Raw genomic sequence first — 122,589 nt, forward strand, 5'->3', positions numbered from 1 at the left:
TCTTAAGGAAAACAATTTAACAATTTCAGGTTTCTGCATTGGACTCCAGAGGATTTGCCAGCATTTCATTACCATTATATCTGTTTTAAAGTCTTAGCTTGTGGTTTTTCATGACAGCAGTTATCATCCCTTCTTTATTGGTTGCTCTGAGAATATCAAAATAAGTGCATTATCTTTCCATTGACAGTTCAAGCTCGATATGTAATATCAAATTAGTGTCGTATTCTGTCTTCAGGTACCGAACCGTGGCACTTCTACTTCATGAACGGCGTCCTGAACTTCAATGTAGTGTTTGCTCTGGCTCTGTTTTCTCTGCCTCTGACCGCCCTCATGGAGACACTGTTGCACCGGTTCAATGGTGAGGCCTCCGTCTGTTTATTAGAGAACAGCTGTTTGGTTAGCCTACATACAGCTGTGTGTTTGTGATGTGCAGCGACACACTTTCTTGCTTCTCTGTTTTATATATCTGCGCAGGTATAAGCAAATAGTTCCAGTAAATGGGTTTGATTCCAGCATAATGGAATTAAAACACAATTTTCAAAATCATTTTTATCTCAAAATGTATCCATCATATTACTGATGCTTAAAGTTTTTCTCAATATTTATTCTCCTAATTATTGTTTTGTATTTTTATCACCTATTCATCTCTTGATGCAGTGACATGTAAAAAACCTTGCAAATGCTACTAGATCACTTATTTGACCTTAAATTTTTGTTTCTACTACCAAGAAATTACCTAAAATCACTTAAAATCAATGAACTATATACATGATCAGAAAGTGTATCACCACCACAGCATTCATGAAAGATGAAATAATCTACCTCCATATCACTTTGACACCACAAAATTCCTACAGATTCAATCAAATTGGGTCTCTCACTGAATGTATAGCATATTCATGTGTTTGTCCACACCTGTGTTTTCCGCAGTGCAGAACTTGGGCCGTCCATACTGGCTGACACTGTCTCCCATGTACCTGTGGATGTTGGTGTTCTTCACCAGACCTCACAAAGAAGAGAGATTTCTCTTCCCCATCTACCCTCTCATCTGCCTCAGCGGGGCAGTAGCTCTCTCCTCCCTTCAGGTGTCTGAATTGTTTTGTTTTGTTTTTTTCCTTACCTACCTTGTCCAAAACCTCTGCAAAGCTTTATCATTTGATTTCGTCTCATGCTGATCTTTTTCCTTTCCTGCAGAAATGCTACCACTTCCTTTTCCAGCGGTATCGGCTCGAGCACTACACCGTCTCCTCCAACTGGTTGGCTCTGAGTGCCGTTGTGGTCTTCACAGTGCTGTCACTGTCACGCTCAGTTGCCCTCTTCAGAGGTGTGTGTGTGTGTTAGTCTACACAGCACATCACTCCATAAGATCAGTCAGAATTCCGCAGTCAAAGAGCTGTATTGACTTATCGTTTCGTACACAAATTGTCTTAAGAGTTTAGAAACGCACACACTTATTTATAAACCGCATTTCTGCATTAAAGTTGCTAGTTGCCCTACCTTGTTGTGTCTGGATTTGCTCCACCGTGTCAGTCCTCCTTGCTGCCTCCTCTCTCTGTAGGTTACCACGCTCCTCTCGACCTGTACCCAGAATTTCAGCGCATCGCGAAGGATCCAACCCTGCACTCGGTACCCGAAGGCCGACCCGTCAGTGTGTGCGTGGGCAAGGAGTGGTACCGCTTCCCGAGCAGCTTCTTACTACCAAACAAGTCAGTGTGCCCGCTTTCCTGTGTTATGACACGAACGGTAACCTACCAGTTAGCGTTAATGTGTTCGTCCGAATGCGGTCTTCATCTTCAGACCGAGGTGTAAATGCGCATCCGAGATGAACGCCTCTTGCTGAAAGTTCGTTTTCTCCATCTCCAGCTGGCAGTTGCACTTCATTCAGTCAGAGTTCAGAGGGCAGCTGCCAAAGCATTACGCCGCCGCTCCTCTCGCCACGCAGCTCATACCAGCTAATATGAATGACCAGAACCTTGAGGAGCCAACCAGATACGTGAGTCAGTCAGACACATGCAACACTTGAATCCGTTGATCACGGATTAGAAGCACAAAATGTATTTGTCATGCAGGTGGATTTACGGCAATGCCACTATTTGGTGGACCTGGATACAGATGAAGAAACGCCACTTGAGCCCGGCTATGCAGCCAACAAAGAGGAGTGGAATGTCATCGCATATAAACCATTCCTCCAAGCATCACGGTAATTGACACATTCATCTGTCAGCCAATATCGGGTAACACCAATTAGCTTGCTTGCAGTATGGAAACGCCAATTTTACAAATCCTCGAGAGGCTATTTGTTTTGGACATTTGTTGTTATAATACTAATTACACCCACAAATGTGCAGTTTTTGCATTACACCAATGTCTGAAAGCCTTGTTTACTTATTTTTTGGCCACAAGATGACACTAATACATTCTCTAGTACAATTTATTGGAAAATTGCTTTCATGGGGGGAAAAAAAAAAAGCCCCTTTGGACTTCTGCCGAAGCAGATGTTGAAATATGTTTGAATAAATCACTCTGTAACACTAAGTAACACAAACATTTCAGGTTGCCAATTAACATAAAAACAGGGCTAAATAGAACTCGAATGATAGCTTATGACTAATTTCTACCACTGCTTCTTCCTCTCCAGGTCCTCTCCTTTTTTCCGAGCTTTCTACATCCCATTCATATCGGAACGTCACACCCTCTACAAACGCTACGTCATCTTGAAACCACGGCGGCAAAAGCAGTCTCGAAACCGGACGCACGGCTGATTTTCAAAATCTCCGGAGCAGCCCCAAACACAAAAACAGTAATCATTCATTTCCCCCCAAGTGTGTGTGTGTGCGTGCGTATGTGCAAATCAGGTTGTTGCATGTTTTTTGAATTACCTGTCTAAAAACAGTTAAGATATCAGGCCCTTTAAGTTGTGCGTGCTTGTGTGTGTGTGTGCGTGTGTGTGGTTTTAACTCAGTGTGAGCTCATCTCTGTCTCCATGAATGTACTCCAGCGGATTTACACTGCGAGCCCTGCACGGGGAATCTGTCCTTATTCAGTAATGTAAGAGTTGTCGTCGCATTCGCTGGTTTGTGAACGGTATCTACCACGTGCGGCTCCGTTGATTGAGAGTGATGGGAACGAACGAATGAATGAAAGAAAGAAAGTGGTGGAGGATGTGAAAACCAAACTTTGAATGTGAATAATGGACCATGGGAACCGGCCTCCTGATTTGAAATCAGACAGGAAATGATGTACCGCACTGCAATAAGATCTTTTTTGTAATTGCATTTATTTATTTCTGTAACAAACATACAAATCACTGTCACAGGAGACGTGTCAAGACATTGAATAAATAATACCAATGATGCTTTTATTTGTTCATTCTCTTCATCATCATGCCATCGCCTTTGTCAGAATGCAGTTGTTAAATTCTCGGAATGAGCTTTTTTTTTTCCCCCCAACTTGTGAGCATTCTGTTTTTCTGGCTTTAACTTAATAGAGAAGGGAAGGCTTTGAATCAAGTGTTGACTTGATAAATCACTATTTAAGGCGTTTTATGCCAAACAGGATTTCCTGGTGTCCCACAGACTCCCCAAGCAAATCTTGTCAAAATGGGTTCGAGGTAGCCTGGCTGAAATTTACTGAGGCTAAAGACAGATTTAGCAGCAGAACACATTTCTGATGCTACGGTAGTTATCTGAGCGAGCAAGGGCAGCATGACATGGCCATGCAAACATGCTGCTTTACACTATTTTTATATGTTTTTTTTTTTGTTTGTTTTTTTTTTAGACCAAGTAACACACAATCCAAGACATTGTCTCCCTTCTTGGGAAAAAAAAAAAAAAATGCGGTTAGTTTTGTCCGGATAATCGGATAGTTGTTTGTTGGCGCCTCCGTTGAGGAATAAATGGGAGGCAAATCTAATTGTGGTTCTTGTGGCACAAAACTTTAAGGTAACAGTTCACACCCAAAAGGGAAACCTTTTTGCATGTTGTTGAGCTGACTTTCCATTTGGTTGAGTTTCCGATTATTGGAGAATTTTTTTGTTTCAATTTTAGTCTAAAACAAATCCGCATGTTGTTTGTCTTGTGGAATTCAGTGCCATGTTTGTTTGTTTTTTAAGAATTGAACAGTCATATCACTGTTTCTGTCCCAAGCCGTCCTGGATATTCTTGAAAATGGAGAATCTAAATAGAGCAGCTATTCAAGTTAAGGAAGTGCGGAATATCAGCAAAAAAAAAAAAAAAAAAGGGCAATAGAGATTGCAAAATTGTGTCCCGCCTGTTAAATTACATAAAAATTCCCGCTTTATTATCAGACCTCACAGTTGGACAGTATTCAATATGTACCGATGTATCACCCTGCCTGCTAAAAGCTATTTCAGCTTCCTGCGTGCAGATGTGACCATTCTGTCAATCAACACAGACCAGAACGATCAATATCTTTCACTATTGATCCATTCTTGTTCATTGAAGTATCTCCTTCCCACATCGAGATTCAGGCCGTTTCTGTAGCTATCTAGATTGGCCATGTAGGATTTGCGGTTGGCGTACGTTCCCAAGGTGCTTTGGTAAGTGTCCTCCTTGCCGTTGGTGGTGTACATCTGATAGAGGTCCGCCTTCATCGTGTGACCCGCGGGCCTCGGTTTGGGGTCGTAGAGGTCGCTCACTCCTCGGACGCTGCCGTCGTGCAGCCCGTGGTCCTTGTACGTGCCGCTACCGAAGTGCTCGCTCTTTGTCGTACGACGACCGAGACTCCTGTCGTAGAACTCCCGTTGCCCGGAGCGACCCAGGCTGCCGTCGGTCCGCTCCCTCTTCCGGCCCAAGCTGGTGTCGTAGAAGTCTCGGGTGGCGTGACGCCCGAGGCTCAAGTCATTCAGGTCATAGTTGAGAAAGCTGCTCTCCGTGCTGGCGAGCGTCACGAAGCCGCTTTCGGTGTCGCGACCGCCGAGGTTGTCGTAATCGCCCGTGGGCGTGTCAGGGGAGGAGCACAAAAAGGAGGTGTTTTTAGTCTGCGGGCGTGTCGAGACCAGGTCGTCGTCCTTCTGGGAGCGAATGACGTTGTAGACGTCCGTCGGCGCCGGGCTGGGGCAGACGCCCGGGTCGGTCTGGCACACTTCTGACTTTTGCTCTTTCCTCCGTCTGACTCCGTCAAAGGAAGACAAACAAGCGGCACATTGAACACCGACGGTCGAAAAGCAGGAGCTGTCGCTTGCAGGAAGAGGCAGAAGTACCAAAATGCTATCGCGTTGGGATTTGGTGCTTGTATTTATATACACTGCTCAAAAAAATAAAGGGAACACTTAAAAAACACATCCTAGATCTAAATGAATGAAATATTCTTATGAAATACTTTGCTCTTTGCACAGTTGAATGTGCTGACAACAAAATCACACAAAAATGATCAATGGAAATCAATTGTATCAACCCATGGAGGTCTGGATTAGGAATCGCACTCAAAATTAAAGTGTAAAAACAAACTCCAGGCTGATCCAACTTTGATGTAATGTCCTTAAAACAAGTCAAAATAAATCTGTGTTGCTTCCTGAGTGGACACTATGATTTCACACAAGTGTGATTGACTTGGAGTTACATTGTGTTGTTCAAGTGTTCCCTTTATTTTTTTGGGCAGTATATGTCCACTATATATATGACAAAAGAAACCAGTAATAATACTAATTATATGAGCAAAGAAACTGAGTGAGAGTTAAACCAACTTGATTTTTGTCCCTTTTAGAGAAGACATTGTGTGACTATCGCTTGTTCGGCTGGTGTTGAGACCAGACGCTGGATTCTCACCGCCTCAGGAGCATTTTGAAGCAGCAGACCCCGGTCACGGTCAGGAACAGCAGTATCAAGGGGATCATCGGAATGAAAACATAAGCCAGGTTTACGTCTGAAACAACAACAAGACAAATAGAGGTGCGTGGAGAGATGGGTTTGAGTCGCAGAAGTGAAGTTAGTCAACCTGGACTCTTCGGGCCGTGGCCGCTTGGATCCCGCGGTACAGACGGAGGAATGACGTCTGGAACAAAAGCCATGCGTGACTTTTAGAAAGATTCAAACCTGATCCGTGTGAAATGTCCAAAAAAATCATACGGTTGACTACATACCTGGCTGTGTGGAGTTAGGAGAAGGAGGCGTTGGATTCTCTGGGGAGACAAAACAATTACTTGATCACTAAGCATTGACGTTTGCGTATGTGTGTGTGTGTGTGTGTGTGTGTGTGTGTGTGTTTACCTGCGGTGTATTTACAGATGAAGTTGTTTTTTGTTTCGCAATTGTCGTCGTTCCACTGGAACATGTAGAGCCCCCTGATCCCGGCGGGCGCCGACGGCTGGTGGTACATGACCACACACACCTCGTAGCCGCAAGATGGTTCATCCCAGTGCCAGTTCCTGCAAACAAGTGTGTGTGAAGCAGCAAAAATGTTGGGATACGTAGTTTAATGTGAGGCTTTTAATGATATTTGAACGAAGTCACACTTCTAAAATTGACCATCTGCTGATTTTTGGCCCTTTAATGGAAGCTCCCACCCACCTGAAGGTGGACTTGCTGCCATCCAGCCAGTAGTACTGCGACGAGCAGTCTGTGCTGCTCTCCCCGTCTCCATGGTTACGACGGAGCCCGATCCAGAAGTCTCCGTCGCTTGGGCGGAGCTCCGTGATGAGCTGCTCTATGACCTTTTGCTCGGACGGAGACTCCACGCTCAGCAGCTGGCCCCCGTCGCGTCGGCAGGCGAGCTCCGCCTCGGCGAAGTTCAGCCGCCGCCGGAATTCGGAAAAGTAGGCCAGTTTGTAACACGGACGGCCTTTTCCTGCCTTGCACACACGCTGACCTGTGCACAGACGGCACGCTCTGCTCATCATTCTGGGTTAAAATCAGACCGAGCAGAACCCTCGCATGCGTCGTTGATTGAAATTTCTTCTTCCGGATATTCGGATTTATTTATACCTTTTCCAGGTCATTTTCCTTCCATCCGGCAAGTTTTCTTTCAGATTTTTTTACTAAACTTTTTCTTCAATTTTCTTTTTTTTTTTCTTTTAAATATTCAGGTATATTTACGCAATTTCTTTTCCAGTTTCAGGTCATTTTTTTTTCCACTTTTTAGGTATTTTTCAGATTTAATTTAGCCACTAGTGAAATGATACTTCATCGTCTGATCAGCTGATACATTTTCCCCCTTTCGGTAGATCAGTCACTTGATGATGCATCAGAGAATAATCCGATCCAGACACAAACACACTCAGGTAGATCCAGGTGCCGCAGAACCAGGTATTAACAGGATGCTCTGCGCCCGCCTATCCCCAATTTCGAGCAGACACTCTTCACAGGACAAAAACAAGCTATTCGGAAATCCACCATAGCGTGTCGATTTTGAACAATGCATGATGAATTTATTCATTTATTTGCAGGGTTTTTTTTTGTCCTTCAGTTGTCTGGATGGATCCCCCATAGGGGGGTAACAGCAGCATAACAATAAAAAGATCAATAAATATGAATATAAATAGAAGAAACAAGTGACAAGAATCAAAATAGAACTCTATATAAAAATAAAGCAAATAATAAAAAGAACTGTAAAGATCAAAATAAATAAATAAAAATTAAGTTAAAGGTATGTAAAAATATATGTAACCTATATACATGGGTATTTACATGTACATGTATATGATTACATGTAGTAGTTTTTTGTATAAGTATTAATTTAATCTTTTTTTTTTCTTTTAATATTCAGGTATATTTATGCAATGTGTTTTCCAGTTTGAGGTCATTTTTTTCCCCTTTTTGGTTATTTTTCAGATTTAATTTAGCCACTAGTGAACTGATACTTCATCGTCTGATCAGCTGATACATTTTCCCCCTTTCGGTAGATCAGTCACTTGATGATGCATCAGAGAATAATCCGATCCAGACACAAACACACTCAGGTAGATCCAGATGCTGCAGAGACGGGTATTAACAGGATGCTCTGCGCCCATCTATCCCCGATTTCGAAAAAACACTCCTCACAGGACAAAATATTCGATAACAAGGGTAGAATATGTCGAAACGGACTGCGATCCTTACCTCTGGCTTCAAATATATCCGCTTCAGAAGCCCGTCGTCCAGCGCGGGAGGTCAATCACGCAGGTCACGACCAAAAAAAAAAAACAGGTGAATCAGTTGTTTGGGGTTCACCTTGAATGCATTTTTTGCTCCACGGCAGAGCAATGTAAACGCAATATTCAGAAAAACATCTATTCTATGTCGATTAAAATGTGCTTAACAATATGAAACGTGGCAAACAAAGACGTTTCCGCGTCCTGCATGCGAGCAGCTCTTTTACGAAATCACAAAAAAACACTTGAATCTTGGAGAAAATAAGCGGTCCGGTAACACAGTTGGGTTTCCATTACCTGTGATGAGACTGGCGGCTCCTGAAGAATCCAGACAGAATAGCAGGACGGGACAGAGGATCACGAGAAGGTCCATGTTTGCCGGGCGTCGTTCGATCACCGCCGCCTCCTGGAACTAATCTCGGTCATCCCGCTGTCGGGTCGTCCTGGAGTTTTACCTCAAATGAGGGCGCCGGGGAGCTCGAAGAAACCGCTGGAGGGTGTAAAGAACAGTCCCGCTCCTTCCGTTCCCGGCGGAGATGTGAGACGGAGGAGGGGCCGGGAAGGACCGGCCGTAATCTGTTAAGAGCCGACTTAATGATCGGGAGAAGAGGCGGCATCGATCGTGAGACATCTAATCACGCGAGTGCTTCTCATCGTAAACGCTGACAAGAGGCAGATTTCACTCCTTTCTTTATCGCCCCCCCAGCTCAGGGTATTATCATTACGAAACTTACACGAAAACGATCCCCTCTAACTTGATCAGGGCTTTTAGAAATATCCATCTTGGATATGCAGTGTTATTGCCGGATTGTGTTTCTGGACAAGACACAGTTTACACCAACTTCACGGCATTGATGTTCAAACTATATTTGGTATTGAATCTTAAATATGAAATATTCGGGGTGAAATTTACCCCCGGACATGCAGACTGAAGCCGGGCCATGTGGTGGGCGTCTGCTAAAGGTGCAGACACACAGTAATTGAGTTTCTCTCCAACATAATAAGGAGAAAATAAATCCGATAGAGTATTGCTGGTCATACCTAACTTTTAAACAATATTACACTTAAATTCATTAAAAAAAATGTTTGTTTTCTGGTCCCTGGGTTATTTCTTTTGGATTTAAAGAACACCAGGAATTTATCAAATTTACAGGGGGACCCTTGTCTGTGAAAAGAAAACAGTGAATGTAGTTAAAACGGGGAATACAAGCTATTCGGAAATCCACCATAACGTGTCCATTTTGAACAATACATGATGAATTTATTCATCTATTTGCAGATTTTTTTATTTGTCCTTCAGTCGCCTGGGAAGGAAATTTAAAAGTCCGAAATTATATAACTGCACGAATGCATTTGATATTAATGTGTATTACGAATGAAGGACAGTAAGGAGGATAAGATAAGATAAGATAAGATAAGATAAGATAAGATAAGATAAGATAAAATAAGATAAGATAAGATAAGATAAGACTTTGAAGATCCCCCACAGCAGCACAACAATAAAAAGATCAATAAATATGAATATAAATAGAAGAAACAAGTGACGAGAATCAAAATAGAACTCATATAGAAATAGAGCAAATGATAAAAATAAAATAAAAAGAACAGTAAAGATCAAAATAAATAAATAAAATAAAGTTAAAGGTATGTAAAAATATATGCAACCTATATACATGGGTATTTACATGTGCATGTATATGATTATATGTAGTTGTTTTGTGTATGAGTATAAATATAAAAAACATAAGTATAAATAAAATAAAATAAAATAAAATAAAATAAAATAAAATAACGTAAAATAAAATAGATAATGAAATTAGGACATGTTGTGTTAATGCATGAGGTAGTAAATATGAATGTGAATCTAAATAGGTATAAATAGAAGAAACAAGCGACAACAACAACAGTTAGGATAATAATAGATAACAGAAAAAAAAATAGTTAACAGAATTTGGACATGACGTTTAAAAGAGCGAGGTCGGGAGGCAGCCGTCGGCCAGATGCATCTCCGGACGGTCAGAGGATGAACTCTGTCTCTCGTCCGATGACAACTGCGATATGAAGGAATTAATTATAAATAAGCCTTAGATTGATTGAAAGTGTCCTTGTGGTTCTCTGCCTGCTGCTTTCTACTTATTAGCAAAGTCTTTTCATTTCACTTACTTTATTATTATTACTTTCGGGTGTAAGGGTTCCTGCTCCTTAGAGCTGTCGTTTTAAATGAAATGAACTGCGCTGCCATTACAAGGTGAATTTAAAGCTGGATGTGGAAATAGACCGAGAGGTTTAGCTTCGATTAAGACGCGAATTACTTTGATTTTTATTCATGTCAGGTTTCCTCCAAGCCGTTTCCTGTTGAAGCGTCGGGAGCGGCAGCTAAACGCGAACGCCCGGGCCTTTATGAGCAGAAATGGGGAAAACGTATATGTGTGCAGTTCTTAATGGTAGTCATTTCAGAAATAGCCCACAGGCTTGATTTAGAGCTCGCAGAGGGACGGATCAGCCAGAGTTTAAACAGCAAGATGCTTCATCAGGAATATTTCCGCGTAGCGCTGAACGGCCGGGACCAGAGTGGACTTTGGCATCCTGCGAGTCCAAACATCATGCTAATCGGTTTACGTCCGGCAGATTGATTTCGGTCAAAGCGTTTTAGCTTGGAAATTGAAGTCGGGGACGGCGAGGCTAGCCGGCCGCGCTCCGGTCCGGGGCCATAATAGAGAAGATGGAGGAAACAGAGACTTCAGGAGGGATTCAATAAGGAATGATCTTCATTCTTGTTTACAGCATCTGTGACCAGAAGATGGTTTCATTCAATTACGCTTCTCCCATTCATCGCTTCTCGCACGCAGTCCATCTCTGCCCTCCGGCCCCCTCCCTCTCTGACAATTACTGTTAAAGGGGATCCAAATGAATGCACCCATGGGAAGCCCACACACACACACACACACACACACACACATGGAGGTTTAGTCATGCAGCAGGTGGGCGGTTCAGCATGTCAAACAGACCTATTGTGCACATCGGGAATCCAACGCTTTTCTTTGACGCCGGACATATCGCCGATAGACGTCGGTACGAAGAATTGCTAAATGTACATTTTCGAAGCGGCGGATCCAGACGGCGACCGATCAGAGTTACAAGGTAAAAACGACGCGAGCCAAGGAAATGAATCTGATTTGTAACGCAACGGCCTCGTTTGTTTGTGGGCCGTAAAGGCACAATGGATGGAGAAGCTCAAGGATTTGCATCTCAAAGCCAAAAAAAAAAAAAAAAAAAAAAAGGAGAAAGCAGGATCTTTATGATGCACCAGAAGAACCTGACTATCCATTAAATTACATTTGAAGACTCGGACGTGGCCTCCTGCCAGACCCGCCGTCCGCATTGCGTAGGCCGCCACACGGAGCTGGAAACGGGCCCCGGGTCGCCGACCCGAGTGCGACTGTACCCACTCCATCAGCAGAACCGTGCTTCCACGAGCACATTTTGATGAAACCTTTTTTTAATGGCGACGTAAATAAAATTAAAAAAATGCATTTTTATGTTGCGGTTTTGCTAATGGGGTTGTTTCATATATATCACACTGTCCCGCTTCCACCTGAGGATGCATTATAAATCTGTCAGATGACGTCACGGGTGCCGTTTGGACCGTCTCTGTCACTTTTATATATTATTTTTTCTCCTCTGTTCTTCGTTTTTAACCACGACAACCACGATTTCGGCGAATGCAAGCAGAAGTGACCCATATGTATTGACAAAATACATTTTATTAAGGGAAGTGTACAATCGAGAGTTTGTGGGTATTACTTTAAAATCACATTTAACGGATGCCACTTTGGTAACTTTTTACAAAATGGACATGCTAAAGTATGTGAGAATATAGATAGAGGCCCACACATTCTCTCTTAATTCATAAAAACCTCTAACATGAGATGTCGGCAATTTTTCCATTGCAAAATCATAGAAATCCTTCAATCAGTAACACAGGAGAAAACGCTCAACATGAATCCAATAACTGAAATGAAACAAATGTATTTAGTTTTCTAAAAACTGAAGCGGTGCATACTCATCCTGTTCGTTGTTTCCAAGAATGGCTTTAAGGAAAGGTATGACGCTGAAAATATTGATGTGGAAATCTCTGGATTTGAGGTCGGAATAATAGAGGCCGCTACCCGAGCACAGAGTCTTGGTTCCCCAGCTGACAACGCCGACCTGCGGGAGAGAAAAACAGATATTTTACTGTCTCGCGTTAGAACCTGGCCGATAATAGGTTTTGGAGGGTAAAACAAAACAAAACAAGACTTTAAGCTGATTCTTTACCGATTTCCCTTCGCTAGTATTAATTATTAAAAGTATCAGCGGTGGAAATACATAATTCCCATTCTGAAATTATGATCTCATCTACTTTCAAGTAATATGTAAACAAAAGAAAAGACATTTGTGGTAGGAATTTAAAATCCAATATTGGACCCGAATGTATCAAAATGTCATTATCAAAGGATGTGTTGCTCTATTCGGTTCGGCTGCTTTTCAGATATCGGTGACAGAAGAGTTCATAAACCACATTAAACGTTCTGGTATTAACCGGCGTGCTGTCCCAGCTGACCGTTTAATCAAAATGTTTTGTACGTGACTTCTACGTGTGACCGTCCTCCTGTGCATGAAGGTGACGTGCAAATGCTGACCTGCACGGTGCGTCGCTCAGCTGTCTTGAACACGGCTCCTCCGGAGTCACCTGTCCCGACAAACGAAAAAGCACATTTCACCCAAACTAGTTCCCGGTCACAGATGGATGCCGTTGGGAGCGTGTCTCCAATTGCCAGGGGTTTTTGTCTGTGAGAATTCATGCTAGGCCAACGATTCTCAGAGTTGCAGACTTAAAACTGAAAGTTGGAAGGATATACCGAAGTTTTACCGGAGTTTTACTGAAGTTTTACCAGAGTCTTGCCAGAGTCTTACCGCAGTCTTACTGGAGTCTTACTTGAGTCGCAGCGCAGTCCCGCCATTAAGTTTAAGGTGATAATCTGGGGGGGGTTTAGATCAGTCTTTCCCTTGTGTTGAGCAAACGTGTTTGATATTATCAAGTCTTTACGGTGATGTAACACAATCCACAACCGATAGATGAGCTCAGACACAGGAAACCTGGCAGATAAACAATGGCCAGCGCCATATTGGCGGCGGAGATTGTATTTTTTCGCCGTATATGATCCGTATGGAGCGTCCAGATAGAGGAGCAGATAGCGGAGAAGGAAAAGCAATGACGTGAAACAGCAGAGGCTCTAAAAATACTCGGTAAAAACTCTACATGCCGGAAAGAAAAACTGCTGAAAGAATGGAGTTGTAGTCTTGTAAATAGTGGCCTTGTAAGATTCACAGTCTTTGTAAAATCCCAGTCTGAGACTAGGCTGAGACTGAACACTTAAAACTAGTCTTTAGATATGAGCAGTCGGGACATGACAGTTTTCCACGAGTTTTTTCCGAATCTAATCTTTCGACAGGGTTTCTATCCAACGGTGAAATGACAGACTTAATGCATTTTCTCCGAGAAAAACATAAAAATCAGTTTAAATGTAATGATAATATTGACAAGGGCATTAAACAAATAGAACCCACCCGTGCACGCGATGTGATCCCTGTAAGGACTCAGACCACCGGTGCACATGAAGTTATCCGTCACGGCGACCTTTGGATCTTTTGTGGTGATGCCTGGTGCCTCCAGAGCATGACTGATGCACTCATCTCTCTGCATTAGACAGTTGGAAGACAACATGCGCCTCAAAGTGAATCAAACGTTTGATCGAATTAGAGGAAGAGCAGAAACACACACACACACACACACACATGCACGCACACACGCAGGGTATATCCATTACTCACGTTATCTCCGAGCTTAGCGTGCACATCTTTTTCACTGACGATCTGGTCGCTCTTGGTCAGGAAGCTCAGTCTTTCAAGATGCGACTTTAAGAGGACCTCCTCTATAATTACACACCAACAGATGAAACACACATGAAAATAGGGCAACTAAAATGTAGTAATATGGGAATTAAATATACAGGACTGTCTCAGAAAATTAGAATATTGTGATAAAGTTCTTTATCTTCTGTAATGCAATTAAAAAAAAACAAAAATTACTTTTTCATTCTAATATTCTAATATTAGAATATCTAATATTCTAATAAATTCTAATATTCTAATATTCTATTCTAATATTTTGAGATAGGATTTTTGAGTTTTCTTAAGATGTAAGCCGGAATCAATAAAAGGCTTGCAATATTTCAGTTGATTTGTAATGAATCCAGAATGTATGACATTTTTGTTTTTGTAATTGCAATACAGAAGATAAAGAACTTTATCACAATATTCTAATTTTCTGAGACAGTCCTGTAGACGACGGACTGCGCTGACCGGAGAATAGTGACCAACTCTATTTTTGCCTCTTTTCAGCCCAATCTTTTTTACCTCTTTGAACTTCCTGCTCTTGAATTGTAAAATCATAAAGTGCACTTTTATTTTAAATTGATTATTTTCCATCCAGGTTGTCTATTAAGTTACATTTATGCTTGAAAACGAAGTTGATGTAAGAAGAAAGCAAGACCGTGACGTCGGGTTTTATCGTGTCGATTGGTTTGATGGTGAGCAAAAGCACGGAATATGTCACATCATTAGCTTATCTTTGTATAGAGATATAAAAAGACAATTTCTTTCATAATTTACTGCATGCCCGTTGCAAATTTGACTCTCCGGCTCTATGGATGGTGTAAGACGATTAGTAAAGATAAGGAGTCACCGTGTTGTTTGCAGGTTGTTGGACCGGTCAGTTGTAGCGCGTTACTGGTCTCCTGGGTGCAGGGGATGCAAATGGGTCTCGACACAAGAACAAAAGTGAAGATTCAATATTTTCAAGTGGGGAAAAAATAACATTCTTATTGTAATTTTACGATTCGCTAAACAAGTGAATGAACGGTTCCCGCACATTATGGGATTTTTTTCTGTTGAAAGCTTTAGGATACAAGAAATTTGTGAAAAATCCACGGACAGGACTTCCTACCTGGCAACGGGGGAGATTTTGACATCTTCTTCCAGTTGGATCAGAGCGACGTCATAGTCGTAGAATTCCTTCACCCCTTGGTCCTTCTTCGCTTTTACATTGTAGTTTGGGTGCAGCGTGAAACGTTTTACCTTTTTAACTGTAAGAGATGGATTTATTGGATTTATTTCATGGACTTATGTCCATGAAACAATAAAATAATAAAAAAAATAATACAGTAAATTTATAAAATAAAATAAAATAAAATGATATATAAAATAAGATTATAAAATGAAATAAGATAGAATGAAATGAAATGAAATAAAATAAAATAACTAAAATAAAGGCGTAAAATGAAATTAAAATAAAATAAATAAAATAAATTAAATGAAATACAATAACATTATATATAAAATAAATGTATAAAATGAAATCAAATGAAACAGGATACAATGAAATAAAATAAAATAAAATTATAAAATGCAATATGATACAATGAAATGAAATTAAATGAAATAAAGTAAAATAAAATAGCATAATAAATAAAATAAATTTATAAAATAAACTTGAAATAAAATAAAATACAATAAAGTGATAAATTAAATAAATGTATAAAATAAAATAAGAAACAATGAAATAAAATAAAATAAAATGATAAATAAAATAAACATATAGAATAACAAAAATTAAATTAAAATGTAATAAAATAACAAATGATATAAAATTATAAAATAAAATAAAATAAAATAAAATAAAATAAAATAAAATAAAATAAAATAAAATAAAATAAAATAAATGCTCAGCTTAAATACCAGCATGGTGAGTAAATGAGTAAAATCATTAATCCTCTTACAGATGCCGTGTCCATCGTCAATCGTTACCGTGACATGCTCGGCCAAGTCACCGAACTCGAAGCAGTGAGCAGCAGTCAGGACAAACTTGGACGTCGCCAGGGAGCCCATGCACTTCCTTGGATTTCCATTCTTCAAGTACAAATCAGAAACCGATCAGTGAAATTTACACATGCACGACTTAGAAGCAAGCAGTAATTCAGCGATTTTTGACAACAATTTGGAAAGGATGCCAAAAATCATTGCGGCGCCTGAGTTTTATCTCTCCAAATCGAACGATTTCACTGGTGCAACAGCCAGGATAATAACAGTGCAATTCCCGGGAGGCAATCAATTTTTTACTTTTATTAACAAAGGGGTTGACGTCCAAAATCTAACGTGCATGATCAGGCCCAGGACGTGCACAACCGTTACTTGAGATTTGATACTGATAGTGATACAGTGCAGGCCAATGGATAGCTTGGAAACAGAGGTAGAGAAAGGTGTGCAAGGAGGGTTGGTGAAGATCTGGGTAGAAGGATGCTGAGGTTGGAGGTCTGGAGGAGGACCAGGGAGGAGATTTATGGATGCAGGGAAGGAGGTTAGTTGGTGTGAGACAGGGGTGTCCAAACTTTTTGCAAAGAGGGCCATATTTAGCGAGGTGAAAAGGTGTGAGGGCCGACCGTTCAACCGAGCATTCTTTGAACCATTAACATTAAATGACAATCAACTATTTCGTGACATTTTTCATTGCAATCGGCATTCTTTTCATGTCTTAACACAGAACACAAATCTAAAGTTTTTACTCTGTCTGTCATATTTGAATACCACATAAAATGAGGAAAAAGTCCATCTGGAATAAGATTAAACATATATAGGTTCATTTGAAACAGTACATTTTATTCACTATTAAATGCTCACTTTGAACTTCTAAATTCAAAACATGTGAATAGGAAAATGCAGTGATATTAACAGTGAACAGTGATATAACTCAGAAGTACAAAGTATTAGTGCCATATGAATCCTTGTATTACTCCTGATCAAAAAGGGGAAATGCAGTGTTTTTCATTATTTCAATTTTAGATTCAGATCAAAAATACGAAATAGAAAAACGGGCCGCAGGACCGAATTGGATTTTGTTATCGATTTTTATGACGGAGGCTGCGGGCCGGTGGAAATTTAAACACGGGCCGCATTTGGCCCGCGGGCCGGACTTTGGACACGCCTGGTGTGAGAGAAGAGGATGCAGAGGAGGAGGTTAGACGAAGATAGAGCCCGAAGGAAAAGTGGAAGAAGGAGAAGAAGTCTATCTCCTGCCAGGATCATGCCTCAAGTCAGCGATTCTAAAAACCGACCCACGAAGATAAAAAATAGTGAACTATTGACCTGGATAACGATGAATGCGAACCATGGAAACATTTTCCTCTTGCTGTTCTTGTCACTAGTCTCATAGTTCTTGTGAAGGCCACACAAACCCTGCACTTCCTCTTCATCTGCAAGAGAAAAACACATCCAAATGACATTTTATGCTATAGCAATTACCGGAATATGGTAATCCAGATCTTATCGGGGTAAAACGATGGGATGTTATTGATTTCCATGATTACAGAGATGTTGTGGCCCTGCTTGTATCTTCATCCCTCTACCCAGATTTTCATCATCCCTCCCGTGCTCGTGTTTACGGCCCTAACATTAAAATCCATCTTGACACCCGAATAGGCTCAAGCGAGTCGCTTTCTGCTTTTCATTTGAACGCATCTCCAAATGCGTCCGTGGGAAGAATAAAACAAGCGGCGAGCAGAGAAACAAAGTGCAAAATGGTGCTTTTCGGACGCTCAAGACTTGAAAGGACGTACCGATGATGTCGTCGAACGTCTGCTCCAAATTTTCAAGCGTCATCAGCCTGAAAAAGTGCTGGCCGCCGGTCCCTGCCACCAGGGGCTCCAGGTCCGTTTGAAAGATCTCCGCGCCGATGGCAAAAATGTAAATATCTGTATCGGAATACGGAGCGTCAACTCGAGTCTGTTTGTTCAAAATGCCAGCAAGTACAATCAGTCATCCATTGTCTTTACTGGTAGGTCAGGGTGTTTGCTGGATCCGACAATTCAGCCAATCACAGAGTCTTAAACTTACATTTTCAGGAATGAATTGGAAAGGCTGATGGATGGATCTTTAAAAAAATTCCACTTACCGAGATAATCCTCCCTGGTTGGACTCCCGTTGTCATTAATTTGGTTCATGTAAACCATGTTTTTTATACCCTGAACAGTGGGTAAAGGTGAGCCGCCCATGTTATAAGCGCCTGCGTTGGAAACCGGACAAAAATGAGGTCAAACGTAATTTTCTTCAAGGAGATCCTTGATAATGTTCGCTTTTTTTTTGTCTTTTTTCCGTCAAGTTGCAAGAACTTGAAGAGCGCATGAATCGAAGGTGCTGAAATCACAGGGAGAGAAATTACCGTCTGTGAACACGATAATGACTTGACGTTGCTCTTTGAAAGCTTCATCTCCGACCTGCCTCTTCAAAAGGGACATCCGCTCCGAGAAGTTCTCAAAGACGCGGTTGAGATCCGTTCCCGTGTTTCTGTCTTCGAGCCAAAGGACACGCGTGGGTGGACTCGCGCCGCGGGCCGAAGGACAAACTTCATTTCCCGACCGCATCTCTGACTCATCTCACTCACCGTTTATTTTAAAACGCTCCACATCGCTCTTCACCTGGCTCAGTTTGACTTTCCCGTCGAAGAAGTTGAGAATATCGACGGCTTGGTATATCTCGGAGGAGAAAAAGAGGACGTGATAGTTTGGGGAGACGGAGAAGGAGGCGATCTGTGGAGACAGAGAGCACGAGCGCAGTTACGTTCTGTTTTGCGCTTGAACTTGAACGTGCCAACCCGAAGGACAACTTGCGACGCCGACGATCAGCATATCTGGTTTTCTGCAGTTTTGCACTGAAAGTCAGCCAGGAGATCTGCTCCGAGGAACATCGGCGCGGATTACGATGCATAATTCATAATGAAATTCACCTCTAATGGTCTCTTGTTCTGACGGCCAAATGGGATGGAATTATGTTTGCGAGTGTGCACGGGGGGGGGGACAAATGTGCCCCCAAAAGCGAGCCAGAAAAAGTTAAAGGCCTCGTATGTCCGCAACACCCATCTTTCAATAGAAATAGAGAAATGTATCTTTCTATCATGAATACTGTTATGATAAAATGAATGACTTTATCATTTCCCTATTGTCGCACATTAATGTTGACATACAAAATGAATTCTTGATAGTATTTAGGACGGAATGGGACGATCCATTCTTCATTATCATTACACTCAAGTGTGAGTCAAGTACAGAATCATCACTTTTGTCTTGTTGTTTTTCCCACTTTCCCACGTGACCGCCGTTTTTGCATTTTTAATTTTTTTTTTTTTTTTTAATGCAGCCCTTTTCATATGGGATAAGCAGTCCGTAGTAGAGTGTGTTTGGTTTTGAGAAGGAACTTGGCTTCCAAAATTGCCTGAATCATCAGGGAAGAACAATCTTACAAGAGAAAAAAATCGAACATCCTGTCACAGCATTCATTGGACGGAATCTAGATTGACAGGTGCCTTGACCAATCAGAATCAACTAAGAAACTTGGACTAACTGTGCTTTGCAAAATGTAAATGCTTCTTTATATGTTGTGTTTTAACATGTGAGGCCATAATATCTGAGAAACTATTAAACTACATGAGATTTCTGACTCTGATTCTCATTTGAGTTACTATGCAAAGGCCCATAAAACGACACAAGCAGTCAAGTAGTTGATTAAATGCTCAGACTCATGCTAACCACTATATTTCTTGCTTGTTTTCACAACTCAGCAGGATTATAGCCAGCATCCATCAGCAGCAGCTGCTGCATCTTTTGAGCAACAATCAGCTAAACAACCGGAGCCTCTCCCACGTCCCGACGCCCTGCTGACGCTTCAGATTCAGGGTGTTGTAAAAGGGCAGATGCGTGTCTGGAGCAGCAGCACTTTGCACCGAACGAGCACCGCACGACTTTTCAATTCCAACTGGTGTTTATTTGAAGGATACAAATGTGACGTCCACAGCTTGAGCAGGGAAGTCGCTTCTTACCTTAGAAATAAGTTTCAGGACAGCACTTCTGGCATGTTCGAAATGTTCTTCTTCAATGCTCTCAGAAATATCCATGGCGATGTAGATGTTCAGTGTGCCGTTTTTGGAAATTCTGATCTTTCTCCCCTCCTGTGTGTCATCTGATCAGCAACAAGAACAGCAACAAGAGCGTACATAGATAAGATAAGATAAGATAAGATAAGATAAGATAAGATAAGATAAGATAAGATAAGATAAGATAAGATAAGACAGGACAGGACAGGACAGGACAGGATAGGATAGGATAGGATAGGATAGGATAGGATAGGATAGGATAGGATAGGATAGGATAGGATAGGATAAAGTAAGATAAGATAAGATAAGATAAGATAAGATAAGATAAGATAAGATAAGATAAGATAAGATAAGATAAGACAAGACAAGACAAGACAAGACAAGACAAGACAAGACAAGACAAGACAAGACAGGACAGGACAGGACAGGACAGGACGGGACAGGATAGGATAGGATAGGATAGGATAAGATAAGATAAGATAAGATAAGATAAACTTTATTGATCCCCAAAGGGGAAATACCTTTGTCACAGCAGCGTAACAGTTATGTCAAAAAAAAGGAAATAAATATGAATATAAATATGAGTATTAATATAAATAGAAAGCCAGAAGACAGGATATAGCAAGACAAAAGCAAAAAATCCACAAATAAATAGACAGCAGGGTGGACAACAGATAACAACAACATCAACATGCAACTCCCTCAGTCGCACATCTGGGCAATTTTTAGGGTCAACATGTTTTTTTTGGACTATGTGAGGAAAAAGCAGAGAACCCAGAGAAAACCCTCGCAGACACGGGGGAAGAACGTGAACACGTCACACTTGAGCTTTGTTTGATGCTAATAACTATTATCCCATCTTACCTAAGGACTCCAGAGTGGTGAGGCTGTTTTTGATTGCGCTTCCGAACGCCTGCGACACCTCCAGGGAAGTATCATAGGTGTGGCGGTCTTCAAGAGAAAAACAGTCGATGACGAATTTGCACATTGTACTTTACATTTGTGTGTCATTAGCAATTTGCTGTCGAACGTTGCCGACTTCAACGTGCAAATGGCATCTTACAGTAGCACGCCGGTTCGTTCCCGGTCCACTCGCCGTCCTCCCGACACACCCTCTCCTGGGATCCCACCAAAAACTGGTTGGCGATGCAGCCGTACGTCACTCTATCGTCGATTCCAAATCCGTTTCCCGTTCTCCAGGTGCCGGCCGGGATACCAGGGTCGGCACAGCCATTCCCGTTTGCTGGAGAAGATTTGGAGGTGAACGAAAGCAAGGGTCACAATCAGAGAAATAGTTGAGAATTAGTGTATAAATAAAAAAGCCTAACTCCTTACAGCAGGATATTCTACAATGGGTCTTTAATTAATATTAAAAATAGATTTCAGTTCACGTGTGGCTTGTTGGTGACGTTAGTGAAACATGTGCACAGTTTTTAAATGCCCACAGCCCGAGTTTACGGCCACTTTTATTAATGTTATAGTTCTTTAAAAAGGGTTTTTATGAGGAGACTCGGTGAAGGAAAGTAAAAGGACATTGCACAACGTATGAGAAGATAAGAATAAACTTTATTGATCCCCATTGGGAAAATTCCTTTGTCACAGCAGCATAATAGTTATAATGTTAAAAAAAAAAAAAATATGATTATAACTTAAAATAGAAAGACAGAAGATAGCAAGACATCCACAAATAAATAGACAGCAGACAACAACAATATCAGGGACAACATCAAGGAACAGAGAGGGTGAAAAATACACCAGAACTGAACGACAATATTAATAGAGTGATTAAAAATATATAGCAATGGATAAAATAAATGAACAAAAATAGTCAGGATGTGTGCGGGCTGGGACAAACAAGGATAAGAAAGACAGCATGGTTAGCATGTGAATTAGTGAGGAAGTGAATGGAGTAGGTTAGTGAGATATGTGTTTCCTTGTAAGTGAAAATTCTTATTTTCTTGTCTACAGTGAAGCCAGATAGGTAGCAGAAAAGAGCAAAACAATAAATAATAAGCATATTATTGCAACAAGATGTAAACAGTGCAAAGATCAACAAGTACAACATTGTCATAAACCGAAAGAGTCAGCAAGACGCATCTCTCCATTTGCGGATTTATTCTTTATACGGCTCTTAAAATGACTGGAAAATTGGAATTACCTTTAAATTTGCTACATCAATATGTTTTGTTTCGCCCCAAAAACATACGGTTCACATTTTACAATCTTACAGTTTTTGAACTTGACTGTTCGGAAATGCTTTAAATCTATGAAGTAATTGAAAAAAACACATTTTTTTAAGCAGTGCCCGATGAACGGATTGTGTGTGTTTACTGTAAAAACCAAAATAACGGCTCTCTTCCAGTGAGGTGAGCCGGGGCCTCTGGTGTTTTCTATCCCGGCTCACTGGGATGATTTCCACACTAAATGGAATGGGACCGTAATTTAATAAATGCACTTACACCTTAGTTTCCCCTGGATTGATCAGTGAAAGTGGTGTTCTAAGGTGTGTGGAAGTGGAGGACCAGGACCTTATCTGGATTAAATAAGAATAAAAAAAATCTGGCGGAGAAGGAGGGACTTACTGTCTCGGCTGCAGATGGGAGTGGAGCCGCTCCACTTCCCGTTCGGTAAGCAGACGCGTCTTTTAGAGCCACGTAGTTTATATCCAGTGTAGCACTCGTACGTGGTCTCGTTATTCACAAAGTAAGTCTCCTGAGGAGGGTTTACTTGTCCGAACTCCATCACCGTGGGGTCCGGACACTCCACCACTGCAAGATCAGAGGGTCAGAGGTCGGCTTTTCTCGTGGAGTGAAGCCGAAGGACGCAAACCGGGCCGAGGCTCACTTACGTCGGCATCTCAGAAGCGGATACTTTCTGGGTGGCGGGTTCCACTTGTTGTTAAGCTGGCACATGCGGGTCATTACGGGGTAGGGGTAGTAGCCTTCGGGACACTGGTAGATCAACATGCTATGAATGGCAAACTGCTTGGTCAGTTTGTATTGACCTCCTTGAATGTCGAGACCGTTACTGGTACAATTGCACCGCACCTCCACACCTGGAATCAGAAGCGAGCGATCAGATCGGGAGATTACATTACATTACATTACATTACATTACATTGCATTTGGCAGACGCTTTTATCCAAAGCGACTTACAATAGAGGACATAGGGACTGCAAATACACTTGCAAATACACGATGCACAGGAGATGTACAGAACAGTAAGCTTGGGTTAGTGAGGGCTTTTTTTTTTTTTGGACAGAGACACACAAACGTACACACACACACACACACACACTGCATAGCCTAACTTGCTGCCAACCTGATCTGGGGCATCAGCGCAGTAAAAAGTCCTGAAAGAGAAACGTTTTTACCTGTTTCTTGAAGGTTGAGAGAGATGATGCTAGTCTTGTTGCTTCTGGGAGTTTGTTCCACCACTGAGGTAGTAGAACTGAGAACAGTTTTGCCCGAGATCGCTTAGAGCGAGCAAAAGGTACTGCTAATAGGAGATGCGTCTGTGCTTGCAGGACGCGGGCCGAGCGACACCGAGCAGTTGATTTATACCGTGCGTATACTCAAACAAAAGTTAAAACTTCTTAAAAAGTGATAAAAATGAGAAAACGCAGGAGTCAAAACACACCAAACGGGAGATGGCAATAACCACAATCATTCCAGTGATCATTTCAGGAGAACGACTTGAATCTAAATGGTTACACGTAAGCTGAAAGTCAAGTATTCTTACACAAAAAAATGAAAAAGTCTCACGTATGTACGGAATATATTCATAAGAAGTGAAATGAAAACTTCTTCCAATTTGTGCCCGTAGAATTCGGGGTAGGAGGATTGTTTTCTTTCACTTCACAATGTAGGTCAAATAAACTTTGACATGCGCCGACTTTCTTCGGCTCAGTTGAAACGCTCATATTTTCAAGCGCGCACCAGAGTGCTGCAGGGGAAAACACGTCGCTCATTAACCCTCATATTATGTTAAGGTTCAATTTGACCCATTTCACCCATTGACCCAATGGGTCAAATTGACCCTTAACATAACATGAGGGTTAATAACTGGACTCTTCAGATCGCTGGATGTCACTGCTTACAGTTGTTATTGTTGTCTTCCCGTCTGAGTGTTTTCAGTCTTATTTTCTCTCATTACTATCACTTTTCTCTCCATTTATCTCAAGGGAGAACCAAGAACTGATTAATAATCAATGATTCTGTCTGCTAAATTGCACTCAAATTGCACTCAAATTGCAAAATACAGATGTTCTAATTTCATTCTTAATATTTTATGTTGTTTGAAATGCGGGACAACATTGATCGCCTATAAATTGATATGCATTTTGTTAATTTAACCGTTTTACCACATTCATACTGTTGTTGTTACAGATTATTGTTTGTTAAAATACCTTCAATTAAATAGAAAAATGAACTCACCCATGAGGAGACATGAAATTGCTGCGAACAAAAATGAGCATACGGAGGGTCCCATGTTGGAGGTTTAACAAAACTGAAATGAGGGTGTTTTTTTTCTTCCCCCAAGCAAGTTAGTATATTTCAAAATACTCAATGATGTCCAGGAAGGGGCCGGGACAAATTAAAAGCGCCGGGTTACTTATTAACATCATGACAAATACAAGGCGATCAATATCACCAAAAAATCCCAGGAAGATTTCACTCAAAGTTTTTTGTATTGCACTATATCTATTTTTTTAAATAACTTGAATGTGTGCTTTTATTCAATGTCATTTGTATTTAAAAAAAAAAGGCAAGTTGTGATTAATTATATTTTGAGGATAAAAGTAATTTGTTGTGTCTTTTGTACAGCTGTTTTTTTTAACATGCATGAATATGTATGAGATTATATAGTTATAATATAGTAGCACCTCCTTTCGCCATGCTGGATATTTCACCATTTGTAAATTTACTCTCTGTGTGGAATAAACAAAGTCATTGTGAAACCAAGACAAAGTACACAGCCACTTGCTTCATCAATTCCCAAAACTTGCAGGCTAATTTCTGCCCTGAATATTGACATGCTGATTCACATATTGATCTCCCGCTCTGCAATTCAGTGCTGTTACCTCAAGCCCTGCCTTACCCGTAATGTGCTCAATCGCTTAACGTGCGTGTCACTGAGATCGTCATGGATTTCTTTCAAAGCTGGAAGTTAAGCCGAGAACAATCTGTTTGAGGTCTAGAAGGCTGATGATATGTGGTAAATGATATTTAATGTGTGAGGATACTATCACATTATGGGTTTGCAATATCAATATCACTACAAGAGTCATGCGGATATGGTTTGCATCCATATTTTGGGTATGATGGGTTTTATCTCAACCCCTTTTTCAATTTGACAACTTTTGGGATGGATTATTGCTGACTTTTTCTTTTAATTCTCTTTTTCTGTTAACATTTTAGAGCTGACTAATATAAAGGGGGAATATCATTATGGGAATTCAAAAGTTCTGTTAATGTCATTGGCGTTTGCTTCACAAAGCACTGTTCTGGATTTAAGTTTTATAAATGACTGTAAAACCTTTTTTGTTTCAGGTCTTTGTGGGGTTCTCAGAGTATTGACGACCCATTAGGATCGGTGACCTAAACTTAATAGCTATTTTCCCAATAAAAAAAAACAAAACACAGCAAATGGACTACGAAGTAGGGGGCACTTCTTGTGGGGGACGTTGTGTTATTCCAGGGTCAGACAGAAAAGTACCATCGGTAGCAAAAGCACTGAACCCATTTACTTCCAGTTGAGTTGCTAGGAATGGATCATTGGTTTAATTTCCAACTTGCTCCTTTTGTGCCTCCTTGTGGAAGCATTACATTGCTGCAGAAGAGAGGGAGAGGGCGACACTGCCCTTGAAATTCAAATTAGGGCAATAATATTGGGCACATTAAAAAAATAGAAAATCTGACCAATTAAATCATGTATTTAAAAAACAATGAAAATATGTTTGATGTGTCAAATCAATTTCATGAGAACGATAATCTGACAAAAATATCAAGAATATTATGTTTGTCATTACCTTCAACACCAACAAATGAGTGATATAATGTTCATTCTCACATGCGCTTTTATGGTACATCCTTTCGTTTTATTATTACTTTTTCATTCTTAAACCGTTTGTAATAGTTCTTTGCACGTCATGGGCTAAATCATTTAAACCATGTGCAATATTAATCTCAGTACCATGGGTTATATTAGCCTCAATATCATGTGCAATATATTTCTCTATTACTGTCATGTCATGTCAGGTTTAATACTACCCTGCACGTAGCAATTCTGGAGCAATCTGGGACCACAATTTCCTTCGGTATTAACAAAGTTTTATCATCTCGTCTTTCTTATTTTATCCAAATCGAGGAAGACGAATGTGTGCCTGCTGTTTCCCTGGAAAACTGAAAAGATTAGTTTAGGGGCGGGGCCAAAAGGCAGGGACCGGAAGCGGAAATGACGCAGTGACGGACGCAAAACATCAACCCGCCAAACTTAACTGCGCAGCGGAGTGTTTGCTAAGACACGGACGGCCGAGGGAGTTTCTGCAGAAGGGTTTTGGACAACTGTCGGTCCGAAAGTGAGTAATTTGTTTAACTGTGACTGTCTTTATAATCTGTCGTTATGTTTGACAGTTTAATGAAGTCATCTGTCTATGTCTCTCTGTCCGATTATCCATTTTTAGCTATCTTTTAAGAGTAGCACCGGTGATGCTAACTGACGGCTAGCAGAGCACCTTTAAAAAGGACGAGATTTAAAATGACTCCTCGCAGTAACTAAACATCTTCTCTGTCCGTGTTTCTGTGTTCAGCATGACGGCAATTCCTTTCGTAAAGGACTGGGATGTCGTCCAGACTCTGGGAGAAGGAGCTTATGGAGAGTATGTATTTTATTTATTTGTCAAGGGACCGTATCCAACAAACAGTAATCCCACATACGGGGTTAGAGATGCTTGTATTAGATTTAGCTAAAGTTAATATTTACTAGATACCATACAGTACAGAAGAGGTTTACAAATATAATAAAGTGCAAAAAAAGCACATGTAAGTGTATTTCTATAGTTCATAAACATGTCGGCATAAGTCAAAACAGTACATAAAACATTGATGCTCTAAATTGAAATCCTGTAACTGGGTCCTTCATATAGTGTCACCGTGCTCTGGTCAGTACTGACAACACGGATTAATCCAAAAGGCTTTGGATAAAAGCGTCTGTCAAATGACTGTATTGTAAACAATAATTTTAACTTAATTGTAAAACTATGATGATTTGTAATGTTATTATGCTGTTTGCTCTAACCAACCTTTATAACATCAACCATGATGAATCTGCCATGAATGTCCACCACAAAGTGATAAAATGACTAAAATAAGACATTTCAGTTTTATATTAAAGATGAAGAATATGTCACACTACTGTTTTGAGAGTGTAATTTACCCAATAGTGTCTTGTGACCTGTTATATTCAAAGTATTTTAAGTAATTTGGTTGATACCATAAACCTGTTATCATTGTTTTGTTACTAATGGAATGGCATGGAACAACTCGAACCCAAACTGTGCCTTCTGACACTATCTGATAATCATAACATTAACTTTCAGATTGAATTTTGTCTATCTATCTGTCTGTCTGTCTGCATTGTCAGAGTGAAGCTCCTGGTGAACAGACAGACTGAGGAGGCGGTTGCAGTGAAAGTCATCGATACCTCTCAGGCAAAAGAATGTGCAGATAATGTCAAGAAGGAAGTTATTGTCCATAAGGTAGGTCTGACCCCTTTGGATTTGAATAATCCTTGTAAGAAGTTTTAAAAAGCAGCTTTTAGGTTGGATTGTAAGCAATTGTTTTGTCTGAACTGAATCCTAAGTTTTATGCATTATCCTCTATCCAACCTCACTTTTTGTACCTGCCACTGAAACAAAGTTATACTCATTTCGCACTGTTTTCAGTTCAGTAAAGATGGACAACAACAATCTTCAGAAGAGCTTAAATTGGCATCAGAGGGACAATGCAGTTGTTAATTTAAATGATCCAAAAATCTGACACAAGACTCAAACGTGCAAAATACCAACAGCATGATAACATAATTTACATTAGGATGTTTGAAAGACTTCATAACACAGCACAACATCTGCCATTGTCAGTGTCTGAATCAAATGGGCTTCATGAGGTGCCAAGGCATTATTTTTAGATGAAAGTAAGATGAAAGTCCCCCCCCCCCAAAAAAAAAAAAATGTGTTGGATATTTGTGTTCTTGAATGTCTCACTAAAAAATACCATGAAGTCACTTTGCACACTCAAACATTAGCAGACGACAGAGAATACACTTTGGCGTGAGTGATGACATTCAACTTTGCCTGGCACTGTTCGTAGATGTTGAACCACCCAAACATCGTACGTCTTTTCGGCCAGCGTAAGGAAGGGCCAACCATGTATTTGTTCCTGGAGTACTGCACCGGAGGAGAACTCTTCGACCGCATTGGTGAGACACAAAAACACACACAAGCAAAGTGACAGTATGTTTTGCTGTCTCAAAGCACCTCAGAATACTCTTACAGAGATCCTACTCTTCAGTTTCTTCTTCTTGCTCCTCTGTCTTCATTTGAGTCAGATTTAAATGTTTCTTACGGCTCATTTTATCATCTAGAGCCTGATATTGGGATGCCTGAGAGGGATGCCCACAGATTTTTCCAGCAGCTCATAGCCGCTGTGGTGAGTGAATGGAAAGGATGTGGATATAACCTGCTCCTCCTCCTTCAGCTGGTAGTTAATCTGCAGTTTCGCCTCTTTTAGGAATATCTCCACAACATGGGCATTACACATCGAGACATCAAGCCAGAGAACATTTTGCTGGATGACAAAGGTAAAAAGATAAACAAACACACTGCTACATGTGTTCAAGTGCAACAAAATAATAGTGCAAACAATTTGTAGCTCATCTTTTTGATTTCTGCCTGCTGTCCTGTTTCCTCCAGATAACCTGAAGCTGACAGATTTTGGCCTGGCGACCATGTTTCGTTTCAAGGGACGAGAACGGCTCCTCAATCGACTCTGCGGGACTCTTCCTTATGTGGCCCAGGAGCTTCTCAGCCAGACAGAATACAAGGCTCAGCCTGCAGACATCTGGGCGTGTGGGATTGTCCTCACAGCCATGCTGGCTGGAGGTAGGATCAGACGTCCGTTCGGGTCCATCCTAACAGGGCATTTGTGCATAATCTGTATTTCAATTGAGTAATGCATTCCTAATACATTCCAACAAGCATTGCTTACTGTCCAAAAATAGTGCTCAAGGGCAGCTATTGTAATAGGAAGGACCACATGGAGAGCTTGGTCATGTATTCAATTAAAACAATTATAAGAATGATAATGTGACAATACGGTGTTATTTAGAATAATTCTTTTACTCTGAAATTATGGCAAAACCTTTCATGCAAGAACCTCATATCAATTTTTTTGGTATATTTGCCCAGATTAAAATACATGTTGTCAAAAGAAGGGAAGGCACTTATCTTTAGTAACTTGGATACTCTCAAGAAGAGCCTTTAGTTGTCATTCCAGTCACGGACAGTGTGAGGAACATTCCTTCTGTTGCTTCCTGTGCAGAGCTGCCGTGGGACCAGCCCACTGAGAGCTGTCAGGAATATTCAGATTGGATCCAGAAGAAAACTTACTTGTCTCCTTGGAAGAAAATAGAGCCTCCGCCTCTTAGTAAGCCAGCATAGCAATAGCATAAAAACATACACTTGCTCATTTTGAGTTTTACAGAATTTAACGGTCTCCTTATCTGGTCAGGTCTGCTGTTCAAACTACTGCACCCCGATGCAGACAAACGTATCACCATCGCTGACGTCCAGAAGGACCCCTGGTTTGTCCATGGCAAGTCCCCGAAATTAGCTCGGCAGTATCATTTTACCACGGTGAAGTGAGTTTTGTCTGATTTGGATTTCTCTCCAGGAGTGAAAAGACCAGCGGCTTCTCTCGCCTCGGCGAGGAACACGCGCCTGCGGACTGATCTGGGACTCAAATCCAGGAGCGAAAGGTGAGAATGTGTCTCTTTAACCAGCAGATGTTTGTTCTCTCTGTGCTTGTGATGTCAGCTTCTCCTCCACGTCGTTGCAGCGACGACAGGATACAGATTTCCAGCTCTCAGCCAGATCTGGCTGCAGGCGGCTGGGAGGCCATGCTGCTAATCAGTCAAACCGGAGGTCAGGTCAGCTTCTCTCAGCCCACCAGGCCTGAACACATGTTACTGGGCAGTCAGCTGCTGGGAACGCCAGGTGCCAGCCAGGTAACTCACTTGCTCTTAAAGCTGGGAAGTTTGTTTAAACTGTAACACCATATTCAAAAGCCTGTTTTTCATGCTGGGGTGGAACAGAAACCGAATGTCCACCATAGTTTGCAGTTTCGTATTCACTGTTTTGTGCATGTTCTTCATGCAAAGACAGCACTGCTCAATGAAATACATACGGTTTGTTTGATATGAAACTTAGAGCACTGCTAATATTCCATTGATTTGTTGATATTTGATTGGATTTTGAATTGGACTCCTTGTCACTTTCTTCGTAATTTGCAAAAAGTAATTGAAAGGAGTAATTATTACAAAATTCCACCTTAGAATCGTGGTTTACCTGGAAGGTTACACAAGAATAATTTGATTGGATTTTGAATTGGACTCCTTGTCACTTTCTTCGTAATTTGCAAAAAGTAATTGAAAGGAGTAATTATTACAAAATTCTACATTAGGATCGTGGTTTACCTGGAAAGTTAAAATGAAATTGAAAATGAAGTTAAAGTTAAAATGAAAAACATACAGTTTGTTTGATGAGAAACCTAGAGTACTGCTAATATTCCATTGATTTGTTGATCTTTGATTGGATTTTGAATCGGACTCCTTGTCACTTTCTTCGTAATTTGCAAAAGAAATTGAAAGGAGTAATTATTACAAAATTCTACATTAGGATCGTGGTTTACCTGGAAAGTTACACAAGAATATTTTGAATAAAGATCTTCTTCTTTTCCGTTCAGCTTTTCCTTTCAGGGGTCGGAATTAGCCTTTTTCATCCAACCCTTTTTCATCCGAGCCTATTCTCTGTACCCTCCTTTGTCACCATATCTTGAATATCTTGAATTTCGATTCTAAAAGTAAAATCATTTACAACAATTCTCACAGACCAGCAACCCTCCTAGAATTTCAAGCAATTATGAGAGAAAGGGATGCTCTGTGTCCATGAAGGTGTTGCTGTTTTTTTTTTTACTGTGTATTTCAACTGAATTTCTCCTTTTTAGACCCCATGGCAGAGATTAGTTCGCAGAATGACTCGCTTCTTCACCACAGTCAACGCCGACGCCTCCATATCGGCCCTAAAAGACGCCTGTGACAGCCTGGTTCTCGGCTTTAAGATTAACTGCACCAATCAGGTAAATGAAGACAAGCAGATGGAGTGGTTATTGGATCAGGAGTTCTTTCTCCATGAATAGAAATGGAGAAGATGCACTTTTAAAATAATTAAAACAACATAATATTTATAGTTTTCAGCGTTCTAGTCACCATAGGAGTGTCACTTTCAGAAAAATCAGAAATTCTTTATTCACCGAGTAGTTTCCACGCAGAAGAAAATTTGGTGTGGTTCAGCCGTGCCCAGCACACATCGAATAATAATAAAGATAAAATTAAAGCACTAAAAAAATATTTAATGAGACCTAATGAAAGTATATGTGGCTGTTTGCAGCCCTTGTGTGGTGGTGTGTTAGAAATGACAAATTCTGTCTTCATGGGTCATATTATAATTAAAAGGAGAGACGGTCCGGGATGCATATCAAATTTACCTGCATATTTCGGTTGGTTTGTTGGAAAGGACGGTTGACTTCTATGCTGAGAACAGTTATTAGAACCAATATAAGCGTTTTACATGTGCATGAATGAGTTCTGTCTTTGTTTTACTTTTGAGCACGACATGTCTGTTTGTCTCCAGGTGACGGTGAGCATGCTGGACAAGCGGAACAGTAAACTCATCTTTAAAGTTCATTTGTTCGAGATGAACCAGAGAGTTCTGTTAGACTTCAGGCTGTCTAAGGTGATCTTTTAAAATTCAAAGTCCTAAATGTGGTGTTCTATTACACACAACACACACACACAGACCTTGGTGGATAGTCAGTTTCCGAGAATATTTGGAATATTGTCTTACTAGATGAGCAGTTTAACCCTCGAGCTGCAGGTGAATCTGAGTCTATCAAACACGGAAGTGCTGCATATTAACTGCTGAAATGTAAATGTGACTCGGTTGTCCAGATAACCGGGTAATTAACAAGAAACAGGCTTTTTTTCCCTGGAAAATTGTTACCCCAGCATGTGGAAATAACAAATGGCACATTACCCAAAATGAGTGTTTTCCTTCAATTTTGGTTTACATTGCATTTGGAAAACGGCTGTATTGATTTGCAGGCACATCGCAAATGCTTACATTCCTTTATCAGACGTGCAGTACAGCACAAGATGATATTCAAGCCACCAAAGAGGAAAAGTGGCAGTTCCAAATGAAAAATGTGGATTCTGTTATTCTAAGCGAAAGTTTTATCTCTGCATGGCCATTAAGCTAACTGTGTCTGCATCTCTTCCCAGGGTGATGGTTTGGAATTCAAGCGACTCTTTGTGAAGCTAAAGCAGAGGATGTGTGACGTGGTCAGCTCTCAGAAGATTTTGCTCCCAGCAACCTGAAACACTTTGTGTTTATTGAGACCAACTGCTCTCGTCTCTGAAGGTTTCTGTGAAGCGATATTACCGTAAATATATTCTGTTGTATATAGTGCTCTTGAAGTAGTGTCACAAATATCAAATATCCTTTTAAAATTTTGTATTTGTGGTATGTAACTCTTATCATATCAGTTTTATTAAAATATTAAAAACTGAAAGTTTTACCGCTTAAACCAAGTTTTTTCCCCTGCAGAAAATGTTTACAAGTAATCAGATTGACCAGATTGGATTAGAAAAGCATCATGTAAACACAGCGATCGGAGGCTTTTGACCCGATCACTTCCTTGCATGTAAACACCGCGGGGTAGCGATGACCTTTTGCACGTGACTATGAGACCCGGAGAAGCCAAAGTAAAGATTCAAGAGCACAATTTGGGTCCATTTCCAATAGAGAACAACACAAAAGTCAAAAACTGGAAGCTGGCACACAGCAGGGAGGAAAAGGCACAGCTTTTCTACTATTTCTGTTTCTGGATTGTCGGACAATTCTGTGAATTTCTAAATGATTTGTTCTGTTCAAACATGGCTTTTTAGTGTATTTTATGATGAGGTGGAGGATATTAGATTGAAGATCACTGAATCTTTCAGTGGTGAGGCAGAGCACGTGAGCCGGTAACAACCCGTTTGCTGCATCACCCGACTGGGCCTGATAAAGAATTCCACATTTATCAGCTTTTTCAGGAGTTTTCCGAACAGATCTGTCTCAAACTGTGCCTTTTTGCTCAAGTTTTTTAGAGAAAGTAGTCTCAAATCGGCTTCTTCAGTGTTTATCGACGAAAAAACTCCTGGACTTTTAATTTGTTCGACCCGAGTGATGCTTTTGAGACCCTCTCCGAGGCCGGTGCTGTGAGGTGTTGGGGTTCCACCGGGTTCTGTCCTGGATCTGCTGCTGTTTTTATTATACATAATACCACTGGACCAGATCCTGGAACTTTTTCAAATCAACTATCACTGCAATACGAGTCCTCTGCAGCTGCGCCTACCAATAAAAATAGCTGGATTGGATACACATGATGCCCGGCTATTGTTAAGAACTGATCATCAGCAATTTGTTTGCTTCTGAAAAGATTATCATTGGATCAGCAAGGTTGCGTCATCTTTATGACAATTTCACTTTGACCTTGGATGATGTGATTGGGTGTAGTGATAGTTGGGAACCTTGGTGTTTTATTTAATGCAACTCTTTCTTGGGACCTTTCAAGGTCACCAGAGTCACCTTCCTCCTTCTTAGAAACTTCCCCAAAATCAGATCAGTATTTTCATTAAAGTTTGCAACCTCAGGATACTGTTATCTACTGACCATAGCATTTTGAACATTTAAACCTACTCTTCTACTCTTCTCTGTTCTCATTCGTACAGCACTTTGATGAAAAGTGCTCTATGAACATATTTATTATTATAATTATCATGTGATGCATGGAAAGGCATGTCTTAAACTGATCCACTTTTTCCGGTTTAATGAACGGTAAAGTTCTTATTCGAATTGATCTAAATTTGGAAGAAGGGTTGCCTTAAATCACACTTCATTTTACAAGAATGCATTGTAGTTGACGTATTTTTATGAGTCCATACCCTAGCAGATACTGTGACGTTTGAGAAACTGCCTTTTGAATTTCTCATCAAAATATTGATGTTTTCAAGTTTATATTTTAGACATAATACACAGACAGACATGACGTGACCAAAGGATGAAAAATTACCATAAAATTTGATTTATTTTTTTGGTTTATTGTCAGCTGAGACTTTTTTTTAACTATATCCTGACGTATAATGTCGGCGAAGTGTGTTTAGTAGCAGCATCAGCAGCAGAATAGTCGGAAAATTAGGTTTGAATCGCAGTCGATCCTTTTTTCAACACAGCACTGTTGAATACTTTATTGATTAGCTGTCTTGGTTGCATTGTTGTCTGAAATCCTGTACGTCATTTTAATGTAGACACTAAAAAGTAATGATTCACAACAACACCCACACATCAAAAACTATGTTGTGTGGATGTTAACATCTTGGTTGTTGTGAAGATGTTTGGATTTGTTTGTCACCAGTTCAAAGTAACACAATTCAACATCAGACGGTCGTATTCGATGAGCACATATTTTACAAATACAAGACAGATCTATAAAGTTTGTAACATGTCCATTTACTCATACACCTGCAAGATGCTGAAAATGACCTTAGATATCAAAAAAAAAACAGAACCACTGATTGATTTTTCTGTAAAAATGCTATCAGCTGACCTGGAATTTAAGTATTTGAAGACGATGCATTGAATACATATTGAAGTAGTTCTGCAATGAAAGCGCTGAGCGAGGTTCTTAGAAATGCCACTGTGGTTCAAATTTTGTCAAGCTACAAAATGCTTTTTTTTTGTATATTTTTCTCGAAAGGAAGGAGCGTGTATTCGAGCGACTAAGATCCCGTGGCTTTGACAGTTATGGTGACATTGACAGGTTCGTTGTCGTCTCCAGCCGGCGCAGCTTGGCTGGCGGAGGAGACGGGGCTGGCGGTGGCGGTTAAGGGTGAAGCTGCGCGTGGTAAAGCCATTGTCGGGCCTGTAAAGATATAAAAAAATTTCAGGTTCTATTTAAAATACACAATATTAAATTCATTGTCATTAAATATTAATTTAAAAAAAATCACATTTTTATTTAGATTGAATATCAAAATTTATTTATAGTGTAAAGCATCAATTATTTCAAACCAATTTATGGTTTCTGCTTGCTAAAAATATTTTTTACTTTTTGTATTTAATATAAAATGTCTTTTTGTGGTGTGAAGAAAATTGATGAGATATTCTAAAATAATTTCTAAAGAATAAAAAGCAGCAAAACTGATTCAGTTTTGATATGTAATATCTTTAGTGTGGGTGTGGATGTCTGAGCGGCTGTGCTTTGCCTGCACTGGATAAGCCACCAACTTCTTCTATTCCTCCTTCTGTACCCCCCATCACCTCGTCTTCCGGGAAGTTGATGTTTTCCCTCGACTGGCTGTGCTGCCTGAACGCAGGGAAGAAGAAAAAAATCGCGTCTCATCGCCTCACTGCAACACTCCTGCCGTTAAGTCTGATTGTCATGAATACTCACAGGCCAAACAGCAGGTCATGCAGTCCTGTGAGAAGCAATAGAAAACATGAACACAAAGTGATCTTTTGTTGTTTTTACATGTTGGAGTGTGTCTGTGCGTGTGTGACTGTCACTCACGAGGATTGTTGTTGCGGTTGCGTATTATGTACATGAGCAGCAGCGCCGTGACAACGGCTGCAAAGAGCATCCCCCCTACGGCCGCTCCGACCACAGCAGGATAGGCGCTGAAGCGAGGTTCGGCTGCAACACATCATAGTTACACTTTGCATAACAGTTACACTTTTCACACGATGTAACTATGAAACATGTGAAGGAGATTTTCTTTTTTTTTTTTTTATTTAAGAGGTGGGTCATTTCAGTGGTTCTCAACCCAAGGCCATGCAATGGATTTTCTTTTTTTTTTTTTTTTTTTTGTTAAGACAAAAATCCCTCTATTGAACAAATAGCTGACTTTTCCACATTTATTTTCCATATATTTTTATGGAGTTGGAACTTTTTATTTAGGTTTAGTTTGGATTAAAAAAATTGGTGTAACCATCTTGAGCCTGCACAACTCAGAATGCCCTCACAAAGAGGGATTTAGCATTGTGTGAAAGTGTGTCATGATGGCGGGAAACTGAAATTTATTTTACTGTTGCGGTCCGATGGAAATACAAGAAAAGTGCAGACTCGAGTACATCGAATTGCGGTTTTGTTTTTTTGTTGTTGTTTTTTAACAGAAAAACAAATCTGTGAAGATGGCGACACTCCTGCTAACAGGAAAGTTAGGAGCCAATAAGTCACCTAAATTTTACCTCCTTGCAACAATATTTGTTGAAGGTAATGTAAGGCATTTTAATAACTTGTGTTTTACAGAAACATGAAAAGAGACAAACATGAAAAACATGCCACTGACTAATGTTTGCATTTTTCTTGGCTGATAAAAGCTTGTTGACTTAATGTAACCGCAGCCAAATATCTCAAGCTAACCTCAATAGAATGCTAAAATTTAGCCAAGGCTATGTTTGGAAACGTTTGGCTAAATTTGGATAAAACACTAAAACAAGACGAAATCAAGAGTTACTTGTTGAAAACACCGACTGGTCATTTGCTTTTTGTACTTGAAGATCAGAAATGAGGCATTTCCCAATATAGCTTCACACCAGTTAAAGCAATTTTAGCCATTTTAGCCCTCAAAGCTAACTCACTAGCAAAACTGACCCAGGCCCTTTTTTTTTATACAATAAGTGAAAAGTCCTTGCGTTCAGAACTCAACTCTGCATGTTTCAAGTCAATGTTAGATGGTCCTTCCCCCCCCCCATTTTGTATTAAACTCAATTTGGATGAAAAATAAACAAAAAATTTTTGGCTGTTTTGCTTAAAGAAACCTCAGTTTGCTGAACTTTTTGCCATTTTACAAAAACATGTTTCATTTTGTTTCATGGTGGTTACAGTCTCATTTCGAAATATTTTTTTCCCCTCCGGTGGATTAGGTTTGCACATAGTGACAGATGTTGGCTCCATGATGCAGCTATGCAGGAAAAGCACTTTCATATCAGCTGGATTTAAGTGTTCACTGCTAAGTAGCTGCTAATATTACCGCCTCTTTGCGGAATTTTATCAACTCCCACAAATTTAAACACTTTTCACTTGAGCTGGGTTGAGAACCGCCGATGACCCCTCGTCCTTCAGCGCGATGCAGTTTTAAAAGACCAAATCCGACTACAAATGGCAAAGTTAACATGGCCGTTTACAAGCGAACGCAAACGGGACCAGTTAAAAGGCAGTTGAGGGGAGGAAAAAAAAGGCGTAGAAAAAAGTGACAGGAAGGTTTGAAGGCTGTAAAAAAAATGTGAATGTGCGATTTGGGGTTGCGTCTTTCACCTAAGTAGATAAAAGAAACAAGAAAAACAAAAATGTTAGCTTTAACAGACTGTAATCAGCAGTGACAGCAAGGGAACACAGTTTGAATTGTCCGCCAAGGTAGGGCTTCCCAAATGTTTGAATAAACAATAAATATTAAATTAACTAGATGAAAACAGACTAAATTAACGTAAACCCAAATCACTGGATGATTGAAACCTTATATTTCATTTAAAAATGTTTATTCATTCCTTAGAAATCATCTTTAAATCTCCACTTGAGGACACCAAACCTAAGTCATTGTTTCAAATTTCACAATGCCATTTCCTCCTGCTCCCCCCATTCTTTCTCCATCACCCTGTACCTGGAGACTTTGCAGCTGAAGGGTGTCCCATTGTGCGGTGGTTGAGGAGTGTGACGCGGAACAGGTATGTGGCGGTCGGTGTCAGCATGGCCACGGTGTGACTCCGGATGTCTGGGTCCTGGATGTTCTTGTGGTACCAAACCGGAGGGCCGATCCTTTGCTCGATCTCCTCCTGGGAATCATTGCCGTTGCCGCTTCTTCTTCCCGGTCGCTCCGACACCCATCTGTGCTCTACGATGAATCCCGTCCAGCCTCCTCTTTCCTCTGCCTCCTTTTCTATCTGCCACTCCAGCTGCACCTCGTTGCGCTCCCTGTTTAGGTACTGGACTTTGACCAAAGTGGCGTTGGGTGGGACGGGGTGCCCTGAGAAAAAGCACTCAAGAAGTAGAACCGTGGTGATCAAAAAAAGAAAAAGCATGGAAAAAAAAAAAAAAATCTTACTTTTGATCAATAATGTGACGTTGATGTCAGTTCCTCCCACAGCATTGGAAGTAGAGCACCTGTACTCGCCGCTGTCTTGACCCTCATGCGTGTCTCGTACGGTCAGATTGGCCCAGGCGGACGTTCGCAGCAGCCTGTACTTTGCAGTATCGCGCACATCCACACCGCGGTTGTTATACCAGGTTATGTCACCAGCGGGAAGATAGTTGGCCCTCAGGCTGCAGGTGAGCTGGACGTCAGTCCCCTCATATACGGACACCACTCTGCGCTGCGTCAGCAACACGGGGCGTTCTGTACAATTCAGAGCGTGAAACATAGTGAGAACGCACACACAGATGTGTTTTGTTTTTTATATATACCTGGGTCGGAAGCACGAACTGACCCAACGTTAGCCTGCAGGTCTTGGTTTGGGATAAAAGTGGATGCTTCGCATAGCAGGTGTAGGGTTTCCCGCTCCGAGCGGTGCCGTAGCGAAGGTACAGGATGTTGGAATTCTCCTGCCCGCCTTTCCCATGGCCGCCCGGGCCCTCCCACCACACCAAAGCTTCTGGGGTTCCTCCATCCCATGAGCAGGACAACATCAGATGTTGCTTGTTGCTGGTCACATAGGCAAAACACGCAGGCTCCGCAGGAGGGACGTCTGGTGGAGGAGGTTCAAGTGAGGACTTAGAGGTTTGGACGGAGCGTCGCTTTCCGAATCTGTTGTATCTCTATTGTAAGTCGCTTTGGATAAAAGCGTCTGCCAAATGCAATGTAATGTAATGTAATGTAATCTGAGTTTGCTCTCGACGACATTTGTGTTACTGGCAGTCTACAATCCTTTTGACGTTAAAGGAAAACTTTTTTTTTTTTATTTATATACACTATTCATACGATTAATATAATAAAAAAAATTATATATATATTGCAGCATTTCTGAGAGGATGATAAACTCATAAGCGCTCATACAAATAAACCCTGACATGTACATGCATGCATATACACGTATATATACATTAACCTATGTATGTGCATACGCGTGTGTGTATATTAACACACACATACAATGGCAAAAGGACAATCCAAAGGATATTTAAAAAAGTGAATGGAAAAATTGGGGGGAAGAGTTTTTTTTTTTTTTTTTTTTTTTTTTTGGTTAAAAAGACCTGTCAAGTTTCCTCTTAATGTATCTGTGAACCCACAACCTTACATTTGCACTCTGTTGCTGCCTTCGATTTTTTGGATATTTGGAAATTGTTATTTTCAATTTTAATCTACATTTATTTAGTCAGGTGATTGTATAGATTTTGAAGCTTTACCCTCAACAACTGCCTCCATGATTCTAGAAAATGTCTTCATACCCCGGCTTGAATTTTTTTTTAACATAATTAACACTGCAGTGTTTATTTGTCTCTTTTTCTTTTTCTTTCTTTTTTTTTTGTTTTGAAGACAATCACCCCTGTAAAAATTGCACAAAAAATATTTTTTCAAAATTTATCTCACATGTATTTTCATTGTCTTATTGCTTTATACCCCTCTTTTTTTTTTTTGATCCAAAAAAAGGAAAATTAATTCTTTTTAAATCCACACTCACAAGAGCGTGTGTTGCACTGCGTTGCCTGCCTGAGTGCAGGATGGGAACCCGTGCACGTAAACAAGCTGGTGTTTGACGTCAGGCCTTCAGACAGCAGCAAGATGGCAGTGTTTGTCTGTTGACTCCTCTGCAGGTCTGCGTCGGCCTCACTTTGTCCCTCGGGTTTCAGGTCTCCGGCCCATTGAATGGAGGCTGTTGGGAATCCACCGGGCCAGGAGCACCGCAGCCTCAGTGACGTGTGATTCCGAGCCGGCTCCACAGAACAGGTAGGAGAGCCATCAGGTGGATCTGTGGGGGAGATGATGCATCGGGAAGTAAAATGTAGAAATGTAGCCGGTGATGTTAACAGGAGGTGTTTAGAAACGAACCCCTGCATGTGAGAACTTTTCTCCTCCTATGTTGCTTATCCTGAACATGTTTAACCATTCAATTCGACAGTCGAGCGTCTTCAGTTAACCGTACTGCATATTCTGGATATTTGCAAAGAAACCCACGCTGGAACGAACATCCAAACTCCAAACAGTAAGAGCCCGGGCGATTGCTGTGTTTGAACCCGAAGCTTCCCGAGCTAACCGCTACATTACAATTTCTGATTTGGGGTACTTTCTTTGGCCCTGAAGAGTGCACGATTAGCCATGCATTCTTCCAGGTGGGTTTTGATTTCTCTGTGCAATTTCAAAATCAGGTTTGATATATTGCGCAAATGTTTTTCCTGGCCTAAAAAAACATGGGGAAACATAAATAAGAACTGATCCAGAATCTCCTTCATGCCATGAGTTGGGTTTTTAGGAGCCTGAGGATTGATTCTCAAAATTTGAATATTTGTATATGGATATCTTTTGGATAAACACATCAGGATATCCAATATTGATTAGATTGTTTGTGTTTATAGGGTAAAGGAGCGTAAAGTTCAGCAAAATACAAACAGGAGAACAGAATGACAAGCACTTGCAGCCAACCAGTGTTGGCAACATTGAGGTACCTGCCAAGGAGTTCCATCAACTTCCCAGACGGTCCAAAGCGGAGAATTGGTCTGATGTTCCTCCACACTCTGCTGCGTGTGTGTGTGCGCGTGTGTGTGTGTGTGTGTGTGAGCGTGCGCAGCGTGTAGTGCAAGGTGTTTGCGTGCATTCGCAAACATTGTTTTAAGATTGATTCAAAAGAGTGGAGTGTTCATTAGAGGAGAACAAAAGAGGTCAAAGTGGTTTCTGGTCAACACTGGAAACAGAAGAGGTTTAAATGAAAACCTGATGTATTTAGAAGAAATAAAATTATGTCAGAATAAGAATTGGTCATATACCGTGAATCCCTAATCCCATTTATTTAATCATCGTATTTGCGCTCATTGCCATTTGCAGTGCCGAGACAGAAGGTCACAGACAAGGAATGTGTTGGGTTGATTTAAAAAAAAAAAAGACGAAGAAGAGGAAGTTCTGAAGGACTCTTTTAGGATTAAAGATCGGAGATCGCACTCACAGTAGACAGTCAGGCTGATGGTTTTTTTGGATCGCGTGTTGAGGTAGGTGTTCTGAGCCAAGCAGGCGTAGTCGCCTGTGTGCATACGCAGGATCTTCGTGATGGTGAACTGCGGGCCGCTGTACACCTGGGAGTTGTTGTAGAACCAGACGTATTGACTGGGCGGGTTGGACTGAGCTTGACACTGTAAAGAAACTGTTTCTCTCTCCAAAGCTGAGTAGCCCCGCTCGTTCAAAGTGTAGGGAGTCACATCTATCCGAGGAATGTCCGGGCCGACTGGAGAAAGAGCACAATATCCCCAGTAGATTCTTAAAACTGGTCGAACTTCTCTCGCATCTTTGCAAGTATTGTCATCCACCTTTGAACAATAGTGCAGGGCTAACTTCATGTCATATTAATCATTTGGAGAGCGCAGATAATTTCCGATTTGGGGAGGAATCTCATTTTCTCAACGTTGTCCTGTTGTCGGTGTGTCAAGCCCCACTACACGTTTTTACATAAATAAAAAAATATCATATTGAAAAACGCAAACTCATTCCTCGTACTCACAGATGATGTCCAGCCAGATCCGGTCGGACCGCTCACTGTTGACTGCATTTCTGGCCAGACAGCGGTACCAGCCGGTGTGATTGCGGTCGACATCAGTCACGTTGACAACGCTGCTGTTGCTCTCTGCAAAGTGTGTGATGTTGCCGCTGCGGGTTTCGTGTTGCCACTCGTACTGGATTGGTCCGGTTCCGTTTTCCAGATTGCAGCGCATCCAGACCGCAGATCTTTCCACCGGAGATACATCACTCACCAGAATGTACGGTTTCGTGACCGGAACTGTTGGGGGGGAAAAAAGCCGTGTAAAATGTATCGTGCGCATTCTTTGAATTTTCCCCTGGACATCAAAACCCAACTTGCTATTTCCACGTTTTGTCCCGACAAATTATCAGGTTAACCCGCGCTGCTTTCACTATTATAGACAACCCAGGACCCCAAAATGTCTCGTCCGCTGGCCTTTTGTTATCAGGCTAAAAAATATCGTCTGTCGGTTTCCTGCATGGCTCAGCCAAAAATGTCACGTGGCCTTTCGGATCCTGGTTACTCCACCATAAAACCACAATGCGGTCATTTTGAATATTGGTCACATTGGCCAACAAAGTTGACGCCCCGCATGAATGTTGTACCATCAGACAGTCGTCATTAGAAATGCATGAGCTAGAGAAAGTGACCTGAGGCTGACCTTTGCCTTTAGACCACACCTTTTTTGAGGGAGAAAACTGGAAATCAGCGAAACAGTCGCAAATTAAGTCCCTAAATACGTTAATGCATAAGTCACTTTTACAATCTCTGTTAAGACCCCCAACACCAGGCCTTAATCAGATAATCCAATAGAGTCCACTGAATGGAGTCTAACATATTTTCAGTATATCATACATATTCACTGCCAATTAATCCTATTTTGCCTTTTTAAACCCCGGGTCTTCTGTGAGAATAATTGGACCAAAATTATTAGTATTGCTCAAGTTATTATTGAATCTTGTGAGTCTTCTTCTGAGCACCGCAGCCAATGACAGGACCGGGATTTAAAAAAAGTGAATCACTGTTACTTTCAAAGTTTGATAAATGAAAACAAGCGCGCTCGTGGTCGGGCTTCACCTCGAACAACAAGATGCACGTAGTAGTAGTAAACTTTGGGCTCGTGGTCGATGTCATAGATGGCCTGGCAGGTGAAGAGGCCCTGCGCAGCCAGAAGCAGCTTATCGATGCTCACAGCGGCGCTGTTCGAGATGACAGACACTTGTCCAAGCTTCAGGGCGAGCTTCTGGATCTTCGGCCCTCGTCCCAAATCGTACGCGACAGCCTTGATGGCTTCAGTACCGGGCTCGGTGAAGCTCCATATGTACATGTCAGGGACGGTCGAGCCGCATTCAAGGATAACAGCTTTGTTCACGACACCGTGGACGCTGGTGTCCCGATACACCACCTCGCCAGTGACGTTGATCTGCTGCGCTGGAGGAGGGAAACGACACACAAACATTCATGCCAATGTGTGCGCTTACGCGTGTGTTTGTGTCGCGTGACGGCGGTGTCGTCTATCTTGCAAAGTGCTCGGTTACAGGTTGGATTGCACTGTACGTTTCGGACCAAGTTCCTTTATGACTTGTGTTTAGATATCGTGAAAATAGTCTTGAATTCATATAAAATGTAGGTCCTTTCTATTTCTTCTGCTCAACAACCGGACATTTCCATGCTCTTACACATCCCACCCTTCCAGTTTGAGCTTTAGTAACTCATTACTCATGGTGAATTATTAGTAATGTCAAATTTAGTGAATCCATAGCTGGTCTCTATAAAAATATCCAAGCATTCTATCATAGCATTATAAGCCATGTTGGAAATACATCCAAAGTCATGCCACCACAACTTTGACTCATTTCAACTGTAAAAAAAGATGGGATATATAGAGAGAATATCAGGTTATTCAAAATACAGTTATACCAGAGTGCTATGTTTTAAATGATGTGCTTTGAATGGAATTGCAAGATATATTGCATGAATTAAGTTCATAACAAAGCAGAATGCAGCGGTCAAAAATATGGATCGATGCTCCACTTGGAGCAAATCAAGCGAAATAAATATCCAAGAAAGTAATCCTTTTATAGTAATCCTTTTGTACTTTTTTATTTACTTTTTTATACTTTTTATTTCCTTTTTTATATCCTTTAATACTTTTATAGTAAAAGGTATACCTTAGCATATAATTGCAAATTTAATTGGTGCAAAACTTAACTAAATTTGAAATTATTCAAAATGTTAGAATTCTCCAAACATGAGTGGAAGGTTATGGCAGTTTAGCCAATATCGGTGCATTTCTGCAGAACATCTTGCTTACCATGAGTTCTGATAAAGAGGCCGGTATGCAGAAGAAGCGAGGCCAGCCCTAGCAGTTGGGCCACCATGGTATCATGATGATGTTGAGTCCAACGATCTCTTTACACCTCGAAAATGTTGCAGAGACGACCGGAAGAAAAAACTGAAGGAAAACTTTCCCCATATGAGGTGCAGGTTTTGCTCAGATCCAAGGGTTTCTGAGAATGCAACCGCAGGCACTGACTTCATCAGACCGAGAGTACGATGGGATGGACTCAACTGATTTCCATTCAATAATTCATGTGTTTTTCCTTTCTCTCTGTTCCTCTTTCTCTCTCCAACAGGTTTAGAATGACACACTGACACTGGACTCATTCATTATGGAACGCAGATGCACAGGTGGGCTAACACACACACACACACACACACACACCTGCACGTTGAATCATTGTTGTCGTTCGCGGTTGTACATGGGCATTCCTTCAAAAAGGGCCTCATATTTCATCCAGCAAATGAGTACTTTTACCCCCCCATTTTGACCCTGGTATTAGAGAATGAAGGTGAATCATGCACATACAAATAGTCAATTGCAAGGATGTGCACATCATTGGAAATGAAGGATTACACAGGATTTATGTCTTGGATTTTCTTTGGCTTTTTTTTATTTATTTATTTATTTTTATCTTTTGCTACTGGGCAGTTTAAAAAAAAAAAAGCAGAATCCTGCATGCTGCCCGTGCAGCACAATGAAAATTGATTTGGCTGGTAAAAAGCACACACAAAAATGTATCAATTAGGATAAAACCACTTTACTCCCATTTGTAATCGTCTTTAGAGAATTACAACCAAGGTTTGGGATTTTAATTTCAGAGGTCATGTAAGGACCAGAGAGCAGAGTAACCACTGCTGATGAGATTTGGATTAAAATAGATTTAAATATCTGGCATCTTGCAGTCATGGTTGTGCTGGGACCTCTATGCTCTGCAGTCCTCCATCTGACGATGTCGCTTCCAATTTTGCACACACACACACACACACACACAGTACCTCGTCCACAGAGGAATTATTCTCGTGCTGTTTTTATGAGGACCCTCGCACCAGTGGAAAGTTCAGATCGTTATGAAAGGAAAGACAAGAGGGTGCGCCAGCAATTTAGTGGAACGATGAGGATGTAACGTGAGATCGATGTCATGAATGAATGTAGGGCGGTGATCGGTTTCCCTAACTCGGTGGAGACAATGGAAATTGAGAGAAGTCTGTCAATCAACACCAAACGGTTCAGTCATGAAATTCAAATAGAGAAAAAAAAAAAGAAAACACATCATGGATCCAAGTAATGACAGGTTGAAATCAGTGGATTGGAAAGCAGGGAAGGCGTTTTTCTCTTTGCCAAACCACTAAATGAAGTAAGAAAAATCCTCCATATTTTAATTGGCCCCGGCTCTTGATTTTCTCATGTGTCGTTCTACATCTGTGCCTTAAGTAGTGAAAATATGGAATTGCTTAAAGCAATTATTAGATAAGATAAAAAGGGAATATAACCCTTGAGATGTGACGTACAATTCCAAGCAACAAGATATGATGCAGTGAAACAGAATACAGTGAGATGCAGTGCGATGTTTTCGGTATAGCTTATGTAAAATCCTGCAGCTAATTTATGTGTCATAATCTGTTGCCAGCACTATCATAAATTGGAGATTTAAACTGTTCCTATGCAAAAAAAAAAAAAAAAAAGGAGGAATTAACCCCCGGGTGTTCAGGCCGATAGAGAGAGAACAATTGGTCTTTTGTTGTGTGACCTCCAATAGTCCCATCCCATAATGATATAAATGGATGCAACACAACAACTCGTGTTTCGCAACTTAATGGAGAGGTCAAAGGAGTAAAACCATTAAAAATATCGCTGACTAGAACAAATGTAGGGTGTGAGGACGATTCATGTGACAATTCAGCTTTTGGTACCATTTTAATGACACTGAAGCTAAAGTTAGCAATTCTTGTAAGTTCAAGTACAAATGATTGCACTCTTTATAAGCGAAGCCATGAACGAGCGGGTATCGTTTCCAACTCTTCCTGCTTTCCACGTGTTTTCGTTCTGTATGATCGCATCAGTACATGTGAACAGTTTCAATGATTTCAGTCAGAATCACAAAAAGGGCGGTTGTTACCGTTTGATTTTTTTCATAGTTCAATAAATTACAATTTGTAAAATCGCAGATAAAATCTAAAGTTGTTATGTTTTTTCCGGGAAAACGAGAGAAACTGTATTTTTATGACATGTCTGCCCCTTGGAAAATCCAATTTTCATGGGCAAAAAAAAAAAAAAAAAAGATATCCACACAATGGAAGCTGTCTGATTATTTCCGAAATCGACACAAAATAGGAACCAGAAGCTCAAACTCTTTCTCGAGGCAGGAGTCAGGCATTGATTGTGAAAGTGATGCAGACCATACAGGCTGGCAAAGGGAAGACTTCGCTAGAGAGATGGAAATATAAAAGGGATCTCGGGCACAATGATCGGGCAGCTAAAGCTTAGCGCTGAAGATTCAGGCCCAAAAGTCAATGAACATGTTGGATTTGTGGCTGCTAATTCACTCAAGGAGTTAGGGAATCCTTGTCGGGGATTTCACCAGCACACAAATGCAGCTTAGACAGAAGACGAGCGGAGACTGAAACTATAAATAATGCCAGAATCCAAGGCACGTGTATGGCTGTTCGCATGAAGCACGATTGTGGCACTGGATCGGGGCAATAAAACAAACAAACGATCGAACAAACAAACGAACAGCAGCTGAAACTCACATCCCATCTAAGACAGCTAAGTCAATCAAAGGTCTTTTCATGTAAAATCAATAACTGACTTTTCAACTGTGCTCAGCAACTTGAAAATCGATAATGAACAATTCCAATGAAGTTAACACGGCAATCCATCACAGTGCCAAAGTGCCATTTGACAGCATTTCCAGTATAGTTTTCTGGGAACACACAAGCTGCAACCATGGTTTCTCAGCGAATGATACCCCAAGTGCCACACCATGCAAAAACCTGAATTTATGCATTTATAGTTTTTTTTTTATTTTAGTGATAATGCTAAAAGCGAGGCAGGTCAATGTTGCTTGTTACTTATACTTGTGAGACTTCCTTGCAGAGACGGAGATGATATATAATAGCGTTAAGCTTCTTCCTCACGTCAAGAAACCTAATCCAGGGGTGGGCAAACTTTTTGGCTCAGGGGCCGCGCTGACTTTTAAAATTTGACAGACAGGCCGGGTCACCGCAAGATACGATACGTATAAAAAAAAAGAAAAAAATGCATTTGTTAACAGTACATATCAGACTCGTCTGACATTTGCTTTGAAAGTAAAGCCAGCTCGGTTTTGAAGGCTCTGACGTGTACTCGCATTTCACGCACAAACCGTTTTTTCCCTTGTGGTTTCACGTCAAGCTCATTCACTTGTGTCGATATGTCCACAGTGAACGCTAACTCCCAAAGCCGATCTGTGTCATTCAGCTCCGGATAATTCTAGAGTAGCTCCAAAAATGAAATAATCTCCTGTTTGAGCTCCCGCATTCATTGATCCAATCATTCACATCAAGTATGAATTCTGCACCAATCTTTAGTGGGCCGGATTAAAGGGACCAACGGGCCGGATGTGGCCCGCGGGCCGTAGTTTGCCCACCCCTGCTCTAATCTGACCGTCTGTCAGGGAAAAGTCTAAGACACACTTAAACTCCTTTAGTCCAAAGCTCCTGGACGTACGGACAGTAATGCCATTGTTGTTGCGATCGCTTGGTTATCGTCTTCTTGATTTCCCAACAGTTGTGGACAACTGAACTTTCACATTGTATGCTGCCCTCTGTTGGTTTAAGGCCCATATTCAATGCAATAAATGAACTATATAATAAGTGTAATCCATGCACCGCTGAAACGCTTCTATTGAAAAAGATGGAGGCCTTATCTGTAATATTGTATTAAGATCCCAAAAACAAATATCCCATGAAAAAAGTATGAACGTGCCATTTGCTAGCAGCAAAAGCAACCTTTTTTTTGGTGTTAGCCAATGTCTGTTTAAGAACAAACCAGCGTCACTTGGAATTTACAGAAAAGTCAAGCGATCCAGTTTTTATGCCACCATTGCTGAATACTTTTTAAACCGAGCTTAAACTGAGCTAAGCTTTATGATTTGCTCTTCAGTTAAAAGAGCCCTTTTGGTCAGTAAACAGTGGTTTCTTCATAGTCTACTTGTACACCGCCGATAAACGTTTACAAAATCCTTTTTATTTGCTAAAAAGTCCAAATTCATCCAACAGCCAGTGTCAATGAATACTAAAACGAAAAAAGGTACCACGAATAAAAACATCAAGTTTATAAATCCACAAAAAAAAGCGTTCAGTAGATAAAAATGTTTGTTTTTTTTCTGCTTCTCCTTACAAAGAAAAACTTTGATGATACAAAATACACACACAGTATAAGCATTACATCGGGAAAGAAGGTGGTGGTACGGTCTGCTGTTCCTCACCGCGGGAACTGATGGTGTTTATAATAATAGACAAATAGAAAGAGCATTTGACATAAAGCAGGAAGAATTGTGTGTTTTTTTTCCTATCCTTTTCAGTTCATGTTTTACAAAATTATACGTCAGGGGAATAAAGGGTTGGAGCCATACATGACAAAATGATAATCCTGCATCCAGTGGAAGGTTTTTCCTCAAAAATCACCACTTGAAATTTTAATCTGACCTCTAAAATAAAACCCCCTATTGGCATTTTTACTCATTCTTTAACAATCTTCTTTCCCCTTAGCGAAAAAATGTTGGGCAGAAAAGTCAAAATGTTTCAAAAATGGACATCATTTCATATCCATTATTCTTTCGATCTATCTAACATCCCGGGGTGAGACCCGTCTCCAGCCTCCTTGTGGAAATGTTCAGTTTTTATTTCAGATGACTGACGAGTCCACAGCAGCTTGTCACTTCAGACGTACTGCTCTTTGGGGAAAGTGTATGCTGCCATCCCGGGGGGAGGGGAAGACAGCCCTGGCACTGAGGGGTATTTAAAGATGGCCGTGGTGTGTGATGGAGGAGAGAAGCTGTTTTTCGACGTGGCGGTGGTGGTGCTGCTGGTGGCGGTCGTGGGTTGCGGGGAGTGGTAGGGGTGTTGAGGCAGAAACGAGATAGGAGGGGAGTACGGCTCCGGGTAGTCCTCCTTGTTACAGGCTAGTCTGTAGCTCACGTAGTCTGCTGTGTTGGGGAGTTCTTCATAAAATCTCGCGGAATGCTGCAAAGACATGGGAGACGTAAAAAAAAACTGCATGGATGCAGGGCTTTTGAACTTGACGCTTTGTTCCGGCGATCGGTGCCATCAAGGACATTAATGTCTCGTTAGCATTAGCATATCTCAAGGATACAATAAAGAAAAATTATATGTTCCCCAATTTTGGATGTACCAAAAAATGGACATTAATGTCTCGTTAGCATTAGCATATCTCAAGGATACAATAAAGGAAAATTATATGGTCCCCGAATGTGGATGTACCAAAAAATGTGATACCACAATGTTGACTTGTATGCCCAGTAAAAGCACAGTACATAAAAGGTAGAATACAGTGGATTGCCACTATGGTAGTGGTTCTTAACCTTGTTGGAGGTACTGAACCGCACCAGTTTCATACGCGCAACCCTTCTTTATTGGAAAAATAAAAAGATTTTTTCCAAATAAAGACATAGGTATGTGTTTTACTGGTGCGCAAAATGAACCGTGCGTTAAGGTCAGTGTATTCAGAGAAAAAAGAAAAAAGTAAAATATGATTTTCACACAAAAACAAAAACAGAATAATGAACACTCAATGCAAATCAGTGTGACTTCTGCTGTCGCCTTTGAGAGACCGGTTCAGAAAAGCACGGCTTCACCTTGGCGAGTGCAATTCTCGTGTAATTTTTGCAACAAAATCTGTTCCTTTTCTTCGTTTTTCTGTCCAGCATCCTCGAAAATTATTGCTCGCAAAGATATGTTGTAACAAACGATATGAAAATCTCCAGGGCTTTCCTAGCATGTATTGCATGTATCTTCACATGTATAATGTTAGGTTATGCATGGATCCATATTCTACATACTCGTCCGACCACTTTTGCTCGATATAATCAGTATGAAGGGATTAAAATATTAAGAAATCGCATGACGTGCCATCTCGAGTCACAAGTTGATTACTGAGCGTGATCACCTGCAGCCAATGATGGCAAAGTGGGCGTGTTATCGCAAATTATACGAGTCGGGTTTTTGACCTCCACCGAAACTCTTGAGACTGACTCGCCGAACCCCTGGGGTTCAATCGAACCCAGGTAAAGAACCACTGCAATATGTAGAACGCCAAGGAAAATAAACACAGGCAGTATACCTGGATGTCGTCTGCAGGCCTTTTTCTCACAGGCTGGGACATTTTTCCTGATGGAGAGTCATTTCTGGACGAAACAACAGAAATTAACAAAAATCTTTAATTTTTATTTCATTTTTAGAGTTTTAATTTTGAAAGCGAACACTCCACTGTCAGTCCTGACAATCAGGCAGGTGGTTTTCAGATTTAAGTTTTACTTGTACACGTTTATGGAAGTGAGTAAAAAATTAAGGTAGAACCTTTCTTGGGATCATTAATGGCAACATAAAATAGCAGAAAATGGGATGTTTACGTACGAGGAGTTGTCTTTTCGGCTTCTTATTTTCAACACCAAAACTGTGATAGTGATGCCCAGGAGCACTCCGGCAGCCAGTAATAGAGCCACTACGCTGATGACATCACTTGTAGCGATCTGCGGCAGTGGCTTTTCTGCAGAGAGAACACACAACTAGATTTAACACACACACACACACACACACACACAGAAACGTGCATCACTGATGAAAAAATGTAATGCAAATGACAATAATTGATTTATTAAACCTTTTTTTTTCTCACAGGTTCTTACCGAGAACGCTGACCTCCACAAAGCCCGATCTCGTCCCGATACTGTTGGTGGCGTCGCACACGTAAGTCCCCTGCAGGTCGTACGTGACAGGCCCTTTAAAGATGAGGACGTTGTCTCTGATTTCGGCACTACTGGGGATGGACCCGTTTATCCTGGAATAAGTCGCAGGACACAAACAATAAAAATAATTTGAAAAAAATAATCAATAAAACCAAATTTATAGGGAAAAATATGTTACGATTAGGGGAAATATATTGACATAAAGTGCATTTAGATTTTTCATTTTTATTAAAATGTAAATTCAATTAAATCAAAATGAAACGTTTCCCTTTTTCTGTGATTTTTTATTTTTTTAAATTATTATTGCTTTAACACACTAAAGACCACTCATCACTTTACTTGTTTTTTCCTTTCATCCAATATGTTGTACTCACAGCCTCCACTGGTACAGAGAGACGGCAGGGTTCGCATCGGCTTGGCAGCTCAGCTGGACGTTCTCTCTGTTCAGATACCAGTTTCCATCATATCCGTCCACCAAAACATCTGGCTCATCTGGTGCAAATAAGCACACGGGAACAATGCAAATAAAGCTCCTGCACACCCTCTTCAAGAGTGGACGGCTGACTTACACTGAATATCAAGGGTGACGCTGTCGGTGAAGACCTCATCGTTGTAGGACGTCACACAGGTGAGCGTCTCTTTGTGCGTCTCCCTGCTGGGCACCAAAACATAATCGCTCTGAACGGTGAAGGTCCCGTCCGAGTTTCTATACTCTCGCGTGGTTGCTTCACCCGGGACCCTCGACTCCCACCTGCGCACATGTGAGGGTTGTGGTGATATTACATGAATGTTTGTGGAAAGATAAGATAAGACAAGACAAGACAAGAAAAGATAGGATAGGATAGGATAGGATAGGATAGGATAGGATAGGATAGGATAGGATAGGATAGGATAAGACAGGATAAGATAGGATAAGATAGGATAAGGTAAGATAAGGTAAGATAAGATAAGATAAGATAAGATAAGATAAGATAAGATAAGATAAGATAAGATAAGATAAGATAGGATAGGATAGGATAGGATAGGATAGGATAGGATAGGATAGGATAGGATAGGATAAGGTCAGGTCAGGTCAGGTCAGGTCAGGTCAGGTCAGATAAGATAAGATAAGATAAGATAAGATAAGATAAGATAAGATAAGATAAGATAAGATAAGATAAGATAAGATAAGATAAGATAAGATAAGGTAAGGTGGGATGGGATAGGATAAGATAAGATAAGATAAGATAAGATAAGATAAGATAAGATAAGATAAGATAAGATAAGATAAGATATACTTTATTGATCTCCATAGGGGAAGTTCTTTGGTCACAGCAGCACAACAATGACAGTATCAATAAATATAAATAAAAGAGACAATATGCTAAATAAATATGTCAGAACGGGCATTCGAATTCAAATGATAGATGCACAGCAAAATGAAATGAGAATATGGGAGTGAATCCGTCTCAGGCTACAACTGAGTGCAAGAGGTTGTGTGCAATATCTGTGTTTGCACAGCTGTGGCTCAGCAAAGGTCACACAAGTACTACCAGTGTTTGTAGCATGTGACCGGTTTGGGGATGAGCATTGTTTAATGGCAGTGGAATCATCAAAGTATGAAAGATCCAGAATACATTGATTTAGGTCTTCTATTCATTTGTCGAAATACCGCTCAAGGGCTCATGACGCAAAAAATATTGTGGGTCTTTGTGCATTCACTCATTTTGTGTGTCTGGCAAACAGAAAAAGAACACTAAAGACATTTGCTGCGAACGTCCCACTTTATCTCTATTTCATCTATCTGGTCAGATAGAACATTTTCACTATTTATATCTTAGAAAGTCTTTCATTTTGATGAATTTAATTGTAAAACGAAGAAAAAGAAATATACAATGCACAATGGCTGTTGGCCATCACACAGGTCACTCCACTCACACAGTGGAGCAGTCAGTGGACTAAATGGAGAAAATGTAAATAAACTGCAGCACAATCGCTAACCTGGGCTAATGAATGAAGCCTGAATTCTGAAAACGTGGATAGCAGCAGGGTAACTGTTGGTTTTTCAAACTAGGTTGGAAACACACCTGATGGTACCAGGTGGTTTTCCATTGGCGGAGATGCAGGTGGCCACCGGGGTCTTCAGGTTGGACGCACGGGCCACCAACGTTGGCGTGGACAGACTCATCTGGGTCGTGGGACGAACTGAGTTCATGAAAACACAGAGAAGAGCTGTGAGTCGACGTCGTCCGAGAAACCGTTTTTATCCAGGATGAATTGATTTTGCGATTTCTCCGTCATATTGTATATCTGTTTTTAAATTCAATGTTTTACATCTGAGCATTTAGTTTCATTTGTGGTACCCATACAGAGATATTCAATATTTAGACTTTTGATTTAGCTCCCAAGTTATGAGAGATGAGATGAGATGAGAACAATTTTATTTATCCCGAAGGAAATTGTTGTGCCAGAGTTTCATGCAAAAACATAACAATAATAGATAATAGTAGGAAGGAGGGAGAATAAGAAATACAACAAAATATACAAAAAAAATAAATAAATATATATATATATATATATATATATATAAATTGTCAAGGTTAAGGCTATCAAGTCTATCAAGTGTTTTAAGGTCTTAATTACAAAGATTTGAAGATTCCCTGCGGCTGAGGGAAGAGGAATTAAAAAGGAATTAAAAGGAATAAAATTAAAAAGGAATTAAAAATAAAAAATTAAATTCAAACTTTGGCTAAACTATATCACATAAACCACATCATTATGATTTCACGGGGCATTTCAATTTTGAGTTAAATGTTACTCTTAAATCTGTATCGGTGTAGTTTGAACCGGGAAAAATTGGCACACTAAAGACCATCTTCAAGGAAAATTAGTTATTTCCTTGGTATTTCTCTGTTGTGAGACAAAAAGATACATTTTCCTGTCACCTGTTAGCTCAAGACCCTGCAAAAAGTAATCAAATATACATTCCATCAATGCAAGAGCAAAATTTCATTGAAATAAACAGAATAAAATGATTGCGTAGCGGACGTTTTAGCACACACTGCGAAAAAAGGTCATCTATCTTCTCGTTTCTTGTGACAGCGAACAAAATCCTCAAAGACGGGTCTTTGCAAACATCTTTCTTACCGTAGACCGTAAGGTTCACTGTGTTTTCTCGGTTCCCCGCGGGGAAGGTGGTGTATTCGCAGATGTACGTGGCCTCGTCAGAGAGCCTCAGCGAGGAGAAGGTGATGGTGGTGTCCTCCAGGGTCGGAGTTCGGCGCCTCACCGCCGCATTCTTGAAGGTGACACGATCCCTGTAGGGCGGCGCCACGGACACGCCGAGGGACGGATTGGCAATTGCCACGTTCTGTTTGGTGCCGTTTACCAGTTTCTGCCAGGTTACCTATAGAGGGGACGGGGACACGTCAGGTTCTGCAGTAGACTTCATTTATGTATCACATAAAAGTAAAATACCTTTCTGTTGGTGCGTTTTATATCCGCAGTAGATTATTGTGCTATGCTGGTTTGAATCCATTAACTCCTACTAGCCACTGTTCTATCATGAATGTTGATTTTTCCAAAGCAATTTTTTCTCCTATTGATTTGATGGCGCGCAGAGGACTTTACTTGGTTGATGCCGAGGCGCACGATTGCCCGCTAAATCATCTTTCATGGAAGATAGATTTCGTAAGTGATAATGGGGGATGAAAAGCCGCATCGGCTCCAAATCTTGTATCGACTCGAAGCCATAAAACGGGCTCTTTAATGGAAAATCGAATGCGATTATGGCTCGGAAATCGGTCAAGATACAGAGAGTCGGTCATTTCGGGAGCCGGCCCACTGATGAGTCTTTATGGATTACTGCGTGCCATTTTGCAAAATGAGTGTTGGCTTTCGAAATGTGATATAATAACCGTTAGTTTGGATGAAACTGAGGGGAAGGATTACAACACCACCTCTGAGAGCCAGTTCGTAAAGATAATACAATACAAAATAAATGAATGAACTCGGGATGTCAAAAGAAAATGTGTTATTTTTTAATTGTTAAAAATAAAAGTATGTTTTTCATCATAAGCACATTTACCTGCATTTATCAAGCCTGGTCAATGATATCAATTCATTCATTCATTTTTATACACTGCATTATCAATTTGATCACATCCTCGATTGTGACACAAGCTCTTAATTCACATTAAACATTAAGTTTAAGCACAGCAACTGCTGACATTAACTTAATCCACTTTCATAAATTAACAAGTAATTGAGTCACCAATTACTTTTAAATCCAATTTTCTTTTTACAAAAGCAGTATTCCTACAGTTCTATAATGATTGTTGTGGTACAGAGAGGAAGTTCCAACCAAAGCCTGAAGTCAAGCAATTGGATTTGATTTTATTTTTTATGACATAAATGAATAATAGAATTTTGGAATTTGCTTTGCTCACTGTGTGCAGATAACATGTCAGCCTCAGGATCTGTAAATGCACTTTGTACTGTAGCTAAAATTGCTAAAAGACTAGGGAGTAATAAAATAAGCACAGCTCTGTATTACTTGCTCTTATTGTTCTTCTCAGGTTACCAAGGAGACGGTAAGTGTTTACATAACTTAAAAACCCGGCAGAATTTCCCCGACGCAGGTCATTGTCTTTTATTCTACATGTTTAGCCTCCCCTGGCCATGTCGGTCAGGTGTGTTGTGATCGGCTGAATGGACGATTACCTGGGATATTTTGACGGGTGGAGAGCTGTTGATGAACCGACAGCGCAAATCCACTTTTGAGCCCACATAACCTGACTTCCCGTCATCCATATCCACAGATTGGCCATTGACTCCTGTAGAAACACAAGAACGAAGACATAATTGACTTTCCCCCTGGACATCAGGTGCGCACACACACACATACACACACACACACGATGGCATCAGACTAGCCTGTTCTAAGCTGTTCACAGTCAGCTGAGCAAGCAGAGCTTAGAAAGCTGTCAAAGGTTATACTTTTTAGCAGTTTGAGAGGTGAGCCAAAGTCAGGGTTGTGGATTACAGGGAGGTATAAATAAGCAAGATTTGTTTGGCTGCTGTTCCTACTGACTTACTGATCCCCTGCAACAAATCCAAAGCAAAACCCCTCCCAAGTGTATGCACAGTATATCGGGCACGTGCCTTCACTTAGACTCACCTGTCTGAGGCGGTAATGAACGGTATTCTAATTAAATATCAACTTCGGGAACAATAACGGTGCACGTGTTTTAAGCGTCTTTGTCTTGGCCTATATCTTTTTACAGATTTTACATAAATCCTCTTAAAACTGTTCATTTGGAATCAACTGTTCAGCTTAGGTGGTTGTAAAATATGCACAAAACTTTAATGCTTCGATATTTTCAGGAAATATATATATATATACACAAAGGTTATATGTATACATAACTATGTGTGTGTATGCAGTATGTTTAAATGTTATGTCTGATATTTAGAGATGGTACATTTACTGGTAATACTCATATATAAGCACAAAAACTACAATCAGACTGTTTTAATGCTGTTTTCCAGGGAATTTTATGAATTAAGCAATGATCCAGCTTGATGGAGAAGGAGAAAGACTGCTTCTCAACAATGATCAATCTTATAAATACATAAAAACCGGGCAAGTTCTTTTCCGGGACACATTTTAGACAGTAAATAATCACAATATGTACAGTAAATCTATTAACATCTATTACCATGGATGGAACCGAACTGCCTGCCAGCCAGACGCTAAAAAGATAAAGTATCCCAACTTGGGCTGTGTAAAAGTAGCCTGGGGTTTTATCCATGTTTCCAATAATGTAATAAGTAAAAAAAATAAAGAGGGCAACAGTTCATCAGCCGTGTCGGATAGTTCCATGTTATTAATGGATGCGTATTGATCGCTCCATCCGAGTATGTGGGCGTTGGCGGAGTCAGCCCGTTAAGAGGTACTTGCGTGAAAACACAAGCATAAAGTACATTATCTGCTTCTTGCAGAGAAAATGTTCCAACAGATGAATAAAATGTCAGCATGTAATCTTTTCTGTTAAAGCTGTGTGGGAAGAAATTAGATTCAAACGCAAACTTTTCTGCAAAGAAACAGCAACAAAACAGAATAATGACTTGACAATTGGTACATTAGGGGGTTAGTTCTTAGATACCATGAATCCATATTTCTCATTTAATTACCGTTTCATTAAAAGGGAACTTTTACATGTGTTTGCTTTTTTCCCTGTGATGATTTTTATCCGTAATCACGATGCAGATTCTAGTAAGCGTCCCCGTTCTCGTTCGCTGAACTCCTTAATCTGCAAAAATGTAACGGTTGGAGGATTCATCTTTGATTCTCCAGTTTTGGGACATGATTGACAAGACATCACTCGACTCGTGCACGGCTTACATTTTCTGGGAGGAAGGGTCCGGGCGCAAAGTTCTAGAAAACTGATTGAATGGAGATTGAAAGGGGGAACGAGTCAAACGCCGAGGAAAGCAGATTAATTATTGACCCATATTTACTTTGCTAAATTATTTCCCAAACACATGCATTTATGAATCACTCTGGACTTCTGCTCTGATGTCCCTTTAGTTTGGTTGCTTTATTTACTTTATGCTTTATTCCTAAAGAATTCTTAAAAATATCTTTTTGTCTTGAGGCCCCCTTTAATTCACGGTACTCTTGATACTGATTTTCATTCATTTTTGTCATCTTGAGCACTTTTTAAGTTCTGTATTGTTTTGTATTACTGTGTGTATATATGTATATATATATATTGATCTTACATTTGTAACTTCCTGTTTTACTTTCGATGGTTTGAAATTCATCTCTCTTTGGTTTCCTGATTATTTTGGTCGTCTGACCTGCTTTGACACATTGTGACGCTATCGATGTAACACATAATCAGACCGTAAGCTGATTAATCTGAGTCATGGAGACGATAAATACTGCGTGTTAAATAACACACTGTTTCGGCGACTTTTTACTAGCAGCCCTTCAAGTCTTATGCAGTGGCTGAGATTTTTGAAAAAAAAAAAAAAAAAAAAAAATTCTTTGTTCTAAATCAAGCATGAAATATTGTATGTAATAATTTCAATGACAAAACAAATCTGCAGATATGACGATCATTTCCCTGGTTTTCCTCTGACCACTTGAAAAGATCTCATAAAAAAAAAAAATCAAACTCTGTTTTAAATCTAAATAGTAACTGGTTTTTGAAGTTGTTTTTTCCGTGAAAATGAACAGCGTGTTACTTCCCAACCGAACTCCAATCGCACGAGAGCGAAAGACGGAAACACAAAGCCACAAAATTCAATTATGACGATCAGAGTGCGTATTTGGCGTCCAGTTGTCTTCTTTTAACATAGATTTGCTGTAAAAGCATTTTTAATATTCACCGGTAACTAGGGGAGACTAAACGGCTCGGACAGCTGAGGACACATCTGCACCGGCATCCATCAGCCAAATACGATGTGATTGTTTTTTTGGAATAATGAGTTAAAATATCATGTATCAGGGGGTTATGATGCCTCACCTGCCCTCTTTACACGTCGCGTCTGTACATGCGGGTCAGGAGGCCAGTGGAAATAGATCAGGAGCTTTGGAGTATTAAAAATGCATCAATATCGCAAAGCTAATGGCTCACATGGCGCTCTACATTTGCACAATTCTAATTCACAAAAGTTAATATCATGAAGGGAATCCCCCCCCACCCCCGACACCCCCGACCATCTCATATTGAAACCAATCAAATTCCACGTACAGGACACGCTCCATGTCCCTGCAAAAGATTTATCTCGGTGCTTCAGATGGTGAAATGTCAAGTGCACTCTTTGCACAACTCAGAATAGCTCTTTGTGTTCATGTCGGTCGACTTCCTGCCATTTAATCAGAGTGTAGAAGCTTTAGTATCATTGCATTTTCACAGAATTGTATGTCAGTTAAAAAAAAAAAAAGGAGACTGATTTTCAGTGTTAAATGCCCAGATTTGGATCTCTGCGCGCACACACACACACACACACACACACACACACACACACACACTGACACCCAAGTGTTTTTTTCTATTCATTTGTTTATTTTCTATACCGCTTATATACCCTATATCCTGGACGAGAGGCAGAGTGAACCCCGGCCACCCATCAACTCGCTGCATTAAAAAAGGTTAAAATCAAATAACCTACTTTGTCATTCACATCATGTTGAAAGAAAATTATTATCCATGGCATGGAAAATGTTGGGAAATGGTGCTTGGCGTCACTACAACCAACACAGACCGCGAACAATAAACAATCAGAACCAAATGACATTAAGAGACGAATGCTAGCTTCTAATTGTGAGCCAAAATATAACTGGATAGACGCACCTAGGAAAACACAAAGAGGACAAAGTCTGAAAAGATAATTGAGCTGAATGGTTGTGGGAGAGGAGGAGGAGCAATCGAATTGCGTCGGAGTACGAATTGATTCAGGACATATCAGAATAATAACTGGCAATTTTGAAAACCATAAATATGTGTAACTTGTGCCTGTTCAGCAACGGAGGGGAGGGACTTCTGACACAAACTCTGTAGCTTTGAAAGCGAATGGAAAAAAAGAAATATGCGAAGAGGTCAAAGCCTCTGCTCGGCTTGTCGTATAAAGAGCAACTTTTATTCTTAGCCGCATTTTAAAAAAAATGGGTGTGTTAAGAAAAATAGCGGGTTCCCGCATCGTTGGTTCGAAAGCCTTTTCACACACGCACTAAAAGTCCCCCGTCCCCCCCGCTGAGCTCTTTTGCTGAGCTGATTAGAGGTTTTAGGTGCAAGTAGAGCCATAGCGTCGGCCTATACCATTATCTGTCGCACTTTCTTCCTCTCTCAGCACACACAAATGCACACAAGCACAAATCATACTCTCATTCAGACCACACACACACGTCATATATGCCCCACTTCTCACCCTGTGCCACCTTCCTCTCCTCCTGCTGCGTCCATTCACAGTCTTCTATTGTTTAAAGTATGGGAAATGACCTCAGCAGTCTATGACAATCATCTAAAAACAGCTACTCCATGGGAACGTCACTAAACAATGGGTAATATTGTTTCACGCTCAGAGCAAGCATGAACACCGGCTACTCTCCGTGTGATATCTTTAGTGAATATCCTCCGACACTTAACAGAATATGATTGTCCTCAGCTTCAAAAAGCCGCAGGTGTTATTAGATGCGCCATTTTAATCGCAATGACAGGTATTAAAAAAAGAGAAACGATGGAAAGCCATGTCAATTAAATTTGCCTCCGGGAAGAACCATTATTATGGTCACATGATACACACTCGCCTAAAGGAGAAGCCGTTGTAAAATAGTCACTTTTTATTTTTCTTTAGCTTTACAACTCATTGAACTGTCCGGATATCATTTGATCTGGTTAGTATTCGGAAAGTTTAAAAGAAAAAAAGAAAGCTTGCATTTTAAATTTCATTATCCTCAGTCAGGTCAGCCAAAGACTAAACCAGGAGAAGGCAATCTTTCCAACAAAGCGGTTTCTCATCGGTCAAAACGCTAGACGGTTCTCGCGGCGGCATCGAGCGAGGAGTGCTTGAAAGCGCTGTGGAAGCGTAACAACAGCTGTGGCTTCTTCAGACGCATTAATTGCTATATTGAGTAACTGGAATGAACTGTGCGTCCTGACAATCATAAAGGTCGAAAACTCTATTATTGTTACCGATGGTCTTTTTTGGACACGAAGAAGGAGACGATTGACGTTTCTGCGTCTCTGGTATTCGGTGGAACAAAACTGGATTTGAGTATCTCGTGTGGCGTCTCTGTCAGGTTTGTTTTCCGATCACCTTTCCAGGCTTAGAAAACATCTCAATAGTAAGCAATTTCTGATGCACCGAAAACAGGCTACGCTCCCACTTGGGGAGAAAAATGAACATTCAAGTAACTATTTATAGAACTTGTTTTTTTGGTTGTTTGGTTTTTTTTTTTCCAAAAAAACACGGTTTACAGCTTAACATGAACAGTGACCCTCTCAGCATGGCGCCCAAAAGTCCCCAACACATGATGTACACTCTCAGTCTCATATTTGGACCAGACTGCAGATGAGTTTTAAATCCGTGCAACACTGAACAGCTTTCATGGAAATAAATGGGGCCGAGCCTTCGACGCCGTGTTGGATTCTGCAAAAAGATGTCATGCAAATCTGTTTAGGTGCGTTGGGTTACATGTTTGTCTAGGGTCAAATAAATTGATTTATTATGGCTGCAAGCATGTTGGTGAAAACGTCTCATCCTCTCAATTTCTAAAATAAGAATATGGAAAAACCCGAGAGACCATCTGCACCTTGTTGTGTCCTTGGAATAGTGACCTAAATTGTGCAATGCTACACTAATGATGAATGGGATATTTGAGGGAAACAACTGAAAAATGCCAGGAAGGGAAAATATTAATGCCAGTGTAAATTTTATTTATGTATTGTTATTTAAAAGAGCAGGAAACATTCAATGAAATTCAGAATTAAGGTGTGGATAGACATGTTAAGTGGGTTACCGAGGTACGTCCGCTACCCACTAACCCTCTGAGAGAAGAGCTGAATGAAACACACATTCAGATTTAAACAGGAGAATCTATGTGTGAAAATTAAAGATACAGGGTTTTAGAATACACCTGACTGAAATTAAGACTTTTGATTAGAAAGCAGAGACTTTACGGTATTAAACAGGCCATCACACTGATCCCAGCATGACTTCTGTAGGTTTAAATTGCAAAAGTAAAATAATTTATATCAGAGTCTATGTTGGTTCCGGTGATAAAAAAGTCTCCTTATTTAACGGTACACTGTTTGACCATTTCCATTTATCCTTCTGCCTCCTTCACGCAGGAAAAAAAAAAATTGAACTGTGGCACCAGATGAGAAAATGAAAAAACCCAGAGCAGGAAAAAGAAGAGAGCGGAGATTAACTGTTTAATCTTTAGACCATCAAATCTGCGATTGATCGGGGATTACGTGTGCGTCTCTGGCCTTGTAATTTATTGTAGAGAAACCTGTCGCTGAGTGGAAAACATCTGACACCCAGAAAAACATGCAGAAAAACAAACACGACTCGATGTGAGGCTTAACTCTGGCCGGGGTTTACTAGAATAAGACTCACCTTGGTTGCGATTCACCTATAGTATCCCCATGGTTCACCTTTACGTGCACTAAACACCAGCTGGGAAACCATGTCGGCCCAATAATCAGTTATAAACTGTAATCAATACAGGGATTAAACCTCGACACATTTAATCGCGCAACTGTTACATCGACAAAACAAGAGCTGTTTTTAAATTGTAATTATTCAACTATATACAGGACTTTCTCAGAAAATTTGAATGTTGTGATAAAGTTCTTTGTCGTCTGTGATGCAATTAAAAAACAAAAATTACTTTTTCATGATATTATTTTGAGATAGGATTTTTGAGTTTTCTAAAGATGTAAGCCATAATCAGTAATATTAAAATAATAATAAATAATAAATAATAAATAATAAATAATAAATAATAAATAATAAATAATAAATAATAAATAATAAATAATAAATAATACATAATAGAAGGCTCGCAATACTTCAGTTGATTTGTAATGAATCTAGAATGTGTGACAATTTGTTTTTTGTAATTGCATTACAGAAGATAAAGAACTTTATCACAGGCCTGTATATGTATATATATATATATATATATATATAAAATTCATAATGATGTATATATTTTCTATTTTACAGAGATAATATCAATATAACCGAAGGAATTATATCTCCTGAGCTGAATGAATCATAAAACAGAATTGTGTAAACGTTGAATCGCCGCGTTATTCAAGATAATATTTGGATAAAAACATCGCCATACCATCGCCAAACATATAGATTTTTACAAGGCCAAAGCAGAATTGTAGCTTTCCTGGCGATGGAAATTTTTTTTTTTTTTTTTTTTTTTTTACATCACTTGCCAAATTATCTGCAGGCACGCCACCATTTTTTAAATACGTGAGATGCTTCCGCTTGCTTTTGTTTCATTTACTCTACAATCAATTGTAATCCCTTATCGTTTGTGATCGGGGGATGTGAGCACAAGCACGTGTGTGTTTGCATGGTTGTGTAATCTCTTGGATGACAGGAGCAGGAAGTGTGCACTTGGCTGGTGTTCAACAGGCGGCTCACAGGATTATGATGACCGTTGCAACCTCGCAGATCTGTGCTCATGGACGTAAGAAGAGAGTGAACTTGGGGAAAAAGGTGGAGATGGAGGGAACTGCGGTAGCAAAGTCTAGAAAGATAATACAGAAAGAAATCCAGACAGGCCACCGCGAAAAAGGGGGGTTGTGTAAAAGAGATCAACGAAAGAGGAGTAGGCCAGAAGGGCTGTGCTTGTGCTGGATTATATCGGAGGGGTAGCGTCTGTGTGATCCAGCTGTGCTGCGGACAGATTAGGCTAAAATTCATGAGGCTGTCTGTTGTTTTTTTTTAGTCCTTTTTGGCTTTTTAACTCTCCAGCGGGGGCTCATAAACTTTTACATATCAGGGAAAAATTTGTGATCGTATGTAAGCGGAAAGACTTTTGGAAATGCATCGGTTTGTAGGAATCGCAGCAGCAGTGGCCAGTAGAGGATGGGATTTGGCAGCGATCGTGTTGTTACACCCTTCCTGCTCCCTGTGCAGCTCTAATCCACTGCTCTGTCCTTCAACATGACAATCCTACACACATGGCGTGGCCTCACGGCCGCACATACACACATATGTGCACGGGCAAATTACTGCTCGACTGTCAAAGAGGGGTTTATCACTGGCCGAGTGAAAAAAGCAATCACAGCAGATGTCAGGGAAGCGCCAAGCATCCATATGTTGCAACAATTGCTTCTGTCATTACATTAACATGTGCGTACACACACACACACACACACACACACATCCCCTGTCACTGCTCAAGCAGCACTGCACCTGTTACACATGTTTCAATGAGAAAAGACACCAAAAGATGTGGAAATTAACCAAACTCGATGAACACGTTTGACCAGTGGTGTCGGAAATGAGCCAATGATTAGTATACTTAAAATTCATTTAAATACAAATGTTCCAGTTCAAGCACGCACAAAGGAAAACATATAGATTCCCACACTATCTGTGTCACCAAAAAAAAAAGAGTGATTAACTTTGCACAATATTGTATGCACAGGATGCACACAATGGTGTCGAACACCTTCTTTAAAACAGAAAAATTAAATGAAAACATAAAGGTTTCCAAATTGTCTGCTTCACCAAAATAAGGGAAGCAAAAACAGTGATAAACTTTGCGCAATATTAAAATCTTGTATAAACAGGATCCACACAAAGGTGGTGAAAACCTTCTTCAAAAACATAAAGGTTCCCAAACCATCTTCATCACTGGAAAAAAAAAACAAACAAGCAAAAACGGTGGTAAACTTTGCGTTATATTAAAATATTATACGCACGCAAAGGTGGTAAAAACCTTCTTTGAATGAGTCCATATGAATCACAAATAAATGTGTGACTGCTCTCTGTTACATGGGCTCCATCATACATGTAAATGCATAAACTTGCCATTCATTTTCATTATCAATAAACTTATTATTAATGTGAAAAGGTGGATATATCTAATTAACAGGTCACATGCAAACCCCTCGATTATATTTGAAATGTGGTTAGAAAATGCTAGAAAACACACTTTCTTCATTCTCCTTTAAGGTCCGTTTACCGGAATGGACTTGATTCAGGCTGGATTTCCCCCCGCACGGGTGATGTGCGTGTCTGGGGGCTGCGGGGTTCCTACCTGGGATGACACAGTGAATTATCAGGAGTAGCCAGAGTCCAGTGAGATCCATGCCCAGGTCAGCGCTGCCAGCTTCCCGTTGTGATTGAAACCCTGCGGGAACTTGTTTCCTCCTCCCGGACTGTGCAGCCTGTGCACGCCGTGCGGCTCCGGACCGCCTCCCGCACGCCGCCAGTCACAGAGAGCCTCTCCCCCGCACCCGACTCCGCTCCGCCCGGCGCGCAGGGAAGATGCGACGGTCTGGTGCGGCCGGGGATAAAGCAGATTATGGGCAGATTATTTCCGAGATAGTCTATCCCCCCCACCCCCCACCCCCGCACCTCCCCGCAACCCTCCCACCCTCCTAACCCTCTCTATGACTATGCGGGCTGAGCTGCGTGGCGGTGCGGTTTAAGCACAGGACAGCTCAGAACCAGAATCAGAATTAGGAAAAAAAAATTATTTGTCCCCTTGAGGCATTTGTAGGGCACAAATTGTGAACATCAAAGAATAAAATGTAAATAATTAGAAATAAGATTATTTATACGTATATATTACTGTGCTATATTACTGTACAGAATAGTGCAAATTTTAAGTGAGCTCGCTCTGCATTTATATAATAGCTATATCATGAGTGTAATTAAACTTGGCAGGAATAAAAAGAATAAAATGTCAAAAAATATATAAATATAAATGAAATTTAAGAAAATTAAATAATATATATAATGACTGTACAGAATTGTGCAAATTGTAAGTAAGCTCGCTCTGCATTTATATAATAACTATATCATGAGTGGCATTACACTCGGCAGGGATAAAAAGGATAAAATGTCAAAAAATAAATAAATAAAAATGAAATTTTAAAAAACAAAATAAAATAATATCTATATTATGACTGTACAGAATTGTGCGACTTGTAAGTAAGCTCGCTCTGCATTTATATAATAACTATATCATGAGTGCCATTACACTCGGCAGGGATAAAAAGGATAAAATGTCAAAAAATAAATAAATAAAAATGAAATTTTAAAAACCAAATTAAAATAATATCTATATTATGACTGTACAGAATTGTGCAACTTGTAAGTAAGCTCGCTCTGCATTTATATAATAACTATATCATGTGTGGGATTACACTTGGCAGGGATAAAAAGAATAAAATGTCAAAAAATAAATAAATAAAAATAATATTTAAAAAAATAAAAATAAAATAAATATACATATAATTACTGTACAGAATGGTGCAAATTGCAAGTTCGATCGCTATGCATTTATATAAGTATACCATGGTTGGCATTACACTCGGCGGGGATAAAAAGAAAGAATAAAATGTAAAAATAAATAAATAAAGATAAAATAAAATGTAAAAAAAAAATACAATTGAAAATACAGTAAAATTATATATATATATATATATATATATACATATATATAAATTACTATACAGGATTGTGCGAATTTTAAGTAAGTTCGCTCTGCATTTATATAACAAATATATCACGAGCGGCATTACACTCAGCAGAGGGACTAGTTAGGTGGTAAGGGGCTGAAATTGTTATACATACAAACTGGTGGATCTGAGGGACGATCAACAGGTACCTGAATATTGTCAGTTTCATCCTGAGATTGCACGGAGGACCCTGGTTCAACTCCCACAGGGAGGCTTCCTGTGTGGAGTCTGCATGTTCACCCGGTGGCTGCATGGGTTCACTCACGGGCGGTAGATAATATCAATATCATGTTCAGTAGTGACTGTGCTGTCATTTTGGAGCCTTCTGGCAAAATAATTTCCTTCAAGATGAATAAAGTGCCTCCGTCAGCAAGAAGGTCCCTGGTTCATTTCTGACAGGAGAATTTCTATTAGAGGATTTGTCCTTCAAAAGTGGTGTAATCATTATTATTATTATTATTATTATTATTATTATTATTATCATTATTATTATTATTATTATTATCATTATATTCTGGCACTGTGGCGCAGTGGTCAGCGCTTCAGCCTCACAGCACGAAGGACCCTGGTTTGATTCCGACAAGCGGACCTGCCTGTTCTCCCCATGTCTGCGTGGGTTTCTTCCAGGTTCTCCAGGTCCAAGGTGCACCCCACCTCTCAATAAGATCCAGCATCCTCAGCGACCCTGAGTGCAGGATAAGCGGCAGGAGATGGATGGGTGGATATTTTTATTATTATTATTATCCTTCAAAACCAGCGTAAATCTGCAAGCGAAGGGAGTGGTATCAATGGAGAGACCAACATAACCCAAACACCAACTGTAACCCTAATCCTAAATGTAACAACAACCCCAGGCTATCACATAATCTATTATTCCTTTAAAACTAGTGCCAAGAAGAAGTTCTAGTTCTTCCAAAGCGCACAAACTCGGAGCTGATACCAATGGAAAGCCAACCGCACCCAAAACCCTAATCTTAACCACCCTGACCCTGAGAACGGTTGTATGTCTCTGTATGTGGCCCGGCGATCGGCTGGGTGAACCCAGCAAAACGCACAAAGACAGCTGGGATAGACTGCCGATACCCCACAACCCTGAGTGCAGGATAATGAATGAATGAATGAATGAATGAATGAATGAATGAATATTGACAACCTTTATTATTTCTCATTTCAGTCAAAGAGCTGTTGATCTTTCCTGTGGTGACAATTCACTTTTCTCTTCAAAGAATGGCGCTTGCCCTCTCCTGGTGTCGCCTCTTCCCCTTCCCATTGGCTGTTTGCTAACGCTAAGATATTCTTTGCGTGCCTCTAAGGTCCCACATTTCTGATGTTCCATGTTTCACCACCGATGTTGCACCGGTGATGCAACAATTCAATATTTTGTTTCTGCGCTTGAATTTCTGGTTAGGATCCATATTGTTTTAATATCAAAAGTTGGAAAGACGATTCTTTCTGGAAATCAGCCCTTCTGTGTCCTTTCTGTGCTCGTGAAGCTCGGCTCTGCGGTTCGGCGTTCCGAGCTCCGCTCAATCGTGGGACTCGTTCGGGCAAAGTATTATGTTTCCTCCAGGAATGCTTGATTCACGATCGCTCATCATCGCGCCATTGTTTGTAAACTGGACGTCCTCTCGTGTTCCTCGACCCTCGCAATCATTATCTGAATCATTTGTGTTGAGGAACGGGGAAAAGATCCTGATTTCAAGACAAACTGCAAAGGTCATGTTTCTCTAAAGGGCCCAATCAAGTTTATGTGCTTGGCAAGCGCAACCAAAAATGGATCTTTTATAAGATTATGAGGAAATAATATGCCACAGTTGTTAGTAACTGGCAACCAAGCCGTTTCAATTCCTGGCGAGAATACATCCCTCCTAGTACAGTCCAGGAACTCCTGTCTAAGCTCTTTAAATGTATCCACGGCTGGAATTGACCCCATAATGTTACTATGTTGTGGGTATGAAGTTGCTTGATCGCTGTTCAAATACCTGACAAAGTCAGGTCAATTATTTAATTTTTTTTTATTATATTATCATATATATCCAATATTATATATTGAGAAAAACCCACACAACAAGAGTGCGTCAAAAATAAAGATCATTTATTTTAAAATGTAATCTAGCATGACGTTTCGAGCAAACATACATGTGTATGTCTTTGGTAAGCATCTAAGGAAGAGTGTATATTTGCTCAAAACATCAAGGTATTTGTAGTCTATGTAAAAGAAATTATTTTTACTTTTTGAAGCACTTGTGGTGTGCAGATTTTTTTTCAAAACTTTATTCAGTAAACATTTTTGATCCAGCACCCATACCTAACTGGGCAGCGGCTGCGCGTGTTTTTATTTTTTCTTGATCTCAAACCATCACCGATCTATCACTTGTCCACTGTGGCTTCATGTTTTTTTTTTCAGTTGTGAAAGATTATTCACTCTGGTGTCCGTTTTCTGTTCACAGATGTAAAAATACTTATTATTTGACTTGTTTTCGATCCGCATAATAAATCAAATTGTGCTCTCTGATTGCTAGCATATAATATCATAACGGATTTATTTCATAATTTTATATCTCTTTTGCTGCAGATCCTTTTGTGACATCCACTAGGGGGCTTCTGACATTTAAAAAGAGGTCACTTTAGGACAAACCTTGTCAAAGGTTTCTGGGAGGACATCATCTTCCACAACTTACGGGTAACAAACATTTACAATGCACATTAGCCAGTTTATTAATAAATTTTACCAAAGTATTTGAATTCAACAACAATACGAAATATCTTTCCTGACATGTTGAGGACTAACGGAGCAATTTATGAATAAAATTTTTATATTTTTTATTTAACCTTTATATAACCAGGAAAAAAGTCCCGTTGAGATTAAAAACCTCTTTTACCGCAAAATATAAAATATTTGATTCCATTTAAAAGTCTTAAGGTGCTGATACACTGCCATATATGATGTCCCAATACACATTTTCACCACTGTCAAAATGTGCATCAATAATGCTAAATTTATACCTAACAGGACTGGCTGGTATTAAAGTGTATGCCATTAAATGCATGTTTTGGTCATTTCTTGGTGGCATGTAGTTGAATTTTTTGATATATGGACACTGGATGAACCTTAGAATGCAGGGTCATCATGACCCTTCATAAAATGTGCTTATATTTTCCTTTAGGTGGCGCCCCGCAGCCATACCTTGCTGCATTTTCCCTATGATGATGATTATTTATCCCGCAATCATGACATTCATAACAAAATAAATATTTCAAGGGGAAGGGAGTCATTATTATGTGCAATATACACATAGGGCTTAAAAATAGCACGATTTGCTCATGGAATTATTAACATAGAAATCCGAATAGAAAAATGGCTAAGGGCAAATCAGACCCGGAGAGTTGTGGAATGAGGTGAAGCCAAGAGAGGAGAAGTGGAAAGGATGTAACGCTCCGCTGGCAAAATGGTGATGATGACTGATTTGTGTCCCCCTGCCCGCTGCCCTCCATCAGCCTCTGCAGAGGAGAGAGACGAATCAGCGCTCTCCGGTCCGCCTTCATCCCTCCCACCTTCTCCCCATCTCTCAGCGTCCCTCCCATCTGTTTTCTGAAGTGTTGCGCTCTGCAGTGCTGCACACATCGGGGCGGCTGCTGTACACAGAGAAGAGTCGATACGTCATCCTGCTCTGGCTGGAGGTAAGACTCCACAAGGAGGTTAGCAAAGCATGAGCTTTGCAGACATTTTCCAACTGTGTTCTATGGACAACTGGGTGCTTATTCATGATCATATGACACTGAATTAGTGTTACCCTGTATTTATTCTCACCTTGTATTCTACATCATCGCACTATTTTCCACTTTTGGGGGATATACCAGCCGTCATTTTTGGATGATGAATCTTGCATAAAGGAGTTTTTTAGGCATTTGTTCACCCTTGTTGACATTCTCGGCTATTGGAGTCGATATTGACTGAGATTCAAAGTAAACAACGCCCTGTCATCAGACTTTAACAAAAGACAACTATGGTACCTCGATCTTTTTTGAATGCAAGAAAGTCCAGTTACTATCATGTTTGTGTGGTCAGAAGCTCGACTGAAGAATCCTCTTGGGGTTTTTTCGGTTTTGTTTTGCTAGCTTCTTTTGTAAACAGGTGAAGGATGCAATTTAGCTGTGTAAAGTGCTCTTAGAGAACTTCTGTGTCCTGATCGACTTGGAAGAGGTGGGTCTCTCTGGTTCTCCTTGAATTGATAAAGCAACTAAAATGTTATTTTTTTGTGTGGGGCGCTTCCCGTCGTATTCTATCCGTGTCTTCCCACCCGGGTCCCCTCCTTCTGTCCTCTCACATTGATTCCATGTGTGAAGAAGACGAGCCAAACACCAGGGATTGTAACAACTCGTCCTTTCGTCGATTCTCATTGTTGTCGTGTGAATGATGCCGTGACCTATTTCGAAATGAGCAGAGGTTATGACGTAGAGGAATCAGAACTCAATTTGTCAAGTCACTCCAAAAGCACCGGATGTCCTTTCTTCCCTCTGTGCTCTCTGCTTTCCAGTTGGATGGGCGCTTTTCCATCATGCTCAAGTGTCTGATTCTGTACGGAGCGCTTGGAGGTGAGAAACACAAATATTTCCAGTCTGAGACTTCTTGTTCTGATATAGCATCCAGTCCGCCCCGCGTGTCTGATTCGCCCTTGCGTTTGTTGTGCCAGTTTTGCTGATCCCAGCAGAGTGTGAGCTCATCAAGGTGTGTGTCGAAGATGACGAGGACCTGAGAGTGGACTGTCTGATTAATCCCACGCCAAACAAGTACAACAGCTATGAGTTCTCTTGGTCCTCTGGATCCAAAGAGTCCCTCATCAACACCAATGTGTCCGGTTTGGCACCGGAGCCCCAATTCAAAGATAAAAGTTACGTAGAGGAGCTGGAGCCTCACGGCTACAGAATGACCCTGAAGGATTTCAAGGAAAAACTCGCTCCCAACACCACCTATATGTGCAAAATATCCGGGGAAATGGCCAGAGTGAATATAGCGAGAGGTGGGTCGTCTTATGTTAATGTCTGCGCTGTTTATTTGTTTACATTTTTACCTCCAGCTTTTTCACATCAAATGAATTCTCCTTTGCAGACCAACTTCTGGAGTGTTCAGCGGTCAACCTGCTTCTTCAGAGCTCTCACTCCTGGATTCTTTCTCTCCTGCTTGTCACCTATTACTCACATATGTAAATGTCACACAAACACACACACACATATATATATATATATATGTGTGTATATGGATATAACCACAGCTGGCTTCTGCTCACACCCACAAATATTACTATATCAGTATGCATAAATATCTGTGAGCGTGCTACTTTGGTCCATTTTCTTTGCTTGAATAATAAATTACCACCAAGCCTTTTTCAGATTGGACTCTGATTGGATGCTGAGTGATATGACCCTTGACGTTATATCACTTTCTTTAAGATAGTGGTTGGCTCCCAGCACATGGCAGTATTTTTTTCTGTTTTTTGATATATGTTTAATATATTTTAAAGAATGGGCAATTTTATATAGGGTTGTCGTTAGGAGAATTAGTAGTATGAAACAGTTCCTCCTCTTGAACTGAAGGGTTTTGATTAATGCATTTTTTGGAGACACAGAATTACTACATGTTATGACAAGAAGAAATCCAAACACGTGAGACTGGTGCAAAATGTAAAACCATTTTATTGTGAAAATTGGGAAATAATCTTCTGGAAAGCAGAATTATGAAGCACAGTTGTTTAAACCTCATATCATTGAAGTTGTTTTGGAAAATTTGCAAATTATATGTGAGATTTTGACCACCGGATCAGTTCATCTTCTCAGTATTTCTTCAATGTTACAATGAATTAAAGTAACCTGTGAAATTGTTTGGTGCCAAGATGCAAAAAGAGCTGTAGATGTAATGCACTCCGTAACATGACATGTAAATGTTACTTTGCAAGCTGCAGCATTATTTTCAATAAAATTATGCAACTCAGAGTCATTTCTCGTTGCCCGTGTGATTTACTTAGCCAGTTAGGATGGAATTTCCTTCTCATTCCATGTGAATAATGCGCTGTACTTGATGCAAGATCAAAATCTCAGTTGACTGAAAGTAAAAACGTGATACCCGATTCATGACATCACAAATATCTCAGCACTAACACTGATTCTATCGTCAATAAACACATGTGACACAGGCCAATTTGAAACCCCCATTGCACAAATAAAACAGGAGGTATGTTGTGTTCAGAGCTTTAAATTGTGACAAGATGAATTGCATATTTGTGTGGGTAAAAAAATTATATGTATTTTCTTTTCAGAGAGTTTTGAGAGGAGAAGCGGGCCAAACACGAATGGTGGTAAAGACAATTTCATCATCATTAATCCTCACCTATTTTTTTCATTAAGATATCTAAATGCACAGGAAAAGGAAGAACAACTCTCGCTGTAACATCATGAAACCCGAAATAATTTATATTTAAAGATACCTTGGGCTTGTAAACAGGTGGTTTGTTTTCATACAACTTCTCTTTCTGTGTTATTTCCCATTGTATGAGAAGTCTTTACATGTGTCACTTTGCCCTCCATCAACCCTATTATTTAAAGATTATAGCGTGCGGCAATGAAGTATTCACATTTGCATTTGGCGACATTCATATTCCAAAAACAAAAAAGGATTTATTTGAGAAAGTTGACCTTTTTTAAAGCGTATCCCTGGGACGCTCCCATAAGACATTATTGACTTTTAGTATTTTGACCCTCGGCTGCTCCCGTAGTTTCCGACAACACGATGATGGACGCGACTTCTGCTAGCGGTAAAGAAGCACAGATATCAAAAGCGGAGTACTTAAAGCGATATTTATCAGCCGACGATGATGCCAAGAAGTCGTCGGTGAAGTTAAAAAAGAAACGGCGCAAGGTCGTTGGAAAAGGGTAAGTTTGAAGTCGCAATGAGTCGAGCTGTCGCAGCTTGTGTGATTTTCTGTTAGCCGTTTAGCTAGCTTTCGCTCAGGAGCTGGCTAATGTTAGCGCTTATTTACCCAGCGTCATAAACATGGCAATATATGTGCTTAGTCAAATTCTTCTCTATTAGTCTTAAAATAGTGGACGATGACATCGACTGGAAGCAAATGTTTAAAGAGGAAAAAGAAAATGAAGTGGACGAAGAGGAAGCTCCCGTGGTAAGATCGCAAACAAGCTAACTTTATTTAGCTAGCATATTCATTCATTCATTCACTTAGTTGCTCACTTCCTAACTTGGTTAGAAATTATATAGATTTACTATGTGTAATTGTTTAACCTAACGGCGCCACTCAGTTGTGGATTATCGATTTAAGTTCATTATTGGTGATAATGGAAAGCAACAGGATGTGCATTTTTTTTTTTTATTTGAGTTATCAGCAAGCTGACAATTGTACATTTTTTGTGATATGAAACATACTAAGTATTTGCCTCTGTCCCGGCTTGCAGTCCTCATTGTTATTATTCCTTAATGAACCAAAGGATATAAAGATTATTTGAATTGGGCCTGCCATGGTGCACAACAATCAAAACTATATTGATTATTTCTTTGTCAGATCTGTTTTGAAACCTGTTTTGGTTACAATGCAGATTGTGGAGGTTATTGATGAACGACCTGAGGAAGTGAAACAGCTGGAAGTCTTCAGAATGACCAACAAGTGGAGAGTAATTGGAGGTAATGGGAAATTGCACTGGAGAAAGAAACTGTCTCTACATGTGTTAAAGTGGTTTATTCAAAAATGTGGAATCTTTCTGATTGAAGATGATGAAAATAAGGACAATGAGGAGGATATCGGAGAAGAGCAGCAGCCGACATCAAGCAAAAGTCACCATGGCTCCTCTGATGGGTCCCCGACCAGGAGAAGTCGTCATGACTCTCCTGACGCTTCACCGCCGAGGAGAAGTCGTCATGATTCTCCGGACGCTTCACCACCCAAGAGGAGTCGTCATGATTCTCCAGACGCTTCACCACCTAGGAGAAAACGCCATGACTCTCCAGACGCTTCACCACCCAGGAGAAAACGCCATGACTCTCCAGACGCTTCACCACCTCGGGAACACTCAGGGAAATCATCCAGGATGCAAAAAAAAGGTTAGCCCTGACAAAAATGTCTTATTTGCCATTGTTTTTACAAAATACAAGGATATATGAATACTAGTTCCTTTATCAAAACCAGAACAACCAGTGTGTGTGACTCAGAACGTTTTAGACAAATGACATTCATCCATAAAATTCCATCACACCTCCACCAAATGATTCATCACAGTCAAAAAAGTAAACCTGCTTTTGTTGATCTTTTAAAATAAATTAACTTTCAAGGTCGTTAAATCCCTTCGTGTGATACCAACTTTGTTTTCACAAAAATGGGGTAGTTATTAGTCAGTCCTGCCTATAATTTTATATCTGACTGAATGTGAGGAGGATCAGACAAATCTGTGTAAAGAATTTAAACTGCGAAGGTTAGCGAGAGATATTGTTTTCTCTCTCTTTCTGGCACAATCTCTCACATCCTTTATAAAAGTTAATCGTGTGTCTCAGCTTTGAATCTCAGTTTCCTTTTCCTTTTGGCTGCTCCGCTCAGAGGTTGCCACAACAAATCATCCACCATATAATCCTTTTCTCTTAAACCAAATGACTTCATTTCTCTTTTCACTCCATCCATAAATCCCCTCTTTGGTCTTCCTCTCGGCCTCCTGACCGGCAGTTCTAACCTCAGCATCCTTCTACACAGATTTTCACAATCTCTCCTCTGTGCATGTCCAAACCATCTCAGTCTGGCCTCTATGACTTCATCCCGTCTTTTCCTCAGTGTCACTGTCTTGAAAACCATTCATCACCACTGTCTCAGAAACATTTCCCTTCAGTCTTGCTGATACTGTTTAATCACTGCTGCACCTGGTGCTTTGAAGGCTATGGATCTCAATAAATCATTTGCCCTAACCTAGTTGAAATGTTAAATCAAGTTACACACATTTCTTAAAAACATGAATCTGTTCCTTTTCAGATTCATCTCCCTCCCAGAAAAAACAGAGTTCGTCTTCAAATCAAAACATTTCCTCTCATCGCCATAAGTCACCGCCAGCTAAGAGGTCACAGACTCGAGGTGGCTCAGACTCTGACCAGTCACCTCCAAGGAGGAATAAGATGAGACGAGACTCTGATTCAGACCAATCCCCACCCAGAAGGCGGCCTCAAGGGGGAAAGGTCTCAGACGATGATCTTTCGCCCCCTCGAAGGCCAGGACAGTCACAGGTTAACAAGTGATTTAACCCGCTGATTTACGTGATCACAACTTTGTGGTCTCACAGGTTATCCGACTTAGCTTCACTTGGTAAATTGGACTTTATCTTTTTACAGAGTCACAGGATGCTTTCTGGAGGGAAGGCTGGTCTGGTTTCTGTCGAAGTTCTGAGGAAAGAGCAGGAGGAGAACCGTCGGAGAGACAGAATGAACCAGCCACTGGAAGGTGGGCTCTTCTCAAATTTTAGCGATGCACTTTTCCTTTCGGCTCTTAGCTCAGATTGCCTTTAACTTTATGTGTTACTGCGCTAGATGACTCCCGCAATGCCCAGACTGTGTTTCGAGACAAGAGTGGTAAAAAGAGGGATTTGGATTTGGAAAGAGAGGAACAAAAGAAGAAAAATGAAGAAAAAGCAGCGAGGGATGAGAAATATGCTCAGTGGGGAAAAGGGTGAGTCTATTTCTTATACCGAGGAAGACTTAAAAATTGTTTGTGGAGAGAATAACTGACACATTTGTTGACAGGGTTGCACAGACACAGATGCGGCAGCAGAGACTGGAAGATGCCGTACGTGAAGCCCAGAAGCCACTTGCACGCGACTACAATGACGAGGATCTTGACCGTATGTTGAGAGAGCAAGAAAGGGAGGGCGACCCAATGGCTGCAATGCTGAGACGAAAGAAAGAACGCAATAAGAATACAAAAGGTGGGTGACAGATCCGCACCTGCACCTTGCTTCGTGCTTTATTGGTTGCATAGTCGTTTAAATATCTGACTCTTGTTTTGCAGAAATGCCTCGGTACAAAGGCCCGGCACCTCCTCCAAACCGATTCAATATTCTACCTGGGTATCGTTGGGATGGTGTTAACAGGTGAGTGTGTGAATCTGTGAAATAACATTGATAGTAATTGGATGTATAAGACCTATCTAACTATTCTGTTATGCAATGGATTTTTATATTTTTATGGTCTCTCCTTCTTGCATTGCACAATTCTTTGGTCATTTTCTAATATTTCATGGTAAAATTACATTATTTTTATTCATTTATTTACGTATTTAACTAAAGTGATTTGGAAAAATACTTGAAAATTACAATATAACGCTCCCAAAAATCAAACCTCAGTCTGTAATTACCAGAAATAAATTAATCCATGAACAATCCAAAAATTAGGATCAAAACATGAACAAGATAATGATCGGAATCTTCTTAACGTCACGCCATTTTATCACATTCCTCAATCTGTCATTTGATGTTACTTAGCTTAGCAGAAGTAATCTTTTAATCAATAAAGAAATAATCCCAAACATTGACATATTAGGTGTTTTCTGTATGCCCAACCGTGTTGCGGTTGTGATGATTAATTATGATTTCTCCCTTGCATGTCTTGCAGATCAAATGGTTTTGAACAGCAGCGTTACATGCGGATAGCTGATAAAAAAGCTGACCAGGAGGCGGCTTATAAATGGAGTGTGGAGGACATGTAAAACCCGTGGGACGAGTGGATCATGAGCAGAGCTGAAGATCAGAAAATACAATGATTTACTCCCACATTATGAGCTTTTTTTTTTTTTTTTGTACTTTATGAGAATATTCGATTTTGACATCTCCACAAACTACAAAGGTGTCACCATAGCAGGGAATTCACATCATTGTCAAGATTTTGTAAATAATGATTCAGTGTTGACCTCTAAAAGATGTTTTTCACTGGTTTATTAAATAATTTCATTTTATAAAGTGTTGTGCCCCGTGGTAACTTTATTCATACTTGGTTGACATTGATGGTTTTTTATGTAACTCGCACTGGCTTGTCAAACTTCCAAAGTAAAGAACCGTTTCTAAAGAGCGGCATGACGTTAAACTATTGTGAATTATCTACTGACCGCTGAGCCTCCACTAACAGTTTGGTAACCATTATGAATGCCAGTGAAGTCTGTGGATTTTGGATAAAAACATACTGGTGGCGCAGTGGTTTGCGCTTCCGCCTCACAGCACGAGGGTCCCTGGTTTGATTCCGACAGGGGGACTTTCTAAGCGCAGTTTGCCTGTCGTCCTTGTGTCTGCAAAGGTTTCCTCTGGGTTCTCCGGTTTCTTTCTTCAGTCCAAAAATATTCAGTAGATTAGTTTGAAACCCTCAATTACCCCCGTGTGAATGAGAGAGTGAATGATTGTATGTCTAAATGTGGCCCAGCGTTCCCTGCCCCTCGGCCAATAACAGCCGGGACGGGCCTCAGCCGCCCACCCCTGCAAGACAGACAGCAGTTCATTGATTTGTGTTTTAATTCATTCTTGTACCAAATATTGAACTTGTAATTAATGGCAAAGGCTTGTCAAAGAGTTATTGTAAATGCACAAAGAAGGAGACAGATCAAGTCCGTGATAGTAAACCACTTTGTTTAATGAGTCCACTGAAAATACTCCTGGGAAGCTATTCTGCATGGAACCATATAATGATCATAATTCAAAGTCAAATGGATTAGCAGATATACTTTTTCATTCGGTTTAAGTCACAGGATGAGAATCCTGGAAGAAGAAAATGAAAATTCAATTTGGATTATTTATCACACATTTTATTTATGAGTCAAAACATGCAGCCGCATGCTAAAAATGACAAGCATTTCTGCTAATGCATTTGACTTTGAATTATGATCATTATATCCTTCCATACTATTAGCTGTGACAGGAATGTTAGACAGGAATCTTCATGATGTTTGCAGATGACATTGGGATCTGTAGTGAGAGCAAGGAAGATGTTGAGGAAAATCTAGAGAGGAGGAGGTATGCTCTGGAAAGGAGAGGAAGGAAAGTTAGTGGCAGAGAGGCAGAATATACGTGTGTGTGAAGGAGCGAGGAACCCAGGTGGAACGGGATTGGATATCAGGTACTTCAGGTACTTAGGGTCAACAGTCCAGAGCGACTGAGAGTGTGGAAAAGAGGTAAAGAAACGGGTCCAAGCAGGTTGGAATGGGTGGAGAAAGTGTCAGGGGTACGAAGAGATAGAAGACTATCAGCCAAAATGAAAGGAAAGGTGAACGAGACAGTGGTGAAACCAGCGATGCTGTATGCTCTCCAAACAGTGACAATGACGAAAAGAAAGGAGGCAGAGCTAGAGGTCGCAGAGATGAAGATGCTGAGGTTCTCTTTGAGAGTGACCAGGATGGATAGGATCAGGAATGAGTCTATCAGAGCAACAGCACATGTTAGATGTTTTGGAGAGAAGGTCAGAGAAACTAGACTGAGATGGTTGGGTCATGTACAGAGGAGGGATAGTGAATATATTGGTAGACGGATGCTGGAATTGGAGGTCTTGAGGAAGACCAAAGAGAAGATTTATTGGATGTAGTGAGAGAGGACATGAAGGTAGTTGGTGTGAGAGAGGTGAATACAAAGAATAGGGTCATATGGAGAAGGCTGGTTTGCTGAAGGGAAAAGCAGAAATAAAAAGAGGAAGCTATGCTTCCATACTGGATTAATTTATCAATAATTTCCCAATACATTGCGATACATACTGAGCTTTTCTAGTATTTACTATTACTTTTTTAATTGCTATAATTTTTTCTTGTTGCGAGGGAGCGCAATAGTTTGGGAGGTAGGAACGTTTAAAGCGGAACGGAAAAGACGGCGTGATTCATACCGGGACGTTATTCGTGATGCACGTACTTCCAGAGGGAGAAGACGAAGAAGTAAACAAACTTACAAGCGAGTAACTTCAGGTCCTCTTAGGTTGGTAGAGGAGCCAGTTGAAGTAGAAATAACAGCAAAATTGCGGGTAAAGGGTGTTTGAAGTGACCGGGTGAAAATGGCTGAATGGAGCCCGTTAGCAAAGGTCTACGACCCGCTAAAAGCCGGTAGCATCGACGGCACCGACGTGGAGCCCCACGACAAGGCGGTATGGAGGGCTATGGGCGCCCGTTACAAACCCAACAAAGGTGTCGTGGGAGACCCAATGCTAACCCTTTTCGTGGCGCGACTAAACCCGCAGACCACGGAGGAAAAACTGCATCAAGTGTTCGTTAAATACGGAGACATTCAGCAGCTCCGCCTGGCCCGGGACATCGTCACGGGGTTCTCCAAAAGGTACGCCTTCATAGAATACAAGGAAGAGCGCTCCGTGGTCCGGGCACGCCGGGACGCCAACAAGCTAGTCGTGGACCAGCACGAAGTGTTCGTGGATTTCGAGCAGGAGAGGACACTCAAGGGTTGGGTGCCGAGGCGGCTCGGTGGCGGGCTGGGAGGGAAGAAGGAGTCCGGCCAACTGCGGTTCGGCGGCAGGGACAGGCCTTTCCGGAAGCCCATTCACATCGGAGCCGGGCCGGTGCAGGAGCGACCCGGCGCCGGGAGGAGAGAGTGGGACAACCGGGGCCGGAACCGGGAGGCCGACTGGGGGAGCAGAGGGAGAAAGGACGAACACGACCGGGGCAGAGACAGAGATGACCGCAGGCACGGAGACCGGAGCAGGCACCGGGACCGGAGATGACGACCTTGGGGCTTCGTTGACACTGAAAATTTGAACAGTGTAGGATTGTGTCGTGCAGGGGTCCTGCACTTTTCTTTTCTTTTTTTTTTTTTGCAATGTGTGATATTTAATTAAATGTTACGACTCTGTTTAAAGTTGAAAACAAGCAGATAAAAATTGGTTTTCATTTTAAAAAAAGGGTGAAATAAGCACACTGTGAATTTATACATCAGTCATGCTTTGGCATTTTGGGAGTTGTTTTTTGCACACACCAACACTGAGGTATTGCTGATTAATTGTCCAGTTAAATTTGTTTGCACTCACTATACTCGAAAAAACATGCTTTAAAAAGGAAAAAAAGGAAAAGTTCTGTATGAATGATCTAGAAGTGTTATAAAATGAAATAACTTTTTTTTTTACATCAGTGATATTCCATTAAGTAATTTTCTATTTGGGATGTTAATTTGTCTGAGGCCTAGGACATTGTTGCAGCATTGCAAAGGACTTCCTCTTGTGGTTGGTTATTTCATGATGAAAAACCCTGACTTGACCAATCAACAATTCCAGACTTTGCAGTGAGTTGGTCTTTGAATATGCATGATTTAGTCTCAGCCGCATTTCCTGCACAAATGGGCCATGTTTTCGGAGTCAGTGGATGGAATTGTGGGTCTCAAGCAGACTGGAAACATGTCTGAAGTGGGGATTATGAAATGTTAAAGGTCTGGTGATATCATTAGTGTGTACAGTGACTCACTGCATCCACTGCTGTGCGGTTAATGTGCGGAACCTGAGAGAAGAGATTAGATTTCTCAGCAAGCCTGATGTAATCAAATAAACAAATGCAATAGACCAAGAGAGCTCTTTAGAAAGAACAGACTGCTACCAAGGTCTTCTCTGATCTGCTAAGACATGAATCACCATTTCCTGTAAGAAATGGTCAAGATAACCTAAATATCAATGGGAAAGAAAGCTTTTTGGCATGTTTAAGTGAGTTTGGATGACAGTGTGTTCATCAATTAAATTCAACATATTTCTAATATTATTTCACATTTTTGTTTCTAACAAGATGTCAGATGTTGATCCGTGTTTCCTTGAAATAGTTCTCTTTCAATGATTTCTGTCAAGTATCGAAGTGAAAAGTGACTTTAATTTGATTCAATTACATTTCTCACCACAATATTAAGATCTGAAGCTCACAGTTTTAGACTTGAGACTGTCTTATGGAGTTGACTTGGGACTTAAGAGAAAGGACTCCATTGCTGTTGCAAAGCTATATAAAAGTGACGTAAAAACAGATACAGATAGCATGTTAAAAAGGAAACTTTCACTAAACTGACAAATGAAAGAATTAGAACAAATGCAAATGACTAATGTTCCAAGTTTACAATGAAATAATCTTCATGTAGCAGTCATTCTAAGGCTGCATTTTCCTCTTCAGACGAGCCGACTCTCAGCCTGCCTGTGCAGGTTGGTTTCAGAACGGGCCAAGCAGGGTAAGTGTCTCTTTGGATTGTCCTGAACTCGATCCTGTGGATCAACATGAGCACACACTGCTGCGTCACTCTCCCCACAACACATTAACACTTGATAATGCCGACTCCCACCTGAACGCAGGGTTGATGCCAATGTTATCCGGTTGCGGCAGGGCAGGAGTTCTCCTCCTCCAGTCGGAGCACATTGGAGGAAAGTCCTTCTGATACTGTGACATCATATCCTTTGTATCTTGTTTTTGATCATGGCTGCCTGCTTGTTCTTCCTCCTTCAGTCTCCGGATGTTTCCCTGTCCGGTTTGTCTCGAGGATGCAGGATGAGAACGATGCAACTCCTGTGGTGATTTCTGTGCGATTCTATCACCTAGAGTGGTATTGGTAACCTTTTTTTTAATTGTAAAGTTTTCTTGTTATCATGAATCAGTGGAGTTTCATCTCCTGTTTATTATACTTAAATTTCAGAGCTTCAAAAATGGACCCTTCGGTTATCAAATATTAATTGCAACCATTCTCATTAAAAATGATAGAATTATATTTTATTAGTATTTCATTTAATTCTCTGATTCCACCTCATCAAATGTGAAAATTTTAATCTGATGATAACTTGAATAATTATGGTTTGTGGACATTCTACCATATCATAGTCTGCCTAAGATATACGAGTAGACTTTACTCTCCAATTATTTAACCAATAATGCAATTACAATATATATTGGGTTTTGCCTCAATTCAGATTCACCACCTCCACATATAGGAACACTCACATTTTACAACTCATGAATCAACTTCCTCATCTGTGCAGTCACACCCATAAGCATGCATTTCACTGCCTGAGAGACTTACAAAAACACTACAACCTGCCTAAAAGACAAAATAAGTTTCACGTAGTTTGCTCTTCAGGTAGAGATAAGGCTGCTGACCTTTGCTGCTGTCTCGCTGGGAAACAGGCCTGAAGCGGAAAGCCTCCTGTGACGTGGTCTTCATCTTAGCAGGTGTGTCTGGATAGAGCAGAAATCCTGGACATGTCAGGATATAGTAGAGGGTGAAAATGGTGCACTGACACACTTCACTTCATAATTATCTGTCCACTCTGGTGTTTTGATTTGTCTCCTTGTAGCATGGAGGCTGTTTTTATTAGCTTTGACCCTGTATAGGCCCTTGTGTGGAAACATTTTAGGAATAATTTGTTTTATTTCAAATCTTCATCGACGAAAATACACATGAATAAATATATAATCATAAACATAAAGGTAAAATGCCACTTCCATTTACCGCAAATGTATAGATTTGGCAATCTATAATGAAGGACAATTTTCTCTGGAAGCAATTTGCAAGCTTTATTTTGTTTGTTTCTATTGCATTCACTCGAAATCAACTCTTGATTCGTCTAATTGTTGAAGATTGCTAGTCATCACTGTCAAAAAAGTGTGACGTTCCTTAAAATACATCTTTCAAATGCAGTTTACAAATTTAATTTATTTCAAGGTAAATTTGTTTTGAGTGAAGGTTGAATTATCGGAGAAAATCACCAATTTTATCAGATGTCAAACCTTACCTGCCACTGTCGGTGGCTCCCCCTTGTATGGCCGAGCACGTAAAAAGAATTCATGGCGTCGCCACGCATATTGGTGGTGGATGTTTTCCAAATGCGTTTCGTCTGTTGCTTCCTTACCTTCTCGGTATGCTGGCATCACCTGCATCTCTTGATCTCTGATATATTGGCACAAGATCACAGGTTTCTAGTTGATCCTGCTATTCAGGCTCACATTTTATCTGAAGAAAAACTGCAGGTTTAAGACTTCTAATTCCTAAAGATTTAAAAATGAAAGGTCGTAAATTTCTTACCTTAAATGTGGAGAAGGCAACTAAATTTGTTGCAGTTGTTAAATTTTACCCCCTAGTGTCTACAGTCATCTGTTCTTCTGTATGTGTGCATCTGGCCATACACAGATCCACACAATTCTTGTTTACTGCAGTAGTCATGGTGTTTAATTCTCCCCCTGTGAGCGGCAGATACAGTAGAAACAAACTGGAAAATAAAACACCCCACAAAGACATGAAACCCGGTGAGAGCTGCTTGCACAGAGAACTTTAATGAGGAACTCAAGTCGGTATGCAAAGTTTTCAATCAACTTAACAGTATTGACTACTTTTGCGAGTGTTTGGCTGAACCCAATGTTCAACTTGAGTCTCCTGAGTAACGTGACCAAAGTGTCAGATATTGCACCGGTGTCTCTACTTGTACAGTAGCAGGTTCGATAAAGATAAATTTGATTTAACGGCATTAGTTGCATCGGACAGCATATTGACAAGAACCGAAAAAAGACGTCTTGTCTATTCAGAGGTTTCCCTGGAGCATTTGGCCAACACTCAGCAATGTGGTCCGTCTGCAAGAGTGCAGCTGGCAGAAATCTCAACTGTATTGCTTTCACACTGGGAAGTCTGTTTTAGCCTATAACAGTGAACTTTGTATTGGCAGGGAGAAAACACATAAATAAATAGGCTCAAAGAGATTCATGAAAACTATGTTATTGGTTAAAACTTGGAATTTCCCTACCAAACTGAACATCTCTTGTTTATATCCGCCGTTGTTGATGTGTGTCATATGCATAGACCTTTTTCACATACTGTATGTTCTCTGTTGTGTTTGCATAGTTTCACCGCTGTGTGAGATCCACTTTGATAGATTTCCTGTTGTGGAAAGCAGCTGAGATAAGCCAAATCTTAGCTCTACAAACGAAAACATCTCATGAACAACTGATAGAAAGCTTCACACACACACACACACACACCCTTCAGTACCTTATCAACAATTTATAGAAATCTTCAAACTAAGGTCAATACCGTAAACTCTGTCTTTGTCCATTAACTTGTTTCTCTTAGTTGCTTCAAAATTTCTGTAAGCTTCTCAGCGATCAAGCGCAAGTATACATTCAAGAGGCTTCTGCAGCTTTGCACTCACAGAGATAGTTGAATGCAGCAGCTCCAAAATTAGGAATTTGTTGAGCGTCATCACACGTAAAACTTCTTTAAGTGGTTTTGATTTGGGTCAAATACAAAAAGGATTTTAATTTATATCCGCCCAGTTTTAAAATCTGATACTGCAACTTCATTTTGAACTTTGCCTTCAACAAGTTTTTAATCATTCCCTTGTTTTATTGGCCTCCTCGGTATCTTGTTGGAAACCTTTAGTGTCATTCAATAATAATAAATATAGTTAATATGACAACCACCGAGCATGGATTAACCACCAGGACATTTTTTGGACTCAACATCTGACTTTTAAAACAATCGAAAATATGTCCTTTTTTTACATTTTAAATGCTTGTGAAAGTACATGAAAAATGAGAATGAAACTCTTTTCGTTTATTCTTGGCTTTGCTTTATTGTGACCATTTTTACCAAGCATCCATTTTTAAAACATTAGACATTTGTTGACGAAAGCGTTACATTTTCACACAAATCTGGAAAAAGCATTTTTGCCTTACCAAAAAATGACTATGTGGTGTTTAAAAACATAGATGACATATGATTTTTTTTAAAAAGTGAAAGAAAAAACGATGAATAAGGATCATAAAAGAAGATCAGTTTAAATGAAAATCGGATATTCTGCGGGAAATTAAAATATAAAAAAAATATGGGGGATCTCAAGACTGAATATTTGCCAAACTTTAATGGATTTAATGGATTGTTTTTCTCTCATGTCTGTTTTATGTTGCGGTTATGACCATGACGTAACCGGCGATCTTAACACTGATTTCAGCGCGCGCCAGCAGGAGTCTCCCGTCCCCATAGTAACCAGCCTGCCGTACCGGAGCTCTATCAGGCGCAGCTAGCTGCTCGGACGTTGTCGCTTTGTCGGCTAAACAAGAACCGTTTCCCTTCTCTCCTTTCTTTTTCACGGTTAAAAGTCCAAGGGAAGAGTGAGTAGTGGCTTTACATCTCACTATTTCGATTTTTTTAGGTTAGAAAAGCCGCTTCCGGTCCCGTCGCTTCATCGAGCTAAACTTTCTGTCAGCCGCGTTGCGTTCAAGTGCTCGGGAGTTCTGAAGGGAAACGTAAGAACGGGCATGATAAGCGGCAGCTGGAAGAAGCTACCGGCCATAACTCCGAGAACACTGCAGCACCGTGACCTCTTTTTCCCGTCGGGTCTCACAGTGAGCAGACGCATTCCGTCCTCTTAACCGGCCGTGTGTGTTAATGTGTCCATGGGGCTGCCGACGCTGGAGTTTAGTGACTCTTTCCTGGACAGTCCGGAGTTCAGAGAGCGGCTGCAGTGTCATGAGATCGAACTGGAGCGCACCAACAGGTTTATAAAAGACCTGATCAAGGATGGAAACATGCTCATATCCGCCCTCCGAAGTAAGTGCACGTCGGTTCATTCATTCTTCTCATTCTGCACAAAGCGAGTCTTAGGTCTCTGCCAGTTCCACAGTCCGCTGCCGTGATCCAGGAAGGGAGTCCAAGGCCATCACACACAAACAAAGCAACCGTAATGATATTTTTATACGCGTCAAACTTGTCTTGGAACAGTTGAGCTGGTCAATAGAGCCATGTATCTATGTATTACATATCTGATTTAATATTGTTACCCCCTCCACTTCTTTATCTGAAAGAAAATCATTAAAAAAAAAACTAAATTTTTCTAAAGTGAAAATGACCAAGAGCTTTCCTGAAAATCACTTACACATTTTTAAACAAAATAAGAAATTGCAGGTCGATGACTGGGGAACAAAAAACAAAGCAATTATTGAAAAAAACGTGTCACATGTGAAAAGTCAGAAGCCTTTTATGTGTAGTTTTCCTGAGGCAATTTCCCAGATATATTGAAAAGGGGTGCCAAAATGCTGTTTTTCCAAATCTATCAGTACTGCACAGCTTATTACTGTAAGCAATGTTTTATGCTTTGCATGTTGCATTGCTTTAACTTTGCTTTGACATTTACTGGGTTCGTTTCAGAGAATTGATTCACTAAACTTGAAATTTTGTTAAGCAGAGAGTAGATCTAGTAATGCCACTCAGCATCTCTGTAATGTACTTGTGCAGTAACAGGCCAGGATTGTATGTGTGCAAAGACGATAGCAGCCCCAGGACCAAAAAAACTCCAGGAGCACTGAATCTCAACTTACTGTGTGATATCTTTACAGGGAATTATCTAGATCTTGGAAGTACTTCAACCTTTGCTTTAGTCATAGAGGGAAAAAATGTCATCGTTATTTAAAGACCAATGACAATGATAATAAAAGACATGTTCAAGTTCTTGCTCATCAGGTAATTCATCCATGGCTCCCCCATTGTCCCACCTCTTTATCCGATACTCTGCTGTCTTTCATCGAGTCTCCGTTTCAAAACTTAGTTTGAGATGTTATTATTTCCGTTTTGGCTTACGTTTTGGATCTACATCAATCTTTGTAATGACCTTGGTGCTTTCTGGGTCCTGGAAGTATACACATTACAAAGGTATGGAAGAAAAATGGGGGGGATGTCAGGGCAGTGGTGCTGGAGGGCTTTCTACATGTCATAAAATGCATACCAATAAATGATAAAAAATATAAGAAATATAAGACAAATTGCATGAAAGTACTCCACAATTTCTGAAAAATCACCCAGAAATGGTAAAAAAAAGGACATACTTGAATACAACTGTAATTAAAACCATCTCCATGCAGAATACCACACATGAACTTAAGCTGTTCAAATCTATATATTGATATGGAAACAGGGCTTTTGAATGAATTTAATTTATTTGTTTCTCTTACACTTTTCTGTCAGCCTCAATCGGGACTGTGAGTCAAATAAAATGCAATACAATTGATTTCTTAAATATTTGTAATAAAAGTATCACATTATTCATCTCACATCTATTAGTGACACATTGAAGGAGCCGAGTCCTCCAATTTGTTTGGTTTTTGCACTTAATCATCCCATACTCACTTTGTGGCTGCCTGTTTATTTTCTGGTTAACATCCTTGGTATGAAAGCAGCAGTTCAGCCATGGTGAGTGTGTTTTGTGGTTTCTGAGACCACACAGGCATGAAAGAGCTCCATCGCTTTGCGGTCAACAACTGTGAGTGCAGCAGTGAGTAATAACAGAGGTGTCAAAACACTGTCCAGAGCATTTCAGTTAATATGCATTATAAGTACAATATCCATAGATTGCCTTATATTTTACAAGCCGGGCTGAAACAAAACAGTGTTGGTTTGTTTTCATAAGTGATACAAAGCTTCCATTTCAATAAACTGAGATGTTTAGTATATTAAGAAAAATGAGCAAACAGTGACCTTACATCTAATCGTTCATTTATATAGATGCTTGTGTAGACAGTTTCCGCAGCTGTGTGTGTGTGTGTGTGTGTGTCTGTGTGTGTGTGTGTGTGTGTGTGTGTGTGTGTGTGTGTGTATGTGTGTGTGTAGGTTGTTGGATATCGCTGAACAAAATAATTTATATGAGACCTCAAACATTATGTTTGTAGGTAGAATCGGTCCATCGTTAGTATTTGTAAAACATTAGTTGGCTGTAAAAGTCATATCAAAATTCAATGTGACCGTGTCAGTCTCGATCAAATTACACACACAACATCATACAAATATCAAAGAACCAATGTGAACACTGTTCACACAAGTGTTAAATCCCCTAAGGTTTTTTATTCACTTTCATTCTGATTGTCCTATTCGAATTACATAGGGAAATGAAACCACTGACTCTTGAGATTGTCAGCAGGTAGACCATAGGACCGCTCTTCAAATATCATGTATATACAGTTACCTTAAAGGAAGGAGATAGATGTTTCTCCATGGAGAATGTCATTTTCAAAGTTATTTTTTGTGATATTATGGCCGTTTGGTTTGCTGCCCAGATGTTTTTGTGCAGTTCTTGATTTGATATGTTGCCACAAATACATACATTACCTCATTGCTACGCATCTTGGCAACAGCTGTGTAGCTCTAGGATGTTTGTAGAAAGTGTGTTGCATCCCTCCAGTACTTCAAAATACAAGCATGTGCTAGACGGGTGAAGGTCTTTATGACAGGAAGCCATGCAGCTCAGTCTGCTTTTGTCCATTGAAGCTACCCGAGTTTGACCTGCAGTAACAGTTCCTCGACAATGCTTTATAATGGATTATTCAATCTTATCATATTTTTTGAACTGATGTCTTTTATGTTTTTCAAATGTCATTGATATTAATAAATAAAAGTACACATAGAAATTCCCCACAGTCTTTTTGCATGCTGTATCCTTGAGAAATAATGGAGCAGTTGACAGTGTTACTGAGACAATGCAGCTGTGTGATGTTAAATATTTGTATTTCTTGAAGAATTTCAAAAAACGTCTTTAGCTCATCACTGGATTGTTGTTTGGGTACGTGAACACAAATTTTCCTGACCGTCACATTGAGTTTTCTCAGAAAAGCAGCAGCATATTTACTTCTGTCTTGATAATTGATAACCTGCAAAGATCTCACAGGAGCATAAATCAAATATTTATTATACAAGGCAACAAGTTATTTTGATTGTAGTCCACAAAAGTTCTTTGTGCTGCAGGGTTTGGGCTGTACTGCTACGAACCTGTGTCAAGAGTATTTTCAAGTACAGCAAGGAATGTTAATGATGGTGGTAATGTAATAGTTGTGGTCAGTTGAATGTGATTGAAGGAGCTGCTTTTTTTTTGTTTTTACTTTCAGGTCTTTCCCTCGCTGTTCAGCGGTTTTCTCAATCCCTGCAGGAATTCCAGTTCGAGTGTATCGGAGATGCTGAGACTGATGATGAGATCAACATAGGTAAGTTGTGTGACCGATAGAAAGAATAACTTGAGACTGTATTAAGTCCAAATGGGATGCCGAAAAAGTCAGGTTCCATACAGAAAATAGATAAAATAATAGCCAATAATTACCAAATCACATTTTGGTATTCCATTCCATAGAAAGCTGCACAAAGGTGTTGTTTTTTTTTTTTGCCTTAACATCTTCAGTGTCTGACCTTTTCTTTAACACATCTTAAAAAAGTTGCGACATGGACACCAAAAAAACTGGCAAATAAGTGAAAGGATTAGAACATTCCATAGGTGAAGAGCTTAATAGCTAACAGGTGATAGTATCATGGTTGGGTATGAAAGGGGCTCCTCAAAAGGGTCATTCAGAACCCAAAATGGGGAGGCCCACCTCTTTGTGAGGAGATCCCAAGGAAAATGGTCCAACATTTTAGTAACAACTTTGCAGTTTTGAGTTCTTAGAAATTTCGGGGCTTTCCCAATCTACCAGTCCTAGGACAAAAAGCACATACCTGACCTTCAAAAACTCAGGATGGCTCCCCAGGTCCTTGAAAATTCTACAGAGATATAGAAAGTTTATACTTAAATCCATCCATACGTTGAACAAGTATTCCAAAACTCAGAACACTTGGATTCACTTCTGTTTTTGGTCAGACTTTGTAATTAAAAGGTTTATGACAAAATCCCATTTTTCAAACGCTCTTTGGGACTGCCTGTCACACATCAAATGTCTAAATGTTTAACTGCTTTCCAGCTTTTCATTGTTACTTTGCTTTCCAAATGTGCACTTAGGTTGCATCCAAAAAAGTGCCGTACACTGTGAATAGGCATTTCGAAGGCCTCGCCTCCTCTCGTTACTTATTGGGGCCAAAATGCTGGAAATCATTGATGTTGCATGTCAAAATTTCTATCATGCGGAGTTCGTGTCAAATACCTTTTTCAGCCGCATTAAAAACAACTTAAATAGTCCTAAATCTAACTTGCCTTCAGCTGTCTGAAGCCTGGATTAATTATCTCTAAATCTGAACACTGTTAAGAAAGTAAGTAAAGTGCAAGCAACTCAGGTGCACAAAGGCTCCACTGTTCTGTGGTTGGAGAACAGAAGTGTCTTTCTAATAACTTTTGAACAACTTGAAAAGAATTTGCTGTAGTAAGAGGTGGAAATTAAGGAATGTCTTAACACACATCGGAAAAACTGTGTGCAGTTCGGCCTGTGTGAGATTGAGTCCGATGTGTACTGATAGTAAATGTTCTTAGCTTAAAATCGAGGAAAGCAATGTTAGCAGGCAGTGACATGATTCTCTAACTGTTTTCTAATCAATGGTGTCATAAACAGTCTTTGAACGCTTACGTCTCTTTTTAGCTGAATAGAGACAAAAACAGTAAAGTACAGTAGAGTGTTTTGACTTAATGCCACAGTACTTTCTTTTTTCATTCGAAATCTGACCACAGAATCTGATCATTCCGTCATTTCTCTTGTAGCTCAGTCGTTGAAGGAGTTCTCTCAGCTTTTGAGCACCATGGAGGAGGAAAGAAAGCGATTGGTAAGAAATAATAAAAGCAAATAGTAATTTTATTTGATATTATTAAATGATTAATATTATCATTTTGGGTTATTCATTATGTCTGATAAGGGAATCATGGAGAGTATTCTTTGTGATATGCAACAAGGTGGATCTTGAAAAATGATTTGTAATTAAATGATGAAATTGAAGCTCTTGAGTTTGAAGTCAATTTAAGACTAAGACTATGTTAAATAAATCTAAATTATTGACAAAGCCACAAGCTCAAACCTTCATTTGAAACCAACATTTTCCAAGGAATAATTCAGTTGCATGTGTTCTTCAGCTGTCAGATTAAAGGAAATTACTGCATACCTCCATCTGTGGAGGAAAGCTTCAACATCCGCTGTACTTTAATCCCACAGCCTGTCCACTGCATCTAATCTCATCGAACCTACACACCATTACCACTGCTCTTAATGCATCAATCACACCCATCATCAATTCCTCACTCATAAAGGGTTGGTTCCCCGATGCAGTCAATTAAACTGAAGTCACTCTTGTCAGGAAAAAAAGACACCTCACCCAATACATGTTGGCTGTTTTCCTTCTTACCTCTTCTATCAAAATAATGAAGTACATTGTCTCTTACTAAATTCTTGAATTCCTTCTCCAAAAAAAAGATTCTGAGTTTGCCAGATCTGTGTGTGGTGTGCACCCTTGTCAGTAACGGCACTGTTACAGACAGCTAAAACACTAACTCTTCTCCTCAGTCCCTGCACTCAGTATCACAGGATCTGCCCTCTGCTGGTTTGCATCCCACCCCTCAGGGATATCTTTTCAGGGAATCTGAGAGGGGGAGGAATCCAAATCATGTGGTTTATCCACAGGAGTGCCTCAAGGGTCATTGCTTGGTCCACTTCTTTTCTGAATAGATAGCACCTCTATTCTAAGCCGTGGACAGCTCTTATTGTCTTTCTCAGTCTCCATGTGTAATGGTTGATATGTCTGCATGGATGGAAAAAAAATGAAAGAATGTCACTTTTAGTTTTCTTGGACTGAACTTGTTATCATTCCAGCCAATCGCTCCATATAAAACAATTTAGTAAACCATCCAGCACAGCCTAATTGATACCCATTAGGTCTGCTAAAAGCCATGTTTATCAAGATTGATGTCAAAGAAACTTTTCAGGTTCATGTGGCCTCAGTGACTTGAGTCTCAAAATACCCCACATTACAGCAACTGGTAGGTCTTTGCAGACGAGCCCTTTGCCAACAGTCTATTGGATATTTGACCCGTCCAAACTGGCACAGTTGAGCCTTCTGCTTATATCTCTCCATTAGCTTCCATTTGTTGCTTCCAATTCAGTTCCTTGATACTCTCTTCCAGCTACAGCAACTAAAACAGTTGGAGCTGACGTGAAGTCCCTGTATCAAAATGACTCCCTTTCACTTATTACAATCTACCAAAAAAAAACTCTGCCACGATTAAAGGTTCTTGCCTGACTTGGTGGTAGAACAAGTTACCAAACATCCTCTGATCAGCAGAGACCCCCTCAGTATTAAATGCAAACTAAAAACCCAGCTTTTTTTCCCCAAACATCTCCACAAAATGTGTTTCTTTTGTGTGCATCCTGTGCATCCTGTGCACTTTGCCACACTCAAACAAGTGCCTCCTGTCTTCCAGACTTAGTAAATGTCACTGTCTTAAAGATTTTAGTTTATGTGAAACTGCCACAATAGCATCTTACTCAGGTTTTCCCACAAGTCTACTTCACACTTTTTTTTTTTTGAGGAAACGAGATGCCAGCAGCACTGTTTGCTCCATGGAGATTTGAAAAACGTCTTTGACTTCCAGACCCTCTATCAACTAGAGGCCTTTGTGTAAGAGTGACTGGAGTCTGGCACACTCTGTGTGTAGGCAAGCCTCTGAAACTTCAGTGTGTGCTGTGTAGTGTGGTACCTTACTTATAGCTGCACGTGTGTGTGTGTGTGTGTGTGTGAGTGTGTGTGTGTTTGCGCGCGCATGTGTGCGCGTGCCTTTGTGGCTGTTTGCATGGTCTGGTTACAGAGGAACCATGTGGAACCTATTCCACCAATTCCCTAGAGAAGCTGTGAGCAAAGCTCTGACCGCCTGGGAAAGTCCATAAAAGAGTTGTGCGAGTCTGTGTGTGTGTGTGTGTGTGTGTGTGTGTGTTTCAAATGTATGCTTTCTCAATACTGTGAAATTATGATGTCAAATTAAAGGGAAACTACAGCAGCTCTCTGCAGATTAATTAGATACAAAGCTTGTTTCAAACTGCAGAACATGTGAGGGATTTTTTTCAATTAAAACAAGCAGTAGTAGTTCTTTACTTAGAAGACTATTGGAAACCTACAACATGCAAATGGTTTCTGTTTTACATTAAAGAGCATAAAGACATGAATTCCACATTTATTTTTAGTACTGCACTGTGACCTTAAATACAGCTAGAAAGTCTAAAAAAATTGAGTACTTTCCTTGCAAATCTGTTGCCAGTTAATTACTATGATTATACTATTACAACTATGATTTTAATATACTGTGACAATGTTTGCTGTTGGTTAACTGGTCTGAGCTTTTAATAATGCTATTATCCAGTTACATGTCACATATGCTTATTTCCCTTTCGAAACCAGTTTCACCAGAAAGGACTGTTGGTAACATTTGACAACTCAATTCAATCCTTGCATTCATTTTCATCATGGGCTTTGTTTCTTTCAAAGAAAGAGGATCTATATATCTAAACTGAAAGTAGTGTCACGATTCAAGAATGGGAAGCTATTTTGGGTCGACCACTTAAATCTACTTGACAGTACAAAGCAAGATTGTGCCATAGCTTGCAATATATAGACTCGTGACTAAAGAGGGCTGAGACCATATGTAAACACTAGCGTCCATAGTAGCTGCTCTGTAGCTTCTCGTCTGGCCTGAATCAAGTCTCAGCTTTTGCATACTCTTGCACCGCAATAATGTTTAAATTCATTTGGGTTTGTGATTCATTTGCATGTTTGCAGACCAATGACAATGCAGTACAAATTTCACATAGAGAACATGCCAGAATTTCCCAGCTTCTTTGTTGCCACTTCCTCTATTCTACAGTGTCACTTCTCATGGGTGTTCACATTTTTGTTGATTTCAGTTAAGTTTTTCTTTCAGAGTTTTCTTTCAGATAAAAAAAACATTTGCAAAAATCCATGTAACATGTTTTATGCAAGATTGGTCTTGACCATAAGACTTTTCTGAGGTTTTGGTCATGTCTTGAAAACCACAGCGGTCTGGTTGCAACATATTTTTTCAAGAATCATCAAGCCCACAAATCTCCAGTGATATCAATTATTTTGCCTGCATATTGTCAGATTTAGCACAGTGATTAGAACTAAGACTTCCTGCTAGAATTGCAACTGCTCACTCACTTCCAGTATCAAATACTCTTAACAGCTGTCACCTCTGACTACCTCCCCTCACACCCACCCCTAGAAAATGATTGCGGGAAGGAGGTGGTTACCTTGGAGCTGAGAAGTCAGCTAACTCCAACGCAGTGTGGGAATAAAAACAGCAGCCTGGTCGGTTTGGTACTCACCCTGCCTTGTTTGCAACCCTTAAGAGTCTTGGTCTTATCATTTTCTCAATACTGCTTTGTCTGAATTATGACTTGGTTGCTGCTGAAGTAGTATGGACTTCTCATATTATCAAATAAATGAGTCTTTCCAATAAACAAGAATTGAATCCTACAAAATGACTTGAAAATGAAATGTAACAATGTACAACATCATGAGTGATTGGTGGAAAACGATTAGGCAGGATCAGGTAATTTCATATTAGCTCACCAACCAGGAAGTTACAGTATGTTTCTCATTTTGCTTGAATTGACCTACGATTGATATTAAGGTTCATTAGTTAGCATTAGAACAGAAAACTAAATTGAAATATGAGAATCTTTGGTTGGACATGTGTCTGAAGGTTGTGAACTGTCTTTTTTAGGTTTATATTCCGGTGTTTGGCTTAAATATTTACATTCCTCAGACTGACTTTCAGTCACACCATCTACTAGACTGTTGCTTAAGCCAGAAAACAAAAGTAATGTCCTGAAAAGTTTGGCATGTTAATGTCTTCATTTGAAAAAATGTTGCTTTTGTTTGTGTGCCATTTTAAATTGTTATATGCTATTATGTACTACAAAACAAGTTTAAAATGTGTTTTGGGTAACCAGAAATCCAAAATCTACAGCCCAAATGTAGCAAGACCTCAGGTACAATGACTGAGGTGTCACTTTTTCTCTGTTTTTCTTGGTGTAAATATTTATCAGCTCACATCTTGAGATTACTGTTGTTTTTCTTGTCTCTAACAGATCCAAAATGCTGATGATGTGTTGATTTCACCACTTGAGAGGTTTCGCAAGGAGCAGATAGGCGCTGTTAAGGTAAACCTGAGATTGTTACTTTGACAGAGACCAGATTACTGACATAAAATTAGGAAGCACAAGCTACATAGAGATACCTAAAAAAAATCCCAAAAGATTTTTTTTTTTTCTTTTAAATGGCTGCTAAAGTTTAAGAGTTAATTTAGCAAGTTGCAATACAGCAGTTATTCCGCTCTGTGTGCGGTGATCAGTCAGATATTCTGGCTCTAACCTCATCATAGTCCTGGTCAGTGGTCAGGGATTCCAGTTCATTCCGATAAAGGATGGATGTGTCAGTAACAAGGTCATGGGAAACGGACACTGGGAGGGAAGACAGGGAGCTCATCATAGACAGAGAGATGGCTGAACTTAGTGAGGCAGTATAAACACACAGTGAGTCTGGTGTCTGGTTTCAGCAGCTGTCTCAGGTCTCTTAATGCAGTTTACTTCCTTCTTTCCTAGCCTCCCTCATCAGAAAGAAAAAGAGGCTGAGGTATGAGTGTCACACAGAGAGTGACCTTCAAGAAGTGGTTACAGCCACAAGTAATTCTGAAATTAAAGTTTCATCTTGTTGATGGGAATTGGGGCCCTCTCTGTTGAATGCCTGTAGAATGTGGCAGGGAAGTGTGAGCAGCACAACCTCACCCTGGAAGAAATAGTTCATGGAGGTGTAGCTTCAGCTGTTTGGCAAGGACACCCAACCTTTTGGCAGAGTTTCTTCATCGAAATTATCAACGCTAAATTGTATCATAGCCTTTTGCAGGGTTCCCACAGTACTGGCAAGCTAGTTTCAGTTCCTTCTAGCCCTGTAATAGGCATGAAATTAGATACAATCCCAAGCATCTACACAGATTAAATTTGGTTATATGTATTTTAAAGTGAATTATACACGGTGAAGTACTAAACTTCCGACAGCATTTGGCAGCAGGATGCAGACTGTTTACATTCTCTGTGCAGCATCATGGGCCCTGTCTCTGATTGGATGTTGTGGTGTGCGTTCCTCAACTCTCTTTGGTCATAGCTCCTAGCCAATTGTGTTCCCAGCATTGTTTGGTCTGTGGCTGTTGTAAACGCCCCCAAGAATTCAAAAATAAAACTCGACAAAGGCTTGCAGACCAATCACAGCACTGGAAAAACACCTAACAACTCCAATCAGACACTTCAACATCTTGTTCCGTCTGCCAGTAAGATTTCTGGAAGCAAAAAGGAGACATTTTATTATGAAGTTCAGCTGCAGAGAGACAAAGATATATGTAGGATTATTAATTTGTTGTCCAAATCGCTAATCCCCTCTTCCAGATACAGTGAGACTTTTGAGGTTTTTACAGAGCACTGAGTTCTCAGTGAAGCCTGATAGGTCTATTGCTTATTTCTTCATAGTGCAAAGCCACACTGGATGTCACAACTCAATGTTACTCAAGTCTGTTACTACATGTCTATCAAAATGTGATTTTGAATTATAAATAGGTATGTAACCTGTCTTTCTCAGGAGGGAAAGAAACAGTTTGACAAGGAGACAGAAAGGTACTACTCTGTTCTAGAGAAGCACCTCAGTTTATCCTCCAAGAAGAAGGAGCCTCAGCTACATGAGGTAAAGTCCCGACACCTATGGATACGCACAAGGTCCCTCCAGATGTCTAGTCTCACATACTGTTTTTGGATGTTTTGGGGGGGTTTACAGGCTGACTCACAAATGAGTAAGGACCGGCAGGTTTTCTACGATGCATCTTTGCAGTATGTCTTCAAGATACAAGAGGTGCAGGAGAGAAAGAAGTTTGAATTTGTGGAGCCGGTGAGTCATCATAAATATGTTCCTTAGCCTGTATGCAGCTTCCCCAACAATCAGATGCACATTTATAATATGTTTAAGTAAACCTATCACTGTGTTTGCCCTCAGCTGCCGCAACAGTTTGTAACATTAAATCTTTATTTCATCAGCTGCTCAGTTGTTTGAAAATATAGTCAACAGCACACAATGTTTCATCTCTGAGATATGTTAATTAGCGAGCAAAAAATTCATCATGGTTACAAATATGCCTGTAGATGCGACTGCAAAACGACAGAAAGCCAGATTCTGACCAACAAACATTACACATGCTGTTTGGCTGGTGATAAAAATGTTTTAATGATAGATATCAGTGAAGCCCACTTCCTGTTTCTGTAGCAGCACTTCCTGCATGGTGATCTCTTCCGCTGGACAGAGAGGGAAAGTCTTTGTTGTAAAGTAAACAAGAGGAGAAACCCAAACAACAGGCTGAGTTTTAGGGTTTTTCCTGCTTCGGGGTTGTACTGATTGATTAAGCAGACGACAGTCATTCTTTGGTAATTCTGTCATGACCCTCAACACGCCCGAGCCCCCAGCTAATACTTTGGATTTCTGCCTTTGCTCCTCAGTTACTTGCGTTCCTCCAGGGTTTGTTAACGTTTTACCATGAGGGCTACGAGCTGGCCAGTGAGTTCGAGCCCTATAAGCAGCAGCTTCAGTTTAACCTACAGAATGTAAGTGTGGTCACTTCAACCTGAACACTGAACCCAACATACGACCAAAAATTAAGATCCCAATATTCATTGGCCTCATTGTAACTCCAATATACAATATATCACAATATTTTCCAAGGTAATGGGGATCATCTCAGGTCTACATGAAGTAGCTTACAGTAGTTCAATTAATCTTTTTTTCAGCAATATTTGATTGATTTGAATATTTATTTATTTATTTTTCTGTTCATTCCTTGCACATTTCAAGTAATGTTACACTAGTGAAAGGATAATCTCTTCCTAATTTTCATTTAATTTTTCAGATACTTAAGGTAATGCCTGACCAATTTTTAAGGTGACTACCAAATAACGTATGACACCTAGTAATGAAAAAGAAAATGTAGCAAAGACTTTTTTTTTTGTGTTAACAAATATTTGCCAAAAAACACTTTCCAGATGGAGACAATAAAATCATGCATTTATTTTTTGTTAATTGAATTACAATCCAAGATACAATATCACAATCTCATGACATTGTACTTTTCTGGTGAGTCTTTGGTATCAGTCAGAGATAATATTTGTAAATGGCTGATAAATCTCTATTGTCTGCAGATGAAAATGCATCCATAATGATTGAATGGGGGAAAACTCCCATAAAAGCATACGGACATAATGCTCTGAGTGGCATGAAAGAAGTCCAATAACTTATTCAAAAAATACACAAATACAATACATGTGTGTTTGCAAGGCCACATAATGTTTTTTTTAGAGCTCAGTTGTCGCACATTCCTATGCAGGAATGTATTAGCTTGGCAGCAGCATCGTTTATTTGTTTACATTAGGTTGCATGTTCGGTCATGATATTATTGACACAACATCTAACATTATGTCCAAATATCAGGGCTCACACAAGTTTTCTCACACTTTTTAGGAAAGTATGGATGTTTAAATGCTAATGTGAAAGCAGTATACAGCTGAGGCGAAGTATTAAAAAAAATATTGCAGCAAAATTTTTAATGTTTATGTATTGTGTTCAGGCTCGTAACAACTTTGAGAGCACACGTGCTGAAGTAGAGAGGCTGATGAAGAGGATTCGGTCTGCCGAAGAGGACTTCAAGGCGCCCAGTTGCTTTACAATGGAGGGATATCTATATATACAGGAGAAACGTAAGCGACAACCAATCTCCAATGTTTACACTGGAAGTTTTGCATTCAGGCTGAGGTTACAGAAGGCTTTGTATTCATGTATTTAGGACCGCTGGGCAGCGTGTGGACCAGATACTACTGTACCTATGAAAAGAGCTCCAAGATGTTCACCATGAGCAGCACAGAAGCCCGGCCTGCCAGCCGACAGGTGAGCTGCGAGCACACTCGTCTTTTGCTTTAATACTAGTGTGAAATTGATCTTCAGCATATATGAAACTTTGACCAAGGCCTGACTTTATTATTTTTTATTTTATTTGCATTCAAAAGAAAAATGAATCCCACAGTAGTGGTTGAAACTTATAAACAAAAAAACCTTATTGGTCCATAATCTTTCGTAACATTTGTAGTGAAAATAGGGTTTTCATACTTATTTTTAAATAATTGAATGACAGCACGTGGGCAGCACAATGTCACTGGTTAGAACTTCAACGTCACACCAAGAAGGTCCCTGATTCGATTCCAGCGGTCCTTTCTTTGTGGAGTCTCCATATTCTTTTTGTGTCTGTGTGGGTTTCCTCTGGGTTTTCCACTTTCTTTTCACACTCCGAAAATATACAGTAATTTCACTGGAGACCCTAAATTGACCAGATATGTGAATGGTGCTATGTTGCCGTATGACGTTTGAATGAGAGTGAATGGTTGTATGTCTTTTGCCAAGTGATTGACTAGTAACCACTCCAGGTTGAACTCCACCTCTCGCCGAATGACAGCTGGAGTACGCCTCAGCCTCCCGTGATCCGTGACTGAGTGCAGGTTACTGATAATGAATGACGGAATAAATGTTGTAAAAGATAAATCTGTATAGACCTTATTATTTTTCCAAGTACGTGGCCAGTAGCATGAATCCTATTTGAAGAGGAAAATGTCAGGTATTATTGTTTGATACATTCACATTTTACTTTTTTTAGAACGGTGTAGTCAACGGTTCTCCAGAGATGTTCAGGCTTCGCTCCTGTGTCAGAAGGAAGACGGACTCTATCGACAAACGTTTCTGTTTCGACATAGAAGTGGTGGAAAGGTAATAAGGATACAAAGGATACAACAGGGTGGAAACAAATATGGCCTCTTCTGCGTCTGGCTTTGGTTAAATGATTCCTGTTTTTCTCTGCAGACATGGCGTCATCACGTTGCAGGCTCTCTCTGAGGCAAACAGGCGCCTGTGGATGGAAGCCATGGATGGAAAAGAGCCAGTACGGCCAAATCTGAAATTAAATGATAATATTAATGTAACACAATGATCAAAGTATTTAGAAACCTTAATGTATGAATTTTAATCTCCTTTGATTTCTCTTCTGTCCTACAGATCTACACTCTTCCTTCTTTACTCAGCAAAAAGGAGGAAAGTAAGTATGACTTCTGATTACTGTCTTGGTGCAACCTTCCCATTTTAAAGGAAAAATTTCTTTACAAAAATGTGAAGATGTAAAAATGTAAGCAGTTTTATTTCTATTCCAGCATTTCTCAATGAAACAGGCTTCAGCTTTGTCAAGAGGTGTATTGAGCTGGTGGAAACAAGAGGTACTCTCACTACTTAAGATGTGTACTATTGCAAGTACAGAAAGACTGCAATCTATTTACGATAAATATAACATATCTTTTAAATGCCTTATTTACATATTGTATTTTTGGGGTTTATTTTCCTTCCTCCTATTTTTAAATGGCTTTTACCTGCTTTTACAAATGAAGTCCTGAAATATTTCTCATAATATATAATATCAAGTTTGGTGAAACATGCCTGTGTGTATGTGAAGGTATTACCACCCTGGGGCTTTACAGGACTGGAGGAGTTAACTCAAAAGTGCAGAGATTGATGACAAGTGTGTTTGGTAAGACTCACCTTTAATTAAATGAAAGTTAAAATTAGAATAAACCACAAAGTTGCTGCTAAGTTCAATTAATTTTTTTCTTGTTTGTGAAAAGAATTTTCTGAATTCAGCACTTGAATAGGAAAAATATGAAAGAACATTCAAGCTTGGGATACATTCAGTCATGGGGGAAGTATATTTATAAAGTGATGATATTTTTGTTATTAATTATCCAGCCATTTTTCTCCTTTTGTGTTTTTTGTTGTTGCACAGGAAAGTTGCAGTGAAATACAAAGACTGTTCTAAAATTGCTCACTGCTGATGAATTATGTGTTTTTTATTGTAGCATCAAATTCTCCCTCAGAGGTTCAGTTGAATGCAGATGCCTGGGACAATAAGACAATCACCAGTGGCCTAAAGAATTATTTCAGGTAAATAGCATCATATAGCAGCTTCTCTGTCAGGGTTCTGTGTTTCTGATGTGTGATGTGCATGCAGGTGTCTGGCAGAGCCACTGCTGACCTACAGGTTACACAAAGAATTCATCAAGGCTACAAGTGAGATACTGCCCATTGAACCTTCTAATCTTATTCTGTCATTCTGGCTCTGTTATTTCCAAACACACTCCCAACGAATCTCTTACTTTGTGTCACAGAGTATGATGACCAGAAGTATCGAGTGAGAGCAATTCATGCTCTCGTTCACAAACTACCAGAGAAAAACAAAGCCATGCTGGACCTCTTGACCAATCACCTCCTCAAGTTTGTACACATTAACAATAGTCTGTGCCTTTGTCTATTGTTACACGTTTGGCTTCTTATAGCATTTAAAAACTGATATTTTGCAACCGTTAGAGTCATTTGGAGTTTTCTGTTCGTCCAATATATTACGATCAGTAGGGGCTCAGTAGAAAAATAAGGGCATAAAAGACCAAGCAATTTCAATTCACTACAGATTCTAGTATGGAGTGCAGAATATGTTACTGAATTGCACTTTTTGTAAGTCCCTTTGGATAAAAGCATCTGCCAAATTACTGTAATGTAATGTAATGTTATATTATTATATTCTGTGAAATGTGATTTATATCCATACACACTGTTCATCAAAAGGACTATTTAGATGCAATGAAAGGAAAAAAAAAATCACAAGAAACAGTCGGTAAATAGCTGAAGTGTTGATTATAAAGCTTTTTAATTATCTGCTATTCTTTTGTCATTTATAGTGAATTATATTCTTAAAAATATTATAGCTTCAGATTAAAATGATATGCTAATAGTGTGTGTGTGTATGTGTGTGTGTGTGTGTGTGTGTATGTGTGTGTGTGCGTGTTGGCATTCACATGCAGGGTTTCATCGCACAGCGACCAGAATCTGATGACCGTGTCCAACCTGGGGATGATCTTCGGCCCTACACTTATGAGGTCACAGGAGGAGACGGTGGCCGCCATGATGAACATCAAGTTCCAGAATATTGTGGTGGAGCTGATAATTGAAAACCACCACAAGGTGTGTGTACAAGAACAAATCCACACACACTCGAACACGAATATACACATCCCCAGAACTTTTGGCGTGTTCTCCCGGCAGATATTTGGTGAGGCTCCGGATTTGTCAGTGCCGTTACCTCAGGCTCCGTCCTCTCGCTCAACTCCTCGGAGGAGCAAAGCCATCTGCCTGTCGTCTGGGAAACGGAAGCCCCGTCTCTACCCTCCTGCGCTCTGTCTGGCAGACAATGACAGTGAGTCCCGATTTTGTGTCAGTCAGACATGAAACAGTTACCCCTAGTCAGATCTTGGCAGTGCATTACTATATCAAATATCATCTGACTCGTCATACTATTCAGATATATAGATGTCGCTTTGTTTCATTTATTTGTAATATATAATCAGACTGTCTGTATCGCGACATGAATCACTGTCTTGTGGTATCCTCCGCTGTTATTGGTTGATGGCCAGGAAAACACGACAAATTTAGGAGCTAAACCTTTATTTTATTCGTCTCAACACTGAAATTATACATTTGAAAGATTAATTTGTTGAAGCTTTGTGACATTTTAGAAATCATAAAAAACCTATCAAAAACCCACCAATGAGGTCGTTTGGAGAAAATCTTTTGATTTTCCTTCAAGGTGACACGTTCAGTAGCAGCCCGAGCACGACGCCCATGGGCAGTCAGGAGTCTCTGTCCTCACATTCCTCGGAGAAGAACGGGTTGTCTCAGGCCTCCCCGCCTTCGTCTCCTGCTGCCGAGGCCAGTTTGTCCTCCACAGTGCAACCGTCTCCCCCCAGTGCTCCCTCCTCCTCCTCCCAGGCCCACAGCTGCTCAATCAAAGAGGATCAGAAACCACCAGCGGATGACACTGCCTCAACTCAACTCGCAGCTGACACCTCCAACACTTCCTCCCAGCTCAGCCCCGACCAGCAGACATCCTCTGTCTCCTCCTCGACACTGTCTTTAAGCTCCGCACCAGAGTGCAGCGACTCAACGGCCACATTGTCATCCGTGAAGGAGTCCAGATCTCCCTCCAGGGCCTCCTCATCCGCCACCGTACAGCACTCCTCAGCGGAAAGCCTTCCTATTCACAGAGTCTCATCTGTCTCCTCTCTAAGGAGCTCTCTCTCTGTGGATCAAAGAAAAGCATCTTATGCTTCTCCCACCATCACAGAGCCCAGAGCCAAAGACTCCTGCACCCCTGCTCGCCCACACAGGACTGCATTCAGGACGGCTTCCTCCTCCTCTTCTTCCTCATCCTCTTTGTTTCCTTACCGGCTTTCTACATCATCCTCTCTGACCTCCCTACACATCTCTGAAGGTAAAAAAAAAACAAAAAAAAACTAGAAGATAAATTGTAAAAGTGAGATGCACTGAAAACCCTCTGCTTATGGTTGATCTCAGATTACAAAAGCTGTCATGGATCGGTACAGAGCCTGGTATCACTCGAGCCACGAGAGGCAACGCACGCACGTAAACCTTCTCACATCCGCTGCGGCTCCGACGTGACAGGGAAACTGTCTGCAGCCACATCCAGCAATGGTTACCAAAAGCCCGGATCAGTGTACGTTTCTGCAAAGGCAGTGTTTTATAGATCTAGATATGAACCAGTTTATATGTTTGCCACAACCATTTTGGTATGAAGACCATGTCATTTTAACTGAACACCTGTGATAAATATGAAATGCGTTCAGAGATTTTGACCAGTGAACATATTGATACTCTGATAACTGCTATTGCCGAAATTTGATATACAAATTTACTACATACATCAAGGCACATTCATTTTTTAAAGTATACCCTTTTTTTCTCATTTTTGTGTAATGCCCCAATTTTTTTATATTGATTAAAAAAAAGGTACAAAAAGAAGAAAATATAGTTTACCCCAGCAGAAGGTTGCCCAGGAATCCAAAAAGTTGTTTTTTCATGAATAAAAAAGACACATGTAAAAGTGATCAAGTAATTTAATTGGCCTCTCAATATCCTCAAGTTTTTATTTTTTGGCCCAGCCCTGCTTAACACAAGAAATCTGCATGATATGTTTGTTGATTCAAAACAACTAAAACGATGAGTCGTGAACTCGACTGTCTAACTCAAGTAGACGAGTGTCGGGCCAATATCTGAGCCACACGTTGTCTGTTATTCCCTGTATTGTTAAGGAAATAACAAAAACATTCCAAACTACGGCGTTTATGCCACTGGCTGACTAAATTCTTCTTGTATTTGCTCAACAGGCTGTCGGTGAAAGCACAACAGCGTGAGAGTTCAGTGTTCTCCTCTGCATTAGACATATGTCCCTCTGGAAGGTATGTTGATACCAGATATGGAAACCCTTGAATCCTGTTTGCTGCAGCAGTGAGAAGCTGCTGCAGACTTCAGTTGACACGTGTGTCAAGTTGCCAAAGTTGAAAACGCAAAGAAACATGTTTTTCACATCTGTGTGTTTCAACTGTCCTGTGTGTCTCAGGGAAGCCAAGGCTCTTTACTCCTGTGAGGCAGAGCACAGCCACGAGCTCAGTTTTCCACAGGGGGCGCAATTCTTGAATGGTGAGAGCACATTTTCTGTTCTAAAGGAGAAAAGAAACTTTACAAATACCAGCCTCCGGTGGCAAGTCTAAACCAAGTGTGGCTGGTATTGTGTGATGTCTCTTTAAAATTGACCTTAAACACTTTTGGATTTTTAATGTTTTTAGTTATAGCTCACTAGACAGTTGTGTGAAATTGTTTTTTGGAGAAAAGGCTAAAAAAAGCATTATGTGAACTCAGATTACCCTTGATCTTTGACCTCTGAGACCAAGTGAATATTGTAATTTTGAAATTCTCCCAAGGTGCTAAAATAGTGCATTTATTTATCCTAAAATTGCTTTGTATTCGAGTGTTCAAAATGTTTTCCCCTCTTCTACTTTGGATGATCACATTGCTCTTTTCCATTGATGAAACAACAGTAAAATAGTTGTTTATTTGCGATCTAACTGGTGAATGATCCCACTGATGAGGGATGAGAAGATCTGTGTTGCCAATTACGTAAGATGAAGTACAATGATTTTCGGTATGACTGTTCTTGTCTTGACTTGCCGAGCTGAATCCGGTTTTATGTGTCTGCAGTTCACCCATCTGTGGAACCAGGTTGGCTCCAGGCAACATACAAAGGCAAAACCGGCCTGATACCTGAAAACTATATCACATACACCTGAAACCGGAAGAAGACGTCACGTGCCGAGAAGCAAAACAAAGATCTAAGTTAGACTTTAGAGATCGACAGCGCAAAACATAATATTCTGTGCTGCTGGTCAAAGCTGTAATATATTTTATCATGTAACTGTCACTGATCTCTCTGCACAGCACATCTGACTACTGTGGCCGGATATGGATCATTTGTAGACGATATTTATATCTGATAGCTTCATCTGAACTGTATCGTTTACCAGCATTTAGTGTGGTTAATAACTCAATCAATGTCTGGTCGTCAGCTCCTTTGAGATATTTGTGTTCAAGGGCTCTGCCGAGACGATCTACAACAAGGTACAGTGATACAGTGTTTTTATTTCTATCACTCTTGATAATTTATGTGTTTATAATGATCACTTTAAGGGTGCCCAGATGTGAGGAAATGTTCAGACTGAAGGTCAGACTGACTCCTGCCATATCACGTTTCCATTGCTTCTGTCAGTTTTAATCTTGTCTTAATAAAGGGTGTTTTTTTTTTTTCTTTAAAAAGCCAACTTACATTTCTGATTCAACCACCACACACACACACACACACACACACACACACACACACACACACATTTACAATTCATCCCTTTATTATTGTAGGTTACCTAAATCTACTTTCTCTCCCTCAGCCATGCTGTTGGCCATTGTGCAGGCACACAAGTTATGTTATGTTTTGGATAATTCCTCTATAAGAGATTATTTACAGTCATGGAGGGTAAAGCACAAAATGCAGCAAGTTACATGCATGACTGGAAGTGCCAGTAGAGGCTCAGTGCAACATGGGGGATTCCCCCTGCAGTTTAGGTCTACTGCTGCATAGCTATGGGGGATGGTTCAAGACAAGCCTCAGCAGGACCCGAGCTGAATCAAAAAGGAAGGCTCTAAATGTTAAATGAAGAAAAGGAGCTGCTCCACCAAACCCAAACTGGGTGATCAGGACGTAGGCCTGATTCTTCGGAAGCATTACCTGCCATTCAACTGCTGGCAACACTTGAAACCACAGGCCTAAGTTGTGGGAGTGCATTGTCCAACGCTGCCATCAGAGCAGAATTAAAACAATGTGGCGACCCCGTTTGAAAGTGACCCCTCCTCCCAGCTTTTTTTCTCGGATTTCTACTTGTTTGGTTTGTTTGATTTTTGGCCGGGGACTCGTGCATTCCTAATCCCCACATGATTAACATGCAGCCTCTGATTGCATCTTCTATAGAGAAAGCAATCGTGCAGAAAATATGACAGATAAAATGATGCTGACCTTCAGACCTTGCTGAAGTATGATCGTTCCTTCCCGGGGTTTTACAGGCGAGAATTTTTTTTCACTATATTATTCTAGTAATCTGGAGATGTAACTTGTTATACTACTTCATTTAATGAATCCTCCTGCAGCATTCAGGACTACACTGAAGTTACACAGCCCAGATCACTACATTTCCATTGTGAGGTTCTTCCTCCTGCTTGTATAGTCACTTAGGATTTGAAAGGTTAGGGAACACATCATGGAGTCTTTGTTTTCATGAAACTTGAAGACAAACTGAAAATATATGCTCCTGTGGCAATTTTTTTACATAGCTTCTATTGTTTGCATATGTATTATCTGCACAAGCAGAAATAATACAGCAGTCATACAATCACAGTATTGTACAGTATATTTATCTACATACATTATTCATTGTTACCATGTAGATCAGCATTCTGTGGAGAGAGTTACAAGCTATCAAAATATAAACTGTGTGTGTGTGTGTGTGTGTGTGTGTGTGTGTGTGTGTGTGTGTGTGTGTGTTTGTGTGTGTACGGAGACACTATTGCGCTGCATTGATCTCCCCCAGCCTCCGTAGAAGTCCATCAAGTGTCTCCATGTTCTGTGACTTCTCCTCCAGTAGTTCATATCGGAGACTCGAGATGTCCTGCTTGATTTCCTTCAGTTCACCTTAAAAAGAAATAAAATAAAATAAAATTTCAGCATAATTTTGAATACATTGATGAATACCCAAATTAGCAACTTTAGGAAGTAAACAAAAATAGCATTTGTCATGACAATTGAGTTTGGAGAAATGCACCAAAAAGTAAATTCTGAGAGGTTTTATTTTTTTAATTTAAACGACCCGCATCAAAATCAGACAAACACCTTCTGTGATTTCGTCACTTTCTCTGTCTGCTTGGGCTTTGATGATGTAACGCTTTATCAGCCTCTTCATGATCTTCTGCAACCAATCGGGAGGAAAGATATCATCAGCAGCACATCATATCTACTGTTCCATCCTAGTCAAACAATCACTGTAAAAACTTAAGAAATATATAATGTATTTAGTGTAACAACAATTTCATTAGCCTCTGCTTTGATTATAAAAGCCTCTACAAATAACCACACTAGTATTTAGACATGAAAATATATATGGAATAATATTTCAGAATTGTATTTAATTTTATTTTTATATACATTTCATATTTATTTAATTTTATATTTTGTATTTTTCCTCTGCTTCGGTTTTTATTTTTCCATTAGGAAATATTTTTGTTTATATTTTGGTTAATTTGTTGATAATAACTGGAACTACGAGGTGTTCAACAGAAGCCACGCTGCTTCTGTCATGTGATCATTGTTTTAGGAAATAATCATAATGATGTAATGTAGCAAAAAAACTGCTCTAACGTAGATACACATAAAAACATGATACCTGATATCTGGTGGGACTTCCAGAATCACCATATCCTGAATTTTTTCCGTCTCCAATCTGAAAGGTAAACTGTTATTACCAGCGCCGAACAACTGCTGACAGGTACCGGAGGAGGGTCGAGCTTGTGGTGCAGCAGTGGAACCACTGGGAGGTGCTCAGGCTCTGCAGCCACAGATAAACTGCTGAGCTCTAAAAGTTAATCAAGGACTTGTGCTGGGTATGAAATATACATTTTAGTGACAAATATGAGTCTATATTGTACCTTGTCGAGCTGTGTCCCCATCTTCTCCTCACGCTGCGGCACCACATATTGCAGGACCAGGGATTTGATGCCCTTGGACAGGCCCAGCATTGATTTCGGACTGGGGATCAGGTTAAAGGGCACCGGCAGTGTCCGTCCCTCCTCAAAGTAGGAGAACCAGAGTTTGGCCCGTGCAAATTTCCACTCAACATCAGCATCATCCTAAACCCAATCCCGCCCCCAAAAATGGATACGTGAAGTATGCATGCGTGAGAATATTGCATACAAAAAAAAAGGAATGCTGCCGAAGCTGTCGATGATTTAGTATTTGACTGACGAACCTCGATCTCCTGGAAGGAGCTGTTGATCATGGCGATGAGCATGTTAAGCAGCACTATCACCATGGTGACGTTGTAAACCCCGTAGAGCACGTATCCAATGTTCTCGATGAATTTGTGCCCGTTGTTGATCACGACAGACCTGACCTCAGACAGCCCAAATATAGCCCAGAACAAAGTCTTGAAACTCTCCTCGAGGCTAGACAGCGACACGGAGGAAACGGAGGGGAATAGGGAGGAGAGTTATTTTTAGATTTAAACAAACCATTATTCATCCTGCTGCGGCTCAGTGAGAAAAGCGACCCCAGTGAAATTACTTGTGTATTTTATTCCAAATACTGGTGGTTTTTGCATGTTCCAGCAAAATAAAGCTGTATTTATATTACTGCTAAATTTACACACATTTATTTGTTTGTGTTTGATTTACAAGACAGCCAGCTAGAACGTATTATGTATGGGGATCAGATATATTTAAACTGAAAAGGAAATGGATGATAAGATTTTTTGATTTTTTTTAATCATAACCTGCGCAGTCCGAATTCGAAAATCAATTTTTGGGAATGTCTGAAGAATAACAAGCGGAACCAATTGTTTTCTGGGTTTTCTTTTCTAACTCCGGATTTTGCAAACACGGCATGAGTCGTTTTTGTCTGTCGATCACCGCTCCTTTTACGTCACCTTCAGGTCTTAATCTTGTCGGAAAGCCGCTCACAAAATACAAACAAAGGATGAGGATAATTCTTGGTTATAAAATGCCAAGTTGAGGATGCAAACATTTCCTAACTTCATGCATTTAGTGGAGGAATCCACTGCACGGGCCGGAGCGTGTCTCACGTGGTGAAGGCGTCGTTCTGCTTTGCCCCCAGGTAGTAGGAGTACAGGTTAAACATGCCGATCATGAATGCCAAAAACACCAGAATGAAGATGACCATGAACTTGAAGATATCCTTGACTGTCCTCCCCAGAGAAATCTGCAGGGGGCCAAAGCTCTCGTTAGCTGGGAGAATGTAGGCGATCCGAGAGAAGCTCAGCACCACCGCGATTGCGTACAGGCCCTCCGATACCAGCTGGGGGTCTGATGGCAACCAGTGGATCCTCGCTATGAAGACAGAGTGTAAATCAGTTAAGTGACGGCAGGGCAGCCTGTGTCCATCCATTCTTTAAACCCAAACCCAAGTTCCGGCAGCTCCCGTTGCTATGGTAACAGATTGCATCGTGTCTGTGCTTTAACCCTCATATTATGTTAAGGGTCAATTTGACCCATTTCACCCATTGACCCAATGGGTCAAATTGACCCTTAACATAATATGAGGGTTAAATGGTGTTTCAGATTATGCTTTGGATTAAATAGTTCAGCAGACAATTTGCTGACAATCCCAGCGCACTGACAGCGGCCTTCTGTTAGAGGAACTAAGTGCAAGTGTAGGAAGCGAAGTTCAAGAGAGTAAGAATGCTCACCCAGTGTGTAGTATCGTATCTCGGCGGGCAGCGTGACATTGTGCAACGTTTGATGGTGTGTGTGTACGTATGTCTGGGCGTCGTCAGCGTGTCTGAGAGCTGAGAAGCGACAGCTGAACGAAGCTAGGAAGATCGCCAGCATCCCAAAGTCCAGGAAGTTCCACGGTTCCACCAGGTACTCCCCCGGCCCCTGACTCCATATCTCCTTCACCTCGGCCCAGATCATACCTGCAGCGGCACCAACGACCCACACAGGAGGATGTTTACGTCATCTGACCAAAAACATCATCCAAACCATGAAGCAGGAATTCAATAAGGTGACTCTGTTTTTTAATTTACACATTCTATACATTCTAACGAGTTTTGTCTTGTTTTAAAAAACATCCTTTCACTTACTATTCCAATACTAATGTTACGTGAATATGTAAGGCAATCCATTTTAATAATTATACTCATTCAAAAGATTATTTCCTGCTCTTGTGTCTATTAAATTATTATCATTATTATTTACTATGTGATAGAAGACTATCAGCCAGAATTAAAGGAAAGGTGGATAAGGCAGCGCTGAGACCAGCGATGATGTACGGTATAGAAACAGTGACAATGACGAAAAGACAGGAGGCAGCGCTAGAGGCTGCAGAGATAAAGATGCTGAGGTTCTCTTTGGGGGTGATGAAGATGGATAGAATCAGGAATACATCCATCAGAGGGACACCACATGTTAGATGTTTTGGAGAGAAGGTCAGAGAAACCAGACTGAGATGGTTGGGTCACATACAGAAGCGGGATAGTGGATATATTGGTAGATGCTGGAATTGGAGGTCTTGAGAAAGACCAAAGAGAAGATTTATGGCCGTACTAAGAGGGGATATGAGGTTAGCTGGTGTGAGAGAGGAGGATGCAGAGGACAGGGTTGAATGGAGAAGGTTGATTCGCTGTGACGACCCCTGAAGGGAAAACCCAAATAGAAAAGAAGATTATGATCATCATTATTATTGTTATCACACTGCTATGCAGTGTGCGTGTGTGTTTACGTTTGTGTATGTCTTTGTCAAAAAAAAAACAAAAAAAAAAAAACTCACTAATTCAAGCTTACTGTTCTGTATATTTCCTGTGCATCGTGTATTTGCAAGTGTATTTGTAGACCCTATGTCCTCTACTGTAAGTCACTTTGGATAAAAGCGTCTGCCAAATGCAATGCAATGTAATGTAATGTAATGTCATTGTTAACAATGACAAATAAAGAACTTAACCTGACTTACAGTATCTCAGGGCCAATCTTTTATAATAATAATAATAATAATTAGTATTGTAGTATTGTAGTATTGTTGTTGTTGCTGATATTATTGCTATTAATAATAGTATCATAATAATCATAATGAATTACATCCTATTTAATGTTAAGTGTATGCATACTCTAGCGTTTATGATGACTTTGCATTTTATTCTCGGAAGGGGCATCTAACCCGACATTTGGAATGCATAGCATTGTTTTTGTTTTATTTCTCCAAGTCATAGCTGCAGTTCTTACCCATTACCCATGAAATGATGAGGATCTCCATCCATGTGAAGGGTGTCGTGGTCATTCTGTAGAGCAGCAGAGGGTCTGGATTGAGTTGGGCACCTCCTCGTACCTCCTGGTGGGTCATGTTAGGCAAAAGGGTGGTGCCAGCAAAACGGTCTGCTGCATTCAAGATCAAAAGACCCAGGAAAATTGTGAAAGATGAGGCATGGGCCACAAACTTCATGAAGGGGCTGCGCATCACTTTTCCTATCTGAATCACAAAGATTAGATGATAAGGGGTGAAAAGTCCTGCGGCGATATCTTTCAGGAATTCCAAGCACCGTGCAAGAATTTATACGACATACTCTGCTGCACGGCGCAATCCAGTAGGCCACCGCAAGCCCGGGCAGCCCCATGGCCACCCCGAGCACCACCAAGAGCTTGACAGCCGTGGTTTGTTGTCTGAGGCCCGGCAGGTTTTCGTACCAAATACTCAGCAGCTGCTGCTGGCAGTTTGGATGAGCCACAAACTGAACGCAGGGGAGAAGACAGCGGAAGCGGGGAGGGGAAAAACACAGTGTCTTCTTTTAGGTGCGAAAAACAAATCAATGTTCTGAAATAAAATCATCGCATTTTATGTAACGTTGATAAAACTCTTCATTTTCATTCAAATAGAATGATAGAAATTAAATTATTTGGTTACGTGTGTGTGTGTGTGAGTGTGTGAATCAGAAAATTCAAGAATTAGCAATTACTTTTATTCCCTTAGCTGCATCACTGAGAGCTTATTTCATGAGACACATTTTTGACATCATCGCGAATCCTATAATCAATATCTCAGGGTTCTCCAGATTTACTCCAGAAAAGTGTTTTGTTTGTGTCTGGCGTGGAATCGATCAGAAATCCCCCCACCGCGTCTTCCCGCGCCTCTTGGCATTCGCCCCGGTCTGCGAATAAACTGACCTTTTTGAGCTCGTACTTAATGGCTAATTTGAGCCGCGTGAGGGAGGGGCGTCCCGGCAGGTCGTAGCTGTCTCCGGGGTCCGTCTCCCCGTTCAGTATGGCCTCCACCTCCTCGGTGCTCCGGCACAGATCCAGGAGGCCCACCACGAAGTCCTTGCATTGGCTCGAAAGGCGGCAGTAATCGTTCTGCGAACACCGCCGGGCCGAAATATGAGGCGAACATTCAACCACGTCCTACCTGGAGTTCTAGTTTGAATGTGATGATTAATATGGCGGGGATTAAGTGATATCTGAACAGACGCGCTAATTTGGATCACTTTAAAAGTAAACGTCTCTGAAAGGTGTCGTTTCATGTGACGTTAAGTCTTCAGACGCCGGAGAGAAAACAGAAGCGGATGCGATCCAGCCCAGCGGGGATGAAGTTTCACAACGTCGGATCGAGCGATCACTCTCAAAACATAAACAAACTACGCCGGAGCTCTTTGGTAAGCGCACCGAAACCACTTCTTTAACAAATCTCTGGGGGAAAAAGAAAAAAAAAAACAGCTCCATCAGACTAAACACAGCTGGTGTGACAATATTCCTCAAGGTTCGCTGAGAGTCTGAGGTAGAAGTGAAAAGCCTCTGCAGCACTTTAACCGATGGATGGAGATAAATGTTTGCAATACACTCAGAAAGCGATTTAAATCCGGTTGCTCTTGCAAGCATTAGAAAGGCTTTCTAAGTTAAACATACATAGATGCTGTTGGTCTTGTTGAGAAAGGGGAAAGGGGAAATCTCCATAACAGGAGCTGAACATATTTCCATTTCGTGTTGATTCTGTTTGTCGTCCTTAACCGTTTCGTAATCGAAGGTATTTCTACCTTGAACTCCTTCTCGATGTTGGCCAGCATGGCCAGCTCGTTGCTGAGCTCCAGGGCGGCCAGCACCGGGTCCTCGTTGGACAGGGAGAGGTACGCCGGACTCGCCAGCCCCCGGTAAGCGTTGATCCTGGAGCGGGAGTGGCTGAAGGAGTCGAACTGCTGCTGGTAGTTGCAGGAGTCGCAGCCGCAGAAGTAGTCGTGAGGCGGGTCGATCCGGGCGCCTTTGCTCAGCAGGGTGTGAACGATTTCATATTCTTGGCAGTGAGCTGCCAGGATGACCGGTGTTACATCGTGAGAAAACCTGCAGGACCATAAAAAAAAAAAACACCGAACGCGTCGTTGGAATCAAAAAAATGTTTTCATGCCAATTTATTCCTGTCATTGAAACGCTTGCTTGCTCAAGAATTCAGCTGTAAATATTTAATCACACCCCAGTGAAGTCCTTGCGGGCCAGTCAGGCCCCGGTGATTAAAAAGAAAAAGAAACATGACCCGCAGCTCCTGTTCTAAATAAACATGTGTGCCACCCGATAAAAGTGTCACATAACTAAACATTTTCACCCTGTTAAAGAACACAGATGCAAAGGCAGGCAGTAGCCAAAAGGAGGTAGTAGGTCAGGACTGGATACAGCGGCCAAACAAATGACGCTTTGACATTTTCCTGCGTTCCTGTTCAGGTTGTCGGACGCTACTCTAATTTCAAGAACAGCTTTAAATTCCAATAAAATCCGGAAATAGAATCTTATCTTAAATCTGTGCAATCTTAATGATTTACGGTCCCAATGAAAAAAAAAAAAGAAAAGATGCTTAAATTGAATTAAATTAAATTAAATTAAATTAAATCAAATCAAATCAAACTAAATTAAATTAGATTAAATTAAATGCTGCTGGTGATTGCTGATAACGGAAAATGTGAAAATCTACACGACTACAGTACAGCTGAATTTGTGGCTATCAGAGGCTATCAGACTTTTTAATTCCTCTTCCCTGAGCTGCAGGGAATGTTCAAATCTTTGTAGTTAACAGTTAAGACAATTTGTATTTCATTGTATTTCTTATTCTTCCCCCTTCCTACTATTATCCATTACTGTTATGTTTTTACTTGAAATTCTGGCACAACAATTTCCTTCGGGATAAATAAAGTTGTTCTCATTTCATCTCATCTCATCTCGTTATCTCAATTTAACTCCGGATTTACAGAGATTGTTTAAAAAAAAAAAATCAATGTGGAATTCACCCCTTTCCTGAAAACAAGCCAAAAACGGCAGCGTTCGAGACATGCTTGATCACCAACCACATTTTTATGATCTAATGTCCTTGGATTTGGATAATACATCCACGTATTATTTATAAGTTAACCACACACTCCTTTGACACCTGACACTCAATCGTGCCCACCACACTTAAACCACTCGGGTTTAAGCGTTTACCAATGATGTAACTCCAACGATGCAATCCTCTCGGACCAGTGTCCCATACTTCTTTACCTTGTCCCGTCCTCATCGTAAGCGTAGAAGTCGTCCAGCATGTCGGCCTGTGCGGGGCTGGCGGTCAGGCGGTGAGCGTCTCTGAACGAGGGGTGGCTGAGCAGGGCCTCCGTGATACGAACGTAACCTTTACCTGCAACGCACACAGAGCCCATGAACAGGCGGCGCCGTCTGGAGCCTGTCTCCTCAGACGCTTGAGAATGTCAAATTACTTTTTCTGGGGTTTTCAAATTATCTTCCCAAACTTGTCTTAGGTTGGATGGAACAATGGAAGATTAAAATCTGCAAAAGCCCGTCAAAAGATGCATTTGGCGTTCGACGCGGCGTTAGAACGATAAAATATTGTTTTGCTAGCCTAACAAATCACACAGACATGATTTTCCTTTTTTAAGATTCTAATCAATGATAATGAGGTGTTGTATTGATTTGTGAAGCAATGATCTCTTTTTTTATCACTGAAAAAAGTGATAAAATCAAATACAACAACAATAAGAAGAAGCGGACGAAGAAGAACAATAACATACATTATTATTAGTAGTAATAGTAAAAGTAGTGGTAGTACTATTATTAGATTATTGTTATTATCATTATTTTTGTGATTATCATCATATCATTAAATACCATGTAATGATTTTTAATAATAATAAAAATATTAGTAGCATTATTATAAGTATTAGCATTATTATATAATGAAAGGTTTCTATTTATATTTATATATGTTATAAAAATAAATGTAAAAGATTACCCCTGAAATACTGTAAGTCAGATTTAGGTGTTTTTTGGTCGAAATGGCTGAAATTAGAGCCTATGTTTTATTTTGTTTTCATATTTGGTTGTCACGTAACTTTATCTTAAACCGAATTAGACAAAGTGTCCAAGTTAACTACTGGTGGATTACAATTAGTTATTATAGATTTTTGAATGTGCACTTTATTACACATTCAAATATGAAAAACAAACGCAGATTCAGTTTTCAGGGAAGGTCAGAGTCAAACTGGATCGTCCCTGGAGGCTCCGGGTCCTCCAACATCTGCACCACCAGGCTGCCAATGTTTCCCTTCTCCTCAGATTTCATCCAGGAAGTGGATGGATAAAAGTGCAGGAGAGCAGGATGCTGCTCAGTGTTTGTCCCCCATAAAAAAAAAAAAAACGCCACAGATGTATGACTCCCACTATCTGATGCATTGTGAGTCATTTCTTTTGCTTGTTTGGTCACTTTTTGACTTCCTTAAGCCTGTTTTGGAAAAAAAAAAAACGGAGTTTAAACATCCTCTCAGGACCACTAGGCCGTGCCTAAGTGTATCCACCTGTTTTTCAGACAGCGTGCACTTGTGTTTAAATAATCAGTTTTCTTCTCGTCAGTCGCTAGTTGCGTCTGTATCTCCCCAATCCTGTGCAGAGGCGAGTATGCCAAGTTTGAAATCAACCTCTCGTGAACTTTATCTGCGTCTCATTTGTAAATATTTCTCCGTCGCACTTTGCATTTGAAGGTTCTTCGCTCCACGTTTTTGATAACGTTTTTGTTACTTCACAGTGAGTGGTTTTTTCGGGTCTTGTCCTTCTGCCTTGTCGCGACACGTCTCCTATTGGAGGACTTTTGGGATAACTTAGAGAAATGCTTGAGTTGGAAAAGACACACATAAACAGACAAACGAACGCATCTTACTGATGGCCAGCAGGAGAGCATCTCCCACCCTGGCCAGGTCCTCCCTCCCGAGCAGCAGCTCGGTCACCTCCAGGTGTTCGTTGGCCACGGCGAGCTGCAGCGCGTTCTGGCCCATATAGTCCACGGCGTTGACGTTCAAACTGGTTACGTGGAGGAGCATGCGGCGCACCTCGGGTATGTTGCCGTACTCCGCCGCTTCCAGGAAACGTTGCTCCACCTCTGTCAGGCTGGTGGAGGGAGCGGAGAACATGTAGGCCGGACCGCGGAGAGGCTGGCGTCTCTTAACGGCCATGAGACGAGCCAGGAGTTGCCTCTCGGAGCTGCTGTGGCTGCCAGAGAGTCGGGGGATGTTAAACAGTCGGTTTATTTTATCTGAATGTTGATGACTGGGTGTACACAGATCCTTCCTTGCTGCTGCTGCTGCTGCTGCTGCTGCTGCTGCTCATGCTTGATCAATTTGTCAATTTCACATTCAACTAAACAGCAAAAAAATACAATAAAAAAAAAGGGAAATACCAATGAGGGTTAAAAAAAAAACAAGTCATCTTTGAATTCTAATTTAATTTTTTTCAGTGATAAATCCTTGGACTTTTTTTGTGCGTTTCTTTCAAAAAATGAATGATCCACGGTTGATTTAAAAACCAGACATACCTTGAATATACAAATTCAGTCTGTTTAAGAGGTTGAGTCGGCAAGCATTACATGCAATCTTTGCAAAAGAGTGTCAAAGGTGAGCAGAAAAACACCGTTTCCTCTGACCGTCTCATCACAGCAGCGGCACGGAGATGACAGAGACTCACCCGAGGCATCGTCCGGGACAGCAGGTTTCCTCGGTGAAGTCATCGTACGTGAGAAGGTTATCCCGGCTCCTGGCCCGCGGGCTCTCGCTGTATTCTGTGGTTCGGCTGTTGAGGTGCGCTGCCAACTGCCTCTGGTTCATCCTGCTAGTGATCGACCATGGATGGTCCGCTCCCCGGATCATAGGAGGGAGTCATCAAGTGTGTGTGTGTGTGTGTGTGTGTGTGTGTGTGTGTGTGGCATGACTCTCTCCCTGCTTCCCTCCCTCCCTCCTTCCCCTCCGCAGCTTTGAGAAAGAATGCAACCTTCTGGGTCCCACTATACTTTTATTTACATGGCTAACTCAACTACAGATGTGGAGGTCAGTGTGATGTTATGACTGAACGTACAGACTAACCAACTTCTACATGTCGTGTTAATTGGGAAAATCCAACAGTGTTCTTTTTAAGGCTCAGGCCGTAACCAAAAAAAAATCTATTTTGGAATTGTGCGTGTCTGTGCGAGTGTGTGTGTGTGTGTGTCTGTGTGTACAGGAGTGACTGATGGCTGATGAACAGCAGATGAGATTCCTCAGGGTCTGAATTCCCAGTAGACGTTGCTTCCTGTGTGCTCCCACCCAGCGCACATCCACATCCACTGTGGGAAAACAATTTCCCACGTAGCGTACGCGCATCGATATTAGCGTGCGTGTCCCCGCGCTTGTTTGCGTGTTTTGTAAATGGGTCTGACGTGTTTTACCTCATCAGCGTGTCAAAGGTTACTCCCAGCTTGATTGCAAAACAACACGCACGCATGTTGTTCATAGCATTTTCGCTCCGACAACGTTTTTGCAAGTTTTTATTCAAAAATTGTGCGTGAACCACCTCCTCGCGTCACGGCGACACACCGCCGTGAGGATATCTGATAACGCAGAGCATCCGATGCACAATTGCCGCGGCGCAAGTTGCCTTTTAAGGGCCTGATTGCTGGAGATTAGTCATGTTCCACTTTTTATGGCGTAACGGCATCAGATTGTGTGAGGAGGGAGTTGGGGGGCTGGAGGGGGACAATTTAAAAAAAAAAAATATCAGCAGAAGGAGTTTTTGTTAAGACGTCTCGAGAACAGAACGGTCATTAGAGCCGGTCGTAAACACTGTCAGCAAAAACGTACACAGTGGGCCGCGGAGGCCGGGAGAGGGCGAGTACCTGGAGAGTCTTCTCTCTCTGTGTACTCTGACATGGATCTGTCTGAGAGCCGGCTGGAGGTTTACACTTTGGGAGGATCTTTTGTTTTGAGTGTTTTGTGTGTGTGCATGTGTGTGTGTGTGTGTGTGTGTGCATTTGTTTGGCAAAGAGCAACAAAAATCCATTTGACACGGTGACTCATCCTGTGTTTATTATAGACTGTCTTTTTTTTTTTTTTTTTGGTTTTTACGCAGCTCTTCACTCCCAAACACTCAATCGGACTCGGAACGAGACCAGGATGAGGAGAGCTTCGCTCGGACACCAGCGACGAAGGCTCGTCTGCGGACGCTCGACTGAATGTTGCCACTAAAACTCGGGATTCAAATAGGACTTCAAACACAGAGGCTCCACTACAACACAAGGACCGACTTTATGAAACATTTCCTGAGTTAAGACATAATATATTGTGTAACTCCACGGGTTACTTGGCTTTTTTGTTTCTTTCTTCAAGTTCAAAATTAGAAAAACTCTTTTGGGTAAATCCCATTAGTTACGGCACACAAAACTCCATCTCAGTCCAACTTTCAAACCCTTAAAAACTTGAATCATACCATGTTAAAAATATCTTATCTATATCTTTGCACTTTAGAGTGCAAAACAGGGTGTTAAGAAAGACTGCCGAACCTGGTGTTCAAATTCAGGCGCTCCACAAGGAACATCTACTTCTTCATCTCCTTTTCCTTTGAGTTCCTCCCCTCAAGGGTCGCCGCCGCCAACCATCTAACCGTCCTCTCTTAAACCGACCTACTTCCTGTCCTCCATCCGTGCGCCTCCTCTCCGGTCTTCCTCCAGGCCTCCCGCCTGGTAGTTCCAACCTCAGTATCCTTCCACCCGGATCGTCACCGTCCCAAGTCCAAAACCATCTCATTCTGACGTGATCTCCCAGAACATCTAACACGTGCCATCGTCTCTGATGGACCCATCCCCGATCCTCTCCATCTTCCTCCCTTCCGAAGAGAACACTCCACATCTTCATCCCCGCTGCCTCGTGGCAACACGGCCGATCCACACGCTGGTCCTCCACCTTCTTTATCTCCATTTCCTGCCGCAGCTGTTTTCTGCCTCCTTAAGATGGATCTTCTCTGCCGAAAACTGTAGCCCAAGTGCAGCATCCTTCCCCTACGAACAGCAACTTGCTTTTGTGAGTTTCGCTGGATGTTCAAATGTTAAGCAGCTGTTCCAGGAGATTATTTGAGGAAGTCCTCGATGAATTCCCGTCCCGAGCTGGCGTGGGGACGCGGGTGCCAAACTGCTGAAACCGGCTTAATAGCTTTAAGAACAAACGGGGAACAGCTGCGGCGTTTGGCCGAATAGACAAAGCTGAGTCGGTCGCCGTCTCCATGTTTGACCTCCTCCGTCTGTGGGATGAGACAAACTGAGGAGGCTTTTTTATGACCTCATCCTGAGAAACACCTGCGATCATGACTTAATTTGCGTTTCCATCGGTGAACAACGGATTTTCTTGACAAAGAAAAAGAAACGTCCAAAACACAGAAGAGGCTGAATTGCCCAGATGTTTAAATGAAGGATTGACTGGTTGCATGTCTTTATGCGACTCGTGAATGCAACCCTTATTGCAGGATCAGCACCGTGGAAAACGAAAACTCAAAACGCTTTATTTCCATTTTGCTCAGCATTTTTATTTATTTTATTATACTTTATTAATCCCTTGCGGGAAATCCATTCTCAGCATTGAATCAGCCATGCATGGAGCAGTTGGCATGCCGTCTAGCGGCGCCAAGGGAGGAGTTAAAGGTTCGGGGTCTTGCTCAACAGCACTTGGCGCGGGAGGCAGAGCGGTCAGACTCGGAATTAAACGTTCCTGGTTTGATTCCCGGCTCCTCCTGGTGTGTCGAAGTGTCGTTGAGCAAAACACCGAACCCCTAACCGCTCCCCTGACGCTGCTCGACAGCATGCCAACCGCTCATGGTTCATCCACGATGGGCTCAATGCAGAGAGGAATTTCCCACAAGGGATTAATAAAGTATAATAAAAAAATTTAAAAAACTTCAGAGCCAGGAATGTTCGATCTGCTCGCCCCAAATCTAAATCATGCAAGATCTTACAGCCATCTTTATTTTCACTCCAAGGTGAATGTCTGTTTAAGGTACATTGTCTGCGGCACGCCACTAAACAAATGAGTTTCCTGTATAAACTAATCTGCGTGTTTTATAAAGTGCGACGACCGTAATGAAAACGCACGCCTAACAAGACGACAAAATAAATGAGATTTAGGGCTGCGTCCGGTTCTGCGGCGAGAATGCCGGGATAAGTTGGATTTACATTTTGCAGACATCCTAAAGTTCAACGCCGGAACCAGAGCTCCTGGTCGCCATCAGCGGACCCGGGCTGTCACTGCTGGCGACAGGAGGAAGAAAAGTAGGAAGAAAAACACATTTCTTCATAAACAGTGCGACTAGGTGCCGTTAAGGGCCATGTTTATAATATTTAAAAATTTATTCAGGTGCTTTGTTTATAATATTTGTCTGATTGCATAATCTCATATATAACACATGGACTCTTTTCTTTGCTAGTGGCTTTATGAGATTAAGAAGTGCACAGCGCCGCCTACTGGGGGGGACGTTTCACATCGCAGGGAATTCCACCTGCTGCCGTCAGTCAAGTTGGAAATCATTGTTTCGGTTGTTTCGTACGAGTCAGAATTCCTCCGTTTTGCCTTTTTAACATTTGCTCCGAGCACGAGATGTCACGGTGCTCAAGCGGGTGTTTGGTCTCCACATGTATTTCTGACACATCAAGCGGCTCGGGGTCGACCAGCTGTCCTCGCCCTTCCGAGAGCAGTAAAAGATCTTACCAAAGCATAATTGATTCTAGAAATACAAGCCGGTTGCAGGAGCCAGCTGCCCCTGAGAACCCCCAGCCGTGTTTTTGTTTTCTACTCGCGTCTGCCAGCCCTGCAGACGGGACCATATCAGTGGACTTCGGCGAGATATGACGAAGAAATCCTCTTCATCCAGAAGAGACGACGCTGCTACACATAGGCACCGTTTGCATTGGGTTAAAGGACTCACTTACAAATACCAGATTATAATAAAGTTGTATTTTTGGGCTTGTAGCTGTTAGGACTGCATCATATAAGAGGAACACTGACAGCTATTGAAAATATTAGGACAAATTATTTGGAAAAATTGTATGAATATCAGGATTAGTATAAAAGCAGTATCCAAATTAATTAGGCAAAAAAATAAACAACCGTAAGAAATTATTTGAAAATTCGTAACAAAAAGCAATTGTTCCAGATACCTTGATACTTTATAATTGGAAAGAAATCAATCAGACACTGGCATAATTTCGACCATGAAATTGAACAATAAACAAAACGGTATCATTAAATTAATGTAAGATTTTTTTTTTCTAATTATTGAATTTAAATTGTTAAATGTCATATTTTTAAATGCCTCAAAAATGAATGCAAACCATCACAAGCCTTTCAAACAAGATTTCGAGTTTGTCAACCACTCAGTCACTTCTGGTCATTTCAATGAATACGTTTTAAAAACACACAATTGTCTGACGGTATTTTGGTAATGATCAGCTTCTATGT

General features: G+C 40.7%; 12 protein-coding genes and 1 long non-coding RNA gene across 19 annotated transcripts in view; 7 read left to right on the forward strand and 6 right to left on the reverse strand.

The window, feature by feature from the left end:
- The window catches only part of alg9 (ALG9 alpha-1,2-mannosyltransferase), a 6,654-nt gene extending 3,301 nt beyond the window's left edge, over positions 1–3,353 (forward strand). For both annotated transcript variants that reach the window (XM_086177464.1, XM_086177465.1), the window contains 7 exons: positions 236–358; positions 931–1,085; positions 1,195–1,324; positions 1,559–1,706; positions 1,864–1,993; positions 2,070–2,200; positions 2,639–3,353. In XM_086177464.1, the coding sequence (XP_086033590.1) occupies positions 236–358; positions 931–1,085; positions 1,195–1,324; positions 1,559–1,706; positions 1,864–1,993; positions 2,070–2,200; positions 2,639–2,762 (941 nt within the window). In that variant the 3' untranslated portion in view covers positions 2,763–3,353. The remainder of the gene's footprint in view (positions 1–235; positions 359–930; positions 1,086–1,194; positions 1,325–1,558; positions 1,707–1,863; positions 1,994–2,069; positions 2,201–2,638) is intronic.
- layna (layilin a) lies at positions 3,258–8,722 on the reverse strand. The gene is made up of 8 exons (XM_086177466.1): positions 8,384–8,722; positions 8,055–8,075; positions 6,528–6,825; positions 6,228–6,385; positions 6,101–6,139; positions 5,956–6,012; positions 5,787–5,883; positions 3,258–5,129 (listed from the first exon to the last, which is right to left on the reverse strand). Exons 1-8 carry the CDS (start codon positions 8,457–8,459, stop codon positions 4,424–4,426), a joined length of 1,452 nt encoding a protein of 483 aa, XP_086033592.1. The 5' UTR covers positions 8,460–8,722; the 3' UTR covers positions 3,258–4,423.
- Positions 8,723–11,832: 3,110 nt separating this feature from the next.
- LOC147216651 (complement factor B-like) lies at positions 11,833–24,666 on the reverse strand. The gene is made up of 18 exons (XM_086177472.1): positions 24,545–24,666; positions 22,957–23,163; positions 22,691–22,876; positions 21,172–21,351; positions 20,973–21,059; positions 20,055–20,194; positions 18,624–18,768; positions 18,402–18,530; positions 18,135–18,245; positions 17,800–17,934; positions 17,330–17,436; positions 15,967–16,096; positions 15,135–15,273; positions 14,874–14,950; positions 13,961–14,061; positions 13,697–13,826; positions 12,769–12,818; positions 11,833–12,295 (listed from the first exon to the last, which is right to left on the reverse strand). The coding sequence occupies exons 1-18, from the start codon at positions 24,597–24,599 to the stop codon at positions 12,119–12,121; spliced, it is 2,286 nt and encodes a 761-aa protein (XP_086033598.1). The 5' UTR covers positions 24,600–24,666; the 3' UTR covers positions 11,833–12,118.
- A 623-nt stretch (positions 24,667–25,289) lies between these two features.
- On the forward strand, positions 25,290–32,922 carry chek1 (checkpoint kinase 1). Its single transcript, XM_086177021.1, has 15 exons — positions 25,290–25,325; positions 26,478–26,688; positions 26,920–26,988; positions 27,753–27,867; positions 28,478–28,586; positions 28,752–28,816; positions 28,898–28,967; positions 29,080–29,268; positions 29,708–29,812; positions 29,897–29,980; positions 30,059–30,143; positions 30,224–30,392; positions 31,391–31,522; positions 32,077–32,178; positions 32,724–32,922. The coding sequence occupies exons 3-15, from the start codon at positions 26,921–26,923 to the stop codon at positions 32,817–32,819; spliced, it is 1,389 nt and encodes a 462-aa protein (XP_086033147.1). The 5' UTR covers positions 25,290–25,325; positions 26,478–26,688; position 26,920; the 3' UTR covers positions 32,820–32,922.
- A 1,713-nt stretch (positions 32,923–34,635) lies between these two features.
- vsig10l2 (V-set and immunoglobulin domain containing 10 like 2) lies at positions 34,636–43,609 on the reverse strand (the record flags this gene model as incomplete). The annotated part of the gene is made up of 11 exons (XM_086176609.1): positions 34,636–35,404; positions 35,748–35,848; positions 35,936–35,960; positions 36,053–36,175; positions 38,142–38,504; positions 38,583–38,873; positions 38,965–39,222; positions 40,156–40,443; positions 41,632–41,907; positions 42,181–42,456; positions 43,276–43,609. Coding segments are annotated over 11 exons (2,478 nt in total), but the record flags the coding sequence as incomplete, so codon positions are not given.
- A 1,523-nt stretch (positions 43,610–45,132) lies between these two features.
- On the reverse strand, positions 45,133–65,534 carry nectin1a (nectin cell adhesion molecule 1a). The gene is made up of 10 exons (XM_086177269.1): positions 65,296–65,534; positions 56,211–56,323; positions 54,636–54,894; positions 53,576–53,693; positions 52,079–52,260; positions 51,884–52,001; positions 51,450–51,601; positions 51,178–51,310; positions 50,885–50,948; positions 45,133–49,767 (listed from the first exon to the last, which is right to left on the reverse strand). The coding sequence occupies exons 1-10, from the start codon at positions 65,345–65,347 to the stop codon at positions 49,465–49,467; spliced, it is 1,494 nt and encodes a 497-aa protein (XP_086033395.1). The 5' UTR covers positions 65,348–65,534; the 3' UTR covers positions 45,133–49,464.
- A 4,773-nt stretch (positions 65,535–70,307) lies between these two features.
- Positions 70,308–72,716, forward strand: LOC147216655 (uncharacterized). The gene is made up of 4 exons (XM_086177033.1): positions 70,308–70,405; positions 71,263–71,320; positions 71,419–71,745; positions 71,835–72,716. Exons 2-4 carry the CDS (start codon positions 71,284–71,286, stop codon positions 71,930–71,932), a joined length of 462 nt encoding a protein of 153 aa, XP_086033159.1. The 5' UTR covers positions 70,308–70,405; positions 71,263–71,283; the 3' UTR covers positions 71,933–72,716.
- A 789-nt stretch (positions 72,717–73,505) lies between these two features.
- Positions 73,506–77,722, forward strand: bud13 (BUD13 homolog). Its single transcript, XM_086177036.1, has 10 exons — positions 73,506–73,651; positions 73,812–73,899; positions 74,330–74,414; positions 74,502–74,831; positions 75,745–75,992; positions 76,098–76,206; positions 76,293–76,431; positions 76,506–76,687; positions 76,771–76,852; positions 77,373–77,722. Exons 1-10 carry the CDS (start codon positions 73,509–73,511, stop codon positions 77,464–77,466), a joined length of 1,500 nt encoding a protein of 499 aa, XP_086033162.1. The 5' UTR covers positions 73,506–73,508; the 3' UTR covers positions 77,467–77,722.
- Positions 77,723–79,631: 1,909 nt separating this feature from the next.
- On the forward strand, positions 79,632–82,422 carry snrnp35 (small nuclear ribonucleoprotein 35 (U11/U12)). Its single transcript, XM_086176990.1, has 2 exons — positions 79,632–81,422; positions 81,874–82,422. The coding sequence occupies exon 1, from the start codon at positions 79,779–79,781 to the stop codon at positions 80,454–80,456; it is 678 nt and encodes a 225-aa protein (XP_086033116.1). The 5' UTR covers positions 79,632–79,778; the 3' UTR covers positions 80,457–81,422; positions 81,874–82,422.
- Positions 81,832–83,882, reverse strand: LOC147216658 (uncharacterized). 2 transcript variants are annotated; one of them, XM_086176992.1, is made up of 5 exons: positions 83,771–83,882; positions 83,481–83,635; positions 82,846–82,923; positions 82,040–82,289; positions 81,832–81,962 (listed from the first exon to the last, which is right to left on the reverse strand). In XM_086176992.1, exons 2-5 carry the CDS (start codon positions 83,623–83,625, stop codon positions 81,845–81,847), a joined length of 591 nt encoding a protein of 196 aa, XP_086033118.1. In that variant the 5' UTR covers positions 83,626–83,635; positions 83,771–83,882; the 3' UTR covers positions 81,832–81,844. The 2 variants fall into 2 exon arrangements, with proteins under 2 accessions (XP_086033118.1, XP_086033117.1); XM_086176991.1 differs by having other exon boundaries at positions 82,846–82,941.
- A 1,854-nt stretch (positions 83,883–85,736) lies between these two features.
- Positions 85,737–106,312, forward strand: arhgap42a (Rho GTPase activating protein 42a). The gene is made up of 24 exons (XM_086177044.1): positions 85,737–86,287; positions 89,608–89,703; positions 91,176–91,237; positions 95,566–95,637; positions 97,106–97,207; positions 97,298–97,408; positions 98,011–98,115; positions 99,132–99,261; positions 99,348–99,448; positions 100,209–100,318; positions 100,412–100,490; positions 100,604–100,643; positions 100,756–100,818; positions 101,052–101,126; positions 101,452–101,536; positions 101,604–101,662; positions 101,761–101,866; positions 102,451–102,610; positions 102,692–102,842; positions 103,233–103,916; positions 104,000–104,159; positions 104,830–104,901; positions 105,063–105,142; positions 105,701–106,312. The coding sequence occupies exons 1-24, from the start codon at positions 86,134–86,136 to the stop codon at positions 105,787–105,789; spliced, it is 2,946 nt and encodes a 981-aa protein (XP_086033170.1). The 5' UTR covers positions 85,737–86,133; the 3' UTR covers positions 105,790–106,312.
- A 1,124-nt stretch (positions 106,313–107,436) lies between these two features.
- On the reverse strand, positions 107,437–117,999 carry trpc6a (transient receptor potential cation channel, subfamily C, member 6a). 3 transcript variants are annotated; one of them, XM_086177045.1, is made up of 14 exons: positions 117,803–117,999; positions 117,003–117,331; positions 115,337–115,469; positions 113,851–114,151; positions 112,988–113,173; positions 112,390–112,554; positions 112,052–112,295; positions 110,521–110,748; positions 109,897–110,161; positions 109,066–109,261; positions 108,746–108,946; positions 108,484–108,540; positions 107,934–108,009; positions 107,437–107,735 (listed from the first exon to the last, which is right to left on the reverse strand). In XM_086177045.1, exons 1-14 carry the CDS (start codon positions 117,982–117,984, stop codon positions 107,608–107,610), a joined length of 2,691 nt encoding a protein of 896 aa, XP_086033171.1. In that variant the 5' UTR covers positions 117,985–117,999; the 3' UTR covers positions 107,437–107,607. The 3 variants fall into 3 exon arrangements, 2 of the variants coding, with proteins under 2 accessions (XP_086033171.1, XP_086033173.1); XR_015109047.1 differs by lacking the exon at positions 107,437–107,735 and having other exon boundaries at positions 107,930–108,009; positions 108,484–108,645; XM_086177047.1 differs by lacking the exons at positions 107,437–107,735; positions 107,934–108,009; positions 108,484–108,540 and having other exon boundaries at positions 108,841–108,949; positions 109,063–109,261.
- On the forward strand, positions 110,615–119,460 carry LOC147216661 (uncharacterized). 3 transcript variants are annotated; one of them, XR_015109049.1, is made up of 4 exons: positions 110,723–110,837; positions 113,352–113,472; positions 117,775–118,000; positions 119,219–119,460. It is a non-coding gene; the product is annotated as an uncharacterized LOC147216661 (long non-coding RNA). The 3 variants fall into 3 exon arrangements; XR_015109050.1 differs by having other exon boundaries at positions 117,775–117,915; XR_015109048.1 differs by lacking the exon at positions 117,775–118,000 and having other exon boundaries at positions 110,615–110,837.
- The last annotated feature ends 3,129 nt before the right edge of the window (positions 119,461–122,589 follow it).

The sequence above is a fragment of the Fistularia commersonii genome, chromosome 29 (assembly GCF_037954325.1).
Source record: "Fistularia commersonii isolate RoL2024-O1a breed Wild chromosome 29, RoL_Fcom_v1.0, whole genome shotgun sequence".
Taxonomy (NCBI): domain Eukaryota; kingdom Metazoa; phylum Chordata; class Actinopteri; order Syngnathiformes; family Fistulariidae; genus Fistularia; species Fistularia commersonii.

Bases quoted from the DNA above. Each gene is read 5' to 3' on its own strand.
- layna (XM_086177466.1), bottom strand. From the start codon at position 8,459: ATGGACCTTCTCGTGATCCTCTGTCCCGTCCTGCTATTCTGTCTGGAT. The intron at 6,140-6,227 runs GTAAACACACAC...TTGTCTCCCCAG, and splicing joins CATCTGTAAATACACCGCAG to AGAATCCAACGCCTCCTTCT. The intron at 6,013-6,100 runs GTATGTAGTCAA...CTTTTGTTCCAG, and splicing joins TCCTAACTCCACACAGCCAG to ACGTCATTCCTCCGTCTGTA.
- LOC147216651 (XM_086177472.1), bottom strand. From the start codon at position 24,599: ATGGGACCCTCCGTATGCTCATTTTTGTTCGCAGCAATTTCATGTCTC. The intron at 21,352-22,690 runs GTAAGTCCCTCC...AATCTTCTCCAG, and splicing joins TCCCATCTGCAGCCGAGACA to CAAACGGGAATGGCTGTGCC. The intron at 12,296-12,768 runs GTCAGCATTTGC...TCTCTCCCGCAG, and splicing joins CTGAGCGACGCACCGTGCAG to GTCGGCGTTGTCAGCTGGGG.
- chek1 (XM_086177021.1), top strand. From the start codon at position 26,921: ATGACGGCAATTCCTTTCGTAAAGGACTGGGATGTCGTCCAGACTCTG. The intron at 28,968-29,079 runs GTAAAAAGATAA...TGTTTCCTCCAG, and splicing joins CATTTTGCTGGATGACAAAG to ATAACCTGAAGCTGACAGAT. The intron at 29,813-29,896 runs GTAAGCCAGCAT...TTATCTGGTCAG, and splicing joins AATAGAGCCTCCGCCTCTTA to GTCTGCTGTTCAAACTACTG.
- nectin1a (XM_086177269.1), bottom strand. From the start codon at position 65,347: ATGGATCTCACTGGACTCTGGCTACTCCTGATAATTCACTGTGTCATC. The intron at 51,602-51,883 runs GTGAGTACAACA...GACTTATTCCAG, and splicing joins TCTCTGTACCAGTGGAGGCT to GATAAACGGGTCCATCCCCA. The intron at 50,949-51,177 runs GTACGTAAACAT...TGTTTCGTCCAG, and splicing joins AGCCGAAAAGACAACTCCTC to AAATGACTCTCCATCAGGAA.
- LOC147216655 (XM_086177033.1), top strand. From the start codon at position 71,284: ATGCTCAAGTGTCTGATTCTGTACGGAGCGCTTGGAG. The intron at 71,321-71,418 runs GTGAGAAACACA...TTGTTGTGCCAG, and splicing joins TCTGTACGGAGCGCTTGGAG to TTTTGCTGATCCCAGCAGAG. The intron at 71,746-71,834 runs GTGGGTCGTCTT...TCTCCTTTGCAG, and splicing joins CAGAGTGAATATAGCGAGAG to ACCAACTTCTGGAGTGTTCA.
- bud13 (XM_086177036.1), top strand. From the start codon at position 73,509: ATGATGGACGCGACTTCTGCTAGCGGTAAAGAAGCACAGATATCAAAA. The intron at 74,415-74,501 runs GTAATGGGAAAT...TTCTGATTGAAG, and splicing joins CAAGTGGAGAGTAATTGGAG to ATGATGAAAATAAGGACAAT. The intron at 76,432-76,505 runs GTGAGTCTATTT...ATTTGTTGACAG, and splicing joins TATGCTCAGTGGGGAAAAGG to GGTTGCACAGACACAGATGC.
- snrnp35 (XM_086176990.1), top strand. From the start codon at position 79,779: ATGGCTGAATGGAGCCCGTTAGCAAAGGTCTACGACCCGCTAAAAGCC.
- LOC147216658 (XM_086176991.1), bottom strand. From the start codon at position 83,625: ATGCAGGTGATGCCAGCATACCGAGAAGGTAAGGAAGCAACAGACGAA. The intron at 82,290-82,845 runs GTCAGCAGCCTT...ATACCACTCTAG, and splicing joins CCAGCGAGACAGCAGCAAAG to GTGATAGAATCGCACAGAAA. The intron at 81,963-82,039 runs GTGGGAGTCGGC...GTTGATCCACAG, and splicing joins GGCATCAACCCTGCGTTCAG to GATCGAGTTCAGGACAATCC.
- arhgap42a (XM_086177044.1), top strand. From the start codon at position 86,134: ATGGGGCTGCCGACGCTGGAGTTTAGTGACTCTTTCCTGGACAGTCCG. The intron at 98,116-99,131 runs GTAAGTGTGGTC...TATTGTGTTCAG, and splicing joins TTCAGTTTAACCTACAGAAT to GCTCGTAACAACTTTGAGAG. The intron at 100,819-101,051 runs GTACTCTCACTA...GTGTATGTGAAG, and splicing joins TGAGCTGGTGGAAACAAGAG to GTATTACCACCCTGGGGCTT.
- trpc6a (XM_086177045.1), bottom strand. From the start codon at position 117,984: ATGATCCGGGGAGCGGACCATCCATGGTCGATCACTAGCAGGATGAAC. The intron at 114,152-115,336 runs GTAAAGAAGTAT...ATGGTCCTGCAG, and splicing joins TACGATGAGGACGGGACAAG to GTTTTCTCACGATGTAACAC. The intron at 110,162-110,520 runs GTGAGCATTCTT...CTGTCTTCATAG, and splicing joins GATACGATACTACACACTGG to CGAGGATCCACTGGTTGCCA.